The 137,856-nt window shown below is 42.5% G+C and overlaps 1 long non-coding RNA gene across 2 annotated transcripts; it reads left to right on the forward strand.

Annotated features, from left to right (window-relative positions):
• Window positions 1–56,181: 56,181 nt before the first annotated feature.
• LOC138367913 (uncharacterized) lies at window positions 56,182–108,456 on the forward strand. 2 transcript variants are annotated; one of them, XR_011229472.1, is made up of 3 exons: window positions 56,182–56,412; window positions 62,290–62,360; window positions 108,203–108,456. It is a non-coding gene; the product is annotated as an uncharacterized lncRNA (long non-coding RNA). The 2 variants fall into 2 exon arrangements; XR_011229473.1 differs by lacking the exon at window positions 108,203–108,456 and adding an exon at window positions 66,291–70,134.
• The last annotated feature ends 29,400 nt before the right edge of the window (window positions 108,457–137,856 follow it).

The following is a 137,856-nucleotide window of genomic DNA, read 5'->3' on the forward strand; positions in this document are numbered from 1 at the left end:
ATAATCCTTTCCCTTAAAACCAAGTCTGGTGCCCTTGAGGAGATACCAACTTTAATTTACAAAAAAGCCTCCAGATCTTTAGCCCCTGCCATTGCTTTGCTCTTCAACAAGTCACTTGAACTCCAAACCTTCCCAGATATTCTAAAAAAAAGCGAGAGTAACGCCTGTCCACAAATGTGGTAATCTCACAGATGTTAACAACTACAGACCTATATCTATCCTGCCAAACTTGTCAAAAATTTTTGAAAAACTAATCTATAAGCAGCTTTACTCATATCTAGCCAAACTCAATATACTTAGCCCTTGCCAATATGGCTTCAGACCCAAAAAAAGCACTAACGATGCACTTATTAGTATGCTTAACTCGATTCATACAGCTCTTGATAAAAATGAGTTCCCTGTTGGGTTGTTTGTGGACCCGCGTAAAGCTTTTGACACTGTCAACCACCAAAACCTTCTTCTTAAATTACATCATTATGGAGTCAGAGGACACTGCCTACAATACCTCAAATCCTACCTTACTGACAGGCTCCAATATGTTTCTGTGAATAATACAATTTCTCCCACCCTACCCATCAACATTGGTGTTCCCCAGGGCAGCATACTTGGCCCTCTCCTCTTTCTCATCTACATTAATGACCTTCCAAATGCCTCCCAACACCTCAAACCAATTCTATTTGCTGACGACACAACCTTCATTTACTCCAGTCCTGATCCCCTTGCTCTAAATGCCACAGTAAATACTGAGCTAAATAAAGTCCATCTGTGGCTAACTGCCAACAAACTCACCCTTAACATTGACAAAACCTTCTATATTCTGTTTGGCAATAAATCCTCTAATCAAATAAATCTCAAAATAAACAATACCCAAATTTGTAACAAATTAGATGGCAAATTCCTTGGCATTCTCATTGACCGCAAGCTTAATTTCCAGGGACACATTCTAAACATATCAAAAAAAGTTTCAAAAACTGTGGGCATTCTTTCTAAGATCAGATATTATGTACCACGCCCTGCCCTGGTGACTCTCTATTACTCCCTTATCTATCCATATCTCAACTATGGTATTTGTGCTTGGGGCTCTACTACCCAAAATCACTTACGTCCTCTAATTACTCAACACAAAGCTGCTATTAGGACAATATCCAATTCTGGCCCCAGACATCACTCGGTACCCCTACTTAAATCTCTGAATATGTTAGACATTAAGTCACTGCACATTCTCTCATGTGTATTATACATATATAAAACGCTAAACTATAATGCCAATCCTGATCTCAAAAGCTTCATAGAAGGTTGTATCAGAACCCATGAGCATCACACCAGAAATAAATACAGTTTTGATATTCCTAGAGTACGACTTAATCAAACTAGAAATGCTCTACAAATCAAGGGGCCCAGAATGTGGAATGACCTTCCCAACCATGTTAAAGACTGTACCTCTCTCAACCAGTTTAAGTTAAAAGCGAAGCTATACCTAATAAATTCCCTGTAACCTACCTTACCCTTCTATTGTCAACCAATGTCTGTTTTTTTCTTTAAAGAGCGCTGTTTGTCGACATAATTGTATTTGTGCTGCTTTTTCATCTATGTTTTCATTTCTTGTTTTCATTCTACTCATTATGCTCAATTAGTATTAAGTTTGTCATTTAAGTTTATCATGCCCGAAACGCTTTGCGTAATAGTGGCTTTACGCATTGTATGTACTAGCTCTACCTATAAGTCAAACAATCCTTGTAAATATTTATTGTATGTATGTACCTTACCTAAATAAAATTGTATTGTATTGATGCATCTGGCAACGTGGCGCCTCCCTTGCTGGCTGAGACCCAGTAACAGTCTGGGCTTCACACTGTCCTCCAAATATATCAACCCAGCCTCTTGTTTACACACTGCTTTTGTAACTGTGTGCACCTGTGTACTGCTGTGTAACTATGTGCACCTGTGTACTGCTGTGTAACTATGTGCACATGTGTACTGCTGTGTAACTATGTGCACCTGTGTACTGCTGTGTAACTATGTGCACCTGTGTACTGCTGTGTAACTATGTGCACCTGTGTACTGCTGTGTAACTATGTGCACCTGTGTACTGCTGTGTAACTATGTGCACCTGTGTACTGCTGTGTAACTATGTGCACCTGTGTACTGCTGTGTAACTATGTGCACCTGTGTACTGCTGTGTAACTATGTGCACCTGTGTACTGCTTTGTAACTATGTGCACCTGTGTACTGCTGTGGGAGTGGACGGGGTTTGAGGGAAAGACCCGGATTAAAAAAGGTGAAACGTATAAGAGTCAATATCTTCACTAGTTTATAATCACATCTCCACCATTCTAGTTCTCTTCACACAATGGGACTTTCCACTTGCAGAGTTCAGTACGGTCATCCCATGCAATTGGTGTTTGCCAGAGATGAATTTATAATAATCTGACCCAATTAACACTCCTATATCTTTGATACATTTAGATTTGTTTTATGGGTCAGCTAATTTGACTCGCTGCTGTTTTAAATGTTTAATTGTGATCCCTAGACCTGGTACATATAGGTCAGACTATAGATAATACAGGTCTGAGGTAACCACCCAAGGGAATGTAGGGTTTGACTACGTTGTAGGGTTTACGTCCACTGTTGGATAAAAACCCAAGTATATTCAGGGTGACCTGCATCAATGGTTTGAATTACATTTGTTCAGCTCTCTGTGTGACAAAGGTTTTCTTGGAACCCTCATAAAACAGCCCCTGACTAGTAGTTACCTTTTCCCCTGAGGCAGAGTTAACATGGCTGTTGGTAGGGTTGCAGCAGTGTTGGTTTGGGTCAGCATAGCCCCTGTACTGCCTTCCACTTGACAGTCGTTGTCTGCTGCAGTAGTTTAGGGTTTAACGCCGGGTGACGATGGAGTTGGTCTCCTACCGTCACCCCTTCACATTCCAGCCCGTTGTTGACGTGAGGAGGCTTGGTGGGCTGCTGTCAGAGTGTGATGCTCCATGGGACAGCATTTCCTCTGTCCTTTAGTAGCCTTATGCTTCTAAAGGGCATACCCCATTGTCCTTTCGTGATAGGGGCTTAGTGGACAGCAGTCAGGGTGTGATGCTCCATGGGACAGTCCTCTGCCGTCTTCACTAATCATGCTGGATGCTATTTCCTCTTCCTTATGTTTCATTTTGCCTTCCCCTTCTTCTTTCTAGTTGTCTTTTCCAGTCGACCTTTTGCATGCTTCATTATTCTTTCGAACATCTTCTGTTTTGACGTCCGAATGTTTGGGGAGGAACACTCTCACTCAAAGAACTGTGGTACCCGACGTTGCGAGGGAGGGGACGGTTTTGATGTCAATCCGCGCCTGTGTTGCTAAACCCGATCTCGATAGACTGACGGTTCTTAAGGTGATGATTGCGGGGTGTATAATCATGATGCACCCCCTGGGATAAGGGGGGGGGGGCTTCTTGCCGGGTGTTCTATCTTCTAGTTAAACACCCTACAACACCCTGAACACCCTACTGCTGCCAGCTTCCTCAACTGTATGAATTCCTGCTTCTTCATACCCTGAATCACTAGACCTACTAGAATCACTGATAGTACTGCCACGACTCTAGATCACATCTGGACAAACATAACCTCTCCGCTTACTTCAGGTATAATCACCGATAGCACTACAGACCATTACCCCACATTTCTCTTAACTAACATTAGCAAACCACCTCTAGAGTCAAGGGAGTTAAGTTTTAGGCTGCGCAATGAAACTGCTATAGACAATTTTATAACTGCTGCTGATAATGTCAACTGGGAGTCCGAGTTAGGTAACATAGGGGACATCAACCTAGCAGTGCAATATTTTCTTCAAAAAACTCTCAGCCTTTATAACACCCACTGTCCTATGCTTACAAAACAAGTCACAACCAAAAGGCTTAACAATCCCTGGCTTACAAAGGGAATACTTAAATCCATTAATAAAAAACATGACCTTGAGAAGAAGTATAGGTTAGGAATTGTCACCAAAGAATTCTCAAAGAATTACTCATTATTGCTATCTAAGATAATTAGACGAGCCAAAACTAAATACTACGAAGATAAATTTACCCAAATAAAGAGCAACATTAAAAAAACTTGGAGCACAATTTCACAAATATTGGGATCAAAGAAGACTTTATATAACAAACCAACACTCCTGTCCAATAGCGATGGTCAGCTTTCAGCCTCAGATTCTGCTATTGAGTTCAATAGGTTCTTCTCTTCCATTGGGTCATCCCTTGCAAATGATATTCCATCTACCAGTACTGACGTTAAGGACTATCTTACAGGTAACTATCCACAGTCTCTGTACCTAAAGCCTATTAATTCCACTAACGTCAATGAGATAATCCTTAAATTTCCCTTAAAACCAAGTCTAGTGCCCTTGAGGAGATACCAACTTTAATTTACAAAAAAGCCTCCAGATCTTTAGCCCCTGCTATTGCATTGCTCTTCAACAAGTCACTTGAACTCCAAACCTTTCCAGATATTCTGAAAAAAGTGAGAGTAACGCCTGTCCACAAATGTGGTGATCTCACAGATGTTAACAACTACAGACCTATATCAATCCTGCCAAACTTGTCAAAAATTTCTGAAAAACTAATCTATAAGCAGTTTTTTTTTTTTTTTAAGATATATACAAGAGTTGTTACATTCTTGTACAGCCACTAGTACGCGTAGCGTTTCGGGCAGGTCCCTGGAATACGATCCCCTGCCGCGAAGAATAGTTTTACTCTTATCTAGCCAAACACAATATACTTAGCCCTTGCCAATATGGCTTCAGACCCAAAAAAAGCACTAACGATGCACTTATTAGTATGCTTAACTCGATTCATACAGCTCTTGATAAAAATGAGTTCCCCGTTGGGTTATTTGTGGACCTTCGTAAGGCTTTTGACACTGTCGACCACCAAACCCTTCTTCTTAAATTACATCATTATGGAGTCAGAGGACACTCCCTACAATACCTCAAATCTTACCTTACTGACAGGCTCCAGTATGTTTCTGTGAACAATTCAATTTCTCCCACCCTACCCATCAACATTGGTGTTCCTCAGGGCAGCATACTTGGCCCTCTCCTCTTTCTCATCTTCATTAATGACCTTCCAAATGCCTCCCAACACCTCAAACCTATTCTATTTGCTGACGACACAACCTTCATTTACTCCAGTCCTGACCCCCTTGCTCTAAATGCCACAGTAAATACTGAGCTAAATAAAGTCCATCTTTGGCTAACTGCCAACTCACCCTTAACATTGACAAAACTTTCTATATTCTGTTTGGCAATAAATCCTTTAATCAAATAAATCTCAAAATAAACAATACTCAAAATTTGTAACAAATTAGATGGCAAATTCCTTGGCATTCTCATTGACCACAAGCTAAATTTCCAGGGACACATTCTAAATATATCAAAAAAGTTTCAAAAACTGTGGGCATTCTTTCTAAGATCAGATATTATGTACCCCGCCCTGCCCTGGTTACTCTCTATTACTCCCTCATCTATCCATACCTCAACTATGATATTTGTGCTTGGGGTTCTACTACCCAAAATCATTTACGTCTTCTAATTACTCAACACAAAGCTGCTATTAGGACAATATCCAACTCTGGCCCCAGACATCACTCGGTACCCCTACTCAAATCTCTGAATATGTTAGATATTAAGTCACTGCACATTCTCTCTTGTGTATTACACATATATAAAACGCTGAACTGTAATGCCAATCCTGACCTCAAAAGCTTCATTGAAGGTTGTAACAGAACCCATGAGCACCACACCAGAAACAAATACCTATTTGATATTCCAAGAGTACGACTTAATCAAACTAGAAATGCTCTACAAATCAAGGGACCCAGAATGTGGAATGACCTTCCCAACCATGTTAAAGACTGTACCTCTCCCAACCAGTTTAAGATAAAAACTAAGTACCACCTAATTAATTAACTCCCTGTAACCTACCTCACCCCTAAATGTCAACCCATGCCTACTATTTTAAACAATGCTGTTTGTTGACCAAATTCTATATTTGCTATTTTTCTGCCATGTTCCCCCTTTTATATTTTTCTTATTTTCTCAACACAATTTATACTTTAATCTCAATTAGTATTAAGTTTTAGTCTTACTGGTTTTCCTGCCCGAAACGCTTTGCGTAATAGTGGCTTTAGACATTGTATGTACTAGCTCTATCTATAAATCCATCAACGTTGTGTATCTCACCTTGTATGTATGTACTCTACCTGAATAAATATTTGATTTGATTTGATCTGATTTGTGGGTATTCACCTTGATGTTCTTGCGGGGGTTGAGCTCTGCTCTTTAGGCCCGCCTCTCAACTGTCAATCAATGAACTGTAACTAACTTCTAATACCCCACCCACACACCCAGGAAGCAGCCCATAACAGCTGTCTAACTCCCAGGTACCTATTTACTGTTAGGTAACAGGAGCATCAGGGTGAAAGAAACTTTGCCCATTGTTTCTCGCCAGCGCCGGGAATCGAACGTGGGACCACAGGATTACGCGTCCAGCATGCTGTTCACTCAGCCACCAGCCCCCTGTGTGTGTGTGTGTGTGTGTGCTTGCAGGGGTTGAGCTCTGGCTCTTTGGTCCCGCCTCTCAACTGTCAATCAACTGGTGTACAACTTTCTGAGCCTACTGGGCTCTATCATATCTACATTTGAAACTGTGTATGGAGTCAGCCTCCACCACATCACTGCCTAATGCATTCCATCCGTTAACTACTCTTAACACTGAAAAAGTTAGGACTTCAACCTACGGCACCTGAAATGGAAGCACCAGGCTAATACCGTAATATCAGAAAGAATACCAGGAAGTATCCTAAATAAACAGGCACATGCAAATGACTTGCTACGGATGTGCGATAAGTTTGCCTTAAACCAGCAAATAGTAGAACCAACTAGGAAGGAGAACACGCTGGACCTCATTTTCACTAATAATGATGAGTTGATCAGGAACATAATGATTACAAATACCTGTTACTCAGATCACAACTTAATTGAAGTTCTGACAACCATGGGGAATGGACCTTCAAAACCAGTCCAGATTCCCGGTGGAGGAGATTTCAGCAAATTCAACTTCAATAATAAACAGATAAACTGGGAGCAAATAAACCAAGACTTCACAGAAATAAACTGGGAAGAACAGCTAGAAAATGCAAACCTGAACCAGTGCCTGGAAAAAATAAGCTCAGTAGCACTAGAAACATGTTCAAACCGCATACCCCTAAGAAAAAAGAGAAAGAGATGCAGATTGGAACGGGAACGTCGTTCCCTATATAGGCGAAGAAAACGAATCGCGGAACAACTTGAGAGTCGCACCCTATCTCAAGAACGGCGAAGAAGGTTAGGTAGAGAAATAGAAACAATTGAACTCAAGCTACAAGAATCATACAAAATCCAGGAGAGGCAAAGAGAGCAAATGGCCATCAGTGAAATAGAGAGAAATCCGAAATATTTTTTCTCCTATGCAAAATCAAGATCAAAAACCACATCTAGTATCGGGCCCCTGCGAAAGGGAGATGGAACTTTCACCGATGACAACAAAGAAATGAGCGAGTTACTGAGGAAGCAGTACGACTCTGTTTTCAGCGAGCCATTAAATGCACTAAAGATTGATAACCCAAATGAATTTTTCATGGATATGATACCAACATCAAATAATATATCAGATGTCACCCTATCCCCACTAGATTTTGAAGAAGCCATAAACAGTATGCCTATGCACTCTGCACCAGGCCCGGATTCTTGGAACTCCATATTCATCAAGAACTGTAAAAAACCATTATCGCAGGCCCTTCACATTCTGTGGTGACAAAGCCTAGATACTGGCGTTATCCCTGACATACTAAAAACAGCAGAGATAGCACCACTCCATAAAGGAGAAAATAAGGCAGAGGCAAAAAATTACAGACCGATAGCACTAACATCGCACATCATAAAAATTTTTGAGAGAGTGCTAAGAAGTAAGATCACAAAATACATGGAATCACAGCATCTCCATAACCCCGGACAACATGGTTTCAGAACAGGGCGCTCTTGCCTGTCGCAGTTGCTGGACCACTATGATATGGCATTAGATGCTATGGAAGACAAACAAAATGCTGATGTAATTTACAGAGATTTCGCAAAAGCCTTTGATAAATGTGACCATGGTGTTATTGCACATAAAATGCGTTCAAAAGGAATTACCGGGAAAATAGGCAGATGGATCTGCAATTTCCTGACTAACAGAACCCAATGTGTAATAGTCAACAAAATAAAATCCAGCCCATCAACTGTGAAGAGCTCAGTCCCCCAGGGTACTGTGCTTGCTCCAGTACTTTTTCTCATCCTCATATCGGACATAGACCAGAACACAACCTATAGCACTGTATCATCCTTTGCAGATGACACTAGGATTTTCATGAGAGTTGGCAACATAGAGGACACGGCAAACCTCCAATCAGATGTAGATCAGGTCTTTCTATGGGCTACAGAAAATAATATGGTGTTTAACGAGGATAAGTTCCAGCTCATGCGCTACGGAAAAATTGAAAATATAAAAACAGAAACCACGTACAAAACTCAGGCAAATCATAACATAGAACGAAAAGGCAATGTAAAGGATCTGGGTGTACTCATGTCGGAAGACCTTACCTTTAAAGAACACAATAAAGTAGCCGTCACAACTGCAAGAAAAATGACAGGTTGGATAACAAGAACTTTCCACACTAGAGATGCTATACCGATGATGATACTTTTCAAAACGCTTGTGCTCTCTAGAGTGGAGTACTGCTGCACAATGACAGCCCCTTTCAAAGCTGGAGAAATTGCTGACCTGGAGAGCGTGCAGAGATCCTTTACTGCTGGAATCCACTCAGTAAAACATCTAAATTACTGGGACCGACTAAAGAGCCTATATCTGTACTCCCTTGAGCGCAGGCAGGAGAGATACATAATAATTTACACGTGGAAAATAATTGAGGGGCTGGTCCCAAACCTGCACACAGAAATAACATCACATGAGACCAGGAGGCATGGCAGGATGTGCAGAATACCCCCGTTGAAAAGCAGAGGTGCAACAGGTACTCTGAGAGAGAACTCTATCAACATCAGAGGTCCGAGACTGTTCAACACGCTTCCACTACACATAAGGGGCATAACTGGCCGACCCCTCACAGTGTTCAAGAGAGAACTGGATAAGCACCTCCAAAGGATACCTGATCAACCAGGCTGTGACTCATACGTCAGGCTGCGAGCAGCCGCGTCTAAGAGCCTGGTTGATCAGTCCGGCAACCAGGAGGCCTGGTCGACGACCGGGCCGCGGGGACACTAAGCCCCGGAAGCACCTCAAGGTAACCTCAAGGTATACTGGCAGTGGAAAAAGAACTATCAATAAATTTGAAGTGGTTCTGATATTCATAAGATGTAAGCCAGTGTTCTTGCAAAACAAGAATATTTTGCACATACCAAAATGCTTTTAACGTTCATATATTCAGGGTTTGTTATTTCTCTAATTACCTTAATAACCGGGAATTATAACTTTACAAATACTGAAGCATTGTCATAGGGGTAAATAAACCATATTACGTGAAGATCATTTATGTGCTAATTAAAACAACACTTATAGTAAGAGAACAGTAAATTGGAATGTTGAGACAATTGTCAAGTAATAATAATATAATAATTAACAGGTTTTAAGAGCCATCTATTGCACATTATTCTATCTATAAATAATCTGAACTAATAATAGAGCCTAAATAAATAATAATTAAACATCATTCACATCCATCAAGACAAGAAATTAAACGACCAATCAAAACCATATAGGTTACTCCTACATCTCATAATACAGGCCAATAATGATCATAAATATACTTATCAATTAAACAATATTCAAACTAAGGACTTTACATCAAATTTTTTAAATCACTAATTTAAAAGCAGACATCCTTTTATATTAATAAATTGTCAGATTAAGGCATCTGTAAACAAATGAAATAAATATTAGTAATTAAGCCTTCGATGAAATACTTCGCATTATAATACAAATTCTGGAGTCACTCACATATATGCAAAGTTTTGGTTTATAAAATACCAGATATAGGATAATACAAATATCAGAATCAGGCTAATATTATTGCCAGATTCATATACAGTACTGTATATATATATATATATATATATATATATATATATATATATATATATAATTGCTTGCTACTTATATATATAGAATTGCTTGCTACTTATATATATATATATAATTGCCAGATTCATATATACATATATCGAATTGCTAGATCCATATAAATATAAAACTGCCCGATTCAAGATAATGTAATTAACATATTTATGCTATTATATATATATATATATATATATATATATATATATATATATATATATATATATATATATATATATATATATATATATATATATATATATATATATATATATATGAGTTTTATAATTGCCAGTCTTAGGATAATATAACTGCCAGATTCAGGTTAATATAATTGACAGTCAGGCTTTGATACTGTAAGCCATACCTACCTTTTACTTAAACTTAATCATTACAGAATCTGAGGCCTTCCTGATAACTATATTCTATCATATCTTAATGACAGACACCAATATGTAGCCATTAATGACATAACCCCCCCCCCCACATCTCTACTGTTAACCGTAGGAGTGCCACAGGGCAGCATCTTAGAACCTCTCCTATTGCTTATATACATCAATGATTTACCAAATATCTCTAACATCCTTAAACCAATACTATTTGCTGGCGATACTGCCTTCATCTATTCAAACTCCAATGCATCACACAATAAGTAATATTGTAAACAACAAGTTGAAACACTCTGGATGTGGTTGGATGTCAACCAACAAACTAAATATAGAGAATACCTATTACATTGTATTTGGAAGTAAATTATCAAATGAAATTCACCTTCAAATAGATAATGTCAACATTACCATTAAAAATGATGAAAAAGTTCCTTGGCCTATACATAAACAAGAGACTAAATTTGAACACACATACAGTACACAGGCAAAGTCTCAAACTGTTGGTATATTCTCAAAAATCACATATTATATTCCCCACTCTTCTGTCCTTTCACTATACTATTCCCTAAGTTATTCCTGTTTAACATAATGATAATGTTTTTTTGAGAAACGTACATAGAAAATGGGTTACAAGCACAATGTTGGACTTCTAGATAAAGCAAGAATATACTATGCCTAAAGCCACTAATATGCACAGTGTTTCAGACATGCTGTGGATAAACACTTAAAATTAATTGCTAAAAATAATTGAGATGAAAAGCAAAAGTTGAACAAAAGTAGAAAGAATAAAAAGAATGACAATAATTACATGTTGAACGGAACAGCAAAACTGCAACAGAACAGCCGATGGTAATTTTAACTAAATAAACATGGTAACTTTTTTTGTTTACTTGGCATATAGCAGTATTACAAGTTCAGTCATTATTCATTATTGTTTAATAATAGCAAGACATAGGTTGACAATCAGTAGGTAAGGTAGGTTACATGGCATTTATTAGGTAGTACTTAGTTTCTCTCTTAAACTGGTTGAGAGAGGGACAGTCTTTGATGTTATTGGGAAGAACATTTTACATTTTGGGACTCTTGATTTGTGGAATATTTCCACTTTGGCTAAGTCGCACTCTTGGAATATTAAATAAATATTTGTTTCTAGTGTGGATTTCAAAGATTCTGTTACAGCCCCCTACCATGTATTTAAGAACAGGTTTAGCATTGCAATTCAGTGTTTCATATATATATGTGTGTATATATATATATATATATATATATATATATATATATATATATATATATATATATATATATATATATATATATATATATATATATACATATATTTTTTTTAAAACCTAGAAGGGGTACCACCTCTGGTGCAAGTGTAGGGACCCATAGCCTCGGAGAAGAAAATAAAGAGTACTCAGAGAAGACCTTGTGGATCCTCACTGAACACTTTGATATTTTCTTCTCCTACCGCCCCTATTCTTTTGTTAAGTGTGTATATTTATCTAACTTTATTTGAAAATGTCATTACACAAAAAAAGTTACAATATTGATTACATGCAGGGTACAAGGCTGCTTGTCACAAGTTGAAAAGCTCCTCCAGCTCCTCGGATGGCGGGCAGGAACTGTGGATGCAGTGAGCATTTCCTCTCTGGATTGCCACACTAAGGCGCTGAAAAAGAAAACTGGCAGCTCTAGGGTCTCTAGTTGTTTCGATTAGCTTAGACCCCAACTCCTTCAAAAAGCTAGCAGCACTTTTACCCCAGGCACCAAGTGTCTCTGAGGCAATGGGGACAAAATTGTAGTGGTGCTCAAGGTCTCTGTATTTACGTGACTTGGCCGCTTCCCGGTGATTGGCAGCTCCTCCTGCTTGTGTAGCACTGAAGTCAACATAGGTATTGGCTAAAGTTGAAACGCAAGTGTAGTCCCACACCAACTGTCTACCATTCTTCCAGGGGTTCACCGTAATTCCATCTGGGCGACCGACAGGCTCATCAGAGTTGCGGGACATTAGGTAACGGGGCTCTCTCTCTGCTGGACAACCGGCTGTGGTAAGGCTTCTCTTAATAATGTCATTAACCTCGCCGTGTCTTGCATGCCATCCTCCCGCCCTTTGGCAAAGAAGGCCATGCCGTCCATATCTGTCGGCCTCTGCCTCGCCGCAAATACACCTGTATTCGGTGTGGATTGGGGCAGCTAGGCGGAGAGCCACGGCAATTCGGAGGGCCTGCGGTGTGAGACGGGTGCCGGTTGCTGACTTTGGGGTTGCTAATAGGAAATCACCTGCATGGGGAGCTGCTACAGCTCTAAGTCGGGCAGTGTCATGTGGTGTTGTCGCAGCTTCTAGCAAAGTTGCAGCTTCTTGGTCAGCAATGGGGCGATCCCAGCTGGATTGCTTATGGGCTTCAGAAGGCGGTGGTTGGGGTGCTGGTCCTGCGAGAGAGACCCATTTGGTTGTGCAGTCTGTGAAGCTGGGATCATGCACCCCTGCCTGTTGAACTAGGTGCTCAGGTAGGATTTCCTTCACCAAGTTGTCAGACCCCACTGAAGAGGACAGGAACGCTGGTACAGCAATTTGTGTTGCTGTGCGCACGCCAAGGCCCCCGAGTCTGACAGGAAGGGAGGCCTGTTTCCACTGAGTCGCTGAGGGAAAGATTGAGGGCTTTTTCTAGTGTTGATTTCAGCAAGCTGTCATACTCTTCTAATTTAATATTGTTGAAAGATGGCGAACATCTTAGAAAGTAGGTCAGCCTGGGGAGGGACAAGAATCTGGTGATGAGGTAAAGTGCATCATGAGCATCGATGTCTTCAATCCTCTCGTTCATCCTCTTCAGGTCAGTGATCTTCTTATCGAGGACCCCGTCGATGGCATTTCTTCCAAGAGGAGCACCTAGGAGTGTACTGTCCTCAGGGTTGGTTGTATGAATGTCAGGCAAAACAACCTTTATTTGCTCTATTATGTGCTGGTTGGTGGAGGTTATTTCGCACTTGGAAGGGTTCAGGGTGAGGCCTAGGCTTGTTCCTTGCTCCTGGATTATTCTTATGTCGTCCAAGAGTGAGGCTGGGGAGCCGGCTAGAGTACCATCATCCAAAAACCAAATGTTGAGCTCACTGGACAGGTTATCGGTGACTTTCTTGATAACTAGGCAGAACAGAAAAGGAGCAAGGGGGTCACCTTGTTGGACACCTTGTGATTCAATTTCATGTTCCCCAAAAAGCAGAGTTAGATTCTTGCTGTAGCATGAGTTTACAAACGGGTAGAGGGAAGGAAAAAGGCGATGAACTGCACTGAGTACTGCATCCCTTCTAACCAGATTGAAAGCATTTTTGAAGTCCAGCTTTATCAGGGCTTTTTCATTCGTAATGTTGGCAATGTAGGCTCTAGCTGCATGAGCCGCTGCCTCACACCCTTGGGGAATGCCAAACCCAAGCTGTTTTGGCTTCAGCATGTCGGCTGCTGCCTGACTAACTGCTCTAGCAGCAGCCTTAGCGACGAGACGCCGGAGTGAATTGCCCACAGCTATCGGTCTGATTCCTCCATCTTTTTTCCTCAGGGCACAAAGGGTAGCGCCAAAAAAGAGAGGCCGTATGGTCTCTGGTATGTTGCCAGCTAGACATGTGTTGGCGAATCTAGTTAGTTCCACCAGGAGGCCCTGTGCAATGTCTCCCAGTGCAGGGTTGAGCATTTGTTTGATGTGGTTGGGTCGTAGTCCTGTGAACCCACCTGCTGATCCTGGTGGGAAGGATAAAGCTGCTTTGTGCACCATGGATTCAAGCACACACAGGGGTTCTGCTCTGGTGACACCGACTAGGGGGACACTGTCGTCACGAGGAGCTCTGGGTGGGTGTTTTTCCCTCAGGGCTTGTGCTGTATGGGCATCCCTGGTGGCAACTGTGTCTTCACTGGTGATGACTCTGATCGCCCCTATTGTGTTGCCTTCTTCTATTTTCTTGCTGACTGTTGCTCTGATTTTGGATGCCTCGGTTCTGCTGTTGATACCTTTCCTGCCGTGGGTGTTTTTGGCACGGGTGGGGAGGGGTGCCTGGTTGTCCTCTCTAGGAAAACTATTTATAGCCATAATGACTGACGAAGCTATATATATATATATATATATATATATATATATATATATATAAAATATATATATATATATATATATATATATATATATATATATATATATATATATATATATATATATATATATATATATAGTGCACTTGATAGGGTGTGAAGTGACTTAGACTTAATATCTAAAATATTCAATGATTTAGATTAAAGAAAGGGGGGAGGGCAGAATGCTGTCTGTGGCTTCAGTTTGTTATTGTTCTAATTGATGATTTGTCTTGAGTAATTAGAGATCATAGATAATTTAGGGAGAACCCCAGGCAATGATTCCAAAATTGTGATAAGGAAAGACGAGAGGCCAATAAAGCTTAACCAAAGTAGAGGGTGACGTACATAATATCTGATTTAGAAAAGAATGCCAAGTGATTTTAAAATATTTTTTTAGCTACATTTTGTATGTGACACTGAAAATTCAGCTTTTAATCAATGAGAACATCATGGAATATACTATATACTTTATTACCAATCTGGATATTGCCAATTCTTAAGATTGGAGAAAATGAGGGTTGTGTAAACAGCCAATAAAACTGGCTTGAGGTATTGAGAGGCATTCGGAATGTCATTAATGTAGATGAGAAAGAGTACGCAAGTAATTATCAAAAGAGGGCACCAAGCCCGGAAGGCTCAGAAGCACCATCAACTGTGTGGGATATAAAAAAACGGTAAATATCACTAAGGATGCCAATTCGAGAACAAAAGTGCATAAGGCAAACAATATCAAAGGTATCTGATTCATCAAGGATTCTATCAAGGAACAAGTGACCACGAGGGACAGTCAGGAAACAAGACACACACACCTCCTGGAAGTCAGAACATTCTACAAGGATATGCACGACAGTAAGAGGGACAATGCAGATTGGAAAATAAAGAGCAGGGCGGCGCTCCATTAAGTGCCTATGAATTAAACATTTATGGCTAATACGTAATCTCATTAGAGCCATTTCTCACCACCAATTATGGTGATGGGAGGAGGGCCATGGGGACACACTACCTTTAAGAGTATGCAGTTTGTCACGAGTAACAGAAGACCAACAATCCTGCCAATGGGTAAGGATGGAGGAATGAATAACTGGGTAGAAGTCAGAATAAGGAACACCTTTAAGGGAGATGGGGCAAGTGCAGATAGCCTCCTTAGTGACAGAGTCCGCACGCTCATTTAAGGACACACAAATATGGCTGGGAAACCGGCAAAATTCCACTGTCCTAAATCTATTGGAGATAAGAAACAGCCAATGTTGAATTTCGACTACAACCGAATGAACTGGATTAAAGGGCTCCAGAGCCATGAGGGCACTGTGAGAGTCAACTACAACAATAAAGGAAAATTGACAGCAAGAAAGCTGTTGACAAAGAGCATACAAAATAGCACAAAGTTCTGCTGTGGAGATGCTAGTCTCTGGATGCAGGCGACACATAGGTGTGGTCAGGAAAAACAACAGAGTAGGCTACACCATCTGCAGACTTTGACCCCATCTGTGAAGACGGAAATGGAGCGGAAGTGTGAAGAAAAGTGTGCAAGGAAAAGTATGACATAAGCGAGAGTGAGGAGGGTGTTGTAGGGACTGTGCAATGTAGCAAAGACAGTAGCGATCATGGCGATCCTGTAGATACAGTATGCCTGTTTCATCATACCGGCTTAGGGTAGGAGTCAAACGCAAGGCACCAGAGCTGAGGCATAACCCATTATGATGCAGAGCATCAAGACAGCATAGAGTAGAAGGAGAGGCAGACGAGTAAGCAAGACAACCATACTTGAGTTTAGACAGCACGAAGGTGGAGCTTGCTCGTATCAGCTCCCCAGGAAGTATAACTTACCTTAAGTAAGTTAAGGACCTTAGAGCATCCAACTCAGAGGTTAGAGATATGGAGAGAGCAAAACAAACGAGTTTCAAAGATTAACTCCATAAGTTTAGCAAAATCTTTGCACAAAAGGGGATTACCATAAAGCGACAAAGGGGGGATGAAGAACGACCTACTTCCGAGTAAAAGTCATCGCAAAAGTTTTAGTTGTAGAGAACTTGATGCCATGATTGGTGTCCCAGGATGACACGGCATCAATCGCAAGTTGAAGTCGCCGTTGAAGGAAAGGCAAGTCATCACCTTGACAGCAATGGGTAAGATTGTCAACATAGAGAGCTGATGAGTTTCCAGAGGGAAGGGAGTAAAGAAGACCACTGAGGACAACCAGGAAAATTAGTAAGTGCTCAGAACACTACTGTGGGGTACACCTTCATATTGCCGTAAAGAGGCAGAATGGTACAAACCATCACTAAAGAAACGATTAGAGCGGAAGCTTCGAAGGAAGAGGAAGAGATTACCACGAATGGAGTTGGGACAAAATATGGTATCTCCAGGTGGTGTCATATGCCTTTTCCAGGTAAAAAAAAGAACAGCAACAACAGAGGTCTTTGCAGCAAAAGCAGTACATATACAGACCATGTTCACCAAGACATCAGTCATGACACTTGTAAAAGCCAAATTGAGAAGGTAGGTGGTGGCGATAGTGTTCTAAGAACAACATCATAAGGACATTGAACATACGTTCAAAGAGTTTGCAGACGCAACTCGTGAGGGCAATGGGGCAGATGTCCTTAGCAGCTATCCCTAGAGACCCTGGTTTTTGAATAGGAAAAACCACCACCTGAAGCCAGTTCTCAGGGACAAATGATGACTGCCAGATAAGGTTAAACAGATTCAGTATATACTGAAACCATGCATTGAGAGAGGTGACATTCATTAGGAGATGTTTCGCTTTCTGAGCCCGCTGCCATAGAACCGCAGAGAGTCAGGGCAGACTGGTGTTCGGAGAGAGATCATTATAGAGAAGCTGGAGATGCATGCGAAAATCTATAGGACAAGATTCATGAAGGTGCTTACGAATAAGGAAAGATGAAGGAAGACTAGAACTGGAGCCACCAGTCGAAAAAGGGGAACACAGTTCGGTGGCGACTGACACAGGATCCGCCACAATAGAACCATGGAAGTGAAGGACTGGCGAGACATCTGGAACAAACTTACTCGCAATTTTACGGATTTTCTTCCAGATCTGGGGCAGAGGAATATCAGACGTAATGGTGGAGACAAAAGATTTCCAACTCTCAAGTTTAACCGTACGGACCGCAGTCACCTTATAAAACAAAAGAAAACAGCCGTCTGTCTGCATCTGTCTTTCTTCCAGGCTGCACTCTTACAGAGGACAGTCGAAACACCCAGCATTCCACCTGGGAACGCACTTCCGCATGCCCCTGGAGGTAGAGCAAGGAATAGAGTGGAGGGCAGCGTCTAATATGGTGTGATGAAAAAAGGAGTAGGGCTCGACGATGAGGCAGATAGGAGAGGTCAGAAAGAGTAGCATGTAGAGTGAATAGATTCCAGTCAGCCTTGGTAAACTGCCACCTGGGGAAGGAGAGAGAAAGATGAAAAGAGAAAAAGGTGACAAGGATGGGGAAATGGTCACTGTTATGGAGGTCACGAAGAATCCACCACGTGACATCTAAATACAGACAAGACGAAAAAGAGGGAGGTGGTGATGAAGAACAGGAACTACAGGAGGGGTAAAAGTCAAAGCATGACAACAGGCGAGAGGAAGCATGTTGCAAAGACCGCGCAAGATATCAAAGACAGTGGCGATCACGGTGATCCTGGAAAGATAGGAAGGCAGTATCAACATACAAGCTGAGGGTGGGAGTTGAACGAAAGGCACCAGAGCTGAGGCGCAACCCAGTACAGTGCAAAGCATCACAACGATGAAGAGTAGGAGACGAGTAAGCAGGGCAACCATAATCGAGTTTAGACAGGATGAGAGACGAATGTAAAGAGAGGAGTGTGCGGCTATCAGCTCCCCAAGAAGTATGGGACAAAACCTTAAGGATGGTAAGGGTCTTGGAGCATTCAACTTGGAGGTAAGAGATATGAGGCGACCAAAACAAACGAGTGTCAAACATTAACCCCAAAAGCTTAGTGGACTCCCTGAACACAAGGAGATGACCATAAAGCGAAAGAGGGACAAAGAACGACATGCTTCTGAGCAAAAGTCATAGCACAAGTCTTAGACATAGAGAACTTGAAGCCATGAAAAGTGGCCCAAGATGACATGGCATCAATCGCAAGTTGAAGCCACCGTTGAAGGAGAGGCGAATCATCATCCCGACAGCAAAGGGTAAGATCGTCGACATTGAGAGCGAAGAAAACGCCAGAAGGGAGGAAATAAGACCATTGAGTGCAACTAGAAAAAGAGTAGTGCTCAGAACACTACCCTGGGGTACACCCTCATATTGCCTAAAAGGGGCAGAGAGTGTGGCACTAAGCCTAACTCGAAAGAAACGAGAGATAAAGCTTTGGTGGAAGAGAGAGAGATTACCACGAAGGCAAGATGAATGAAGTTGTGACAGAATATGATATCTCCAGGTGGTGTCGTAAGCCTTTTCCAGGTCAAAGAAGACGGCAACAACAGAGGTCTTCGCAGCAAAAGCAGTACAAATATAGACCTCCAAGTTTGCCAGGACATCTGTTGCGCTGCAGCACTTGCGAAAACCAAATTAAGAAGGGGAGAGGTGGTGAGTATTCTAAAAACCACATCAGACAAACATTAACCATACGTTCAAAAGAGTTTGCAGACAACTCATGAGGGCAATAGGGTGGAAGTCCTTAGGGAATGTCCTGAGAGACCCTGGAAACATAACAGGGAGGACAGGGAGGACAACAGCATCGAGCCAGTCCTCAGATACTGAAGACGACTCTCAGACCCGATTATACAGACTCAGTAAATACCGAGACATGCACAGAGGGAGATGGTGAAGCATCTCATAATGAATGCCATCGGAACCCACTGCCATAGAACCACAGAGGGACCAGGCAGACTTAAGTTCAGAGAGAAGGGATCGTTATAGGGAAGGCTGAGATGAGTGCAGAAATCTAAAGGACGAGATTCAAGAACAGGCATACGAAGAAGGAAAGAAAACCAAATTAAGAAGGGGAGAGGTGGTGAGTATTCTAAAAACCACATCAGACAAACATTAACCATACGTTCAAAAGAGTTTGCAGACAACTCATGAGGGCAATAGGGTGGAAGTCCTTAGGGAATGTCCTGAGAGACCCTGGAAACATAACAGGGAGGACAGGGAGGACAACAGCATCGAGCCAGTCCTCAGATACTGAAGACGACTCTCAGACCCGATTATACAGACTCAGTAAATACCGAGACATGCACAGAGGGAGATGGTGAAGCATCTCATAATGAATGCCATCGGAACCCACTGCCATAGAACCACAGAGGGACCAGGCAGACTTAAGTTCAGAGAGAAGGGATCGTTATAGGGAAGGCTGAGATGAGTGCAGAAATCTAAAGGACGAGATTCAAGAACAGGCATACGAAGAAGGAAAGATTAAGGAAGATGAGAACCAGAGCTAACAGACGAAAAGTGGGAACCCAGTTTGGTCGCAACGGGTCCACCACAAGAGTACCACGGAGGTGGAGGACCGGCGAGACCTCAGAAGCAAACTTACCCACTATCTTGCGGATACCCCTCCAGATCTGCGGCAGAGTATTTTCGGACGTAATAGTGGAAACATAAGACCTCCAACACTCACGTTTACCTGTACAGATGGTCCTACGTACCACTGAACTCGCCTTCCGAAACAAAAGACAAGAATCAGCCATCTGCCGGCAAATTGTCTCTTCCAGGCTGCACACTTATAGCAGACAGCCCAAGCACAGTCCATATTCCACCAGGAAATGCACTTCCGTATTCCCTGAGAGGTAGAGCAAGGAATAGAGTGGAGGGCAGCATTGAAGACGGTGTCATGAAAAAGGAGGAGGGCACGAGGGAGAAGCAAAATGGAGAGGTCGGAGAGTAGCACAGAGGGTAAATTGATGCCAGTCAGCCTCGGCAAACCGCCACCTAGGGAAGGAGAGGGGAGGGTGAAAAGAAAAAAGGTAACAAGGATGGGGAAATGGTCACTGCCATGGAAGTCATCAAGAACCCGAAATGTGAAATTCATGTAAAGAGACGACGAGCAAAGAAAAAAATCAAGACAGGAAAGGGTGCAGTCCAAGAGTCCAAATGAGTGGGCTCATCAGAATTCAGAAGAGACAGGGAAGAAGAGAGGACGAACGGTTCGAGAAGGCGACCCCGGGTGCTTGTCAGAACATCACCCCAGAGGGTATGTCGACAACTGAAATCACCCAGCAGGAGCACAGACTCTGGCAAGGAGTCCACTAGGTGTTTAAGATCGGGAAGAGAAAGCGGCACATTTGGGGGGAGATAAATGGAACAAACTGTGTACCATTTACACACAAAGACACAGGCAACAGAGCATTGGAGAGGTGATGGAAAAAGTAAGGGGATGAAGGGAACATCAGAACGAATCAAAAGCAGAAAAGTTATTGGCCCCAGCAAAATCTGAAGGGGGGGGGGGGGGGTCAGGGGGAGAGAAAGGAATAATCACGGAAGCGACCAGGATGAGCACCAAGCATCGGCTCCTGGAGACGGGCACAAAGGAGCGAAAACTGTGAAATCAAAAGTTGGAATTCATGAAAATTGGCGTAATATCCATGAATATTCCATTGAAGAATATACATCGACAAAAAGAAAAAGGACAGGAACAGAGAACAATGAAGAAACAAAGGTTAAAAAGGAACACAGCATGTCAAAGAAGTGCAGGATCAGGATCAGGGTCAGCGAAGTCAGGGATAGTGGGCATGGGTAAACTGAGTAAAGATGGAGGGAAGGGAGTGGGAGGACAGACCACAGGCAGATGAGCAGGGTCCAGAGGAGGAGGCAACCGAGAGGGACTGTCAAGGACAGCAGGAGGGGCAGAAACCGGGGAGCACACCTCAGGAAGGGCAGGAACTGAGAGCGTAGCGGGAGCCAAAGAAACCTCCAAAGCAGGAACAGGGGGTTCGACCACCGAAATGGGAGAGGTGGAGCGATAGAGTCAGAGGGAGGGGGGGAGGATGAAAGTGAAGCTTTTTTACCAGCCGGGGAGGAGAAAGGAGATAAGCCAGGCTTTAGCTTCTGACTCAGAGAGACAGGTGTTCCAGCAGCAATGTACTAGGCAACAGACTCAAACGTCTCAACAGCAGAAGAACGAGAGCAAACAACACGATGATCACTAGGAGAAGGACATCAGCCCACACAGACAGGCGGCATGGAGAGCTAATAGACGGAGGAGAAGGCTGGGAAGGAGGATCAAAGGGAGTTGAGAAAGAAGACACAGGAGACATGACAGACTGGGTAGAAAGAAGGGGAACCCCAGACAGAGAACCAGGAGGGGGGACCCTTCGGGTCAGAATGTAAAGGAACAGGGAAGCAGGCAGTGGGCGTATCTGGGTCTAAGGCCTGGAAACTGTTGTGAGACTGAGGAAGGTGGGAAGGACGAGGAGAGGAAGAGTGCAACACGTGAGCATAAGAAACCCCAGCGAAAGGGGAAGGAGGGGGATGGTGAACTTGGCGCCTCGCCTCAGGAAAAGACAAACGTTCCCAGTGCTTCAAGTTGAGGACAGCTGCCTCATGTTTGTAATGGATACACGCGCGAGAGAAGGTAGGGTGGGCATCACCGCAACTGAGGCAGCGAGCCTGGGGAGAAGTGCACTCCGATTTAAAGTGACCTTCGTTCCCACACATAGGGCAGAGAGAGAGAGAGAATACTGGAGCATTTGAAGGCACCATGTCCGAACTTCCAGCACTTATTACAAAGCCGAGAAGAGGGTATGTACTCCTGAATGGAGCATCTGGCACCAGCAAGAATAACAGAGGGCGGAAGTGTCCAACCATCAAAGGTAATTTTCACAAGCCGAAGGGACAGATGGCGACAGACACGAGGGGGTCGTGAACGTGTAAACCTGGAGAACAGAATGGCCTTGGGCCTCGAGGACATGTTTAATATCCTCGTGGCAGTCCTTGAGGTTCCTAATACCGGTTGCAACATGGTGTGGGAGGAGAACAGTGCCAACACTGGCACTTAACTGAGCATTCTTGGAGACCCCAACAGGGGGGTCACCTCACTGCAGGACAAAGTCTCCAAGTGGACAGCTGCATCCCGAGAAGAAGCATCAACAACATGCGTACCGAGATGGGTGGGGTTAAAAGTAACAGAGGCATCTACTGAATCAACAAGGTGCCTATGGAGTGAGAAATTGTCAGGAGTAGAATCTAAATGATGGAGGTCAAAGTACTTCGTCCACGTAGCAAGATCAAACAAGGCATGGTACGAATTGGTATGGGAAGGAAGCATGCGAGAGCAGCCATGGCGGGGACGGTGGTGAGAACCCCCTAGAGAGAGAGAGAGGGGGGGGGGGTTATAAGGTGCAGTAGTCACAATGAGAGATGGAGTCGTACTAGGGGACGAGGTAGTCACCACAGGGGGCTTGGGGCTCAACCCAACCACAGAAGAGGAAGGGGAGCGGGGGAGTAGTCCAGTCTGGGCCCAATGTAGCGGGGGCTACAGAGCCCAGTCTTCCAGCACAGTCCGACTCAGGGGTCTGGTCACCCCCCCCCCCCATGAGCCTGGGAAAGGGAAGTCGTTTCATTATCCATGCAGCAGTCTTTCTAAAAGTTTGGGGCCTGGATCCAAGGGATACCACCTACGAGGGCAACCAGGGAGGCCGAGCGCGGGCCAGTGCAGGAAGGGTGCATCGTCCCCAGCGGTGCCCCCCCCCCCCTTTTTAACAAGCAGTCCTACTGCATAGTTCATTCTCCCACACTGGTGCAAAGACCCCACTCCCCCTATTGCCCCAGCCTGGACACCCAGCCATCCACTCAGGGCTACCCCTCCAGCGGGCAGTTCGATGGCTCACAAGCCCCCTACGTGGTGCCCATCTGCATGTACAACACACAAAGAGGGGACAGGAGAGGGGGCAAAGGCAACCCTCACTAGTCCCAGGGTGGTGTACGTGAGCCCCTCACCACGACAAGGTGACACCACAGAGGGAAGAGGCGAGAAGAGCAGATGTACTCCTGAATACAGCATCTGGCACCAAGAGTTACGGAAGACGGAAGGGACCTATCAAAAGTGATCTTCATTACACAAAGAGACTGGCCATGACGACCACGAGGGAGGGCGAGTAACATATTAATATGGAGGATAGAATGGCCTTGGGCCTCAAGGACATGTTTATTATGGTAGTCTTTAAGTTCCTTATCACCAGTCGCTACATGGTATGGAAGAATAGCTGTGCCAATCCTGGCATTTATTTAACCAGGCATTTTTTGATATTCGAACCAGTGTCTCCCCAATGCAGGACAACGAGGCTAAGTGGACAGCTGCTTCCCGAGAAGGAGCTGCATCAACACGTGTACCAGTACGGGTGGGGTTAAAAGTGACAAAGGTATCCACCAAATCAACTAAAGTAAGAGTAATTAGGTCAAGTGGAGGAGTAGGTCTGTATATTAAAGAGGAGCTGGAATGCACAGAGCTCCTGAACTTGACCAATGAGGTGGTAGAGGTACTTGGAATCAAGGTAGAGAATATAAATCTAATTATTATTCTAATATACAAACCGCCAGATGCAACAGTTGAGGAATTCACTGAGCAGATCCACAAAATAGAAAATAGCCTTGATAACCTAGCAAACCCAGTACCAGATATTATCTTCCTTGGAGACTTCAATCTACCCAGTTTACAATGAATAGTAAACAGTAATACTATAGCATGAAATCAACTTGGAAATAACCAATCACAGGTCAGAGAACTACTGAGATTCTGTGACAAATTCTCGCTCAATCAGCAGATTACAGAACCGACTAGGAATGAGAACACGCTGGACCTCATATTCACGAACAATGATGAGCTAATCAGAGACATTACTGTCTCGGACACTACGTACTCGGACCACAAGCTCATTGAAGTGCAAACTAACATTAATAACGGTAGTAGGCCCAAGAGAAACAACAAGCGAGAAGGGCTATTCAATAAATTAAATTTTAATAATAAAAGGATAGTCTCGGAGAAAATAAACAGGGAACTTACAACATTCAATGGGAAAATGTTTAAGTAATAAAAATCCTACACAAGGTCCAATGTAGAAAGAGAACACAGACGACATTACAGAAGAAAAAAGTTAACAGAAATGCTGAAGCAGACACGACTTTCCATACAAAGAAGAAATAATTTAAACAGGGAGATTGAAGAAATCGAACAGACTGAAGTATTCATATCAGATTGAAGAAAGGCAACTAAAACAGAAAGCAATTCAAGAAATAAAGAAAAACCCAAAATATTTCTTCGCATATGCTAAATCAAAAGCAAAAACCACTGCCAGTGTTGAACCTATTCGTACTAGTGAAGGTTCATACACTGAGGATGACATAGAAATTAGTGAAATCCTAAAAAAGCAATATGAGGACATGTTTTGCACCCTGATACACAGCATGAAAGTGGAAGATCCGGACAACTTCTTTATGCGTGATATACAAACCCCTGTAAATATAACTGATATCAACAAGAGCGTGGCAGGTTTTGAAAGAGAAATTGACAATATGCCCATGCACTCAGCCCCGGGTTCAGACTCATGGAATTCAATATTTATAATGAAATTCAAAGTGCCAGTAGCACAGGCACTCAGTATAGTGTGGAGGAAGAGCTTGGACACGGGGAAGATACCAGATGCGCTTAAAGCAGCAGACATAGCCCCTCCACACAAGGGAGGTTGCAAAGCATTGGCAAAGAATTATAGACCAGTTGCACTAACGTCCCACATAATAAAATTACTGTATTTGAGAGAGTGATCAGGAGTCAGGTCACTAGTTTCATGGAGACCAATGACCTCCACAATCCAGGCCAACATGGATTTAGAGCAGGAAGATCATGCCTCTCACAGCTACTTGACCATTACGACAAAATCACTGAGGCATTAGAAGAAAAACAGAGTTCAGATGCAGTATACACGGATTCGCAAAGGCATTCGATAAATGTGACCATGAAGTGATAGCACACAAAAGGAGGTCACTTGGAATAACTGGTAAAGTAGGACGCTGGATACTCAGTTTTCTGTCGAACAGAACACAGAGAGTAACAGTTAACCATATAAAATCGAGTCCAAGCGCAGTTAAAAGCTGCAGTACCTCAAGCTATAGTCCTTGCACCACTGCTTTTCCTTATTCTCATATCAGATATAGACTCAAATACAAGGCACAGCTTTGTATCATCCTTTCCAGATAACACAAAAATCAGCATGAAAATTACCTCTGCTGAAGATATTGAAAAACTACAAGCAGATATTAATAAAGTTTTCGACTGGGCTACAGAAAATAACGTGATGTTTAAAAGTGATAAATTACAGGTACTCAGATATGGCAAAAATTAGAACCTTAAACTTAATACAGGGTACAAAACACAATCAAATTTGCCCATAGTAGGAAAGAAACATGTAAAGGATTTGGGAATAATGATGTCTGATGACCTAAATTTTAGGGAGCATAACCAAGCAAATATTGCGGCAGCCAGGAAAATGATAGGATGGATTACGAGAACTTTCAAAACCAGGGATCCCATCACAATGGTTGTACTCTTCAAATCACTTGTGCTGTCCCATCTTGAGTACTGCTCAGTACTCACTTCCCCATTTAGAGCAGGAGAGATTGCTGAAATAGAGGGAGTACAGAAAACATATACAGGATACATAAACGAGATAATGCATCTAAATTATTGGGTTCGTCTGAAAGCTCTCCGAATGTACTCACTAGAAAGACGATGGGAGAAATATCAAATAATATACAAGTGGGAAAATACTGGAGGGCCAGGTCCCAAATCTGCACAGTAAAATAACAACATACTGGAGTAAACAATATGGTAGGAAATGCAGAGTACTGTACAACCAGTGAAGAGCAGGGGTGCCATAGGCACAATTAGAGAGAACTATATAAACATCAGAGGTCCATGGTTGTTCAACATCCTCCCAGCGAGCATAAGAAATATTGCCGGAACAACCGTGGACATCTTCAAGAGGAAACAAAGTAGTTTCCTCCAACGAGTGCCGGACCAACCGGGCTGCGGTGGGTATGTGGGCCTGCGGGCTGCTGCAAGCAACAGCCTAGTGGACCAAACGCTCACAAGTCAAACCTGGCCTCGGGCCGGGCTTGGGGAGTAGAATAACCCCCAGAACCCCATCAACCAGGTATCAACTAGGTGTTTATGGATGAATAAATCATTAGGACGAGTAGAATTAACATGACCGAGATTAAAATACTTAGTCCATGTAGCAGGACCAAACAAAGCTTGGAAGGTATTAGAACCGGAAGGAATTGTGCGAGTATGACTGTGGAGAGGACGGCACCGAGCACCCTCAGTAAGAGAGGGGGTAAAAGGCGCAGTTGTTACAATGAGAGATGAAGCCACTCCATGTGATGAGGTGGTCATCATTGGGAGCTTGGGGCTCAACCCTGCCACAGAGGTAGAAGGGGAGCAGAGATAGTCGGGACTGGTAGACTCTCTTAAGTCAAGCCTGGCCTCGGGGACTAGAAGAACTCCCAAAACACCATCAAGCGGGTATCAAGCAGGGAAAGTCCGAAGCTGCTTGGTCTGGGACCAAAGTAGCAGGGGGCTACAGAGCCCGGCTTTCCATCACAGTCCGACTTGGGGCCCTGGTCTCCCACCCCACATCTGAGAAGTTAAAAATAAGTGTCAGATATCAGCATGTAAATGAACAGGTAATCATTTCATCAACAAACAAGCCCCCATACCCACCATGGCGCCACAATTAGAGGATAGGACACCCGATAGGATGTGGCCCCCCCCCCCTAAGGGTGCATCGTGGATATATGCCCTGCAATCATCACTTTAAGAACCATCAGTCCATCAAGATTGGGCTCAGCAACGAAGGAAAAGAGTGACAATAAAAGTGTCCCTTTGCTCAACAATTTCGGGTACCACAGTTTTAAGGGCGAGAGACTGTGCCTCACCTAACACCCAGTGTCAAAACAGAAGACGACATCTAAAAGAATGATCAAGAATAGCAAAAAGTCGCTGGGAAATAGCAATTAAAAAGGAGAATTGGGAAGGAAAAATTAAACTCAGTAGGAAAAAGCATTCAGCACAATTAGTGAAGAAGGCAGCAGGAGCATTAGGCTTCAAAAGGACAGAGGACACTGTCCCATGGAGCATCACACTCTAGCATCCGCCAACCAAGCCCCCTCACGATGGCAACGAGCTGGAAAGGGAGGAAGAGATGAAAAAGATGAGAGGGTGAAGAATACTGCCTGGTGAGACACCTGTGTTAATGGGTAGAGTGGGAAAATTGGAATTATTCACAGAGACATACTGGAGCCTGTCACTGAGGTAAGATTATAGGTATTGGAGGGAGTGACCTCTTACTCTGTAATGTTTCAATTTAAGAAAGTTAATGTGTTTATAATGTCAAAACGTCTTATGTAGGTCAACAAATAAATGAATAAGTTTTCCAAGGGCTGCATAAATGAAATTAATCATACTAACTGGGCAAGATTGGTCCTTTTTTGGGCCTGAAGCCATTATGGGAAGAACTAAGTATAAATAGGAGTAAGGCTGCGTGTAAATTAACTTTAAAATAATTTAGACAAAATCGGCAGAATTGATATTGGTCTATAATTGTTGACTTCAGTGAGATTGCTGATTTTATGGACTAAGGTTACTCTTGCTTTTTTTCTCAAAATATCAGGAAAGGTCTAGAGTTCAAATAATTTGTTGTAGAGCAATGCAATGGCTGGAGCTAAAAATCTAGAGGCTTTTTTTGTAAATTAGGGGTGGTATCTCAACATACAGTATCTATGCATGAGGTTCATTCATCCACTGCAAACTACCTCAAGCCCATCATCACCCAACAAAAATCTGCTATCAGAACAATAAAACTGTCTTCAAACAACACCCAACCTCTGTTTAAATCCCTGAACATGCTACATATACACTCGCTCTGCACATTCTCTTATGCTATTTACAAGTACAAAACCTTGTTCCTAAATGCTAACCCTGATCTGAAACTCTCCATTGATAGACGTAATAGAACCCACAACCCACAAGCACAAATATCTCTTTGATATATTTTTTTATATAAATTGAGTCAGGATAAAATAATTGCCAATCAGACTAATATAACTTTGAATCAGGCTTTTTCACCCACAGGGTTATTGATCAATGGAACTGCCGACCCACAAAACCCATAACTGCCAAAACTGTGCTGAATTTCAAAATATACCTGGAAAAAATCATGAAGGCAAACTGGGAGGGGGAAGGGAACCTTTAACAAGCCGACGACTTCCTGTTCTCACCGAGGCCACTCGGGTTAGTGGCCCTCAGGTAAATCGGGTAAAATATTATTCCCAGACAATTACAGCATAACTGATAAAGTTAGGCTAGAGTAATAAATTTCTGGTAAATTTAGAGTGATAAATTTTTAGAGTAATATAAATTTAAATTTCATATTAACTTGACTGACAGCTATAAATGCCAATCAGCCTTCAATATGCTCTTCGGTGAAATATTTATAATCAAGAATAGAACTCATACATAGGCCTAAACAAAAAATAAAAAATGGACATCAGTTTGCATATGAATCTCCTGAGAAGATTCCTCGATTAATATACATTTCCTTACCAATCAAATAGTGTCACCTTAAGTACGTCTCAGATTGTCTTCTTCACCAACTCCAATGCTAAATAATATTACAACAAAAATGTCCATAACTTAGCTACAGAGTATATTACATTTTAAATAAATTTCCACAGGAAGCAAAAAAAGGAAGCACATTATTTACATAAATATGAAGAAAAACATTTAAAGCTGTGTTTTACCTTTGCTAAATTAAAGAGATATTTCTATACAGTACTTATAAGCAATTTTGAGTTTTCCTAGTGACAGCTTCTCCAGTTCTTGCTTGGTCATCTAACTTTCATAAAAGAACAATATAATAAAATATCTTTATATCTTTACCTTTTCATTGTGAAGTGTATTTCTCAAGCAAAATATAATTACCTCTGAAGAAGATCCAACTGACATTGTGATAGCACACTGTTAGATTAAAGGTAAGATAATATACTATTATGTGCCTCATTATCCTTCAACATTCTCTTAATTATCTTTCACACTCAAAGTGTTTGGCCTATTATCTGCATGTATCATCTTGTGCCTCTTCATATGTCCAAGATGACTAAATCTCTTCCCACACTCTGGACACTCGTGAGGTTTGTCACCTGAATGCCCTAACATGTGCTGTATTATAGATCTACGTTCTCTAAATTTTTTACCACACTTGGCACATTGAAAAGGTCTCTCATCTGCATGCACCATCCTGTGAGTCTTCATATTTCCACGCTGACTGAATCTCTTCCCACACTCTGGACACTCATGAGGTTTGTCACCTGTATGCACTAACATGTGAGTCTTCATACTTCCATGCTGACTGAATCTCTTCCCACACTCTGGACACTCGTGATGTTTGTCATCTGTATGCACTAACATGTGAATCTTCATACTTCCATGCTGACTGAATCTCTTCCCACACTCTAGACATTCATGCGGTTTGTCACCTGAATGCACAAACATGTGCTTTATTATAGTTCCACGTTCTCTAAATTTTTTGCCACACTCGGCACATTGAAAAGGTCTCTCATCTGCATGCACCATCCTGTGAGTCGTCATATGTACAAGCTGATTGAATCTCTTCCCACACTCTGGACATTCATGAGGTTTGTCACCTGAATGCACTAACATGTGACGCTTCACATGTCCAGGACGGGTGAATACCTTCAGACACTGTGGACACTGGTGAGTCTTCTTCTTCTTCATGACAGGTGCAGTTTAAATAAATAAATAAATAAATTTTTATTGAGGTAAGGTACATACATACAAAAGATTTTACAAAGAATGATGGGTTTATAGATAGGGCTAGTACATACAATGCCTAAAGCCACTATTACGCAAAGCGTTTCAGGCATGAAAAACTTAAATGACTAAAGCTTAATACTAATTGAGCAAAAAGAATAATAAGTGTTGAGAACAAATAAAAAAAGTTGATAAAAAAGGTGGGGAGGAACATAGCTGAAAAAGCAGCACAAATACAATTAAGTCGACAAACAGCATTGTTATAAAAAAAAGCAGACATGGGTTGACAATAGAGGGATAAGGTAGGTTACAGGGAATTTATTAGGTATAGCTTCGTTTTTATCCTAAACTGGTTGAGAGAGGTACAGTCTTTAACATGGTTGGGAAGGTCATTCCACATTCTGGGTCCCTTGATTTGTAGAGCATTTCTAGATTGATTCAATCGTACTCTTGGAATATCAAAACTGTATTTATTTCTGGTGTGGTGCTCATGGGTTCTGCTACAACCTTCTATGAAGCTTTTGAGGTCAGGATTGGCATTACAGTTCAGCATTTTATATACTGTATGTATAATACACACGAGAGAATGTGCAGTGACTTCATATCTAACATATTCAGAGATTTGAGTAGGGGTACCGAGTGATGTCTGGGGCCAGAGTTGGATATTGTCCTAATAGCAGCTTTGTGTTGAGTAATTGGAGGACGTAAATGATTTTGGGTAGTAGAACCCCAAGCACAAATACCATAGTTGAGATATGGATAGATGAGGGAGTAATAGTCACCAGAGCAGGGCGGGGTACATAATATCTGATCTTAGAAAGAATGCCAACAGTTTTTGAAACTATTTTGATATATTTAGAATGTGTCCCTGGAAATTCAGCTTGTGGTCAATGAGAACGCCAAGGAATATTCCATCTAATTTGTTACAAATTTGGGTATTGTTTATTTTGAGATTTATTTGATTAGAGGATTTATTGCCAACAGAATATAGAAGGTTTTGTCAATGTTAAGGGTGAGTTTGTTGGCAATTAGCCAAAGATGGACTTTATTTAGCTCAGTATTTACTGTGGCATTTAGAGCAAGGGGGTAAGGACTGGAGTAAATGAAGGTTGTATCGTCAGCAAATAGAATTGGTTTGAAGTGTTGGGAGGCATTTGGAAAGTCATTAATGTAGATGAGAAAGAGGAGGGGGCCAAGTATGCTGCCCAGAGGAACACCAATGTTGACGAGTAGGGTGGGAGAAATTGAATTATTCACAGAAACATACTGGAGCCTGTCAGTAAGGTAAGATTTGAGGTATTGCAGGGAGTGTCCTCTGACTCCATAATGATGCAATTTAAGAAGACGGTTTTGGTGGTTGACAGTGTCAAAAGCCTTACGCAGGTCCACAAATAACCCAACAGGAAACTCATTTTTATCAAGAGCTGCATGAATCAAGTTAATCATACTAATAAGTGTATCGTTAGTGCTTTTTTGGGTCTGAAGCCACATTGGCAAGAGCTAAGTATATTGTGTTAGGCTAGATAAGAGTAAAGCTGCTTGTAGATTAGTTTTTCAAAAATTTTTGACAAGTTAGGCAGGATTGATATAGGTCTGTAGTTGTTAACATCTGAGAGATCACCACATTCGTGTACAGGGGTTACTCTCGCTTTTTTTTAGAATATCTGGAAAGGTTTGGAGTTCAAGTGACTTGTTGAAGAGCAATGCAATAGCAGGGGCTAAAGATCTGGAGGCTTTTTTGTAAATTAAAGTTGGTATCTCCTCAAGGGCACTAGACTTGATTTTAAGGGAAAGGATTATCTCATTAACGTCAGTGGAATTAATAGGCTTTAGGTACAGAGACTGTGGATAGTTACCTGTAAGATAGTCCTTAACATCAGTACTGGAAGATGGAATATCATTTGCAAGGGATGACCCAATGGAAGGGAAGAACCTATTGAACTCAATAGCAGAATCAGAGGCTGAAAGCTGACCATCGTTATTGGACAGGAGTGTTGGTTTGTTATTTAAAATCTTCTTTGATCCCAATATTGAGAAATTGTGCTCCAAGTTTTTTTAATGTTGCTCTTTATTTGGGTAAATTTATCTTCGTAGTATTTAGTTTTGGCTCGTCTAATTATCTTGGAAAGCAATAACGAGTAATTCTTTGAGAATTCTTTGGAGACAATTCCTAACCTATACTTCTTCTCAAGGTCATGTTTTTTATTAATGGATTTAAGTATTCCCTTTGTAAGCCAGGGATTGTTAAGTCTTTTGCTTGTGACTTGTTTTGTAAGCATAGGACAGTGGGTGTTATACAGGCTAAGAGTTTTTTGAAGAAAAGATTGCACTGCTAGGTTGATGTCCCCTATGTTACCTAACTCGGACTCCCAGTTGACATTGTCAGCAGCAGTTATAAAATTGTCTATAGCAGTTTCATTGTGCAGCCTAAAACTTAACTCCCTTGACTCTAGAGGAGGTTTGCTAATATTAGTTAAGAGAAATGTGGGATAATGGTCTGTTGTGCTATCGGTGATTATACCTGAAGTAAGCGGAGAGGTTATGTTGGTCCAGATGTGATCTAGAGTCGTGGCAGTACTGTCAGTGATTCTAGTAGGTCTAGTGATTAAGGGTATGAGGAAGCAGGAATTCATACAGTTGAGGAAGCTAACAGCAGTAGGGTGTTCAGGCTCGCAGAGGTCAATATTAAAGTCACCTGCGATAATTAGATGGTTTTTGTTCAGTCTGTATTAGATTTCTAAGGTTTGAGTTGAATTCGGACACATCAGTGTTGGGAATTCTATAGACTGTACCCACAGACAGGACAGACTCGGCATCCTTGACTCTGAAGCTGACGAAGATATACTCCCCACAGCAGTCTCTAGTTCTAATTACTTTTAAGCATGTTAGTTCTTGGTGGTAGTAAAGAGCAGTACCACCACCTCTCTGAATTTGACGACAGTTGTGAATTGCCGAGTAGTTAGGCATGTTAAAGAGTTGAGTAGTATCCTCTTTCAACCACGTTTCAGTAAGTATAATAAAAGTGAATTTGTTAATAGTTTCAATCAAGGCACTAACATCATCGAAGTGTTTACCTAGGGATCTAACGTTCAAGTTGATTACAGAGATATTGTGATTATGTGTTAATACATTGTTTACATCATGTGCTGTAAAATATCTGCAATTTAGATCATTAAAGTGATGATTGTCATAGATAGTGGATAAGAGGTTTAGTTCTGGGTCTATACTTGTCTGCATAAAAAGGCTGTTTGCAGGAAAACAAGGCAAGAATGGCAAATTACAAAATAGAAAAAGAAAAAAGTAGAATAAAAATTCTAAAGTAATATAAACTTAATGGTAATTTAAATAAAAAAAACTTAATGGGAACTAGGAATGTAAAAAATGAACTAGAGTAATTAGTAACAATAGATGACCAAAAAAGTCAAAAAGCAATTATAACTATAAAATGAAAAGCTTGCTTACTAAACTAAGTACACTATAGTTGAATACTAAAGTTACACTAAAAACAAACTGAGGTAGTTTAAATAGTGATACACTCAGGAACACTGGATAATGAAGTTACTGTAATACTAGAGGACACAGGCAAAGCCAGTGTACTATGGAACATGGGAGTAAAATGAAAAAAGAAAATAATAAAGATGACTTTTTTTTTTTTTTAACTAAAGTTAAAACCTTTTGAAAGGAAAGGCAGAGCTAAAGTACACAATGGTAGTTAAATGTGATTATAATTTGAATTCAGGCTATACAGCAGATATCCCACAGTCACTGAGGAAAGAATTAAGGTGAGCTTCAGTGGTTATTGAATAGGTTTTTCCAGTGTCAGTCCTCCTAGCTATAATTTTACCATCTCGCACAAAACAGTGTTTAATTGCAGGGGAATTTTTGCAGAAACCATGCAGTTTAAAAAAGAGATTTTGCCTGAACCTGGTCAGACATTCATTCACATAAACAGTGGATTTACTAGCGACTGCAGACGAGATAAGATCAGACTTGCGGAAGGTTATCTTGTTATCTTGAGTTAATTTCGGGGCATTTTTTGGTGTCCCTGCGGCCCGGTCCTCGACCAGGCCTCCACCCCCAGGAAGCAGCCTGTGACAGCTGACTAACACCCAGGTACCTATTTACTGCTAGGTAACAGGGGCATAGGGTGAAAGAAACTCTGCCCATTGTTTCTCGCCGGCGCCCGGGATCGAACCCGAGACCACAGGATCACAAGTCCAGTGTGCTGTCCGCTCGGCCGACCGGCACCTATCTATTAATTAGTAAAATGTACAGTTTGTGAAACTTACAGAACTTGGAGAAAATTTAGACAAAACCTCTGGAATGTTCATCAAATAATTAAAATAACATAGGGATAGTATCTTGATGTATGCATTATCATAAATTTTTGAATGGTGTCACGTTTTTCTTACTTTTTCAATATCTACCTCCCTTTCATTTGCATTAAAGGCTGTGGAATACATTGGAAATCTGCTGTAATTATACTACATTAACTACTCTAATTACCTAATAAAAATATACTGTACTTACCTCCTGAAATTTATACTGTACTTGCCTCCTGAAATTATACTGTGTTGGTGCATATACAAATGATCACTGATGCTAATGGAGCACAAGTGAATTTTTTGTAAATATATGCTCATTATATATATATATATATATATATATATATATATATATATATATATATATATATATATATATATATATATATATATATATATATATATATATATATATATATATAATGTCGTACCTAGTAGCTAGAATGCACTTCTCGGCCTACTATGCAAGGCCTGATTTGCCTAATAAGCCAAGTTTTCCTGAATTAATATATTTTCTCTAATTTTTTTCTTATGAAATGTTAAAGCTACCCATTTCATTATGTATGAGGTCAATCTTTTTTTTATTGGAGTTAAAATTAACGTAGATATATGGCCGAACCTAACCAACCCTACCTAACCTAACCTAACCTATCTTTATAGGTTAGGTTTAGTTAGGTAGCCGAAAAAGTTAGGTTAGGTTAGGTTAGGTAGTCGAAAAACAATTAATTCATGAAAACTTGACTTATTAGGCAAATCGGGCCTTGCATAGTAGGCTGAGAAGTGCGTTCTGGCTACTAGGTACGACATATATATATATATATATATATATATATATATATATATATATATATATATATATATATATATATATATATATATATATATATATATATATATATATATGTCGTACCTAGTAGCCAGAACTCACTTCTCAGCCTACTATGCAAGGCCCGATTTGCCTAATAAGCCTAGTTTTCATGAATTAATGTTTTTTCGTCTACCTAACCTACCTAACCTAACCTAACCTAACGTTTTCGGCTACCTAACCTAACCTAACCTATAAAGATAGGTTAGGTTAGGTTAGGTAGGGTTGGTTAGGTTCGGTCATATATCTACGTTAATTTTAACACCAATAAAAAAAATTGACCTCATACATAATGAAATGGGTAGCTTTATCATTTCATAAGAAAAAAAAATAGAGAAAATATAATAATTCAGTAAAATTTGGCTTATTAGGCAAATCGGTCCTTGCATAGTAGGCTGAGAAGTGAGTTCTGGCTACTAGGTACGACATATATATATATATATATATATATATATATATATATATATATATATATATATATATATATATATATATATATATATATATTAGTATATTTTGGTAGCAGTCTTTCCTGTAGACATATATTATTAAATATGACCGAAAAAGTAAGATTAATAATTCTAACACAAATTTTCTCAATCTTTCGTACATTACGCTTCACTGTTGGAGGTAAATCAAAAATCACTTCTCCAAAATTCATTTTTATTTTTATTTCTAGTCTGACGCGACACGGGCGCGTTTCGTAAAACTTATTACATTTTCAAAGACTTCACAAATACACAACTGATTAGAACTTACGTCTCTCTGATATTATATCTACATTTGAGTGAGGTGGGAAGGGTGATGTGGCATTAACACAAGACAGAACAGGAGGGGATATTAATAGGGTATTAAAAGTATCAACACAAGACAGAACAGAAACAATGGGTATTGAATAGAAGTGTTTGTAGAAAGCCTATTGGTCCATATTTCATATTGGTCCATATGGTTTCATCGAAGACATCATAAGAAGGAAAGTGAAAAGCCATGCAACCTCTGAAGAGACAACTAACACAACACCTATACCCCCTATTAGACTATTTTACAGGAACTTCTTTTCCACAGCTCATAAAACGGAGGAAAGGGTCCTGAAAGATATTGTTAATAGAAACGTTATCCCTACAGACAAAAATCAGAGGATACAACTGACGATTTACTATAAAACCAGAAAAACGGCCAGCCTACTCATGAGAAACTCTCCAGACACAAAACAGAACGCTTTAAAAGAGACTAACGTCGTCTATGCCTTCAAATGCCCACTTGGGGACTGTAAGCTCCAAAAAACCCAGTATATAGGCAAGACAACAACATCTCTTTCTAGGCGTTTAACGATGCATAAGCAACAGGGCTCCATTAAGGAACATATAATCTCTTCCCATAACCAAACCATCGCCAGAGAAATCCTAGTAAACAACACAGAAATCATCGATAGATACAGCGATAGCAGGCGGCTTGACGTTTGCGAGGCACTACACATCAAGAAGTCAACACCAGCAATCAACAGCCAATTATTGCACAACTATATTCTACCCACCTCAAGACTCCGCTCCAATATAGAAGCATCAAGAAATATGGACCAATAGGCTTTCTACAAACACTTCTATTCAATACCCATTGTTTCTGTTCTGTCTTGTGTTGATACTTTTAATACCCTATTAATATCCCCTCCTGTTCTGTCTTGTGTTAATGCCACATCACCCTTCCCACCTCACTCAAATGTAGATATAATATCAGAGAGACGTAAGTTCTAATCAGTTGTGTATTTGTGAAGTCTTTGAAAATGTAATAAGTTTTACGAAACGCGCCCGTGTCGCGTCAGACTAGAAATAAAAATAAAAATGAATTTTGGAGAAGTGATTTTTGATTTACCTCCAACAGTGAAGCGTAATGTACGAAAGATTGAGAAAATTCGTGTTAGAATTATTAATCTTACTTTTTCGGTCATATTTAATAATATATATATATATATATATATATATATATATATATATATATATATATATATATATATATATATATATATATATATATATATATATATGTCGTACCTAGTAGCCAGAACGCACTTTTTGGCCTACTATGCAAGGCCCGATTTGCCTAATAAGCCAAGTTTTCCTGAATTAATATATTTTCTCTAATTTTTTTCTTATGAAATGATAAAGCTACTAATTTCATTATGTATGAGGTCAATTTTTTTTATTGGAGTTAAAATTAACGTAGATATATGACCGAACCTAACCAACCCTACCTAACCTATCTTTATAGGTTAGGTTAGGTTTGGTAGCCGAAAAAGTTAGGTTAGGTTAGGTTAGGTAGGTTAGGTAGTCGAAAAACAATTAATTCATGAAAACTTGGCTTATTAGGCAAATCGGGCCTTGCATAGTAGGCTGATAAGTGCGTTCTGGCTACTAGGTACGACATATATATATATGTCGTACCTAGTAGCCAGAACTCACTTCTCAGCCTACTATGCAAGGCCCGATTTGCCTAATAAGCCAAGTTTTCATGAATTAATGTTTTTTCGTCTACCTAACCTACCTAACCTAACCTAACCTAGCTTTTTTTGGCTACCTAACCTAACCTTACCTATATATATAGGTTAGGTTAGGTTAGGTAGGGTTGGTTAGGTTCGGTCATATATCTACGTTAATTTTAACTCCAATAAAAAAAAATTGACCTCATACATAGTGAAAAGGGTAGCTTTATCATTTCATAAGAAAAAAATTATAGTAAATATATTAATTCAGGAAAACTTGGCTTATTAGGCAAATCGGGCCTTGAATAGTAGGCTGAGAAGTGAGTTCTGGCTACTAGGTACGACATATATATATATATATATATATATATATATATATATATATATATATATATATATATATATATATATATATATATATGTCGTACCTAGTAGCCAGAATGCAATTATCAGCCTACTATGCAAGGCCAAATTTGCCTAATAAGCCAAGTTTTCATGAATTAATTGTTTTTCGACAACCTAACCTACCTAACCTAACCTAACCTAACTTTTTCGGCTACCTAACCTAACCTAACCTATAAAGATAGGTTAGGTTAGGTTAGGTAGGGTTCGTTAGGTTCGATCATATATCTACGTTAATTTTAACCCAAATAAACAAAAATTGACCTCATACATAATGAAATGGGTAGCTTTATCTTTTCATAAGAAAAAAATTAGAGAAAATATATTAATTCAGGAAAACTTGGCTTATTAGGCAAATTTCGCCTTGTATAGTAGGCTGAGAAGTGCATTCTGGCTACTAGGTACGACATATATATATATATGTCGTACCTAGTAGCCAGAACACACTTCTCAGTCTACTATGCAAGGCCCGATTTGCCTAATAAGCCAAGTTTTCCTGAAATAATATATTTTCTCTAATTTTTTTCTTTTGAAATGATAAAGCTACCCATTTCATTATGTATGAGGTTAATTTTTTTTATTGGAGTTAAAATTAACGTAGATATATGACCGAACCTAACCAACCCTACCTAACCTAACCTAACGTTACCTATCTTTATAGGTTAGGTTAGGTTAGGTAACCAAAAAAGTTAGGTTAGGTTAGGTTAGGTAGGTTAGGTAGTCGAAAAACAACTAATTCATGAAAACTTGGCTTATTAGGCAAATCGGGCCTTGCATAGTAGGCTGAGAAGTGCGTTCTGGCTACTAGGTACGACATATATATATATATATATATATATATATATATATATATATATATATATATATATATATATATATATTCAAGAAGGTCAATTCAATTTCTTTCTTTATTATGCACCTCATACCCATCCCGTGGGCGGTGGTGTAAAGGATTACAGAGGCAGATAATCGGTTCAGGAACTGAACCTTCTAGTTCGTTTAGCTAAGCAAATAACAATTTTTGACGCTAGTTACAAAATTATTAATGTTATATACATGTATACACTCTCATACATACATGTACATAAATATATATACGTATACATATATACATACACATACATATCTAATAACCCACCGAAATACACACATCAATAATCTTTGTGTCACAAGTGATCAACAAGAGGCTCACAGGTACATTGAGATAGAGAGGATACATAGCATAGTAATTACATTGATGTAAAGCCACTAGTACGCGCAGCGTTTCGGGTAGGTCCATATTAAGTTAATTTTTCTTCAAATTTATGAAAATGATAAAAGTTACATAGCTAGCAAAAAAAAAGAGAGAAAATTGTAGGCATATTAAAGTACATAGGTAGCTCAGATTGATTGCAATGACAGCTTGAATGGTAGTTTAACAAAAATTAATAGGCACAATGCAGCATATGGCTAGCACATAAAAAAACAGCAATGAACACAATGATAAAGTTTTTTGGATTAAGTACATAAAGATTGGGAGATTGGGTAAGACTAGATACAGAGCAAATTTAAAGCTCCGTGTAGGAAAGTACGAAGATGAAATTTTGTACTTTTTATTTTTGTTTTTAAATGAGGCAAAAGTTTGACAGCTTTTCAATTCACTAGGGAGTGAGTTCCATAGACTAGGTCCCTTAATTTGCATAGAGTATTTACACAGATTAAGTTGACCCTGGGGATATCAAAGAGATATATATTTCTGGTGTGGTGATAATGGGTCCTATTACATCTGTCCAGGGAGAAATTCAGAGCATGGTTTGCATTTAAGAACAGGGTTTTGTAAATGTAATTGACACAAGAGAATGTGTGGAGGGAGTTAATATTTAGCAAGTTAAGGGATTTAAACAAGGGAGCTGAGTATTGTCTGAAAGCAGAGTTTGTTATTATTCTGATAGCATATTTTTACTGGGTGATGATGGGCTTAAGGTGGTTTGCAGTGCTAGACCCCCCATGCACAGATACCATAATTAAGATAGGGATAGATTAGTGCATAATATAGTGAGAGGAGAGCAGAGTTAGGAACGTATTATCTTATTTTGGAGAGTATTCCAACTGTTTTAGAGACTTTCTTAGTTATGTGTTGAATGTGGGTGCTGAAGTTGAGTCTCTTGTCTAGGAATAGGCCAAGAAACTTGCCATCATTTTTATTACTGATGTTAATGTTGCCTATCTGTAGCTGAATTGCATTCGATGATTCGCTTCCAAATAAGATGTAGTAAGTCTTTTCTATGTTTAGTGTTAGTTTGTTAGTTGACATCCATAAGTGGACTTTTTTTTTAATTCATTATTCACAACATTATTTAGTGTATGTGGGTTGGGGTCTGAATAGATAAGGATAGTATCATCAGCAAACAATATAGGTTTAAGAATATTAGAGACATTAGGCAGATCATTGATATATATATATAAGAAATAGAAGAGGTCCTAAGATGCTGCCCTTTGGCACTCCAACGGTAATTGGTAGAGTGGAAGAAGTTGTGCCATTGATGGTTACATATTGGTGTCTGTCACTAGGATAGGATCGGATGTAGTCAAGGGCAAGGCCTCGGATTCCATAATGCTGGAGTTTAAGTAAGAGGTAGTTGTGATTAACAGTATCAAAGGCTTTTCTTAGGTCACTGAAGAGTCCAATCGGAAACTCATTTTTGTCAAGGGCTGAGTAGATTGCGTCAAGGAGACTAATGATTGCATCATTGGTGCTCTTTTGGGACCGAAAGCCAAACTGGCAGGGGCTGAGTATGTCGAATTTTACGAGGTAGGAATAGAGCTGTTTGTAAATAATCTTTTCAAATATTTTTGATAGAATGGGTTGATTTGATATTGGTCTATAGTTGTTTATGTCCGCCGGATTGCCTCCTTTATGGACTGGCGTTACTCTAGCTTTTTTAAATAAATAATAATAAATATGTTTATTCAGGTAAGGTACATACATACAAGTGATGTTACAATAATGGATCAATATATAGATAGAGCTAGTACATACAATGCCTAAAGCCACTATTACGCAATGCGTTTCGGGCAGGAAAAACATTAATATCTAGAACTTAATACTAATTGAGCATAAAGAATAAAATGTGTTGAGAACAAATACAAATAAAGATAAAAAGAAAAAAAAAAAGGGGGAACATGACTGAAAAGCAGCACAAATACAATAGGTTGACAAACAGTGTTCATTAAAAAAATAACAGACATGGGTTGACAATAGAGGGGTAAGGTAGGTTACAGGGAATTTATCAGGTATACTGCTTCGTTTTTATCTTAAACTGGTTGAGAGAGGTACAGTCTTTAACATGGTTGGGAAGGTCATTCCACATTCTGGGCCCCTTGATTTGTAGAGCATTTCAAGTTTAATTAAGTCGTACTCTAGGAATATCCAAACTGTATTTAATTCTGGTGTAGTGCTCCTGGGTTCTGTTACAACCTTCTATGAAGCTTTTGAGATCATGATTGGCATTACAGTTTAACGTTTTATATATTGTGACGGTAACGCGTTGGTGTTCGGCTGTTTCAAAAGCTAGGGGCATGGCCTCGTCACATAAAAAAAAAAAAAGAGAAAAGCTGGAACTTTCGTCTGTGGTAAGGTAATGGGAAGACACACAAAACACAAGTAAATTTAACAATGAAATTTTAATTACGTTAGAAAAGCAAGACATGAATAAAATTGAGTATAAAATGTAACAGACAAATCAACAAACAAAATAATAAGAATAATCACTGGCAAATGAAAAGTTACGTTAAGACAAGTGAATAATAGCAAAGTAAATAATAGTGCAGGAATATTGGCTTCGAGCTGCCACCTCCCTTAGTACACGTAAGCCAAGGCTTAGTCTACCAATGAGACGTGTCAACTGTGTGGAGCACTGAGATATTCTGCCTTCTCTGGGTCGCTGCAGCCCAGACATCAACTCGTGGTGGAGGGTGGTGGGGCAGGTGCGACTGGGCACCAGCCAATCAGCGACAGGCAGGCGATGGACAAGCAGTTTGCCGGTTAACGGTGGCGGGGGTGAGCAGGTGCGCCAGTGCTGGATACGTTTTGCTCTCTGGGCAAAACGTTTTGGATACTTGTTGGATATATCTTCTATATTATCTGTTGAGGTGACGTACTTTGGAGGGAAGAGCAGGCTCAATCTCTCTTGAAAGAGATTATCGTCACAATATGTATAATACACATGAGAGAATGTGCAGTGACTTAATGTCTAACATATTCAGAGATTTGAGTAGGGGTACCGAGTGATGTCTGGGGCCAGAATTGGATATTGTCCTAATAGCAGCTTTGTGTTGAGTAATTAGAGGACGTAAGTGATTTTGGGTAGTAGTGCCCCAAGCACAAATACCATAGTTGAGATTTGGATAGATAAGGGAGTAATAGAGAGTCACCAGGGCAGGGTGTGGTACATAATATCTGATCTTAGAAAGAATGCCCACAGTTTTTGAAACTTTTTTTGATATATTTAGAATGTGTCCCTGGAAATTCAGCTTGTGGACAATGAGAATGCCAAGGAATTTGCCTTCTAATTTGTTACAAATTTGGGTATTGTTTATTTTGAGATTTATTTGATTAAAGGATTTATTGCCAAATAGAATATAGAAAGTTTTGTCAATGTTAAGGGTGAGTTTGTTGGCAGTTAGCAGTTTTAAGGATATCAGGTAAGGTGTGACTTTATTGGATGAAACATAGATGTGTGGCTCCTCTTGCATGATAGTATGATGATAGATGGAATTACTGGTGTCAATTTCACTTTGCCTCAGATCTACAAGATCTTGTTGAAGTTCTCGGTGTACTGCTGCTCTCAGATTGCTGATTGACAATCCAAGGTTACACTCAACGGCTCCTTTAAAGGCAGATTCTTTGGCTAACTTATCAGCTCTATCATGCATTCGGAGGCCAACATGAGATGGAGACCACATGAAATGGACTCTGTTACAATCCTTAATAATTTTGTCTAGCTTCGGACACGAGCATGTTACAGTTATGTGTTAAAGAGTTGAGAGCAATTAAGGATGATAAGGAGTCACGTACAATTAATGTATCAAGTTTGGAGACTTGTACACATTTCAGTGCAAGAAGCAAGGCAAATAGTTCGATCTGAAGGGTAGAGGCCCAGTTGTTTATACGGACTCCCCACTCAAAGTACAAGCCATCGCCCATTGTCAGAACAACTGCACCCGTGGGCCGGTGTAGGGAACAATCAGTGTATATGATTTCAGAGAGAGAATGCTCTGTGGACAGAGCATCAATATGGCTTAAGGCATTGATCTTTGCCTCAAGACGAAGCTTGGGCTGCCCTCTAATTTGCTTCTTGGGTTGAAAGGGAGGGATTAAAATTGGAAAGGGTTAATCTCCCACGGTGCAGGAAAGTGTCGTTGTTGTTTCTCTTGGTACAAATTATAAAGCTGATACATTTTGAGTTCAGTTCCAGTTTTAGTTATCCATTTGGAACAATGCTGACCTTCAATAAAGAAATTCTGGAGGGCTTCTGTGCAAGGGTTAGGATGAGTTAGCCTAAGCATTTTTATACCAATTTAACAGTTAATTTCAGTAACACGATCAACAAGAGTGTGTTTATTAAGATATTAAATAAGGTAGGACTGAGGACATCTCCCTGCGGGGTGCCTAGTTATCCATTGATGGATAACTTAGGCACCCCCTGCAGAGTGCCTAAGTTATCCATCCTTAGCTGAAGCATCTCTGTGAATTACATAATTTATCAGTATTGTGCAGCCTGTGATCCCTGCCTGGCTAGATACTGATACCTAGGTAATTGTAAACATATATAGTTTCACTTGGGTTATAAATATGTCTATAGTAAAGTATTTAAAATGAAGCTTATGTTTCTGTCTTTCTTAAGATATATAAAACATTTTTGTTTATTAACGAATTTACGTGAAATAAACATTGATGTGAGAGAGAGAGAGTAGCTCCGTCGATCGATCAAATATCTTCGGTGTTACTTAAGATATTTGTCTGGTAGATATCTTACATATAGCTTCCATTTCTGTCCTTATTCTGACAAATAATTTTGGTTTAATAAGTTATCAAGATGTTTTCAACGATATTATTTCGGCGTTCGTCTATTCCAACATGGGATGACCATTTTGAAAACGCGATACATGGGTTAACCCAACTGATACTTGGGTCTGTTTCCATTATTCTTCAGAACGCTTTAGTGGATATATAAATTTTTGGAGTTATTAATTTCCAATTTAAGTGGGTAATTACTTAAAATTAAAATTTTTACTTACTCTGTATTTAGGTTAATGGTGCATAGGCGATATGCATCCTTCATCATTATTAAGACCAAACTAAACTAAGTCCAAACTTTGGACTAAAAACCAAAGTTGGGAACATTAGTGAAATACCATCATGGTATTCAAGAGTACCTCCCATGCCCTTGCACCACCCATAGCTTTGCTGTGGGTGGTGCAACCCTTGCTCAGCCCTTGACAAAAGTGAGTTTCCGATTGGACTCTTCATTGACCTGAGAAAGGCTATTGATACCATAACTACCTCTTAATTAAAATCCACCATTATAGAATCCGTGGCCTTACCCTGAACTGTATCCGATTTTGTACCCCCAAAATGTTTTCAATCCTATTATAGTGACAGACACCAATATGTAGCCATCAATGATACATCCTCTCCCACTGTACCGTAGGGGTGCCGCAGGGCAGCATCCTAGGACCTCTCCTATTTCGTATATACATCAATGATCTGCCTAATGTCTCTAACATGCTTAAAAAAATCCACTTGTGGATGTCAACCAACAAACTCACACTAAACATAGAAAATCATTTTACTTAAATAAATAAATAAATAAATTGTTAAAATATCTTTTTTTTTTTTGGTCAGGCTGGGTGAAGCAATGAAGGGCGATTTTGTTTTTATAATTAAACACTTTACTCCCCCCGCGGACACAAGATCGTGTCCGCCGGGGCTCACTTGAAGCTTCCCGAGTAGACATATTTTTTTGTCCGACGAACAAATATTTCTATAAAATTCAATTCTTAGCTGATCGACTTGGGAATAGTATGAACATGTTTACCATAAAATTTACGTTTTTTCTAACAGCCACATCGCCTATTTGGGAGAACGGTATTGTCTTGTATCTTCGTGGTAAGACTATTGTAGATCGCCAAGGTGTGGTAATGGGTAACATTTCGCCCACTTCCCACACTTTTGCGGGTGGGCCGCGATCATGATTCTACATTTATATGCATACGTCCGTGTAGGAAATTTTATTGCGATCTCAAAGATACCAAATTTAACGCTGTAGGACAAATGTGGAGTTGACAACCCTGAAAAGAATGGAAACATCTCGTCGCTGTTTGCAGCTCACGCCAAGTGATCCACTTAGTTTCTTTATTGGTAATGGTTTAAATCACAGTTTGGTGACATTTTATACATATGTTCTTCTAGAACATTCTATTGCGAACACATTGGTACAAAACTGAAATGTGTACATCGAAAATTAAGGTCAGCACAGTGAAAAGAGTATACACTTTTCCGTGTTGCCGCTCGATCGCCCGAAACTGTGATTCCGCTTGGAGCAAGTTTTGGTCCTGTTTGTGGAGATAATTAATTAATTATTAATTAAAGCAGCCAGGATGAGTGAAGCCATTCAAGGCGATTTTGTTTTTATTAATTAAAGCAGCCAAATGTTGCTGGCAAATACAATACAATACAACAATACAATACAATTTTATTTAGGTAAGGTACATACATACAAAATTTTTTTACAAGGATTGGTGGACTTATAGGTAGAGCTAGTACATACAATGCCTAAAGCCACTATTACGCAAAGCGTTTCGGGCATGATAAACTTAAATGACAAGCTTAATACTAATTGAGCATAATGAGTAGAATGAAAACAAGAAATGAAAACATAGATGAAAAAGCAGCACAAATACAATTATGTCGACAAACAGCGCTCTTTAAAGAAAAAAACAGACATTGGTTGACAATAGAAGGGTAAGGTAGGTTACAGGGAATTTATTAGGTATAGCTTCGCTTTTAACTTAAACTGGTTGAGAGAGGTACAGTCTTTAACATGGTTGGGAAGGTCATTCCACATTCTGGGCCCCTTGATTTGTAGAGCATTTCTAGTTTGATTAAGTCGTACTCTAGGAATATCAAAACTGTATTTATTTCTGGTGTGGTGCTCATGGGTTCTGTTACAACCTTCTATGAAGCTTTTGAGATCAGGATTGGCATTATAGTTTAGCGTTTTATATATGTATAATACACATGAGAGAATGTGCAGTGACTTAATGTCTAACATATTCAGAGATTTGAGTAGGGGTACCGAGTGATGTCTGGGGCCAGAATTGGATATTGTCCTAATAGCAGCTTTGTGTTGAGTAATTAGAGGACGTAAGTGATTTTGGGTAGTAGAGCCCCAAGCACAAATACCATAGTTGAGATATGGATAGATAAGGGAGTAATAGAGAGTCACCAGGGCAGGGCGTGGTACATAATATCTGATCTTAGAAAGAATGCCCACAGTTTTTGAAACTTTTTATGATATGTTTAGAATGTGTCCCTGGAAATTCAGCTTGTGGTCAATGAGAATGCCAAGGAATTTGCCATCTAATTTGTTACAAATTTGGGTATTGTTTATTTTCAGATTTATTTGATTAGAGGATTTATTGCCAAACAGAATATAGAAGGTTTTGTCAATGTTAAGGGTGAGTTTGTTGGCAGTTAGCCACAGATGGACTTTATTTAGCTCAGTATTTACTGTGGCATTTAGAGCAAGGGGATCAGGACTGGAGTAAATGAAGGTTGTGTCGTCAGCAAATAGAATTGGTTTGAGGTGTTGGGAGGCATTTGGAAGGTCATTAATGTAGATGAGAAAGAGGAGAGGGCCAAGTATGCTGCCCTGGGGAACACCAATGTTGATGGGTAGGGTGGGAGAAATTGTATTATTCACAGAAACACATTGGAGCCTGTCAGTAAGGTAGGATTTGAGGTATTGTAGGGAGTGTCCTCTGACTCCATAATGATGTAATTTAAGAAGAAGGTTTTGGTGGTTGACAGTATCAAAAGCTTTACGCAGGTCCACAAACAACCCAACAGGGAACTCATTTTTATCAAGAGCTGTATGAATCGAGTTAAGCATACTAATAAGTGCATCGTTAGTGCTTTTTTTGGGTCTGAAGCCATATTGAAAAGGGCTAAGTATATTGAGTTTGGCTAGATATGAGTAAAGCTGCTTATAGATTAGTTTTTCAAAATTTTTTGACAAGTTTGGCAGGATAGATATAGGTCTGTAGTCGTTAACATCTGTGAGATTACCACATTTGTGGACAGGCGTTACTCTCGCTTTTTTTAGAGTATCTGGGAAGGTTTGGAGTTCAAGTGACTTGTTGAAGAGCAAAGCAATAGCAGGGGCTAAAGATCTGGAGGCTTTTTTGTAAATTAAAGTTGGTATCTCCTCAAGGGCACCAGACTTGGTTTTAAGGGAAAGGATTATCTCATTGACGTCAGTGGAATTAATAGGCTTTAGGTACAGAGACTGTGGATAGTTACCTGTAAGATAGTCCTTAATGTCTGTACTGGAAGATGGAATATCATTTGCAAGGGATGAACCAATGGAAGAGAAGAACCTATTGAACTTAATAGCAGAATCAGAGGCTGAAAGCTGACCATCGTTATTAGACAGGAGAGTCGGTTTGTTATTTAAAGACTTCTTTGATCCCAATATTTGAGAAATTGTTCTCCAAGTTTGTTTAATGTTGCTCTTTATTTGGGTAAATTTATCTTCGTAGTATTTAGTTTTGGCTCGTCTAATTATCTTAGACAGCAATAATGAGTAATTCTTTGAGAATTCTTTGGAGACAATTCCTAACCTATACTTCTTCTCAAGGTCATGTTTTTTATTAATAGATTTAAGTATTCCCTTTGTAAGCCAGGGATTGTTAAGCCTTTTGGTTGTGACTTGTTTTGTAAGCATAGGACAGTGAGTATTATAAAGGCTAAGAGTTTTTTGAAGAAAAGATTGCACTGCTAGGTTGATGTCCACTATGTTACCTAACTCGGACTCCCAGTTGACATTATCAGCAGCAGTTATAAAAATGTCTATAGCAGTTTCATTGTGTAGTCTAAAACGTATCACTCTTGACTCAAGAGGTGGTTTGCTAATGTTAGTTAAGAGAAATGTGGGGTAATGGTCTGTAGTGCTATCGGTGATTATACCTGAAGTAAGCGGAGAGGTTATGTTTGTCCAGATGTGATCTAGCGTCGTGGCAGTGCTATCAGTGATTCTAGTAGGTCTAGTGATTAAGGGTATGAGGAAGCAGGAATTCATACAGTTGAGGAAGCTAACAGCAGTAGGGTGTTCAGGCTCGCAGAGGTCAATATTAAAGTCCCCTGCGATAATTAGGTGGTTTTTGTTCAGTCTGTTATCAAGTATTAGATTTCTAAGGTTTGAGTTGAATTCGGACACATCAGTGTTAGGAATTCTATAAACTGCACCCACAGTCAGGACAGACTCGGCACCCTTGACTCTGAAGCTGGCGAAGATATACTCCCCATAGCAGTCTCTGGTTCTAATTTCTTTTAAGCATGTTAGTTCTTGGTGGTAGTAAAGAGCAGTGCCACCACCTCTCTGAAGTTGACGACAGTTGTGAATTGCTGAGTAGTTAGGCATGTTAAAGAGCTGAGTAGTATCCTCTTTCAACCATGTTTCAGTAAGTATAATAAAAGAGAATTTGTTGTCAATAGCTTCAATCAAAGCACTAACATCATCGAAGTGTTTACCTAGGGATCTAACGTTCAAATTGATTACAGAGATATTGTGATTATGAGTTAATACATTGTTTACTTCATGTGCTGCAAAATATCTGCAATTTAGATCATTAAAGTGATAATTGTCATAGATAGTGGATAAGAGGTTAAGTTCAGGGTCTATACTTGTCTGCATAAAAAAAGCTGATTGCAGGAAAAACAAGGGAAGAAAGGCAAATTACAAGGTAGAAATAAGCTATAAAATAGGGAAAAAAATGTACACAATACTGTACAAAGCAAACACAAAAGGGGCTTACAGGGGTACAATGGAGTAAGGGAGTATGGCTAGGCTAGGCAACCTAGGTAATAAATGAGATTAACGAAAAAACATATAAACATGGACTATACAAAACACAAGATATAGAAATACAAAACAAAAATATAAACAAGACTAAGCAATACAAAAACAAATTGAGCAAAAATGAAAAATGAGGTAGATTGCTTACAAGTACCCTCAGGTACACTGTAAGTAACAATTTGCAATTTGAGATGCAGGCAAAGCCAGGGGTACAATGGAGTAAGGGAGCATGGCGAGGCTAGGCAACCTAGGTAATAAATGAAATGGCAAGTTTCTTGGCCTATTCCTAGACAAGAGACTCAACTTCAGCACCCACATTCAACACATAACTAAGAAAGTCTCTAAGACAGTTGGTATACTCTCCAAAATCAGATATTATGTTCCTAACTCTGCTCTCCTCTCACTATATTATGCACTAATCTACCCCTATCTTAATTATGGTATCTGTGCATGGGGGTCTACCACTGCAAACCACCTTAAGCCCATCATCACACAGCAAAAATCTGCTATCAGAATAATAACTAACTCTGCTTTCAGACAACACTCAGCTCCCTTGTTTAAATCTCTAAACTTGCTAAATATTAACTCCCTCCACACATTCTCTTGTGTCAACTACATTTACAAAACCCTGTTCTTAAATGCAAACCATGCTCTGAAACTCTCCCTGGACAGATGTAATAGGACCCATTATCACCACACCAGAAATAAATATCTCTTTGATATCCCCAGGGTCAAACTTAATCTGTGTAAACACTCTATGCAAATTAAGGGACCTAGTCTATGGAACTCACTCCCTAGTGAATTGAAAAACTGTAAAACTTTTGCCTTATTTAAAAGCAAAACCAAAAAGTACCTAACTTCATCTATTTAGTTTCCTACACTGAGCTTTAAATTTGCTCTGTACCTAGTGGTACCCAATCTCCTAATTTTTATGTAATATCAAACAACCTTATCATTGTGTTCATTGCTGTCTTCTTTTATGTGCTAGCCATATGCTGTATTGTGACTACCAATTTTTGTCAACTACCATTCAAGCTGTCATTGCAATCAATCTTATATTGTTTCTGCTGTATTGTGCCTACCAATTTGTTGTCAACTACCATTTTAAGCTGTCATTGCAATCAATCATAGCTACCTATGTGCTTTAATATACTGTACCTATAATTTTCTCTCATCTTTTTTTTTTTTTTTTTTCATTCCATGTAATCTGTTATCATTTTTTTGTCTATAAATTTTGCAAGTATTTATTTATTTTCTTAGATTAAGGACCTGCCCGAAACGCTGCGCGTGCTAGTGGCTTTACAAGACTGTAATTACCATATTTGTATCCTCACATTCCTTATGTACATTCTTGTATATGCATAAATAAAAAATAAATAAATAAATAAATAAATAAATAAATAAATCTAAGAAAAGTTGAATAATAAGCATAGGCAAATTTAAGCTAATGATTATTAACTATAAATAGTTCAGTTATGACTGTATAATTAATAAGACCTGAAGAACTATTTATGCACTCAATTAAATAATTTCAGTAAATGACTAGTTAAGAGTAAGTTAAAAATTAAGTCAGAAAATGAAACAATGAGACTTAGGAAACCTAGCCCAACTAGTTGTCAGGGGGTTAATTAAGTTAATTCACTGGGAGTGATAATGAGCTGAGACAGACCACATTGGGAGAGGAAAGCGTTGAGGTTCTCTTCTTTAGTAATTGTGAACATTTTGCCCTGGGGCAAAAGTGGATGGTGTGGTGCTGCCTTCAGGTGTGGATCTGCCTTCAGGTGTGGTGCTGCCTTCAGGTGTACGTCGATCGAGGTGAGGCAGCTACTTATTTGAGAAATGCTTATTTTATTTACCTTATAAGCTGAGGCAACTTATTTTATTTGAGGAATACTCAGCTGATTCCTCTACATTTAGCATGGAACAAATTTGTGTCCAAGACCTCTTCCTGTTACTCAATTTGGCTGTGTGTAACCAAACTAGAAGTGCTCTACAAATCAAGGGACCCAGAATGTGGAATGACCTCCCAAATCATGTCAAAGGCTGTACCTCTCTCAACCAGTTTAATAGTTAAACCAAGTATTGCCTAATTAACTCCATGTAACCTAACTTACCTCCTAAATGTCAACCCATGTCTTGCTATTTTTTAAACAATGCTGTTCACCAACATGTGCAATTGCTGATTTATGCTATGTTAACCCCCCTTTTTGTATTTTTTATTCCTTCTTTCAACACAATTTATACCTAATCCCGATTACTATTAAGTTTTAGTCTGTATTTTTTTCCCCCCACACCTTGCCCGAAATGCTATGAGTATTAGTGGCTTTAGGTATTGTATGTACTAGCTCTGCCTCTAAATCCAACATTATGTTTGTAAATCAACTGTATGTACTTTTCCTGAATAAAATGTATTTATTATTTATTTTTTAATCAGTAAGTATTAAAAGATGGCACCAAGCTGGGAAGGCTATGTAGCACCATTGTGTGTAACAATAAACCAAATTTTTTTTAACAAATAATTATGCACCTGTATGGGAAAACAAATCCTGTCAGCTGTAAAAATATTGATGCAGTTATTTAAATGAAAAATATAATGAAAGAAATATTACTGGTTTATTTTTATCCTATCTTTTTGTACTGTACAGTATATCCAAGGAAGTGAAAAATTGAGACATAATGCACAATTTAATGAATGATTAGCATGGATTAGCAGTTCAAAAGAAATATGACTTGTATTACATATCAACATGAGATCTTAATGATCCATGGTCAACATGATTTAGTAAGGATAATACAGTACTGTATTTGTAATAATACAAACTATAATTTAAAATCTTTATTACTGATTTTTTTTATTAAGAAGATTAGGTATACACAGCAATGTGCTGCTACCCTATTCTATATGGAATATTACACAGTGTAGATAAAAAACTAGCTATAAGTTTATCTAATACTCCCATCTCACAGGATGGTTAGACATACTGTACATAGAATCAATTTAGAAAATACCAGCCTCAATACAAAAAACAAATCAACTCTGACTAAACAACTCTAAGCAATTTTCACAAGAGGTAAGCACTGAATCATGGAAACATTATATTATAATTACTCTTACCAGTTTCTACAAAACTCCTCTCAAACAATGTATTTTTAAACATGTTTAGGTATACACAGCATTGTGCTGCTTCCCTATTCTGTATAAAGGACCACACAGTGTAGATCAAAAACCAGCTACAAGCTCACCCAACATCCTCACCTCACAGGATGGCCAGTCATACATGGAATTAGGAGAGAACAAAATACTTAATGCTGATCTATTAGCCTCCACTGGCAAAATCTGGGTGCAGCACAAGAATATCTTCCAATATTCCTGAATGTATGAAGTAATTATAGAGCTCAAAATACCTCATACCATTTGGTATGAAGTCACTGATAACAGGACAATCACAGATATAGTGTTGGAGAGTATGTTCTCTCAAGTAGGACTGAAAACAGATGTTTTTTTTCCACCAAGAGGGCTATAAACCCATGGAACCGCCTACCCGCTGAAGCCGTAAATGCCAAATTCCAGCTAAAAAATATCATTAAGACAATTGGCGGGCCCTTTAACAAGCCGCATGCTTTCTGTCCTCTTCGAGGTCACTAGATAGTTAGTGTCCCTTGGGTAAATTCAGTAAATATATACAATAATTGTCAGCGCATCTTCCGAGCAACAAGGACAGCTACACAGTATCTCTTAGAATTACGTAGGTAAACAACAAATGTAACATATTTGTTTACTACAATGTCGGTGCTGGCTGTAGAACATGAAAAAACATTGTTTTACTTCGAAATATACTAATTTTATAAGAAAATTCGACGTAAATAGGAGGCAGTAGAGCTCCGATAAGCCAGCGCTAAATCTTCAATATGAAGAATATTGCTGCTCTCTGATTGGCCAAATGAAACACAGTAGTGACCTCTATCGGCACGCAGGTGAACCAACAATTTTCTTCCTAAGTATACGTTATTGAATCGCACCTAAGCATCTTCTTAGGGCGCACTTAGGAACCTTCGTAGCAAAACCACTTACGAAGAAATACACAGAGCTTCCTGAATCTAGGTCCAGGTACCTATTGACTGCTTGTATATATATATATATATATATATATATATATATATATATATATATATATGAAAAAAAAAATATATATATATATATATATATATATATATATATATATATATATATATATATATATATATATATATATATATATATATATTGAAGGTTGAAGGTTGAAGGTTGTAACAGAACCCATGAGCACCACACCAGGAATAAATACAGTTTTGATATTCCTAGAGTACGACTTAATCAAACTAAAAAATGCTCTACAAATCAAGGGACCCAGAATGTGGAATGACCTTCCCAACCATGTTAAAGACTGTACCTCTCTCAACCAGTTTAAGATAAAAACTAAACACTACCTAATAAATTCCCTGTAACCCACCTCACTCCTTTATTGTCAACCCATGTCTGTTATTTTATTTTTATTATTTTTTTTTTTAATCAACACTGTTTGTCAACCTATTGTATTTGTGCTGCTTTTTCAGTCATGTTCCCCCTTTTTTTTATCTTTATTTGTATTTGTTTTCAACACTTTTTGTTCTTTATGCTCAATTAGTATTAAGTTCTAGATATTAATGTTTTTCTTGCCCGAAACGCATTGCGTAATAGTGGCTTTAGGCATTGTATGTACTAGCTCTATCTATATATCAATCCATTAATGTAACATCACTTGTATGTATGTACCTTACCTGAATAAACATACGTATTTTATTTATTTATATATATATATATATATATATATATATATATATATATATATATATATATATATATATATATATATATATATATATATATATATATATATATATATATATACATATACATAACTTCCAATACAGAGCTTCCTGAATCTAGGTCAAGGGGGTTAATTATGTTGACTCAATGAGAGGGATAATAAGGTGGGACAAACCACATTGGGAGAGGAAAGTGTTGAGGTTATCCTCATTAGCAATTGTAAACATTTTACCTCCTGAGGTCTTTCTCACTTTAATCATGCCATCTCTAACGAAGCACTGGATGAATCGCATCTGGGTTTTGATTACGGATTTGACGCAGGCGGTGGAGGAGTTGCTGTCTTTTTCTAGTCAAGCACTCGGTGATGTAGATTCCCTTTCGTTGGGATGCAGCTGTCCGGACAAGTTGTGATTTTATGGACTGGGAAGCTAGCTTGAAGCGAATTTTTCGCTGCTTCAGACCTGATGAATTCTTTTTGCCTACTCTGTAGGCAGCAATAATGTCGGTTTTATTTAGAGTGACACGCAATTCGTCTTTTATGAGAGCCTGAACTATTTCAATACACTTTTCACCTTCACGTTCCACAGGAATATTTTGGGACGACACAATAACATAGTCAAGCAGCTTTTGCTGGTCCTGTTCATCCTGGGAGATGGAATGTTGGGCAGATGACACATTTGCAGATGACACTAAGATCTATGATAAAGAAGGAAGTGAAAGTGATATTGAGACCTTACAAAGAGATCTACATGAACTCCACCAATGGTCAGATGCCTCGCAAATGCTCTTTAATGTCGATAAATGCGAGACCTTGCCTGTAGGGCATAACATTCCACGTCACAACTACCAAATTGCCCACACTACCTTACAACAGATAGATGAAGAATACGACATTGGAATAAGAATCCATCATTCACTAAAAGTTGCACAACAAGTGGGAGCGGCAGTAAAAAAAGCGAACCAAATCTTGGGAATAATCAAGCGTGCCTTTACCTTCAAGTAAACTAAAGTAGTCCTTCAATTGTATAAGTCTCTGGTGCGCCCCCACCTGGATTATTGCATACAGGCATTGAGACCTTATCTTCAGAAAGACATAGCTGCTCTGGAGAAGATGCAACACCGGGCAACAAAAATCATACCAGAGATTAGTCATCTCTCGTATCAGGAAGGGTTGAGGGCCACTGGCCAAACAACACTGCAAACCAGGCATGACAGGGCGGAGCTCATCGAAACACTTAAAATACTAAACAATTTGGACGATGGATCCGGATACTTTCTTCAAAAGGGCAGATGTAACACGAACGAGGAGCGACGGGTTCAAGCTCAACAAGCCACAATGTAGGACAGAAAACAAGAGATGCTTTTTCACCCATATGGTGGTAAACCCGTGGAACAGCCTACCCGCCAAAGAGTGGATAAGGTAAACGCCAAAACTCTACTGGGTTTTAAAATACAGATAGAAAAGATCGTCCAGGCAAATGGGTAGGACCTTTGACAAGCCGCCAACTTCCTGTCCTCGTTGAGGCCACCAATATTAGTGGCTCTCAGGTTAATTAAAGTTCGGCAAAGATCAGTAACCAAAGAAAATGGGAAGAGCACCGTGGCGGGTAAGCGAGTGACGTCATCACAACAAAGGTAGCTATAGACGTCTCCACGACTCGTGAAGTTCGCCTGTCTTAAAGACCTGTGTCCACAATACCCGCCAAATTGTCCCTCCCACAGTACTCTCAGGACACTTATGGCAGTGTAAGTGTGTGGTGAGGCCACACCACTGAAGACATTGAGGATATACCACGAGGGAGAGACAAAACTGTTGAAGGAAGGAGTCACTGGCTCCGCCTGACCACCTTGTTCCTCGCACTCTCATCATCCTTCGTAAGTACTTGAGTGCATTACCTGCTTGATACCTGCTTGATGGGGTTCTGGGAGTTCTTCTACTTCCGAAGCCCGGCCCGAGGCTAGGCTCGACTTGTGAGAGTTTGGTCCACCAGGCTGTTGCTTGGAGCGGCCCGCAGGGCCACATACCCACCACAGCCTGGCTGATCCGGAACTTCTCTTAGAAAACAGTCCAGTTTTCTCTTGAAGATGTCCACGGTTGTTCCGGCAATATTTCTTATAGTCACTGGGAGAACGTTGAACAACCGTGGACCTCTGATGTTTATACAGCGAAGAGTTAGGGGTGACATGATAGAGGTTTACAAGTGGATGAATGAACACAACAAAGGGGATATTAATAGGGTATTAAAAGTATCAGCACAAGACAGAACACGAAACAATGGGTATAAATTGGATAAATTTAAATTTAGGAAAGACTTGGGTAAATACTGGTTCGGTAACAGGGTTGTTGATTGTTGATTTGTGGAACCAATTACTGCGTAACATGGTGGAGGTGGGGTCCCTCGATTGTTTCAAGCGCGGGTTGGACATGTAAATGAGTGGGATTGGGTGGTTATAGATAGGAGCTGCCTCGTATGGGCCAATAGGCCTTCTGCAGTTGCCTTTGCTCTTATGTTCTTATGTTCTCTGATTGTGCCTATGGCACCTCTGCTCTTCACTGGTTCAATCCTGCATTTTCTTCCATATCATTCACTCCGGTACATTGTTATTTTACTGTGTAGATTTGGGACCTGGCCCTCCAGTATTTTCCATGTGTATATTATTTGGTATCTCTCTCGTCTCCTTTCTAGAGAGTACATTCGGAGAGCTTTGAGACGATCCCAATAATTTAGGTGTTTTATCTCAACGATGCGTGCCGTATATGTTCTCTGTATTCCCTCTATTTCAGCAATCTCTCCTGCTCTGAAGGGGGGGGGGGGGGAAGTGAGTACTGAGCTTTCTGTTCCACCATTGTCTGCTCCAACATTGTTTTACACCCCCAACATACAATTGTTAATAATAAAAATAATAAAAATTTATTTAGGAAAAGTACATACATAGTTGCAGAGTTACAGTACAAACATTCTGTTTGATTTAAAGATAAAGGTAGTACATACAATACCTAAAGCCACTAGTACGCATAGCGTTTTGGGCAAGGTGAGGTGGGGAAAAAAACACTTGGACTAAAACTTAATAGTAATTAAGCTTAAAGTATAATTGCATTGAAAGAAAAAAATAAAAATAATAAAAGATGAAAAAAGGGGGGAACATGGTAGAAAATAGCCAATATACAAGTTGGTCAACAAACAGCATTTTTTTTTCTTCAACAATAATGTTGGGGTATGGAAATAGGACTATGGAATTGTTGGAGGTGTAGATGTAGGCCAGTGGAATTGTTGGGGTAAATTATATGCCTGGCATTGTTGGGGTGTGGACATTGGCCTATCGAATAATGATAACTTTTATAATAATAATAATAATGAGAAATTCCACTGGGACTGTGTGGTGTTGCAAACCCATGACCAAGGCATTGCCAGCTGCATACTCTACTACTGTACCACCACTGACTTTCTTACAATCGGATTTCTACTGATATCACAGGAAGTCTGTGATATCCTGATATCACAGTCCTGAAGCCAGTCCAAGTTTTATGTAAGACCCCAAGCACTCAGGTGAAGGATAAAGTACTGTAGTTCAACATTGTATGCACAACTTCAGATACACAGAAAATCACACTAAGGTGATATACATCAATGAACAATCCACTGGGGCTGTGAGGTGATGCAAACATTGCAGGTTTGCATCATCTTACAGCCCAAGGGAATTTTCTCATTGATGTATATCACTTTTGTGTGATTTTCTGTGTAAATAATAATAATAATATTATTATTTATTCAAAAGATGGTGTGTACAAAGAACATAAGAATATTGTTCAATTGAAGGGACAGAAGTTACACATACTAATGAAGCCACTATTACGCAAAGCGTTTCGGGCAAAATTAATAATAATATAGAAATTTTTTAATTAAAGTTGTGACGGGATAAAACACTTAATACTATTAGAGAAGTAAGCTAACAAAATGAGAATGTTCAAGGAAAATAAAAAATTAATACAAAGAAGGTGATACTTAAGGATGACAAGCATAGACTATTACATTATGGAGTCAGTAGTTCTAGCAACAGTACAGGAGTTTATTTACATTAATTATAGAATGGAAATACAAGGTGTAATTTAGAAAAGCAAGTGAACTATTCCTCATAACATTTTCTCTGAACATATCTGAACATAGAGTAACATACTATAATTTAAGGTTAATTTGGCCAACATTTTCAAATAACCAAGATCATAAAGGACACGAGTAAACACTTTATCAAAGAAATGCCTGAAATTAGATGACATTAAATGTTGATAGTATATGTAGAAATTAAATGTGTGTACTTGCTTGAATGAACTATATGGGGCATAGCCGATTCATTCCAGTGTGGAATTCATTCCATCCGTTCGGCCCCAGCAACTCCTTTCCCCCCCCCCCCAAAAAAAAAAATACAATCACATTAATACATATGCCAGTCCACATTTGCCTTATGAAAAATTTAAATAATAAAGAATTTGTATTGCAATGAAATAAATTGATATTGCACGTTACAGTACTGTACTTACCCTACCAGTTGAGTTTTGTAGTGCAAACTTTGTTAGCCTTAATATCCTGAGAGTGCCACACATATGAATATAAATTGTTTAAAGAACAGTAACTTTTCTAACAAATGTACATTATACACTACAGTCTGTACATAAAGTACAGACCACTAGAATCACACTACCGCAGTACACTTGTATCATATAAACTACACTTTGTACATTTAATGTCATTAGAACTGTGCTGTACAGCTCAATTGGTACTCCCAGGTAAGTTATGGCTAGTGCTGGGTGCTGGTCCAGTTGCCTGGGCATCCTCGGAAGGTGAGTCCTTGCTAGTGCTGGGTGCTGGTCCTGTAGGCCTACTGTGAAACCATACCAAAACTTTTGAATCTTAGTTTGTTTCTTTCTTGTGAGCTTCATTAAAATATCTTTCATAATATATAGTTTCAGTTAAATGTCTTATCATATATCTTATCATATACATATCTTTCAGATAAAGCCATTTTTATCTGCTTTGTACACTTAAAACCAGCTTTGATTATTAGATATCATGTGCTGAGAAAGTTTATGCTTATATGCATTAGCACTTCCAACATCTACACTTAATGCCTCGCCACAAATTTTCATGTTAATGATGTATTAACTCTCTTTAAATCGACATACCTATTTAGTGCTAGCCTTGAAATTGTCTATGTTTAACTTTACAGCAAGTCTCTCAGCTGCATTTCTAATAGAATCAACTTACAAATTGTTTTATTAAAAATATTATTATTGTTAGTTTGACATTATATACATTTTATTCAGTACAGTTCTGTATTAACCCTTAAGCTGTGCATGGCATACATATTTATTTATTTATTTATATACAAGAAGTTACATTGGGGGGTTAAGAGAGAATATAGAAATTAAGTTAAATTACCATTCTTGTAAAGCCACTAGCACGTATAGCGTTTCAGAACCAAATATGCCATATTTCGGGAGCATATATGACAGGACCTGATGGAAAAGTTCAGTTTCTCAAATTTGCTATAATGCTTTCCAATTTTTTGTGCATACTTGCAAATCCTGCAACTTTGTCTAAATGATCACAAACGTAACTTAAAAAATAAGAAAATAAAAAATAATTATAAAAGTGAATATTGAGAATATCAGATTTTGAAATCAACTGCAAAAATATAAACTATCACCAATTATTCCTTTGGTGTTATTATGCTCTCAGAATAGTATATGATCTTCATTTTCATAGATTTAGAATACATGTTTTCAGTTTAATTTACTGTAAAAAAAAATCGTCAATGTGGCATTTGAATTATACGCCAAACCTAGAAAAAAAATTGATAACTCCAAACATGTAGGGTTTGGGAAAAATCCATTCTAATAAGATTATAGAACAGACAGCTGTGCACATTATTTGTAAAAATGGTGAGAATTGGTCAGAAACTGAATTTTTTTGAAGCTGACTCAAAGTTGAAACTCTAGTTTTAGAGATAATTGAAGTTGAAGTTATTGACAATGAATAATTTAGTTCTTATTCATTAATTTACTTATTAGTTTTAATAAAGGTAGTTTGACATTCGTACTCGAATATGCGAAACTTGTAGGTCAATATGTGTTGTAATGATGTCAAGAAAAAATACCCCCCCTCCCCAAGAAACAAAATATAGTTATTAACTAGGGATTTAATTAAGGGATAAAAATGTATTCTGTATAAAAGTTATAAAGCCCTAATCATCAAAACCACCTATAGATACAAAGAAAATAGAATTTGAAATCTGAAAAACTCGGTAACAAAATTCAGTCCCAAGTTCTGCCAGTTGTGACTGATTTATTTGATGACCAATTTCATTCTATCTTGACATAGTTAGGGATGGGTATGCACTCTCCAGGATGTAGAGGTTACAACAAAATCTGATAATAAACAAAGGAGAAAAAACAAATCTCCTCCCCCCCCCCCCCCAAAAAAAAAAAATTGGACATTTGTGAAAGTAACAGAAATTAACATTAGGCAATGCATTTTTATGATATATAACAAAATAGAGCATGATAACACACTCATTATTATTGGTATTATTATGTATTACTCAGCAATGGTATACAGGCACCAGCTGCATATCCACTTTGTGGATACTTCTTGCTACTATTCTTCTTCTTTGTACATTGGACAAGTGCTTGCATCTCTTTATTACTGCATTATCCCTCATTTCCAGTTAACAGGAGCTGTTCTCCTTATCAACAAAATGTTCTCCTTTTTAAAAAAAATTGTCTAAAATACATTTCTGAACATATTGGAATGAAACTTTCATGACACTTAAGCCAATAAGTTGGAGATTTGTTTAACATTTAATATTAATTTTCACATAATTCAAATATTTTTTGCCCAGCCCCAGCTTTTACAGCCCAGGCTCTAGCAGCTTTAGGGTTAATGCATGTGGTTTGTATTACGTAGGCTGTTAGAGAGGGAGGGGAGGCAGCCGAGAACCTGCCCATACCCCCTTCCCCTTTCCTGCCCACCCTCCTTACTCCTGCCCACCCTCCTTATTGCTGCCCACCCTTCTTACTCCTGCCCACCCTCCTTATTCCAGGCCACCTTCCTTACTCCAGCCCACCTTCCTTACTCCAGCCCACCTTCCTTACTCCTGCCCACTCTCCATACTCCTGCCCACTCTCCATACTCCTGCCCACCCTCCTTACTCCTGCCCACCCTCCTTATTGCTGTCCACCCTTCTTACTCCAGCCCACCTTCCTTACTCCAGCCCACCTTCCTTACTCCTGCCCACTCTCCGTACTCCTGCCCACTCTCCGTACTCCTGCCCACCCTCATTACTCCTGGCTACCCCCCTTTCTCCAGCCCACCCTCCTTACTCCTGCCCACCCTCCTTATTTCTGCCCACCCTCCTTACTCTTGCCCACCCTTCTTATTCCTGCCCACCCTCCTTATTCCTGCCCATCCTCCCCACCCTCCTTACTCCTGCCCACCCTCCTTATTCCTGCCCATCCTCCCCACTCCTGCCCACCCTCCTTACTCCTGTCCACCCTCCTAATTGCTGCCCACCCTCCTTATTGCTGCCCACCCTCCTTATTCCTGCCCAGCCTCCTTACTCATGCCCACCCTCCTTACTTTTGCTCAAAGCATAATACCTAAAAAAAATTATTTAATTTTTCTAAACATTTACTGTGTTTTGGTGGGAAAAATTTAGTCATAGAAACCTTAAATTTGTTTTATTTTGCCTTAATAGGTAATACTGCTTCCAGTCTCTGCTCGGCTACCCAGGACGATAGCAAACACAACTTCTGCCCATTAATGATGGTAAGGACAATTTTATTCTTACTGTACTACCAGTGTGTGTGTTTACCATGTTGATGTCGATATCCAGTGATTGTGAGTGTATTAATCAAGATATTTTCATTAACTAGTGTATTAATGTTGGTGTTGTCATTTACCAGTGATGGCGAGTGTATTAATTATTATCATTACCCAGTGATGGTGAGTGTATTAATCATATTGGCATTACCCAGTGATGTTGAGTGTATTAACCCCTTAACTGCGTTTCCTCCAAATATGACACCCCTGGAGTGCGCAGGAAATAAATTCTCCGGAATTTTTTTTTTTTTAAGTGTCAAAAACCCTTCCCTGAATATGGGTATGTAAAAAAAAAATCGAAATTGTACTTACTTTGGCTGCTATGGGGTCCATAAGTTGGGGCGTGACGTCATCATTCCCCATTCGCCCGTGACGTACGCTCCCGGGGCCAGTAGGGCGTGGGGCGCGCGAGTTGACGCAAATATATTTTTTTTCATTTTTTGCGCACAGTTCCAAATGCATTTTATTTGTTTTTACATGCTAATTCTATGTATAATGAACACGTACACTATATTATGGCAGTAAAACATCCGTACTGTCCGAAGAATCTGTGTTACGTGCAAGACACATGTGTACACGTATGTTGCACATATTTACCATGTATCATGCTAATTTATGTATATATACAATCTATTTACACACTATACACTGTCACACAGTATATACATTCACCATCAACATACACAGAACTCCTCGAGTGTGAGCAGCCACACCCAGCCAGCCAGTCCTCCCTTATTCCTCCAACATCGTACTTACTATCACCCCCCCTCCCACCATACTGTTATTCACACCAATGTTTCAGGTTCATTTATGTATATTTACAACACATTTGCACACTCTGCACTGTCACACACCATAAACACACTCAGAACTCAGCGAGTGTGAGCTGCCACACCCAGCCAGCCAGTCCTCCCTCTCTCCTCCAACATCGTACTCGCCATCACCCCTCCTCCCACCATACTCTTACTGTTTATATTACACTATTTACATATGTTATGTATACCTATCTACATGTTTTATTCACCAGAACTATGCAAGTAAGCCGGTATTGTGTCCTAACAGTACAGTTGCTACCATACACTGCATGAGAAATCACACAGCAGATGACGCTGCGATTACGACGTCACCTCCCTCACAAAAATAGCTCCTCCCACCATACTCTTGTTGCTGTTATTATACTATATACACACACTGTATATACCCATGTACATAGGTGTTCCCCGTAGTGAACCACTAAGCTAGTATGGTGAGCAAAACAAGATTGGCTCCCACACACAGTGGAGGCTACCTCAATTCTCTCCCTCCCTCCCTCACCAAAATTCCTCCTTCCACAATACTACACACAATGCTAATTATAACCACAATCCTGGTCACTAATTCCTGTAAATGAATAATTGACCACACGTTTATTTTGAAAAGGAACCTAAGAAGTCATTTGAAGATTCCAAATGGACGAAATAATGCTGTGGTGCTGTGAACATCGTGAACAGCATTGAATCACTGATATTTGAACATTGTTCCAGGTCATTATCACACTCAGGCTCTTCTATAATACTATCATGGCTAAATAATACAGATTATATATATATTTTGACATTATTAGGCGATGCTGTGGTCACACGCTGAACAGCAGTGCTGTGCACTCATACTGCATGCGCCGGCCTTGGTTGCTCACTCACTACTGAGGCTCCAACACCCGGGAATGTGGACCACGATTTTTTTTAAAGATGGCGTCTGTTTACAAGAGCCCTGAGGAAGCTGATGTGAACCCCACGTAGCCGCGGGAGTTTTGAATGGAACGTGAAAAATAAAAATACCCGGAGGCGCGTTGCGCAAACCAGACATGGGCCTGCAGGCGCATTGCGCAGTTTAAGGGTTAACCCTTGTGTTGCTAAGGGCTATTTGCACCTTGTCACCCACAGGTGCAAAACAAAAAAGAAAAAAAATTGTTTCCTAACCTGTTAATTTGTGTTCCCTGACCACAAGAGAGAAAAAAATTAATCGTACATACAAATGGCATAAATGAGTCGACAATATGAGCGATGATGTCACACCCTGCATGCTTGCTCATGCAAGGTGCGGCCCAGAGGCATCGCGTGCAGTCTTCAAGCAGCCAGAATTGCTACGAATTTATTTTCGCGGCATTATTTATAGTGTCTACGCATATTTTATCACAAATATTCACTAATTGTGTTGCATATAATGTTACTTCATGTTCAATGGTAATAAATGCTGCATACATTGAGTATACACACATGCGCACAAAAATGTTTTCCCATTATGCCAATATAATATGTATTCACATTGTTCATTATTATATTTAAACACACACATGCACACACTATTTACAGGTTTTTGTAATATTATTGCACATTTAAGAAGTCTTGGAGAGAGTGGTAGGCATTGAAGCAGTTGACAGCACATAATGGAACTGCACACGCTTCACATCATGTTTGCACATGTTTACGTTTCTGATCTCTTTTTTTTTGTTCTACAAACTAAGCAATCACGCTTGCCTATTGCATGCTTTCCAGCTGGTGGCAAATGTTTTAGTCTGTGTGCTTGAATGACCTCCATGTGAGCGTGCCTGGGTGTAGCAGCATGCTGCAACACTGGGTTCATGATGGGTCTTTGTATGCCAGGAACATCTTTGCCAAACTTTGCTAATAACTGTGTCCCAAGTGTAAAAGCAAACGAACGGAAACTTGGTTTACGTCAAGTTTTCACCAGATACACATTATAGCTATTCAGCATGCTTATGTCAACAAGACGGAAAAACACTTTTTTCGTCCACTTTAATGTTTTCTGCACAGACTCGACAGTGCCCACCATCATGTCAGATTTATCAACCAAACGCATGTTGATATTATAGTCAAGAACACAATCTGGCTTATATACTGGTTCTTGCGTTACTCAGTTCACCTTGCCACTGTTCATCATTGTACCATCACGAACGGTTGTCAGCAAGTTCACTTCTCTTTTGTCTTTCCACGTAACTGAGCGTATTTGATCACTTTTTCTTAGCTGGCAGTCATAAACTTCAAGTTTATTGTCAAACACTGGCATTTCCCTTCTTCTTGGCTTTACTGTACCAAACAATCCAGTTCTATTTTAAATCAAGAACCTAGCTTGCAAGGGACTTGTATAGCAGTTATCCGTGTATAAAATGTGGCCCTTGTTCATCCATGGTACCATCAGTGACTTCACCACACTACCTGAGAAACCATGTTGGTCGTTACCGGGAATGTCTACATCGCTAGCAGAATACAGAATCGTGTGTAACACGTATCCTGTTTCACAGTCACGAAGAACAAAGAATTTCAATCCAAATCTGTTGCGTTTGGAGGGAATATACTGCTTGAATGCAACACGTCCTCTGAAAAGCACAAGGGAATCGTCAATCACCAGCTTCTGTGCTGGTTCGTAGAAATCTCCGAACTTTCCAGTCACTTCATTCATATAGTGTCTGACTCTCCAAAATCTATCATCCTCTGTCCGGTCCTCATTACTTGCAAAATGAAGACACCTGAGGAGTATCTGAAACCTGTCTCGGGACATATATTTCCCGAAGAAAGGTGTTGGAATAGTCTGGTCTTTGCTCCAATAATCTGTGATAGCGTGTTTGACACAATGTTTCATCAACATACATATTGCCAAAAATACATACATTTCACCTACAGTAGAGTTTTCCAATGCTGCAATCGTGAATATTCTGTTATCTCTTTTCCAATGAGATGAGTCGCATGAAGGTTCATTTGGTGTACATTATATTCTATGAGCGGCTCATCATAAAATGCTCTAAAGTAATCCATTTCACACATGTCCTCACCATTATCAGGGAAAAGGTCTGTAATCCCAACTTCTTTATTGTCAAAGGCAGGAATTAGAGGAATAAAATCGCCACCATCACTCCACACAAGTACACCTGCTGTCCTGCGAGACGCAACAGCGGCATGACAGCGAGGAAGTGTTGCACACCGTGGACCAGGAGCTGTAGCCCGTCTACACAAAGTACGGCCGCTATGTGAACGTGAGGTGAAATCACGTGAACATGAGGGTCTTGGTTCCTCATGTGGTGCCATACGGCAGCGCTTGGCTGGGCGAGACGCTGCTGACGTGACAAGTTCTCGCCTGGTATCACCACTGGTACTAGCAACAGGCACGGTAACACTATGCTCTGAATCCACTTCACTAAAACCAGAAAATGAGTCACCTTCCTCTGACTCGTTGTCCAAAATATCCTCGTACTCTAAATAAGCACAAGAACTGTGTGGTCGTGGGTGAATTGGAGTAGACACTGGGCGAGGAGGCACGGGTGAGCGTGTAGGCCTCGCCATGGGAGGAGACTGTATCTCATATTCACTGTCTGTGCTACTATCATCGGTTAATTGTCTGTAGTCCTTATCAATGTCAGGATCATCAAAAATCACTTTCCTCACCATCAGAAAATAATTCACTAGTTATTTGCTCTTGAGTAAGTGATTGCGTGGTGCGTGCGTGGGAGGCGTTTGGCTGTGCATTTGCCATGGTGACCGCTGGGTAATTGGGGCCTCCCATGCATTGGTAGCGTGAGCTGGTTTTTTTTTTACAAAATGGCAGCTGGTTTACTATAGCCCCTTGGCAGCATATGGGGGCCCCCCTACCCCGATGGCCATTCAAATCTTGTGCGGTATTCCATCACGTCATTTGCCCAATATATAGCAAGTTACTCAACACATCATATGACGTGTTGTGCAGTTTAAGGGTTAATCATGGTGTTATTACCCAGTTATGTTGAGTGTATTAACCCTCTGAAATGCAAATAGCGCATAATATTGCTCAATCAGGGGTGCGCATAACACCTTAACCACTGCACTGCGCAAAACGACAAATGCCATTCGCCAATTACTGCGCCAACTGACAAAAGTATTTTTTATTTCTTTGTATACGGTCGAAGCACGCTCGCGGTAGGTTGGGTACAAAAGGGACTCTTAGGACCTACTGTGAGAGGCAGCCATCTTGGAAAAAATTCCCAGAATGTCGTAGGGCTGCTGGCTGGGTTAGTACTGAGTGAGCAACAATGAGTGGCACACGCGCCTCTGGCTCCCAAACACCTGTCCAACACGGTGTTGACTTGGGTACAAGATGGATTCCTGAGGTGTTTGCCAGATTGAAAAAAATTCCCAGCATTCCCCACGGTCATGGGCAGGCTCATATTCAAGGTAGCAACCATGTCATATTCATCCATATCAAGCTCCCAGCCCTAGTCGGCCTTGTTTTCAAGAAAACATCATTTGATGTTGGAATAGAAAGGCATATTGCTTGAAGATGAGCATGCCAATGATTTTGATAACCCAAATCTGGAAAAAGACCTAACACAGGTATCTGCTACTAGTGATATGGATAGTAAAGTGAACGATGTGGAGAGTGTGTACAGTACACAGCTCTCACAGCCCTGCCATGCCGGACTAGGTCATCACCATCAGTGGAACAACACAAATGAATTTTTGTTTGTTCCACTGAACATTTAGTGCCAAATGCAATTCACTTGGACCATCCGGGAATTCGTTAGAGCGGGGTCTGTTAGAGTGATGATGCACTGTATTTGGAAAGAAAAAATGCAAGAGTAGAGAAGTGATTGCAAATATTATTCAGCAGATATGTAAGTAATAACATTTAGCAGATACTGTATATAAGTAATAAAGTTTACCAGATATGAAAGTAAAAATAATAAAGAACAGAAGAGTGGGAAATTAGATAATTAATCAAAATTAAGATTTCTAGAGTAAACGAATTGAGATTCAAATAATTAATCAAATGGAATACAAATAATTAGCTAAGTTAAGAATTAGATTAATATTGTAATACATGAATATTGTACGGTAATAATACAAGATGGGCAAGGATATGCAATATAAACAGGCAATACACAGGCAAAAAAAAAAAAAGAAGAGAACAAAGAATTAGACAATTAGATTAAGATTATGAATAAATAAATGGATTCAGATTCAAAATAATTAATAAAAAAGGAAACATAATTAATCAAATTAAAAATTCAGTAATCTCTTAACCCTCAAACCGCTAGGGGCCCAAATAGATTAAACACCCACAGGCGCAACAAAAAAAAAAAATCCAAAAAAATTCTTTCGTCTGATAGAAGTGTTCATTTTTGTTCCCTGATCACGGAAAAAATAACAAAAAAATCGTAGGTGGCATATTTTAGCCGCAATAGGGTAGGGAAGTCTGACAAAAAAGGGGCGTTGGCAGAGCCTTCGCCGGACGAGGTCTACTCCGCTCGAGCTGCCAGGCGGCAGTTGCCACAAATATATTATTATCTAATTATTTCAATGTGTCTGATTGATTTTTTCTGAGTTTTATTGCAGTAATATTATTCAATACAGTGAATTGTGATATATTTATATAATAAAATGTGTGAACCATCGCTGTACTCAAAATTATGGTGTGCATATTAGTGATTCAATTATTATGTTCATAAAACAATAAACAAATAATTTTGCTGTTGTTACACTATATACACAGGTTATTTGTAAGTATTTGCATGTTTTGTTCACCATAACAAACCACTAAGTTGGTATTGTGAGTCAAAAAGCAACGAGGAGTGACTGCCATACACCAGCCAGCCACTCGCTGCCACTCCCTCCCGCAACGGCACCTCACTCGCCCTCATTCTCCTCCCACAATACTGTTTTTGCATTTATTCACTATACACAGACGTTATATATAAGTATTTACATTTTTGTTCATAATAACTGTACATCTAAGCTTTTATGGTGAGTAAAGACACGAAGACGTAGCTACTCACACAGTCAGCTGGTGACGGCCGCCCTCAAGGCCAGACGCACTAATATTTCTCCTCCAACAATATTGTTTGTGGTATTATTATGCTATATACACACATTATATATAAGTATCTACCTGTTTTATTCACCATACCTGTACAAATAAGCTGGTATGGTGCCCAAAGACCGTAGTGGCCACCAGTAAACAACATGACAAGTCGTGCAGAGGACGCTCCTCCCTCACCAAAATGGCGGCTCCCAACCTCTTCCTCTTGCTGTTATCACACCCTAGTAGTAGGCATCCTTCAGTCTCGGGAGACTATGGAGTTGCGCCCTAGTTGTCAATCCTGGTGCAGCGTCTGGTGTGACTGATGAGGCCAATCCGAGAGTGGCAGTCCATCCCACACCGAGCACAAACGAAGTCCAATTCTGGTCTGTCTTCCTGGCTACCGGCCTTCCTTCTCTGTCTCTTTGCCTCCGATTCCTTGGCAAGTGACTCCTCGAACTTGGAGAGACCTCTTTGAACAGACTGCCCCCAGGCTGAACGGTCTGCAGCCAGTGTCTTCCACATAGCAAGATCGACGTCCATGGCTTTTAGGTCCCTCTTGCATACATCTTTGTACCGTAGCTGGGGCATGCCTGTTGGACGCTTTCGCTGCATCAGCTTCACACCCTATACACACATTATATATAAGTATCTACATTAGTGTTCACCATAGCGAACCACTAAGCTGGTATGGTGAGTGCAGTCAATAAAAGGTGGCCACACACAGTCAGAAGACGATGCCACCACTCTCCCTCCCACAGCCTTACTTCTTCCTCCATGGAGCACAGCACTAAATATCACCACAATCCTGCTATTATCAGAATCCTGGTCAGTTTTATCACTGTCAGGGGTCTTCTATAATACTATCATCACTAAATAATAGCAGGATCATATATATTATGGCATTTGTAGGCGATGCTGTGGTCAAAAGCTGAACAGCGGTGCTGTGAGCTCATGCTGCGTGCACCAGCCTTGGTGGCTTGCTCAATACTGACGCTCTCACACCCAAGAATGTTGGGCTAGATTTTTTCTAGGTGGCATCTGGCAACTATCGGTCATGGCTGTACTATAGCTGCCCCTATCCCAGGCGGGGCATTTATATTATAGAGCTAGACACAAAAGCATACTTAAATGATGTGTGCGGTTTCGGTTTAGTCACTGATATCATATATATATATATGATATGCGCGGTTTAAGGGTTAAGATTGTAATACTGTAATATCATATGGTAATAAGACAAGTTGGATAAGGGTATGCAATAGAAACAAACACATATCGCCTGGAAGCACTGATGTACTTAAAGCTTAAGAATCCATTAACAATACTGGAATATTAGACAACAAACAAGACTAGTAGCTAATATTAATGGGCAGATATATAAGTGAGAAATTAAATTATTAATTTTTAATTCACAAAGTAATGAATTAAAGATTCAGATAATTTGACAAATTAAGAGTTCAAGGTTTATAACATTTTGGGAAATTGAAGTGTTAGTATCAATAGATAAATGGGTAAGTTGCAAATATTGTAAGGTAAGAATCTGATAACTAGACAAATTAAGCATTCAAAAAATATTACATTTTATAAAATGGAAGTCATTGTAGTAATAGTTATAAGAGGGGTAAATTACATGAAATTGAAGCCAATAATATAAAAAAAAGCATTTATTAATTAATATAAAAATATAAAAAAGCCACAATTTAAATACGGTTTGGCTAGGTAAGGCTTGGTCACTTGTGTGTTAGTTTCAGCAATGACATTGGAAGTTTGCTGGTTTCCAGTTATGTCACAATCAACAAAGAAAGCCTATAATTGTTGGACATTTTTTATTTCATGTATTTTGCCTCTTCTTTCTTAGCAATGATCGTTCCGTTCCTGGTGTAGCACTGCTTGATAAAATTTGGGTTTTGTTTGCGAATAGGATGCATTCTGTAGAGGAGGATCAACGCTGCTTGGGTAGGCACTCATTAACCCCTTAAACCGTGGAATACATACATATACGATGGGAGTAACTTTCCCGAACACCACGCAATACATACATATACAATTGAAGGTCTAGCGCACAATTTTATATGCCCCGCGAGGGACAGAGGCAGCTATAGTCCAGCCACGGCCGATAGTAAACAGACGCCGCCTAGAAAAAAAATGGTGGGTAACATATCCTCATGTGAGAGATTCAGTTCTGAGTGAGCCACCAAGGCTGGCACACGCAGCATGAGCTCACAGCACTACTGTTCAGCTTGTGACCACAGCATCGCCTGAAAATGTCAAAATATATATATATGTACATGGTATTATTTAGCAATGATAGTTTTACAGAAGACCTCCTGACTGTGATAAAAATGACCATGATTCTGATAATAGCAGGATTGTGGTGATAATTAGTGCTGTGGTGGGAGGAGTAATCTTGGTGGGGAGGGAGGTAGCATTGTCTGCTGACTCAGTGTGGCCACCTTTTACTGTCTGCTCTCACCATACCAGCTTAGTGGTTTGCTATGGTGAACACAAATGTAGATACTTATATATAACGTGTGTATAGAGTGTAATAACAGCAATAGGAGTGTACTGGTAGCAGCCATTTGGTGAGGTAGGTGGTGTCATCTGCATGACAAGTCATGTTGTGTACTGGTGGCCACTTTGGTCTTTGGGCACCATACCAGCTTATTTGTACAGTTATGGTGAATAAAACATGTAGATTCTTATATATAATGTAATAACACCACAAACAGAGGAGAATTATTAGTGCATCTGGCCCTTGAACCATTGAGAGAGGCAGCCACTAGCTGTGTCGGAAAATCCGACAGCATTTAATATATCATACAGACAGATAAGAGCTGTGTTGTATAAGCAAGTTACCCATAGAAAACGTAACTTGTAGTGGAATTACCGTCTAAAGAAAACGGGATATCATCACCACATACTATTATAATTCACCACCTATTATGGTGGGAATTATTCTTAAATACATTAGTCTTTGGACTTTACCATCATAAAAACATCTTATATAAATTAACTTAATTATCAATATTAAAGTAGAGTAAATGTGACCCTTCTATCACTTTCTGAAATCTGGACAAAGTAGGCCAGGCGTCAGAGTGAGGAGGAGGGCGGCCATTGTTGTTTATTGAGACCAGAGGCTCACACGGGAGCAAATTCGGCTCCTGTTAATTTTACTTGGACGTAGTGTTATGGAAACCAAAGGTACCATCTCCAACACGATGTCTACAATTCAAGTTAAGTGTCTATCCGAAACCCGTTTATCATTCATTTATGGCCATTAATGTCAGGATATAGGGTGACCCGGTTAGATCGCGAAATCGCCTCAAACTAAAGGTAATTAAGCCAGGTCTTCATGTTCCATGTACTGTATAGTGTTTTCTCTGATATACTTGTCATATATAGGTATCTGGCTTCACAGCTAGCGCACTTTTGACAGGTCAAGACGAGGATGCAAGATTTGTGCACCAGTTACTGGGTGATATGGAAGCTACCTCAAAGAGGATAATTTGGTGTCTACACCCTAGTTATACCTGGTGGACTAGCCTGCTGTACTATAAGATAAGGAACCTCTTTAATGTATGTAGTTATTTCTGTAGTTTGATTGGCTGCATATATATATTAATTTAATAACCCCCCCCCCCCTAATGTGTAGAGGATCGATTTGTGAGATTGAGATTATTGCAGAAATACAGTCCACTTAACATTATACAAATTGCTATCGAAGTATATAAATTAACGTAAATATAAATTCATATAAATTAAATAAATATAAATCTCACAGGTCGGTTCCCACATTATTTGGTCATCTTCGAACCGGATGACGGATTATTTGATCCTTGTGAACCCACATTTGGTCATCTTAGTACCGGATGAACCAGTTAACCAGTGGATTCATTAAATATACTAGTGCAGTGTTATTTAAACAAAGCCAGCAGTCAAGACGGCAGCGTAGCCTCGAGGGAGCTCAGGAGCCTCCCTCAGCCCAGTTCAGCTTCGTCAGCGGTTTCATGCACACCCACAGATATTTGGTGGCGTGTTATTTCGTGAAATGACAGCGCTAATATAGAATCCAGCCAAATTAGTGACTGTGTCTTCGCGAGATTGTTCACGGATTTCGTGGTGTTACATTTCGCGAGAGATTATCTACGAATTTTGTGGACTTTATTTCGCGAGGTCACTAATAATATTTAATACTTCTAGATAATATTAGAAGTTTCATAGAGGCTAATTAAGAGGCTATTATCAATAATTGTGTATATTATTTCTCCAAAATAGAGAATTATTTAATATATATTGCACTAGTGATCACAGTATAATATTTACTAATTGCCAACCCACAACAGGGTAGGATATTAACCATTGACTAGTTGAACTATTATCGTTCATCCTAGTCCCATTATTACCATAGTCAGTTGTACTTTATTGAATAACCTAGCACCATTAATGAATGGTCCAGACCCTATTTTGGGTGTAATTTTTATCAACTCGAGTTGAGTTGTATATATAATAATTTACTTATGATCATTACACCTTTGAGTGATTAATTAGTGTCTCTACCATCCTAGGGTGATATAGAAGAGCTAACCTAAAGGTACTTCCAGTGACACTGGTTTATCACTCAAATCATTAGTGTGTATGATTGTATATATATAATGTGTATTAATTTTAAGTGCTAACCTCTAGTAGAGGTAGGATTATTGCCTAGTGAGTGCAGAATTTAACCCTAGGCTACCATCAGTGCTTGTTCAGTATTATGAGCAGCCCAAATACAAGCCCCACAAGGCTTCACCAACTAGCCAGGATGGATAATGCAGGGAGAATGAAAAGAACCCTTGCAGGTCTTAAAGGCCACTTAACAAGACAGATCAAGAAATGTGAAGATTTGTCACAACAATCTCAAGTTGATTATGCTGACCTGGAAAGCTATTATCAAGCAGCTGCAGGTAAATTTGAGCAAATCAAATGCCAAATAGCAACATATGTGGCTGAACTTGCTAACACCAATTTATCAGAAACAGAAATAGACGACATTATGGTTGATCTTGCGAATTATGAAGATCACACTCAGGCCACGTTACAGCCTTATGTCAAATTAATTGCCCAGAACAAGGCAACAACAGCAACAACAACAACAGTTGCATCTAATACGAGTCAAGCAGAAGCTCGACTCCCTCCAATTAATTTACCCACTTTCTCAGGAAAAGATGAGGAAGATTGGGATGAATTTTGGAACAAATTCGTTGACCTTGTAGACTCAAAACAATCTTTACCAAAGAGTAGTAAATTCTCTTATTTGCAAGGCCAATTATCAGGTGAGGCTAAAACAGTAGTATCCCATCTGAGATTAACTAATGACGGCTATGATCTGGCAGTAAAACTCCTCAAGGATAATTATGCTGATCCAGAAGTAAGAACATCACATTTAGTTCATGAGCTGTTGCATTTACCCCCACCGGAGGCTTCAGCTGATTCACTCCAAGTCTTCAAGCTGGAGGTAGAATCATTGATCAATGCCCTCAGCCTGACAGCAGATACAAACGGGGCTGAGTGGGTCTTGAAAATAATTGTCCAGGAGAAAATACCTAGGGACATATTGAGACAAATGAGTGCTCATTACAATAAAGGTATCTTATCCATGAATGAAATATCTGAAGGTTTAAAGTCAGTAGTTCATCAATTACGAACACATGACAAATTAAAACCACCAAGTAAACCCTCAGAAACCAATAATAGTAAACCACAGAGTACCAAAGGTACTCCAAATCAATCTAGACAATATAATTCAACACCAAAGTGGAACAGTAGCAGTGTGGGCGTATATGCAGTGGGACCCTCCAAGCCTATAGTTACTGTGTCACCCAAGAACGTGACACCAAAGGGTACTGGAAACTATGGAACATGTTTGTTCTGCAATGAGAAACATTCAATGTACCACTGCTCTAATTTTCCTGATAGTGACGCCCGTGTTGAGCGACTCAAAGATTTGCAACATTGCACGAGGTGCCTCAGGAAACATAACATCAAGGATTGTGATACCCAATTACACCCTTGTAATAGGTGTAACAAAGGTCAGCACCATGCAGCATTGTGCAGAGACACCAAAACAACGTCTCCAAACCCCAAGGTGGAAGATAGCATTCCCACCACAGTACAGTACTGCAAGGTGCAACCAACAAAGAGTGTCCAATCGGCAAAGTCTAAAGGTAATACGACTTTGCCTACTGCCCAAATTACCATCCTGAATAAGAGGGCCAAGGTCCATACCCGTGGGTTGTTTGACCAAGGATCCCAGAGAACATATATCACTAAAAGGTTGGCAGATGAATTACAATTAAGGCCTGTAGCCCAGATGTCATTCAACATCTCAGGGTTTGTAACAGATGCAGGACCTCAAGTCTACCAGGTGGTACAACCATCAGTACGCTTAGGCAGGTACGTCTGTCGAGTACAAGCCATTGTGGTGGACAAAATACCAGTAGACCTACAAGTTCAAGGTCTGCGAGCAACAGCCAAATTCCTGAGAAATAGAGGAATAAAATTGGCAGATAATATTAAGACTGATCACCTCACTGACTTCGGTCTCCTTGTAGGGACAGACTATTGTCATCGATTCATCGGTAGCCCTACTAAATATCAGGGTATAACCATGTTAAACTCTGCAGGAGGTAAATTACTCTCAGGCCCAGTATCAAGCCTGAGGAGACCTATGCCTGCAGATAAACAATACCAATAGAATCTAAATTTGTCAGCTGATTATATTTCTCCAGTAGCATTATACTAAGGAGATTACAGCTGACTATACCAACAGAAGTTGATGTTAGTATCATCATTTAAAGCTGAAGATGAGTTCATGAGGCCTCAGTGGCAAATCAGTGAACAGTAGCCTAAAACAGCTACAAGTCACTGCGACCAATGTCACTGAACCCACTGCAGTCTCAGAACCATACTTTACTTTAATGATGAGCTATTCAATCTTCTGAATCAATTAACTAAATTAAACCCCAATAAATCTGATGACTGATTTGATACATTTATTATTTAATCAAGATGTATTCCATGGGCCTCAGTGTTTATATATCAGTGACCAGTTACCTGAAGAAACTTCAAGTTATATCTAATGTCACTGATCTCACTGCAGTCCCTGAATCATACTTGACTGTAGTACTTGATCACATCCAGTCTTCTGGGTTAAATAATATGTAATTAGGCTTGAATATTAGCCTTTCAAGAGTGACAGGGAAATGAAATCGCATTAGACTTCTAACCCTTGCAACTCTAGTACGGGACATCCGTCCTGTACGAACAGACGCACAAATGTGTGATTACTAACTACTAACATCAAATTAATCTAATAATTCGAAGGAGGAGTATCGGTGTTCGTCTGTTCTAATTAGGACTTCGACCCGTGAGCAGCCCCCTGGGGAATTATGTCGGAAAATCCGACAGCATTTAATATATCATACAGACAGATAAGAGCTGTGTTGTATAAGCAAGTTACCCATAGAAAACGTAACTTGTAGTGGAATTACCGTCTAAAGAAAACGGGATATCATCACCACATACTATTATAATTCACCACCTATTATGGTGGGAATTATTCTTAAATACATTAGTCTTTGGACTTTACCATCATAAAAACATCTTATATAAATTAACTTAATTATCAATATTAAAGTAGAGTAAATGTGACCCTTCTATCACTTTCTGAAATCTGGACAAAGTAGGCCAGGCGTCAGAGTGAGGAGGAGGGCGGCCATTGTTGTTTATTGAGACCAGAGGCTCACACGGGAGCAAATTCGGCTCCTGTTAATTTTACTTGGACGTAGTGTTATGGAAACCAAAGGTACCATCTCCAACACGATGTCTACAATTCAAGTTAAGTGTCTATCCGAAACCCGTTTATCATTCATTTATGGCCATTAATGTCAGGATATAGGGTGACCCGGTTAGATCGCGAAATCGCCTCAAACTAAAGGTAATTAAGCCAGGTCTTCATGTTCCATGTACTGTATAGTGTTTTCTCTGATATACTTGTCATATATAGGTATCTGGCTTCACAGCTAGCGCACTTTTGACAGGTCAAGACGAGGATGCAAGATTTGTGCACCAGTTACTGGGTGATATGGAAGCTACCTCAAAGAGGATAATTTGGTGTCTACACCCTAGTTATACCTGGTGGACTAGCCTGCTGTACTATAAGATAAGGAACCTCTTTAATGTATGTAGTTATTTCTGTAGTTTGATTGGCTGCATATATATATTAATTTAATAACCCCCCCCCTAATGTGTAGAGGATCGATTTGTGAGATTGAGATTATTGCAGAAATACAGTCCACTTAACATTATACAAATTGCTATCGAAGTATATAAATTAACGTAAATATAAATTCATATAAATTAAATAAATATAAATCTCACAGGTCGGTTCCCACAAGCTGAATGTGTGTGTGTAGCTACGTCTCTTATTGCCTGAACTCACTATACCAGCTTAGATGTACAGTTATGGTGAACAACACATGTAGATACTTATATATAATGTCTGTATATAGTGAATAAAAGCAAAAACATTATGGTGGGAGGAGAATGTTGGCGAGTGAGAAGGTGAGGGAGTCGCGGCCAGTGGCTGTTGTGTACTCACCTAATTGTGCTTGCGGGGCAGCCACTCCATGCTCCTTTTTGACTCACCATACTAACTTAGTGGTTCGTTATGGCGAATAAAACATACATATACTTATACTGTGAATATAGTGTAATAACAGCAAAACTATTTGTTTATAGTTTTATGAACATAATAATTGAATCACTGATATGCACACCATAATTTTGAGTATAGTGATGGTTCACACATTTTATTATATAAATATATCACTACACTTTATTGAATAATATTACTGCAAAAAACTAAGAAAAAATTAATCAAAGACACTGAAATAATTAAGTAATAATATCTTTGTGGCAACTCCCGCCTGACAGCTCGGGCATAGCAGACTGCCTCGGACACTTGCTCTGTCAATGCCTGGTTTTTTGCCAGACTTCGCCGCCCTATTGCGGCCAAAATAAGTCGCCTGTGATTTTTTTTTTTTTCCGTGATCAAGGAACACAAATGAACACTTTTATATGATGAAAGAATTTTTTGGATTTTTTGCTGTTGTTGTGCCTGGTGGTATTGCAGGCCAAAAAGCCCCTAGCGGTTAAAGGGTTAATGTATATTTTTTTTTTATTTGCAGTTTATTGAATGAGATCTTACTTATCATTGGGATAAGCGAGTTTAGTGAGCATCTGTCTGGTGCTATGGTGATTGTTTTTATCTTTTCTGATAGACTTTTAATAGTATCATTAAAGTTTCTCTCTCATACGATGCACACCTGGAGAGGGTTTTGGGAGTTCTTCTACTCCCCAAGCCTGACTTGGGGGGCCAGGCTCGACTTCTGATAACTTGGTCCAAGAGGCTGTTGCTTGAAGCAGTCTGCAGGCCCACATATCCACTATAACCTGGTTGGTCCGGCACTTCTTGCAAGAACCTGCCCATGTGCCTCTTAAATACATCCTCCTTCGTTCTGGCAATATTTCTAATGCTTACTGGTACGGTGTTGAACAGCTGTGGACCCCTAATGTTTAGACAGTGCTCTCTGATTGTGCCTATAGCACATCTACTACTCACTGGTTCTATTCTGCATTTCCTTCCATACCTTTCGCTCCAGTATGTTGTTGTTCTACTGTGCAAATTTGGGACCTGGCCTTCAAGTATCTTCCATGTATTTGATACCTTTCTCATCTCCTTTCCAAAGAGTGCATTTAAAAGCTTTGAGACGGTCCCAGTAATTTAGATGTTTTATCATTTCTATGTATGCTGTATTTGTTCTCTGTATTTCCTCTAATTCAGAGATCTCTCCTGGTCTGTAAGGGGAAGTGAGCACAAGCAATAGTTAAGATGGGACAGCATTAGTGATTTAAGTAGTATTAGCATTGCTGGTCCCTGGAACGTTCTCATAATCCATCCTACCATTTTCCTGGCTGCCACTATATTTGCTCAGTTATGTTCACTAAATGTCAGGTTGTCAGACATCATAATTCCCAGGTCTTTTACCTGTTGCTTTCCTACTACAAGTAGGTCTGATTGCATCCTGTACCCTGTGTTTTGTTTAAGTTCTTTGTTTCCACCATACCTAAGTACTGTAGAAACCCACTTATCCGGAATCTGCCAATCCGGAAAATGCCCTAATCCGGCAAAAGTCGTGGCCGGATAAAGTTATCTCCCTATCCAGCCAAAATGTCCATGGAAGCCGAACTAGCGGATATTTGGCTGGATCAGTGGCCTAACACTCATTGTACACCACCCCCAGGAAGGGAGGGAATCCTGAAGGGAGGGAGGGGGTCACTCTCACTGCTGCTCACTTCCTCTGCCCTGCCCACATTCACTGCTTCCCTCCCTCCTTCCCCAAGAGATCCTTCTGTAGGTGGCAGTAGATTGCCAGCCAGAGATAGCCTGGAGAATTTCCATCTAATACAATAAAGGTGTCATGAAACAAGTATTTTTATAACTTTTTATTATCCTAATAATATTTCTAAACAAAATCTGTAACCAAAAATATATACATGATGATGTACAGTGTGTCCTCACTTGAAAGAACTATATGAGGCGAGGCTGATTCATTTCACCGCGGAATTCGTTCTACCTGTCGGCCCCAGGCTGTCCCTCCCCTTAATGTGAAAATAACAGAGGTCCTACATCCACTATCAACTAAACAAAATTCACAGAAAATCTATTTATTATGTATTTATTATTTTGAACATGGCACATGATAGAACAGTCATTGGTAAACAATTCCATATCAAAATCATAACTATGTGATGGTTATTGGTGGCTGCAAATATGATGTATTGGCCAGGATTTCCATAAGCCAAATGAATCAGTCTATATAAATATTCATAAACAATTCATTTATTATGAATTAATTTTCACTATGGCATTTGATAGAACAATCATTTACAAACAATTTGGAATAAAAATGCTATGAATTTAAGCATTAATGAATCAAGTCAAGCAAAATCACATAATTTTCCCAACAAACTGACAAGAAGAGGGGCGGTTGGCGGGCGGCCGGTCACTGGTAGTCAGGCACGGGATAGCGTCGGGGCCGGTAGCTGGTAGTCAGGTGTGGGAGGGGGGAAGGTTGTAGCATGTTGGCAGTAGAGGAGTTGGGGTGGGGGGTGGTGGCCAGACTAGCAGGCCTTGGGCTAGACCAGCCCTCAGGCCTGGGCCAGGCCATCTCAGGTTTGGGCAGCAGAAAGTAACATGATGTTTAACCCTCAAACCGCGCATATCATATATAAATGATATCGGTGACAAAACCGAAACCGCGCACATCATTTATATATGATTTCGTGTCTAGCGCTATAATTTAAACTCCCCGCCTGGGATAGGGGCAGCTATAGTACAGCCACGACCGATAGTTGCCAGATGCCACCTAGAAAAAAAATCCAGGCCAACATTCTTGGGTGTTACAGCGTCAGTATTGAGCAAGCCACCAAGGCTGGCGCACGCAGCACGAGCTCACAGCACTGCTGTTCAGCTTGTGACCACAGCATCGCCTACAAATACCATAATATATATGATACTGCTATTATTTAGCAGTGATAGTATTACTGAAGCCCCCTGACTGTGATAAAACTGACCAGGATTCTGATAATAGCAGGATTGTGGTGATATTTAGCGCTGTGCTCCATGGAGGGAGGCGTAAGGCTGTGCGAGGGAGGGTTGTGGCGTCGTCTTCTGACTGTGTGTGGCCACCATTTATTGACTGCACTCACCATACCAGCTTAGTGGTTCGATATGGTGAACACAAAAGTAGATACTTATATATAACGTGTGTATAGAGTGTGATAACAGCGAGAGGAGTAGGTTGGGAGCCGTCATTTTGGTGAGGGAGGAGCGTCGTCTGCACGTCTTGGCATTGAAATTGAAATTGAAATAAGTTTATTGAGGTAAAATACACACAAAGGGATGAGGTAGCTCAAGCTATTCTCACCCCATTCAGTACAACGTGTTAATATATACATAGACACACATCACAAATAAACATATTACCAAACATTCTGAGAGGTAAACATATACATTTCCTCCTTCACAAGGAGTATGGTATCAGACGTACACACAAATACTTTTATGACCTAGGTATACTGTATAGACAATTTGCAAGACACCTGCAGATAATTCAACAAAATATTACAATCTTGGTGCAAAATTCTTATATCTCTCAAGAATATCATCAACCTTTCCGTTGTGACACATCCAGGCTATTTGTTCAGGAACAGTCCTTATCTCAGTGTTTCTATATACATTAATCAACGGACAATCAAGAATATAATGGGCAAGGGTGTGAGACCTTAACATACCACATAGTTTACACTTCGTGTCATTACCATGAACATCTATCCCATATTCCCAGTAATATTTGTACCCAAGCCTGAGCCGCATGTACACAGAGTCACTCCAAGCATTTCTCCTTTTACCATAAGTGAAATGGGTGTTTTGACTCACATACATGTAGTGTTGCATGGTTTGACTTCTCTCATACATTATCTCTCTCCTCTCCACTCCCGCCTGTGCCTGAATATTTCTGATTTTGCTTCTTATTTGTCTCATTGTGAATTCACATTCAATGTCAACTTGTGGTTTTGATGTGGCACGTTTGGCCAAGTCATCCGCCACCTCGTTGAGCACTATTCCAACATGAGACGGAATCCACATGAATTTCACACTATAACCTTTCAGCTGTATCTCAGTTATTCTTCTCTTACAGTCCTCCACTATAGACATGAAGACTGGGTTTCGACTGTTTAAGGACTCCAGTGCTCCTCGGCTATCGACAAATACAAAAACATTTTTGTCGTCATGACGTACTTCCTCCAAACACGCCAGAATGGCCTGCAGTTCAGCTTGTGTGGATGATATATAATTACTAAGCCGGAGTTCAATTATCCTGTCCACAGTCCCAAACTCCGTATAATCCCTTATTTGGACACCACACCCTGCCCTGCCATCTTCCGCCACCGACCCGTCGCAATATACATGTAAACTGTTGCCTCTTGGTAACCGAGATATCATGCTTCCATACAAACACCGTAATTGTCCCGGTTCATGATGAATCTTTTTCACCTTGAGGGGTACAATTTCGACGTCTATTTTCTGTACTTTCCAGGGAGCAGACATATTACACTGTCGAGAGGGTTTACAGCAGTCAAGTACGTCGTATTCCCTGAGGTCATGAGCTAATCCTCTCGTATAGCGTGTCTCCCTCAGTTTCCTGGAAGTGTGTACGTCACTCAAGCAGGTCTGAACGCTCTCAAACAGCTTATCCCCTCCTTTTCTCCGCATGAAACGAATAGATACTCTAGTGTTAATGTCACGGACTCTATCACACACACTCTGTAAATTTAATTCCATTCTCATTATTTCAATCATTGCATTTCTTTGACATCCAAGAATAATCCTCATAGCCTCGTTCTGTATCAGCTCTATTTTTTGAATTCTGCCTTGGCCTGTGTAAGACAATACGGGTGCTGCGTAGTCTATCAGGGATCGAACAGTGCTTATGTATAACATCCGCAAGATAGGTACCCCAACACCTTTACCAGAAAAAGCCAGTGCTTTTAGAGGATGCAGACGGGCTTTACATAAGGTGCTGATATGATTTATTTCAGCATTTTTACTCTCACATGTGTATCCAACATACATGCCCAGATACTTGTACTTCTGTACACGGCTCAGTTCCACACCATTTAGAGTAAGTGTTATATTTCTTCGTTTCCTATACTCGTATTTGGTTTTATCTGCATTTATAACTAAGCCTAACTTGTCTTGGCATGGTGTTTACTGATGGCCACTATGGTCTTCGGGCACCATACCAGCTTATTTGTTCAGGTATGGTGAATAAAACAGGTAGATACTTATATATAATATGTGTATATAGCGTAATAACACCACAAACAATATTGTTGAAGGACAAATATTAGTGCGTCTGGCCTTGAGGGCGGCCGCCGATCAGCTGACTGTGAGTAGCTATGTCTTTGTGGCCTTTACTCACCATACAAGCTTAGATGTACAGTTATGGTGAACAAAACATGTAAATACGTATATATAACGTCTGTGTATAGTGAATAAATACGGAAAGAGTATTGTAGGAGGTGAATGAGGGTGAGTGAGGTGGTGTTGAGGGAGGGAGTGGCAGTGAGTGGCTCGCTGGTGTTTGCGGTCACTCCTCGTTGCTTTTTGACTCACAAGACCAACTTAGTAGTTCGTTATGGTGTACATAACATGCAAATACTTATATATAACCTGTGTATATAGTGTAACAACAGCAAAACTATTTGTTTATTGTTTTATGAACATAATAATTGAATCACTAATATGCACACCATAATTTTGAGTACAGCAATGGTTCACACATTTTATAATATAAATATACCACAATTCACTGTATGGAATAATATTACTGCAAAAAAACTAAGAAAAAATCAATCAGAGACATTGAAATAATTAGGTAATAATATATTTGTGGCAACTGTCGTCTGACAGCTCGGGCAGAGTAGACCTCATCTGGCGAAGGCTCTGCCAACGCCCGTTTTTTGCCACACTTCCCTACCCTATTGCGGCTAAAATATGCCACCTACGATTTTTTTGTTATTTTTTCCATGATCAGGGAACAAAAATGAACACTTCTATAAGACGAAAGAATTTTTTGGATTTTTTTTTTTGTTGCGCCTGTGGGTGTGAATTCCATTTGGGCCCCTAGCGGTTTGAGGGTTAACAGTGATAAATTCCAGGTACTCAGGTACAGCAAAAATGAGGATCTAAAACATAATACAGGGTATAAAACATAATCGAATTTGCCCATAGTAGGAAAACAGCATGTCAAGGATTTGAGAATAATGATGTCCGACGACCTAATGTTTAGGGAGCATAACCAAACAAATATTGTAGCAGCCAAAAAAATGATTGGATGGATTACGAGAACTTTCAAATCTAAGGATCCCATCACAATGGTTGTACTCTTCAAGTCACTTGTGTTGTCCCATCTTGAGTACTGCTTAGTACTCACTTCCCCCTTCAGAGCAGGAGAGATTGCTGAAATAGAGGGAATACAGAGAACACATATGGCACACATAGATGCGATAAAGCACCTAAATTATCGGGATCGTCTCAAAGCTCTCCAAATGTACTCGCTAGAAAGGAGACAAGAGAGATACCCAATAATATACACATGGAAAATACTGGAGGGCCAGGTCCCAAATCTACACAGTAAAATAACAACATACTGGAGTGAACGATATGGAAGAAAATGCAGAATAGAACCAGTGAAGAGCAGAGGTGCCATGGGCACAATCAGAGAACACTGTATAAACATCAGAGGTTCGCGGTTGTTCTACGTCCTCCCAGCAAGCATAAGAAATATTGATGGAACAACCGTGGACATCTTCAAGAGGAAACTAGATGGTATCCTCCAAGGAATGCATGATCAACCGGGTTGTGGTGGGTATGAGGGCCTGTGGGCTGCTCCAAACAACAGCTTAGTGGACCAGACTCTCAAAAGTGAAGCCTGGCCTCATGCCAGGCTTGGGTTATCTTGAGATGATTTCGTTTTTTTTTTTTTTTTTAGTGTCCCTGTTCCCAGTCCTCGACCAGGCCTCCACCCCCAGGAAGCAGCCCGTGACAGCTGACCTACCTATTTTACTGCTAGGTAACAGGGGCATAGGGTGAAAGAAACTCTGCCCATTGTTTCTCGCCGGCGCCTGGGATCGAACCCAGGACGACAGGATCACAAGTCCAGTGTGCTGTCCACTCGGCCGACCGGCTCCCCATAGTAGTCCCGATGGGGAGTAGAAGAACTCCCAGAACCCCATCAAGCAGGCTAGACCTCAGACCAGGCCTCAGGCCAGACCTCAGACCAGGCCTCAGGCCAGACCTCAGACCAGACCTCTGGCCATGCCCCAGGCCAGGCCTCGGGCCAGACCTCATGCCAGACCTCAGGCCAGACCTGACCAGGCCTCGGGGCAGACCAGACCAGGCCTTGGGTCAGACCAGGCCACACCTCAGATGAGGCTTCAGGCCAGACCTCAGACCAGGCCTCAGGCCAGACCTCAGGCCAGGCTTCAGGCCAGGCCTCAGACCAGGCCTCAGGCCAGACCTCAGGCCAGTTCTCAGGCCAGATCTCAGCCCAGGCCAAAGATCAGGCCTCAAGCCAGACCTCAAGCCAGACCTCAGACCAGGCCTCAGGCCAGACCTCAGATTAGGCCTCAGGTCAGACCTCCTTGAGGTTACCTTGAGGTGCTTCTGGGGCTTAGCGTCCCCGCGGCCCAGTCGTCGACCAGGCCTCCTGGTTGCTGGACTGATCAACCAGGCATTTAGACGCGGCTGCTCGCAGCCTGACATATGAGTCACAGCCTGGTTGATCAGGTATCCTTTGGAGGAGGTATCCCCCCCCCCCTTCCCTGTCCCCTCGTCCTCCCAACCATTCCCCACTCCCCCGTCCCCTCATCCTCCCCACCATTCCTCCCTCCCTTCCCCATCCCCTTGTCCTCCCCACCATCCTCCACACTCTCCGTCCCCTCGTCTTCCCCACTTCCCCCCTTTCCCTGTCCCCTCGTCCTCCCCACCATACCCAACCCCCCCGTCGCCTTGTCCTCCCCACCATACCCAACTCCCCCATCACCTCGTCCTCCCCAACATCCCCCACTTCACTATCCCCTTGTCCTCTCCACCATTCTCCATTCCCCCATCCCCTCATTCTCCTAACCATGCTACACTCCCCCGTACCCCTCGACCTCCCCACCATTATCCTCACCCTCGTTCTTCCCCCACCATTCCCCACTCCTGTCCCCTTGTCCTCCCCACCATTCCCCACTCCCTCATCCAATGTGTTCCCAAATGATCTAATGTTCCCATCACTGAAAAATAAGTAGAACAGTTAAAAAAAATGAAAATGAAAAAAATAACAAAATAAACTATACCCACAAAATGAACAGTATGGTAAACAACACAGCTCAATTCCAATGCAATGTCACACAAAATAATTAAATCAAAATGAAAATAAATCAAAATCTTTGAAAATTAAATTTATCAATGCAATCGGAAACATTGAAATGGAATCGTAACATATTTGGTATAGCCTGTGTTGCTATTACGTGCAACAGATGGCGCTGTTTTTTAAAAAAACGTATGTTTTTACCTGTCACAGATGAGGCATGTATATATTAGGCATATAAAAACACGTGCCTATTCAAATGCAACATCGTGTCAAAATTTAAAAGCAATCGGTAAAGAGGTTTCGAAGATTTCCCCTCACATAAAAAACATGGGAAAAACAGTTTTTCAAGAAAAGCATGTTTTCTCCCGTTACAGGCGTGACATCTATATAGTAAGAATATAAAAACATGCTCTGTTGTGAATGGAACGTTGTCAAAATTTCAAAGCAATCTGTGAAGAACTTTTGGAGATTAGCAATTTTGAACAAACGAACATTTACATTTTTATTTATATAGATAAACATAATAAGTGAATAATATAGTAATAATAATAATAATAATTTATTTAGGAACAGTACATACATAGTTGCAGCGTTACAGTACAAACATTCTGTTAGATTTAAAGACAGAGGTAGTACATACAATACCTAAAGCCACTAGTACGCATAGCGTTTCGTTCAAGGAGAGTTGGAAAAAAAAACCACTTAGACTAAAACTTAATAGTAATTGAGCTTAAAGTATAAATTGTGTTGAATGAAAAAAAAAATAAAAGATAAAAAAGGGGGGGGGGGAACATGGTACAAAATAGCCAATATACAAGTTGGTTAACAAACAGGTTTTTTTTTTTTTTAAATAGTATGACCTGGGTTGACATTTAGAAGTAAGGTAGGTTACATGGAGTTAATTAGGTAGTACTTAGTTTTTATCTTAAACTGGTTTAGAGAGGTACAATTTTTGACATAATTGGGAAGGTCATTCCACATTCTGGGTCCCTTGATTTGTAGAGCATTCCTAGTTTGATTAAGTCTAACTCTTGGAATATCAAATAGGTATTTGTTTCTGGTGTGGTGCACATGAGTTCTGTTACAACCTTCTAGGAAGTGTTGAAGGTCAGGATTGACATTACAATTCAGAGTTTTAAATATATAGAGTACACAAGAGAGGATGTGCAGTGACTTAATATCTAACATATTCAGAGATTTGAGTAAGGGTACCGAGTGATGTCTGGGGCCAGAGTTAGATATTGTTCTAATAGCAGCTTTGTGTTGGGTAATTAGAGGATGTACATGATTTTGGGTAGTAGAACCCCAAGCACAAATACCATAGATGAGATAAGGATAGATGAGAGAGTAATAGAGCATCACCAGGGCAGGACTAATATGCTCATAATACTTTTGAGTATAGCGATGGGTCACACATTTTATTATATAAATATATCACACTACATACTATTGAATAATATTACTCAAAAAAAAAAACAGAAAAAATCAGAGACATTGAAATAATTAAGTAATAATATTTTTGTGGCAACTCCCACCTGACAGCTCGGGTGGAGGTGACCGCCTCCGACGATTACTCTGTCAACACCTCACTTTTGCCAGACTTCCTCGCCCTATTGCGGCCAAAATATGTCACAATTTATTTTCTATTTTTCCCATGATCAGGGAACACAAATGAACACTTTTATAAGACGTGTTGCAGGCTAAAATCGCAAGAGCAGCCCAGGGCTTAACAAAAACCAACTAATAATATCAGGGGTTTTGCGGCGTGATGAGGGTATCGACATCATAAAACCGAAACATGCACAGTCCCTGATGAAGGTAATGCTGTCATCAATTAATGCATTTTTAAAAATTCCCTTTATTGTCCAAATATTATGGGACTGGTTTTAAATGTTCCCCTTTATATTGTGAACAATTTGATAGCAAAATGAATGACGTAGCATGAAAATTGAGGTTTGAAAGCTGAAAAGAGTACAGTATAAACATTTGAGTGTGGTTTGTACACTCATGGCCAATGCTCAGCCTTCCTTGCGGTGTGTGTGCTAGGTCGCCTGCCGGGCCAGCAAAAGAGTTAATATTGACCTCTGTGAGCCTTCAAGTTGCTAGTTTCCTCAACTGTATGAATTCCTGCTTGTTCATACCCCTAATTACTAAACCTTTTAGAATTACTAAAACAACTGCCTTTACTCCTGACCACATCTGGACTAACATAACCTCTCCACTTACCTCAGGAATAATCACTGATAGGACCACAGACAATTACCCTATATTTCTTCTAACCAACATTAATAAACCACCTTTAGATACAATGAAGATAAGCTTTAAGCTGCACAATGAAACTTCTAAAAGCAGCTGTATTGCTGCTGCCTCTAATATCAACTGGGAGTCTGAAATAGGTGACATAGTGAATATCAACCTTGCAGTGCAAAAATGTCTTCACAAAACTTTGAGCCTTGCCTTGAGGTGTTTTCGGGGCTTAGCGTCCCCGCGGCCCAGTCGTCGACTTGGCCTCCTCGTTTCTGGACTGGTCAACCAAGCTGTTGGACGCGGCTGCTCACAGTCTGACTTATGAGTCACAGCCTGGATGATCAGGTATCCTTTGGCGGTGCTTGTCAAGTTCTGTCCTGAACATTGTGAGGGGTTGGCCAGTTATGCCCCTTATGTGTAGTGGAAGTCTGTTGAACAGTCTCGGGCCTCTGATATTAATAGATTTCTCTCTTAGAGTACCTATTGCACCTCTGCTCTTCAACAGGGGTATTCTGGACATCCTGTCATACCTTCCGGTCTCATATGATATTATTTCTGTATGCAGGTTTGGGACCAGCCCCTTTACTATTTTCCACGTGTAAATTATTATGTATCTTTCCCGCCTACGCTCAAGAGAATACAGATTTTGGCATTTTAGTCGATCCCAATAGTTTAGATGTTTTACTGAGTGGAGTCTAGCAGTAAAGGATCTCTGCATGCTCTCCAAGTAAGCAATTTCACAAGCTTTGAAAGGGGCTGTCATTGTGCAGAAGTATTCCGCTCTAGAGAGCACTAGCGTGTTGAAGAGATCATCATTGGTATAGCATCTCTAGTGTGAACGATTCTTTTTATCCAACTTGTCATATTTATTGCAGTTGTGACAGCTTCTTTATTGTGTTCTTTAAAGGTAAGGTCTTCCGATATGAGTAAATCCAAATCCTTTACATTGCTTTTTTGTTCTATGTTATGATTTGACTGTGTTTTGTACATTGTATTTTTAGATTTTAATTTTTTCCGTGGCGCATAAGCTGGACCTTATCTTCGTTAAACACCATATTATTTTCTGTAGCCCCTAGAAAGACCTGATTTATATCTGCAGGTTTGCTGTGTCCTCTATGTTGTCTACTCTCATAAAGATCGTAGTGTCATCTGCAAAATATGGTATGGTACTATAGAGTGTGTCCTTCTCGATGTCCGATATGAAGATGAGAAAAGAGTACTGGAGCAAGCACATTACCCTGAGGGACTGAGCTCTTCACGGTCGATGGACCAGATTTTATTTTGTTGACTATTGCACATTGGGTTCTGTTAGTCACGAAATTGTAGATCCATCTGCCTATTTTTCCGGTAATTCCTTATGAACGCATTTTATGTGCAATAACACCATGGTCACATTTGTTGAAGCCTTTTGTGAAATCTGTATAAATTACATCAGCGATTTGTCTGTCTTCATGGCATCTAATGCCATGTCATAGTGGTCCAGCAACTGTGATATGCAAGAGCACCCTGTTTTGAAACCATGTTGTCCGGGGTTATGGAGATGCTGGGATTCCATGTGTTTTGTAATCATACATCTTAGCACTCAAAGATTTTTATGATGTACGATGTTAGTGCTATCGGTCTGTAATTTTTTACCTCTGCCTTATTTCCTCCTTTATGGAGTGGTGCTATCTCTGCTGTTTTTAGTATGTCAGGAATAATACCAGTATTTAGGCTTTGTCTCAAAAGAATGTGAAGCACCTGCGATAGTGTGTTTTTTACAGTTGTTGATGAATATAGGGTTTCAAGAATCTGGGCCTGGTGCAGAGTGCATAGGCATACTGTCTATGGCTTCTTCAAAATCCAGTGGAGATAGGGTGACATCTGATATATGATTTGATGTTGGTATCATATCCATGAAAAATTCATTTGGGTTATTTTACGTTGTGGTATTCGTAATAATATTATTATGTTGTGAGTTGATAGATTGTCTCTCCCGGACAACCCACCAAACCCAAAACCTCTGTAGAGTGCTTACACTTAAATCAGGAGATCACCCTGCATGCTTCTTACTTTTGGAGAGGGCTCAGCATCACATCTGTAGGGGATGCGGCTCCAACACCAGCCTCGTTGTCATGTGCACACACCCACTTGAGCCGCCGTGACTCCCCACTATCTCCTCGGATGGTATGATGTCCCCAATCCCCTTTCCTGAATTATTATTCTGTACTACTCTGTCAACAGCTGTAGTGCTTTCTCTCTCTCTCTCTCTCTCTCTCTCTCTCTCTCTCTCTCTCTCTCTCTCTCTCTCTCTTTCTTTCTTTCTTTCTTTCTTTCTTTCTTTCTTTCTCTTTCCCTCCCTCCCTCCCCTCCCCCCCCTCTTCCTCCCTTCCTTTTTTTTCCTGGGAAGCCTCACTAGAAGAAGGGCAAACATCTGATGATTATGAATTTAATTAGTGTTGTTTAATAACAACACATAACATATATAAAACACTCACATACAGTATATAAACTTCAACACCTTATGATATTATAACCTGGTTGCAAACCATTACTATCAGGACTCTATCAGTTGGTTATACCAAGTGGTAGCCTAACTACTGGCTTGCCACTTATGCTACCAACCTCACTTAGTGAGTTTAACCTTGTAAAACAAATATGGCACTATCAGGCCTAGAACATATATATCTCTGCAGTTACTCCAGCCTACAGTTGTAACTATAAACTTCAGTACTGTATAAGTATTCCTTGGCATAAAAATGATAATCAATCACCCACCTTTCACTGCCTCTTGCATGCTAATGGCACTCAAGCACTCTACCAACTCCTAGCATGATAATGGCACTCAAGCACTCTACCAACTCCTAGCATGCTAATGGCACTCAAGCACTCTACCAACTCCTAGCATGCTAATGGCACTCAAGCACTCTACCAACTCCTAGCATGCTAATGGCACTCAAGCACTCTACCAACTCCTAGCATGCTAATGGCACTCAAGCACTCTACCAACTCCTAGCATGATAATGGCACTCAACCAACTCCTAGCATGCTAATGGCACTCAAGCACTCTACCAACTCCTAGCATGCTAATGGCACTCAAGCACTCTACCAACTCCCTACAAGTAGTCAATAAGAACTTCCTTCCCACATCTGAAGTTCACTACCCTGACATCAACAGGTTCTTCCAGGTTCATCTACTAGGAAAAGTCACGGCCTCAGAGTGTGGTCTGCCGCCGGTGGCCGGATGGCCGTCAGGTTGAGCCCAGTAATTTATTTAAAGGGGGCCTCATAGCCTGGTGGATAGCGTGCAGGACTCGTAATTCTGTGGCGCGGGTTCGATTCCCGCACGAGGCAGAAACAAATGGGCAAAGTTTCTTTCACCCTGAATGCCCCTGTTACCTAGCAGTAAATAGGTACCTGGGAGTTAAGTCAGCTGTCACGGACTGCTTCCTGGGGGTGGAGGCCTGGTCGAGGACTGGGCCGCGGGGACACTAAAAAGCCCCGAAATCATCTCAAGATAACCTCAAGATAGGATCCTCTACAGCTCTTCCAGGCTGCTGCACCATGAAGTTTCCCTTGGATTGCAGTGGTACTCCACCACTGATTCCACAGAAGCATGTGAGACTTCACTTGACTGGTCTTCTTCACACAATTTGAGGTCCAATTCCTCACTATGGGGCTTGCTCTTCCACAGAGGACATCATATACTCCTACAGTCTTGGAGTTCCACTTATTAACTTCTTCTCTGGCCTCAGAGTACTCCCATCAACTCCTTCCTCAGAACAAACCTGCAACCCATCGATACGCCAATAAATATGTTCCTCTACAAACATATAACTTTAATGAACTACACACAATAAATGTTTCACCCGACATCTCCTCGTTTCACGAACACCGTAAGTATGGACTCCCCCGTTCGTGTGAATCCATCCTCCGCCTCGCCCGCTGAGCGGTTTCTCCGCCTGCCGCTGCGAGGCAGCTACTCTGCCAGGAGCTAAGCTCTCTCAGTCACCCACGAGTGCTCGGAGGGGACGGATGTCGCTCAGCCCTCCAGGATGTTCCTCCATCTTTACTCTCTTATTTGAACTTTTTGCTTCACTAAAATTTGCCTAACATATCAATAAATACTGGCTACGGCTGCTGGGCACACGACCAGCTTCAGGCAATCACTGTTATGTGATTAAAACTGAGCTTACCACAAAAATGTCTCTTGTGAGGACTCTCACTTGATGACGCCTGACCAGAGCGTACACGCAGCTGCCCACGAAAATGTTTCTGGACGGCTTCAAAACTCTTCCTGCCATCCAGGACTCGTGACCACACGTTTCCAGATTAATTCCACAGCGGAAACGTTTGCACACTTCCTTCCTCCTCTTGAAGGTACATCAACTAGGGGGTTCTTTTCTAACCGGAGCCCAACGGAGCTCAACATCCCCATCACAATTTCTGGTGCTCAAGTGAGGTCAACGTCCTTATAAGCGAGCCTCACACCCCCAGGAAATTCTCCACATCTCATGACCAGCCATTTATTTATATCCTAATTCACTGCCATACTTGCAAACCGTTAGTCAAATTCAATCAAATGTCTACTATATAAATATCCAGGTCTATATCTCTTTAACCTCTTAGGTCAAGTCTGGTAGAATGACTCTCAAGGGGAGACTCGTTTCTCCTGCAGGCTGAGATCATAACAGTTATCAATCTTTAGTGTGTTTAGTGGCTCGCATACTGTTTCCTCAGTATTTCGCTCATTTCTTTGTTGTCATCTGTGAAAGTTCCATATTTCTTTCGCAGCGGCCTGATGCTAGATGTGGTTTTTGATCTTGATTTTGCATAGGAGAAAAAATATTTAGTATTTCTCTATTTCACTGATGGCCTTTTGCTCTCTTTGCCTCTCCTGGGTTTTGTATGATTCTTGTAGCTTTAGTTCAATTGTTTCTATTTCTCTACCTAACCTTCTTCGCCGTTCATGAGAGAGGGTGCGACTCAAGTTGTTCCGTGATTTGTTTTCTTCGCCTATAGAGGGAACGACGTTCTCATTCCAATCTGCATCTCTTCCTGTAATATTTCTTAGGGATATGCGGTTTGAGCATATTTCTAGTGCTACTGAGCTTATTTTTTCAGGCACTGGTTCAGGTTTGTATTTTTTAGCTGTTCTTTCCATCTTATTTCTGTGAAGTCTTGGTTCATTTGCCCCTAGTTTATCTGTTTATTATTGAAGTTGAATTTGCTGAAATCTCCTCCACGGGGAATCAAGACTGGTTTTGAAGGTCTATTCCCCATGCTTATCAGAACTTCAATTAAGTTGTGATCTGAGTAACAGGTATTTGTAATCATTATGTTCCTGATCAATTCATCATTATTAGTGAAAATGATGTCCAGCGTGTTCTCCTTCCTAGTTGGTTCAACTCTGCTGATTTAAGGCAAACCTGTTGCACATCTGTAGCAGGTCATTTGCATGTGACTGTTCATTTAGGCTACTTCTAGGAATTCTCCCTGATAGAACTGTATTAGCTAGGGTCTTCCATTTCAGATGCCGTAGGTTGAAGTCCCCAAGCAGGATGATGTTTGGGGCTGGATTTGTGAGATTTTCTAAGCAGTGTTCTATTTTCATTAGTTTGTGTTTAAACTGCTGCCTCTGGTGACTTATATACAAGGACAATAACTACATTCAGGATACCTGTTTTGATTATCAGCACTTCCACCATATTGTTTGTGTTGGCATCTATAATACCCACTGTCCAATGCTAACTAAACAAGTCACAACTAAAAGGTTAAACAATCCATGGCTTACTAAGGGTATACCTAAATCTGTTAACCCTTAAATGGCACATGGCTATATACCATTTGACACCCACAGGCGCATACCAAAAAAAAAAAAAAAAATTCTTTTTTTCTTCCTAACCTGTTAACTTGTGTTCACTGATCATGGGAAAAATAATAAAAAAATCGTAAGTGGCATATATTGCCCGCTATAGGGTGGGAAAGTCTGGCAAAAAACAGGCGCTGACTCAGCGTGCGTCCCTGGCGGTCTGTTGCTTGCCAGCTGTTAGGCCGGAGTTGCCACAAAGAGATAATTACCTAATTATTTCAATGTCTCTGGTGGATTTTTTGTATTTTTTTTTTTTTGCTGTAATATTATTCAATAGTGTGTAGTGTGATTTATTTATATAATAAAATGAGTGCATCATCGCTGTACTCAAAAATATGGTGTGCATATTGTTGATTCAATTATGTTCATCAAACAGTGAACAGATACTTTGTCAGTTATTACACTATATACACAGGTTATATATAAGTATCTGCATGTTTTGTTCACCATAACGAACCAATAAGTTGCTATTATGAGTCAAAAAGTAACGAGGAGTGACCGCCACACACCAGCCAGCAACTCACTCCCTCCCTCAACACCTCATTTGCCCACATTCTCCTCCCACCATACTGTTTTTGCTTTTATTCACTATATACAGACGTTATATATAAGTATCTACATTCGTGTTCACCATAACGAACCACTAAGTAGGCATGCTGAGTGGCAGTGCCAGTGGCAGCCCGCCACTGGCTGCTACTTCCTCTCTCCCTCAAGTCACCTGACTCACCCACATTCTCCTCGCACAATACTGTTTTTGCTTTTATTCACTATATACAGACGCTATATATAAGTATCTACATTCGTGTTCACCATAACGAACCACTAAGCTGGTATGCTGAGTGGCAGTGGCAGCCTGCCCCTGGTTGCCACTCCCTCCCTCACCTCACCTGACTTGGCATCATTCTCCACCCACCATACTGTTTTTGCTTTTATATACAGACGTTACATATAAGTATTTACATGTTCACCATAACTGTACATCTAAGCTTGTATGGTGAGTAAAGGCACAAAGACGTAGCTACTCACATAGTCAGCTGATGGCTACCGACCTCAAGGCCAGACGCACTAATATTTCTCCTCCAACAATACTGTTTGTGGTGTTATTATGCTATATACACACATTATATATAAATATCTACCTGTTTTATTCACCATACCTGTACAAGTAAACTGGTATGGTGCCCAAAGACCATAGTGGCCACCAGGAAACATGATGAATCGTGGAGACGACGCCACCGCCCTCACCAAAATGGCGGCTCCCAACCTACTCCTCTTGCTGTTTATACCCTCTATACACACGTTATATATAAGTATCTACATTTGTGTTCACCATAGCGAACCACTAAGCTGGTATGGTGAGTGCAGTCAATAAAAGGTGGCCACACACAGTCAGAAGACAACGCCACTACCCTCCCTTCCCTCAGCATTACTCCTCCCAACATGGAGCACAGCGCTAAATATCACCACAATCCTGTTATTATCAGAACCCTGGTCAGTTTTATCAGTCAGGGGTCTTCTGTAATAATATCATCGCTACATAATTGCATGAACAAGTATATTATGGCATTTTTAGGGGATACTGTGGTCACAAGCTGAACAGCAGTGCTGTGAGCTCATGCTGCGTGCGTCAGGCTTGGTGGCTCACTCAATACTGAGGCCCCTAACACCCGGGAATTTGACCCACGATTTAAAAAAAAAATGGCGTCTGTTTACAAGAGCCCTGATGAAGGTGTGGTGAACCCTTTGTATCAGCGGGCCATTTAAATCTTGCGTAGTACTCCAAAACATCATATGATGCGATGCGCAATTTACTGCAAGTCGGTCAAAGCATCATATGATGCGATGTGCAATTTAAGGGTTAATAAAAAGCATGACCATGAGAAGAAGTACCAGTATTGGTTAGGGGGTCATCTCCAAAGCAGTTTCAAGGAGATACTCATCAATGCTGTCCAAAATATTAGGAGAGCCAAAATAAAAATACCCAACCATATTTTTCCTATAAAATCTCTGTGGCTAGATCCTAGAAACAGAGTAAACTTGTTACACAAAATTTTCCAGATCCAAAACCATACTGTCTGTCTGTTATTATATAGTTTTTCTCCAGGGGTTCTACCCATTTAGTTTTAATTATTTTTTCCAATATTGTGACTATTACACTTGTCAATGATATACGTTTATATTTAATGGGATCTTCCCTGCTGCCACTGTTGTAGAGTGCTGCTGCCTCTAATATCAACTGGGAGTCTGAAATAGGTAGCATAGTGGGACAGGTCTATATATGATGGTCTGTTGAAGTGGAATGCTGAGCTCAGGTGCACATTCTCTCAGGACCCATGGTAAAACTCCACCTGGGCCAAATGCTTTGTTCTTACTTAGCTCCTTTAGCATTTTTTTCATTTCATATCTAGACACCTCTATGAAATGTGAGAAATCGATAAAGACTTTGGATAAAGAAAGAGAGCTAGGAGAGGTTCTAAATAGAAAACTATCACCTGAGGACCACATAAAGAATATTGTGTGAGGAGCCTATGCTATACTTTCTAACTTAAAATTTTTTTTTAAACACTTGGATGGCAAGATACTAAAGATATTGTTCACAACTTTTGTTAGACCAAAGCTGGAATGGTGTGGGGGTTTTCTTTTTTGCTTTCACGACTGCAATGCGTACGTCGCCAATGTACATGTGGCAGACGCTTCATGAAACTGTCGGAATTAGCAGAATAGAAAATACGAGAGCAACCGTACAGGGCCTGGGAGCAAGGTCGAGTTAGAGTCCTTGAGGGTCTCTTCTCAGACTAGTCTCACCTGATCCTGCTCCACGTTGATCGTTGGAATCTCCTTAATGATGTAACACTTTAAGGGACTCCTAGGGTCCTCATCACATTTATAGTTTAGTGAATTAGGCAATTCGGTGTTGAAGACACCTAGAGCTGAAGGCTTGAGTAATATTGGCAGTATTCAGAAGTGGTTCAACGCAAACACCACTTAAGCTTAACAGTAGTTTACTAACTTAACCACTAATACACAGGGTGTTTGATTTACTTTAGATTGGCGTCAGCAAAGCTATGGTTATGTTAGCGAGACTCTTGACGTCTGGCTAACGACCTGTATCCACTCGTGGAGAAACATCTAACTTAAGGGGGCATATCATTCTAAATCGTTATAAATTAAAAGTTGTTCAATTTGCTTATAAATTTTTTTATGAAATGGTTATGGAAAGGGCTGCAACTGGTTCAAGTTTCACCATCACACCCTAAACAGAAAAGGAGAAAAAAAATACACAACGTATTATGCAACGAATGTTCAACATTCTCAAATAATCTCAAGGAACACATGTGTCAACTAAAATGTCTACTATGTGCTGTAGAAGCACAAACTCTTGTAATATGTATGTGCAATATATTTATATTTAAGATTTTTTTTTTCTTTTTTTTTTGCCAATATTTTTTTCTCGTTTGTTATCAAGGGATTTGCATGAAACTTACACACCTTGCTCAATGGATGCCTATCTGCAAGGGTGCCAATTATGAACGAAATCTGTCGAAGTCAAGCTCAGCTACAGGTGGCCGAACTTGGATCTTTATTTTACTCTGGAAAGTAATTTACACCTTCAAATTACTTCAGAGCTTTCATTTATTAATCAATTTACATGCAAATTACACCTTATATGTAGCGTTTGTGCTTCTACAGAATCTAGTAGACATTTTAGTCCAAAGTCTATTTGTTGATTTTATAAAAAATTATAAATATCATATATTGCATATTTTTTTAGAAGGGTAACTTTGAAAAATTATATTATTGCACTAAACACTTTCTTGATAAAACTGATCACTAGAATCCTTTATTATGTGCCTAATTTAATATCTGAGTGTTATAGAAATGATTTTAGTTGACACATGTGTTCCCTGAAACTATTTGAAAATTCGTTGCATAATTCGTTTTTTATTTTTGTTCTCCTTTTCTGTTTAGGGTGTGATGATGAAACTTGGACCAGCTGCAGCCCTTTCTATATCCATTTCATAAAAAAATTTATAAGCAAATTGAACCACTTTTAATTTTACATTGATATGCCCCCTTAACACAGTTGACAGCCAATCATTAATACAGCAACCTAACTGCCGGTATGCAAAGGAATCACAAGAGTTCCAACCGGATACTCGGTAATGATGATATGCAATAAATCACAATGGCACTGTCAATGGGACAGGCAATAACATGGACAATAATAATCACACACGATAACTAAATGTGTGGTGTATGTGAAGGTCACATTCAAAGACGAGTGAAATGCCGTGATACCACACAGATAACCACGCATACACCGTCGATTCACTGTGACAGGTATGAGAAGGTGAAAACTGTGGTTGATACCTGAGATCAACACAGACACAATAAACAATGACAAGATCTTGTACTTACAGATAAGGTACCTCTCTTTACTCACTCACTCAGGCACATTTATGCAAGAACTCGTAGGTGGCCTGACAGCTGGTTTCGCTCGTAGACACGGAGGGTACTCGCAATAGGGCGTACAGAAACACGCATACACTCTTGGCACTGGCGGTGAGTAAGGGTGGTGATGTCACGTGGTACAGTGAGGGCGGCGGCGGCTGGCGGCTGCAGGTTATATGGCACCATGCACTACACTGTACACTGTGGTACAGGTACACTGTGGTAAAGTCACACACAGATTACTTAGGCGGCAGCACTGCCTTAGTTCACTCCAAGTCACTCACAACGATCTTTGTCACCAGGGGTTACCTGATACCAGTCTTTTTCACTCTGGAGATTTGTCACTTTAGGCTTCTGAACAATATATTCACACTCGTGATTCTGGGCGAGTGTGTGGTATATCGCAGAGGCGCTGAGTTAACTTGACGGTGAGGAATAGACGGTGTTCAGTCTATTGGCTGATAGACAGAACAGCTACACGTCCACTTTGCAAGAGATCCCTCACGAGAATGCTTTTTCCTGAAGCTCAGGGCGTCCCGTGGGCACAACACAAAAAGAGTTACAATTTGACCAATAGCATTGCAGCAAATGAGCGGGAACCAATCATATTGACCGTTGGATGATCAGTAGCAGGAGCTGTTATTCTTCATCGTGCCAGTTGACCCCAGAGGTCAGACGGTCGTTGGCGTCTCCCCTCTACTCTCACGCTGGCCCCAGCCAATGTACTCACTGACCCTGTGGCAAGTATGCTTAACTCCCTGTATCTACTTCCTGCCTGGACATACGGTGGCCTCTGTATTATGAAAGTGTACCTGGTTAAGTGGGCATTCTGGAGATACCCAGCATGCCAGGTCACTATCCAGGGTTAACAGAAATAGGACCTTGTGCACAAAGTCTGTGCACTGCAATGAGCCATTCCAGTCAGCTGTGGGAGAATCTTGGGAGACATACTCCCACAAATGGAATATGCAGTGGTTGTATGGTGCCCATATCTTAAGAAGCACAGCAACAAACTGGAAAAGATGCAAAGACATGCAACTAAATGGCTCCTAGAACTGAAGGACAAGAGCTACGAGGAGTGGTTAGAGACATTAACCCCTTAACTGCGCAGCCTCCAAATATGACCCCCCCAATGCACAAGAAATAAATTCTCAGGAAAAAAATCTTTTTATTTTTTGTTCTAAAAGTGTCAAAAACCCCTCCCTGTATTTGGGTATAGCAATGGAATGTCAAAATTGTACTTACTTTGGCTGTTATGGGGTCCGTAAGGTGGCACGTGACGTCATCATTTCCCGTGCGCCCATGCCGTAAGCTCCCGGGACTGGTGGGGCGCCCGGGGCGGGATGAGCGCGCTGCCGCGAATATATTTTTGCTCATTTTTTGCGCAGAGTTCCAAATACAATTTATTAGATTTTACGTGCTGATCCAATGTATGGTAAACACGTACACCATATTATGGCAGTAGAACATCCGTACCGTCTGTAGACACTGTGTTACGTGCATCACAAACAAGTACACTTATTTCCAATTTATCACTCTGATATATTTATATTTACATTATATATACACACACTGTACAGTATCACACACTATATACACACACCAACCCATTCTTGCAAATTCGTATAGTCAATATTGACTTATTAACTACGTGCATAGGTGATATACTAAACATAATAGATACCCTTAAAAAGCTTCATAGAAAACACCGACCTTACCTAACCTTGTTAGTATCTTAAGATAAGCATCTTATTGCTTCATAATTACAATTATTACTTAACCTATACCTATAATAGGTTAAGTAACAATTGTAATTACGAAGCTATAAGATGCTTATCTTAAGATACTAACAAGGTTAGGTAAGGTCGGTGTTTTCTATGAAGCTTTTTAAGGGTATCTATTATGTTTAGTATATCACCTATGCACGTAGTTAATAAGTCAATATTGACTATACGAATTTGCGAGAACGGGTTGCACACACACAGTACTCCGCGAGTGTGTGATATGCTGCGAAACAGCCAACAGGCCAGTGGCACCGTGCACTCCATGCACCAGATGCTGATGCATCTTCGCATTTGTGATCTGTGTGTAGTGTTCCTGCATACTATACACACACGTTTACCCTTCTCCTGTGACGCTGTGCCTGGCATATACTTCAGCATGTGTACCTCGAAGTTCTCATTACCCCGCAATCTGCCTGGAGCTGCGTATGGCATTGTTGCTTGCACCTTGTGCGGTACTACGGACTCCTGCCTGCCATACTTTACTAGCAGCTGTGACACAACACTGGCACTGAAGGTACATGTAGACAGTGAAGAGCAGAGGTGCCATAGGCACAATCAGAGAACACTGTATAAACATCAGAGGTCCGCAGTTGTTCAACGTCCTCCCAGCGACTATAATAAATATTGCCGGAACAACCGTGGACATCTTCAAGAGAAAACTGGACTGTTTTCTAAGAGAAGTTCCGGATCAGCTGGGCTGTGGTGGGTATGTGGGCCTGCGGCCCGCTCCAAGGAATAGCCTAGTGGACCAAACTTTCACAAGTCAAACCTGGCCTCGGGCCAGGCTTGGGGAGTAAAAGAACTCCTAGAACCCGATCAAGCAGGTATCAAGCAGACGGTTTCCTGCCGGACTTCACTAAGTACATATTGAAGCAGTTGAGCACTGCAACATCCTTGAGGTGGAAGAAGAACTTTTTCGTCCACTTCACAGACCTGTGCACGCACTCCATACCACCAAGCATCATGTCACATTTATCGACGAGGCGCATGTTCACGTTATAGTCTATGACACAGTCCGGCTTATACATGGGGTTGCGCATATAAAAATGGACCTTCCCATTGTTCAACATGGCACTGGTGTGAATCGTCGTCAGCATATTCACCTCGTGTCTGTCCTCCCACCGCACTGACAGCATATTGTCACACTTGCGCAGCTGGTACTCGCCCATGGATATACCTATACTGAACACTGGCATTTCCTTCCCGAGGACCTTCACAGTGCTACATATGCTGGTGTTGTGGGCAAGGAGGTATCTGGTCAACAGGGGGCTGGTGTAATAGTTGTCAGTGAACAGTATATGCCCCCTGTTCAGCACTGGTTCCATCAGGGTTTTTACGACACTGCCAGAGAACCCATGTTCATCTTGAGCTGGTATGTCGACGTCTGTACCAGACTACAAGATCATGTCCAGGACGATACCAGTCTCACAGTCGCACAGCATGAAAAACTTTAGTCCAAAACATGGCCGCTTGGAAGGGATGTACTGCTTGAAAGCCAGTCTGCCCTTGAACAGTACAAGTAACTCGTCGATAACGACATTCTGTCCAGGTACAAAATAATCCCTGAAGTTCCCTCGCAGGTCGCTGAATACCTTGCGTACCTTCCACAGTCTGTCGCGGGACTGTCCTCATTTGCATTGTTCTCGAAATGCAGGCGCCTGAGAATCAAGTGGAACTTATCCCGCGACACATACCGGTTGAAGACGGGTGATGGAACAAGGCTGTCTTTGTTCCAATAGTCCTGGACGACAGCTTTCTCGGAGTGTTTCATCATCATGCATAGAGCCAGAAACACGTACATCTCGTCGATTGTCGTTGCCTTCCATCGCGTGAGGCGTAAGGCAGGTAATATGCCGCTGTCTATGAGGGTGTGGGCGTACATGTTTGTCTCGGTCACAAGATGCCTCATGAAGACATTGTCAAAATATGCCTGGAAATATTCCATGTCCGCCATATCATCACCGTTATACGGGAATAAAGCTGTAACAACAACATCGGTATCATCAAACGTTGGTATTTGAGGGACAGATGTGGTGCAATCCTCCCACACAAGTACACCAGGGAGTTTGATGTCGGCGCCAACACCACCACGAGCACCAAAACACGGCTACGTCGTCTGCTGCTGCTGCTGGAGCTGCGTGAGGGTATGCTTGGCGCCGAGGCAGATTTTCGTACCGTAGGCCTACCACAATCACCTGATGTTGAGGGCCCACTGTCGTCATGCTGTGAGACATGCTGTCACCTGCCTCGACGTGTTGCTGAGGCAGCAAAGCCCCGCCTGGTACCACCCTCACTGCTAGTACTCGGGTCGTCCACACTACTCGTATCGGAGCCAATGTCACTGAAGCCCGAGAAAGATTTGTCACATGTATTGTCACTGAATAAACTAGCATCTGGGGGACATACATGATGGTGGTGGTGATAACGGTGTTGACCCAGGGCGGCGAGACAGGCCGGGTGAGGAGCGTATACCATATGCACTCGCCACATCATCCACTTGCGTCTTTCCCTCACTCGTATCAGACCTCTGTGTCAGATCTTTCTCTGGATCATAGTCCACGTCATCATCCATAGCACCGTCGTTGTACAAAATATCGCGAATCTCCTCCTCAGAGAGTCGTTTTCCATGACCGCGGGTCACTGTGGAGCGGGAGCTCGTTGACGATGCATCAGACATGGTTGCTGCTTGGGAACTGGGGCTCTCCATGGCTACGGGGCATGCTGGGATTTTTTTTTCAAGATGGCGGACTATCACTGGGGCCCCCAGCCAACCATTCCATACCTGCGTCACCGCACGTCACTTTTAAATCGAACGTGAAAAATACAAATACCCGGAGGCGCGTAGTGCACCCCAAGCGTGGGCCAGCAGGTGCGTTGCACAGTTAAAGGGTTAAATATTCCAAAACTAAAAGATAGAAGAAAAAGAGGCAATATGATCACTACGTACAAAATATTAACGGGAATTGATAAAATTTATAGGCAAAAATTCCTGAGACCTGGAACTTCAAGAACAAGAGGTCATAGATTTAAACTAAACAAAGGTGCCAAAGAAAATTAAATTTTTTAGAAGTGAATAAGAAAATTCACTTTCGCAAACAAGTGGGGTAGATGGTTGGAACAAGTTAGGTGAGAAGGTGATGGAAGACAAAAGCGTCAGTAATTTCAAATTGTTATATGACAGAGTGCTTGGAAGACGGGACATCATGAGCATAGCTCTCATCCTGTAACTACACTTAGGTAATTATATAGTTTATAGGTTGTGTGGGGTCTATGTTCTCCTATTCCACATTCCATAACATGGCATTTGTTCACATTAAATTCCATTTGCCAAGTGGTGCTCATACACTTATTTTGTTCAGGTCTTCTTGAAGGGCAGGACAAACATGAATTTATGATTTCTGCCAGTACAATAGTCAGTTCTGCACATGTAAAGCACAGTGACTTAGAAAGGAAAATTATTATTATTAATAATTATATATCCTCCCCAAAGCAATGGAATAGTATAGGAAACACTTATTTAAGACATTCACTGGTTGAAAATATATATAGAAACAGCAGTGTTAAATGTTGAAAACAGTCTGGAACTCTATAAGACATACAAATGACCAATTTTGGGATATGAGTTTTGTGTGAAACATTACTGGAACCAAGGGAGTGCACACAGAGTGGAGAGCGGCAGCAAGTTGTCCACTCAGGCGGCGACTACTCCAGTGTCCAGTAGACGTCAATGCGACGCTTGGGTGGTCTTCTACAGTAATGATAAGTGCATTAACTGTACTAGTGCTTTTTTTCTTTGTTAGTTTAGGGATAGGAATTTTAGGAATGTGTGTTTGTAGAACCCTGTGTGTCTTGTGTTATTTTGGGCTCATTCTCCCACTTTAACCCTTAAACTGCGCAACGCGCCTGCAGGCTCGCGTCTGGTTTGCGCAACGCGCCTGCAGGCTCGCGTCTGGTTTGCGCAACGCGCCTCCAGGTATTTTGATTTTTCACGTTCCATTCAAAACTGGCGCGCGGTGACGCGGGTATGGTATGTGTGGGTGGGGGCCCCAGTGATCGTCCGCCATCTTAAAAAAAAATCCCAGCATGCCCTGCGGCCGTGGGGAGCCTCAGTTTCACGGCAGCAACCATGTCTGATGCATCCTCTACGAGCTCCCGCTCCACGGTGACCCGCGGTCATGGAAAACGACTCTCTGAGGAGGAAATACGCGATATTTTGTATGATGACGGTGCTCTGGATGATGACCTGGACTATGATCCAGAGAAAGACCTAACTCAGAGATCTGATACGAGTGAGGAAGAGACAGAATTGGAAGATGTGGCGAGTGTGTGTGGTACTCGTGCCTCGCCCGGCCTGCCTCGCCGCCCTGGGTCAACACCGTTATCATCACCACCATCATGTATGTCCCCAGACGCTAGTAGTTTATTCAGTGATAGTACATGTGACGAATCTTTCTCGGGCTTCAGTGACATTGGCTCCAATACGAGTAGTGTGGACGACCCGAGTACGAGCAGTGGTGTTGTTACCAGGCGGGGTTTTGCTACCTCAGCAACACGCCGCGGCAGGCGGCAGCGTGCCTCACAGCATGTGGTCAACGACAGTGGCCCCTCAACATCATTTATTCGTGGTAGGTCTACAGTACGTAAATCTGCCTCAGCGCCTAGCATACCCTCACGCAGCTCCAGCAGAAGCAGCGGACGACGTAGCCGTAGTTTTGGTGCTCGTGGTGGTGTTGGCCGTGGTGTTGGCGCCAACACCAAACCCCCTGGTGTACTTGTGTGGGAGGATTGCACCACATTTGTCCCTCAAATGCCAACATTTGATGATAGCGATTTTGATGTTACACCATTATCCCCATATACTGGTGATGATATGGCAGACATGGAATATTTTCAGGCATATTTTGACAATGTATCCATGACGCATCTTGTGACTGAGACAAACAGGTTCGCTCACAGCCTCATAGACGAAGGCATTTTACCTGCCTCACGGCTCACACGATGGAAGGACACGACAATCGACGAAATGTACGTGTTTCTGGCACTCTGTATGATGATGAAGCACTCTGAGAAAGCTGTCATCCAAGATTATTGGAGCAAAGACAGCCTTGTTCCATCGCCTGTGTTCAACCGGTACATGTCGCGTTATAGGTTTCTCTTGATTCTCAGGTGCCTGCATTTCGAGAATAATGCAAATGAGGACAGACACGACAGACTGTGGAAAGTACGGAAGATGTTCAGTGACATAAGAGGGAAGTTCAGGGATTATTTTGTACCTGGACAGAATGTGGTTATTGACGAGTCACTTGTACTGTTCAAGGGGCGACTGGCATTCAAGCAGTACGTTCCATGAAAGCGGCACCGATTTGGACTGAAGTTTTTTGTGCTTTGCGACTGTGAGACTGGTATTGTCTTGGACATGATATTATATTCTGGTACAGACGTCGACATACCGGCTCAAGATGAACACGGGTTCGCTGGCAGTGTTGTAAAAACCCTGATGGAACCGTTGCTGAACAAGGGGCATGTACTGTACACCGACAACTATTACACCAGCCCCTTATTGACCAGATACCTCCTTGCCCACAACACCGGCGTATGTGGCACTGTGAAGAGCCACAGGAAGGAAATGCCAGTGTTCGGTATAGCTATAGCCGTGGGTGAGTGCCAGCTGCGTAAGTGTGACAATACGCTGTCAGTGCAGTGGAAGGACAGACGCGAGGTGAATATGCTGACTACGATTCACACCGGTGCCATATTGGACAGTGGGAAGGTCCACTTTCAGACACGCAACACCGTGTATAAGCCAGACTGTGTCATAGACTATAACGTGAACATGCGCCTCGTCGATAAGTGTGACATGATGCTTGGTGGAGTGGAGTGCGTGCGCAAGTCTGTGAAGTGGACTAAAAAGTTCTTCTTCCACCTCATGGATGTTGCAGTGCTCAACTGCTTCAATATGTACTTAGTAAAATCTGGCAGGAGACCGTCTATACGTACATTCAGTGCTGATGTTGTGTCACAGCTGCTAGTAAAGTATGGCAAGGAGGGTTCTGTTGTACCACCCGGAGTGCAAGCAACAATGCCACATGCAGCTCCAGACAGATTGAGGGGTAATGAGAACTTCGGAGTACATATGCTCGAGTATATGCCAGGCACAGCATCACGGGAGAAGGGTAAACGTGCGTGTATAGTATGCAGGAACACTACCCGCAGAGAACAGAAACGAAGATGTATCAGCACCTGGTGCGTGGAGTGCAAGGTGCCACTCTGCCCCGTTGGCTGTTTCGCAGCATATCACACACTCGCGGAGTACTGAGTGTGTTTATGGTGTGTGTATATAGTGTGTGATACTGTACAGTGTGTATATAAAGTGTAAATATAAATTTATTTGGCATGATACATTGGAAATTGTGCAGGATAAGTGAACTTGTTTGCGATGCACGTAACACAGTGTCTACGGACAGTACGGACGTTGTACTGCGATATTATAGTGTACGTGTTCATTATACATTGGATTGGCACATAAAAACAATGAAAATGTATCAGGAAATGTGCGCAATAAATGAACGAAAATATATTCGCGGCAACTCTCGCGCCCCGCCCCGAGCCCCCCACCGCCTCCGAGAGCTTACGCCTCGGGCGCACGGGGAATGATGACGTCACGCCCCAACTTCCGGACCCCATAGCAGCCAAAGTAAGTACAATTTCGAATTTTTTTTTACATACCCATACTCAGGGAAGGGTTTTTGACACTTTAAAAAGAAAAAAGAATTTTTTCCAGAGAATTTATTTCCTGCGCACTGCGGAGGTGTCACATTTGGAGGCAACGCAGTTAAGGGGTTAAGGAGTACTGTAATACGTGGTTTAAACTCCATCAACCTTGGTCCCCGTTAGTAAAGTGATTAAGTGTAGAGACCTTATATTGTAAAAATCCATGCTACATTTGTATATTACCAAGAGAGTCTACAGTAAAATAATGACTAAGCCCAGATTTGTGTGGGACCAATAGTCAGTTCATCCATTATGTTTATGTTTGGTGAAGAGTATCACTCAATCTCAACAATCCATTAACATAATCATGTGTTCCCATAGTTAATAAGTGTAGAATAATCCGGAGTTGGTCAATAAAACCCATGTGTAAAGATTTAACCCACTGTGCACTTATTGTCCAACTTAGACTAAGAATACTTGACCCTTCCTCAATTATCACATACGATATATACGTTTGTTTCCTTCCATTATTAGTAAGAAAGTAAGGACGGGTTTTGTTAGTCATACTCTTGGGTATGACTTACAAGCAACCCTGCTGCTGCAAATGTTACCAAAAAATATTATCAAATATTATTACCCAAAAAAATTATATAACAAAAAATATTATAATATAAACATATCCCATACTCTGGGATATGTTTATAAAAAATATTGACCTTGCTGTGGATATGTTAATCTGTCAGTAATATTAACTAACTCTAATATTAACTCTAGAATAGCTAATACAAAGAATGTATGTAAATATTACGTAATTTGTATTAGTAAATAAAGTACTGTAATATTACTTTTTGTTGTAAATACATCTAGCTTAACCAAATATTCTTTCCACAGGATAACAAGCCAGAGGTATGTTCAGTGTGTTATAACGATTATGACGACAATCAGCTACGGCCTCGCACATTGCCGTGCGGCCACACATTCTGCTCCCAGTGTATTGACAATGCTATCAAGAATGGTCAGCTGACTTGCCCCAGCTGCCGTGGCCAGCACGCTGCCACAGCTACTACTCAGTTCCCAATTAGCTATGGCATGGAGGCTTTAGTTAGGAAACTCAAAAATATCCAGCAAACACAAGAGAAAACTGTACCCGCAAAAAAGAAGTTTCGTTCCATGTTGCAGGAGCAGAAGAGCAGCATTAGCAGCCTCATTAAAAACTGTGAAGAGGTACTGTCCCAGCTGGGGGAGTACCGGGGGCAGCTGGGGGACTGGAAGACTCATCACCTCCAGCTCCAGGACAGACTCTATGCTCTGGTAGAGCAGAACAAGTCAGCAAAGAAGCTCTTGGAACTGGAGGATACCAGTGTGGTGGATATGACAACACAAGGAGAGGAAGGGAAGACTCAGCTGCAGGCCATGTTGGGGAACCTCGACACAGTCAACACCCCACAGGAGGTTGACACAACCATAGACACAGCTGATGAGTGCAGCATGAAGGTAGAAGATTGGCTCAAGAAGTGCCAGGAACTCTTCCCTAATGTCAAGACTGTCCACACCTCAGTGAAGGTACGCTGCTGAAGGTCACATTGTTCTCACCCAACTGAGTGTAGTATTGCCTCTATATAAACACTTTTGACATGGAGACACATCAAGATGCGAGTTGACTTTATAGATAGGAAACTTTTTGCTCTAACACCTGAAACATTTTTATTAATAAAGTCAACTGTCATCTTGGTGTTTCTCTACACTGTGGTCAGTGTAAAGAAACACCATTACTTATAGTTTTCAGTTACTTTACTCAGAGCCTGATGCTTCATTATAGTCCAGTTACTTTACTCAGAGCCTGATGCTTCATTATAGTCCAGTTACTTTACTCAGAGCCTGATGCTTCATTATAGTCCAGTTACTTTACTCAGAGCCTGATGCTTCATTATAGTCCATTTACTTTACTCAGAGCCTGATGCTTCATTATAGTCCAGTTACTTTACTCAGAGCCTGATGCTTCATTATAGTCCAGTTACTTTACTCAGTGCCTGATGCTTCATTATAGTCCAGTTATTTTACTCAGAGCCTGATGCTTCATTATAGTCCAGGTTCCACATTAATGTTTGTGTTGGTAATGACAGGTGCAGGAGACCATAAGGGAGGCCCTGGAGATGATGACCACAGAGACAGTTGCCACAGCTGACCCCGTACACCTGGGAGACTCAGCCTCCACCATTAATGTTTGTGTTGGTAATGACAGGTGCAGGAGACCATCAGGGAGGCCCTGGAGATGACGACCACAGAGACAGGTGCCACAGCTGACCCCGTACACCTGGGAGACTCAGCCTCCACCATTAATGTTTGTGTTGGTAATGACAGGTGCAGGAGACCATCAGGGAGGCCCTGGAGATGACGACCACAGAGACAGGTGCCACAGCTGACCCCGTACACCTGGGAGACTCAGCCTCCAACATCATGGATAAAGTTCAGGAAATCACTTTAGAGATCCCCCAGAAGCAATTAACAGTAAGTTTTTTATTTTCTCTCATAGGTCATACCACAAGATAAAGAGTTGAGTTTTGAGGAGAGGAAGCCTGTTCTTAGGTTTATCGGGGTTCCCCAAGGTCAACTACTGACTTTCCTTAACATACAATGCACTATAGTTGCCTAACTCCTGTATAAATATTTACTGGTTGGTGAACAGAGGCAACAGGTGAAAGGCAACAGGAAACATGTTAACCATTTCTGGCCTGCACGGTGATTGAACCCGTGATCCTCTATTGAACCCGGGATCCTGGCCCCCCTCACAGAGGCGCAGAGAGCGGGAGACACTCCACCAACCTTTCCAAAAAAGTATACCTGGTTGATACCTGGTTGATGGGGTTCTGGGAGTTGTTCTACTCCCCAAGCCCGGCCCGAAGCCAGGCTTGACTTGAGAGAGTTTGGACCACTAGGCTGTTGCTTGGAGCGTCCCGCAGGCCCACATATCCACCACAGCCCGGTTGATCTAGCACTCCTTAGGGGAAACAATCTAGTTTCCACTTGAAGATGTGTACGGTTGTTCCGGCAATATTTCTTATGCTCGCTGGGAGGACGTTGAATCCAGTAAGACAGCGAACCAAATCAGACCACTGCTGGGTACGAAGAAACTGAAGCCTTAAAATTGCCAACGAACTCCACAACAATGCCAGCACCAACCCCATGCCAGTAGAGGGATGGGGGGGGGCTGGAGCTACAGGTCCAGCACCAACCCCCTGCCAGTAGAGGGGGGGCTGGAGCTACAGGTCCAGCACCAACCCACTGCCAGTAAAGGGGGGGCTGGAGCTACAGGTCCAGCACCAACCCACTGCCAGGAAAGGGGGGCTGGAGCTACAGGTCCAGCACCAACCCCCTGCCAGTAGAGGGGGGCCGGAGCTACACATCCAGCACCAACCCCCTGCCAGTAGAGGGGGGCTGGAGCTACAGGTCCAGCACCAACCCACTGCCAGTAAAGGGGGGCTGGAGCTACAGGTCCAGCACCAACCCACTGCCAGTAAAGGGCTGGAGCTACAGGTCCAGCACAACCCCCTGCCAGTAGAGGGGGGGGGAGGCTGGAGCTACAGGTACAACTCCAACCCCCTGCCAGTAGAGGGGGGCTGGAGCTACTGGTCCAGCACCAACTCCCCCTGCCAGTAGGGGGGGGGGGCTGCAGCTACAGGTCCAGCACCAACCCCTTGCCAGTAGAGAGGGGCTGGAGCTACAGGTCCAGCACCAACCCCCTGCCAGTAGAGGGGGGGGAGGCTGGAGCTACAGGTCCAGCACCAACCCCCTGCCAGTAGAGGGAGGGGGGCTGGAGCTACAGGTTCAGCACCAACCCCCTGTCAGTAGAGGGGGGCTGGAGCTACAGGTCCAGCACCAACCCCCGACCAGTAGAGGAGGGCTGGAGCTACAGGTCCAGCACCAACCCCCTGCCAGTAGAGGGGGCTGGAGCTACAGATCCCGCACCAACCCCCTGCCAGTAGAGGGGTCTGGATCTACAAGTCCAACACCAACCCCCTGCCAGTAGAGGGGAGCTGGAGCTACAGGTGCAGCACCAACCCCCTGCCAGTAGAGGGGGGGCTGGAACTACAGGTCCAGCACCCACGCCTTGCCAGTAGTGTGGGGCTGGAGCTACAGGTCCAACACCAACCCTCTGCCAATAGAGCAGGGCTGGAGCTACAAGTCCAACACCAACCCCCTGCCAGTAGAGGGGGGCTGGAACTACAGGTCCAGCACCCACCCCTTGCCAGTAGAGGGGGGCTGGAGCTACAGGTCCAACACCAACCCTTTGCCAATAGAGCAGGGCTGGAGCTACAAGTCCAACACCAACCCCCTGCCAGTAGAGGGGGGGCTGGAGCTACACGTCAAGCACCAACCCCCTCCCGGTAGAGGGTTGGGGGCTGGAGATACAGGTGCAGCACCTACCCCCTGCCTGTAGAGGGGGGCTGGTGCTACAGGTCCAACACCTACCCCCTGCCAGTAGAGGGGGGGCTGGAGCTATAGGTCCAGCACCAACCCTCTTCCAGTAGAGGGGGGCTGGAGCTACAGGTCCAGCACCAACCCCCTGCCAGTAGAGGGGGCTGGAGCTACAGGTCCAGCACCAACCCCCTACCAGTAGAGGTGGGGTGGAGCTACACGTCAAGCACCAACCCCCTGCCAACAGAGCAGGGCTGGAGCTACAAGTCCAACACCAACCCCCTGCCAGTAGAGGGGGCTAGAGCTACAGGTCCAGCACTAACCCCCTGCCAGTAGAGAAGGGGCTTGAGCTATAGGTTCAGCAACAACCCCCTGCCACTAGAGGGGGCTGGAACTACAGATCCAGGGCCAACCCCCCTGCTAGTAGAGGAGTGCTTGAGCTACAGGTGCAGGACCATCCCCTCCCACTGCCAGTAGAGGAGGGCTGCAGCTAAAGCTACAGCACCAACCTCCTGCCAGTAGAGGGGGGCTGGAGCTACAGGTCCAGCTCCAACCCCCTGCCAGTAGAGGGGGGCTGGAACTACAGGTCTAGCACCAACCCCCTGCCAGTAGAGAGGGGCTGGAGCTACAGGTCCAGCACCAATCCCCTGCCAGTAGAGGGGGCCTGGAGCTACAGGTTCAGCACTAACCCCCTGCCAGTAGAGGGGGAAGGCTCGAGCTACAGGTTCAGCACCAATCCCCTGCCAGTAGAGGGGGGCAGGGCTGGAGCTACAGGTCCAGCACCACCCCCCCCTGCCAGTAGAGAGGGGAGGCTAGAGCTACATGTCCAGCACCAACCCCATGCCAGTAGAAGGGGCTGAAGCTACAGGTCCATCATCAATCGCCTGCTAGTACATGGGGGCCAGAGCTACAGGTGCTGCATCAACCCTCTGCCAGGAGAAGGGGGCTGGAGCTACAGGTCCAGGACCAACCCCCTGCCAGTAGAGAAGGGACTGGAGCTACAGGTCCAGCACCAACCTTCTGCCAGTAGATGGGGGCCGGAGCTACAGGTCCAGGACCAACCCCCTGCCAGTAGAGGGGGGCTGGAGCTACAGGTCTAGCACCAACCCCCTGCCAGTAGAGGGGGGCTGGAGCTACAGGTCTAGCACCAACCCCCTGCCAGTAGAGGGGGGCTTAAGCTACAGGTCCAGCACCATCCCCCTGCCAGTAGAGGAGGCTGGAGCTGCAGGTCAAGCACCAACCCCCTGCCAGTAGAGGGGGCTGGAGCTACAGGTTCAGCACCAACCCCCTGCCAGTAGAGGGGGGGCTGAAGCTACAGGTCCAGCACCAACCCCCTGCCAGTAGAGGGGGGAGGCTGGAGTTACAGGTCCAGCACCAACCCCTTGCCAGAAGAGGGGGGGGGGGGGGCTGAGCTACAGGTCCAGGACCAACCGCCCCCTGCCAGTAGAGGGAGCTGAAGCTACAGGTCCAGCTCCAACCCCCTGCCAGTAGAGGGGGCTGGAGCTACAGATTCCGGGCCAACCCCTTGCCAGTAGAGGGGAGCTAGAGCTACAGGTCCAGCACCAACCCCCTGCTAGTAGAGGGGGGGCTGGATCTACAGGTCCAGCACCAACCTCCTGCCAGTAGAGGGGGGCTGGAGCTACAGGTCAAGCGCCAACCCCCTGCCAGTAGAGGGGGGGAAGGAACTGCAGGTTCAGCACCAACCCGCTGCCAGTAGGATGGGGGCTGGAGTTACAGGTCCAGCACCAACCCCCTGTCAGTAGAAGGGGGCTGGAGCTACAAGTCCAGCACCATTCCCCTGCCAGTAGAGGAGGGGCTGGAGCTACAGGTCCAGCACCAACCCCCTGCCAGTAGAGGGGGCTGGAGCTACAGGTCCAGCATCAACCCTCTGCCAGTAGAGGGGGGCTGGAGTCTTCATTTTTAGGACCAACCCCCTGCCAGTAGAGGGGGGGGGCTGGCGCTATAGATCCAGGGTCAACCCCCTGCCAGTAGAGGGGGCTGGAGCTACAGGTCCAGCACCAATCCCCTGCCAGGAGAGGGGGGCCGGAGCTACAGGTCCAGGACCAACCCCCTGCCAGTAGAGGGGGGCTGGAGCTACAGGTCCAGCACTAACCCCCTGCCAGTAGAGGGGGGTGGAGCTACAGGTCCAGCACCAACTCCCTGCCAGAAGAGTGGGAAGGAACTGCAGGTTCAGCACCAACCCCCTGCCAGAAGAGGGGGGGGGGACTGGAGTTACAGGTCCATCATCAATCCCCTGCTAGTACAGGGGGGCTGGAGCTACAGGTCAAGCACCAACCCCCTGCCAGTAGAGAAGGGGCTGGAGCTATAGGTTCAGCAACAACCCCCTGCCACTAGAGGGGGCTGGAACTACAGATCCAGGGCCAACCCCCCTGCCAGTAGAGGAGTGCTTGAGCTACAGGTGCAGGACCACCCCCCCCCCCTGCCAGTAGAGGAGGGCTGGAGCTAAATCTACAGCACCAACCTCCAGCCAGTAGAGGGGGGCTGGAGCTACAGGTCCAGCACTAACCCCCTGCCAGTAGAAGAGGGCTAGATCTACAGGTCCAGCACCAACCTCCTGCCAGTAGAGGGGGGCTGGAGCTACAGGTCCAGGACCAACCGCCCCCTGCCAGTAGAGGGGGCTGGAGCTACAGGTCCAGCACCAACCCCCTGCCAGTAGAGGGGGGCTGGAGCTACAGGTCCAGGACCAACCGCCCCCTGCCAGTAGAGGGGGCTGGAGCTACAGGTCCATCATCAATCCCCTGCTAGTACAGGGTTGCTGGAGGTCCATGACCACCCCCCCTGCCAGTACAGGGGGCTGGATCTACAGGTCGAGCATCAACCCGGTGCCAGGAGAGGAGGGCTGGAGCTACAGGTCCAGCTTCAACCCCCTGCCATTAGAGGTGAGGAGGACTAGAGCTACAGGTCCAGCAGGAATCCCCTGCCAGGAGAGGGAGCTGGAGCTACAGATTCAGGGCCAACCCTCTGCCAGTAGAGGGGAGCTAGAGCTACAGGTCCAGCACCAACCCCCCTGCTAGTAGAGGGGGCTGGAGCTACAGGTCAAGCGCCAACCCCCTGCCAGTAGAGGGGGGGAAAGGAACTGCAGGTTCACCACCAACCCCCTGCCAGTAGAAGGGGTTGGAGCTACAGGTCCAGTACCAACCCCCTGCCAGTAGAGGGGGCTGGAGCTACAGGTCAAGCGTCAACCCTCTGCCGGTAGAGGGGGGCTGGAGTCTTCATTTCCAGGACCAACCCCCTGCCAGTAGAGGGGGGGCTGGCGCTACAGATCCAGGGTCAATCCCCTGCCAGTAGAAGGGAGCTGGAGCTGCAGGTTTAGCACCAACCCCCTGCCAGTAGAGGGGGCTGGAGCTACAGGTCCAGCACCAATCCCCTGCCAGTAGAAGGGGGAGGCTGGAGCTACAGGTCCAGGACCAACCCCCTGTCAGTAGAGGGGGGCTGGAGCTACAAATTCAGGGCCAATCCCCTGCCAGTAGAGGGGAGCTAGAGCTACAGGTCCAGCACCAACCTCCTGCCAGTAGAGGGGGGCTGGAGGCTACAGGTCCAGCACCATCCTCCTGTCAGTAAACGGGGGGCTAGAGCTACAGGTCAAGCACCAACCCCCAGCCAGTAGAGGGGGGGGCTTTGAGCTATAGGTCTAGCAACAACCCCCCTTGCCAGTAGAGGAGGGCTAGATCTACAGGTCCAGCACCAATCCCCTGCCAGTAGAGGGGGCCTGGAGCTACAGGTTCAGCACCAACCCCCTGCCAGTAGAGGGGGGAGGCTGGAGCTACAGGTTCAGCACCAACGCCCTGCCAGTAGAGGGGGCGGGGCTGGAGCTACAAGTCCAGCACCAACCCCCTGCCAGTAGAGGGGGGAGGCTGGAGCTACAGGTCCAGCACCAACCTCCTGCCAGTAGAGGGGGGCAGGAGCTACAGGTCCAGCTCCAACCCCCTGCCAGTAGAGGGGGGCTGGAGCTAAAGATCCAGCACCAACCCCCTGCCAGTAGAGGGGGGCAGGAGCTACAGGTCCAGCACCAATCCCCTGCCAGTAGAGGGGGGAGGCTGGAGCTACAGGTCCAGCACCAACCCCCTGCCAGTAGAGGGGGGAGGCTGGAGCTACAGGTCCAGCACCAACCCCCTGCCAGTAGAGAGGGGGCTGGAGCTACAGGTCCAGCACCAACCTTCTGCCAGTAGATGGGGGCCGGAGCTACAGGTCCAGGACCAACCCCCTGCCAGTAGAGGGGGGGCTGGAGCTACAGGTCTAGCACCAACCCCCTGCCAGTAGAGGGGGCTGGAGCTACAGGTCTAGCACCAACCCCCTGCCAGTAGAGGGGGGCTGGAGCTACAGGTCCAGAACCAACCCCCTGCCAGTAGAGGGGGGCTGGAGCTTCAGGTCCAGCACCATCCCCCTGCCAGTAGAGGAGGCTGGAGCTGCAGGTCCAGCACCATCCCCCTGCCAGTATAGCGGGGCTGGAGCTACAGGTCCAGCACCAACCCCCTGCCAGTAGAGGGGGCTGAAGCTACAGGTTCAGCACCAACCCCCTGCCAGTAGAGGGGGGGGCTGGAGCTACAGGTTCAGCACCAACCCCCTGCCAGTAGAGGGGGGAGGCTGGAGCTACAGGTCCAGCACCAACCCCTTGCCAGAAGAGGGGGGGGGGGGCTGGAGCTACAGGTCCAGGACCAACCACCCCCTGCCAGTAGAGGGGGCTGGAGCTACAGGTCCATCATCAATCCCCTGCTAGTACAGGGTTGCTGGAGGTCCATGACCACCCCCCTGCCAGTAGAGGGGGCTGGATCTACAGATTCAGGGCCAACCCCCTGCCAGTAGAGGGGAGCTAGAGCTACAGGTCCAGCACCAACCCCCTGCTAGTAGAGGGGGGCTGGATCTACAGGTCCAGCACCAACCCCCTGCCAGTAGAGGGGGGGCTGGAGCTACAGGTCCAGCATCAACCCCCTGCCATTAGAGGTAGCCTGTAGCTACAGGTCCAGCACCAACCCCCTGCCAGTAGAGGGGGGCTGGAGCTACAAGTCCAGCACCAACCCCCTGCCAGTAGAGGAAGGCTGGAGCTACAGGTCCAGCACCAACCTCCTGCCAGTAGAGGGGGGCTAGAGCTACAGGTCAAGCACCAACCCCCAGTCAGTAAAGGGGGGGCTTGAGCTATAGGTCTAGCAACAACCCCCCTTGCCAGTAGAGGGGGGCTGAAGCTACAGGTCCAGCAGCAACCCCCTGCTAGTAGAGGGAGGCTGGAGCTACAGGTCCAACACCAACCCCCCTGCCAGTAGAGGGGGGCTGGAGCTACAGGTTCAGCATCAACCCCCTGCCAGTAGAGGGGGGCTGGAGCTACAGGTCCAACACCAACCCCCCTGCCAGTAGAGGGGGGCTGGAGCTACAGGTTCAGCATCAACCCCCTGCCAGTAGAGGGGGCTGGAGCTACAGGTCCAGCTCCAACCCCCTGCCAGTAGAGGGGGGCTGGAGCTACAGGCCCAGCACCAACCCCCTGCCAGTAGAGGGGGGCTGGAGCTACAGGTCCAGCTCCAACCCCCTGCCAGTAGAGGGGGGCTGGAGCTACAGGTCCAGCGTCAACCCTCTGCCGGTAGAGGGGGGCTGGAGTCTTCATTTGCAGGACCAACCCCCTGCCAGTAGAGGGGGGGCTGGCGCTACAGATCCAGGGTCAATCCCCTGCCAGTAGAAGGGAGCTGGAGCTGCAGGTTTAGCACCAACCCCCTGCCAGTAGAGGGGGCTGGAGCTACAGGTCCAGCACCAATCCCCTGCCAGTAGAGGGGGGAGGCTGGAGCTACAGGTCCAGGACCAACCCCTGTCAGTAGAGGGGGGCTGGAGCTACAAATTCAGGGCCAATCCCCTGCCAGTAGAGGGGAGCTAGAGCTACAGGTCCAGCACTAACCCCCTGCCAGTAGAGGGGGGTGGAGTTACAGGTCCAGCACCAACTCCCTGTCAGTAGAGGGGGCTGGAGCTACAGGTGAAGCACCAAATCCCTGCCAGAAGAGTGGGAAGGAACTGCAGGTTCAGCACCAACCCCCTGCCAGAAGAGGGGGGGGGGGCTGGAGCTACAGGTCCATCATCAATCCCCTGCTAGTTCAGGGGGGCTGGAGCTACAGGTCCATGACCACCCCCCCCCCCTGCCAGTAGATGGGGCTGGAGCTACAGGTCAAGCACCAACCCCCTGCCAGTAGAGAAGGGGCTTGAGCTACAGGTCCAGCTCCAACCCCCTGCCAGTAGAGGGAGGCTGGAGCTACAGGTCCAGCGTCAACCCTCTGCCGGTAGAGGGGGGCTGGAGTCTTCATTTCCAGGACCAACCCCCTGCCAGTAGAGGGGGGGGCTGGCGCTACAGATCCAGGGTCAATCCCCTGCCAGTGGAAGGGAGCTGGAGCTGCAGGTTTAGCACCAACCCCCTGCCAGTAGAGGGGGCTGGAGCTACAGGTCCAGCACCAATCCCCTGCCAGTAGAGGGGGGAGGCTGGAGCTACAGATCCAGGACCAACCCCCTGTCAGTAGAGGGGAGCTGGAGCTACAAATTCAGGGCCAATCCCCTGCCAGTAGAGGGGAGCTAGAGCTACAGGTCCAGCACTAACCCCCTGCCAGTAGAGGGGGGTGGAGCTACAGGTCCAGCACCAACTCCCTGCCAGTAGAGGGGGCTGGAGCTACAGGTGAAGCACCAAATCCCTGCCAGTAGAGTGGGAAGGAACTGCAGGTTGAGCACCAACCCCCTGCCAGTAGATGGGGCTGGAGCTACAGGTCAAGCACCAACCCCCTGCCAGTAGAGAAGGGGCTTGAGCTATAGGTTCAGCAACAACCCCCTGCCACCAGAGGGGGCTGGAGCTACAGTTCCAGGGCCAACCCCCTGCCAGTAGAGGAGTGCTTGAGCTACAGGTGCAGGACCACCCCCCCTGCCAGTACAGGGGGCTGGATCTACAGGTCGAGCATCAACCCCGTGCCAGGAGAGGAGGGCTGGAGCTACAGGTCCAGCTTCAACCCCCTGCCATTAGCGGTTGGGGACTAGAGCTACAGGTCCAGCAGGAATCCCCCTGCCATGAGAGGGGGCTGGAGCTACAGATTCAGGGCCAACCCCCTGCCAGCAGTAGCCAAAGTAGGAGAAGCGTCGTGAAGATCTGAAGAGGCCCATGTGAGGCGTGTTTACAAACTGGATGCGATGGCAGCGCTCCTGGCGGCGGTGGCGCGAGACTCAGGGACCCCACACTGTTCACGCTAGAAGCACGAAGATAAATTCTGACGACGACAATATTGCGACGATGGAATAACCAGTTGATACTTGCGACGATGGCTGACGACGATTGCAGTAGCTTGCACCCTCACGAAGCTTGATACTGTCAGCTTGGGCGGCGGTGGTGGTGGTGGTGTAGGTTCCCACGTGGTGGCGCGAGATTCAAAAATGGCTGGCGCGGGAAGCTTCCTTCCTCCTCACTGATGAGTGCGCGTTCTCACAGGAAAATATTGACCCTTACTTCTGAAACGTTGGCCTGGAGTAGTGGTTGATGGCAGGACCCCGGTCTGGCACAATATTTGATGCGTGGGTGGCAGGATGGCGGCTTATGGCGGTGGCGGTGGCTTGGCTGGAACACGAGGCGATGCTGGGTACTTGAACTTTTGTTTCCAGAAAAAAAATTTCTGGATCCCACTGCTGCTACCAGTATTCGTTGTACCTTGTTCGGGTAGAATGTAGACTCAGTAGTCGCTTCTGTATATATTTATTGACTGAGATAGCAAGGTAATATCTGCCTAGCCGAGGTCCTTCTACTCTGAGTCTGTGTGGATAACTGAGGCTGCTGGGAGCATGGCTTGGATGCTCCTCTGTCTGGCATGACGTCAGAGGTCCTACTTAGCCTGTGATTGGTTACATTTCAACTGACAGAATTTGAGTATAACATGACACCACCATACGTGACACTGGGGCGTGTGACACCACCACATGTAACAGCTATGTGACCATACCATCAGTGTTGAAGGGGTAAGTGGTCTGGCTTGGCGCTAGTCAATCCTCTACCCAAATGTTTCCGATGCGTACAAAGTAGACGCTGACAGTTGCTCACTAAAGTGTTACATTAAGTGCACCAACGAACAACTTATCAATTTTCAAGTTATCATGTTAGTTTAAGTACTGTGGGAATCACATTCTAGAGTAGACAGGTCTTCAAATAAATAATGAAACTCGAAAAAGTTGCATTTTATTATTAAATTATTTTAGTGTATAAATTATGAACAGGTAAAAAGGAGTTATGAAAGAGAGTAACTTCAATAATCTGTTATAAAAACTTTGATAATATTAACTTTGCATGTTTCTTAGACACTTAGCATAGAAACTTAACAAGATATATATATATTATATAACTGTTCGTGATTATATATATTTGCTAATGCTCATATAATTCAGTATAATCTTCATTCGCATGTTGAGGTCTTAGTAAGATGTTCTCTTAGACTATTGTGGGAGCTTGCAGGCGTCAATAGTGATCGGCTTAACTTAATCGTCTTAAACAGGACGAGTGATGATTCTCCGCCGCGACAGCATCACCACTGATGATTCATAAGACACATAGGAAGAATTAATGATTAATAGAAATCAGTCTGGCTGGCTAGGACACATTGATACATCCACAAAGGACACGGGAAAGGACACAGATAACCCAGATATGGAAGATGTCCAAGAATCTTACATTGTCTAAAAGCAAGATTTTTTGCGTATCCTAAATGAGGCTTCATAGCACTACTACCATCTGCCATAGCCTCCGCCACCATAGCCTCCCCCGTAGCCTCCTCCGTAGCCTCCTCCGTAGCCTCCTCCGTAGCCTCCTCCGTAGCCTCCCCCGTAGCCTCCCCCGTAGCCTCCTCCGTAACTTCGCCCGTAGCCTCGTCTACGGCCGCCGTATTTCTTGTGTTTCTTCCTATATTTCTTAAGTTTCTTCCAAATGGGATTTGGGTCGGCGATGGGGTCAGCGCTGACGCAGGTGAACACCGCCGTCAGCACCAGCAGGAGCACCACCACCACGCTCGCCTGACGAAGGAGAGGAACGCAAGGAATAATATAACACTTCCACGTAAACATGAGCCGTGTTCGGCACCATCACAGCAAATCTTAAACACACTAAGAGCAAAATTCATCTTCCAGAGCTCCAGGCAAGCAGAAGCCTCGCTCCAAACTATAACCTCACACCAAAGACGTTTCTATACGATGCAAATACTCACGAGTTTCATTATTGATAGAAATAAAAGACTGAACTAGAAACAAAAAAGTAGCTTCGTTAACACCGGATGGCGACGCAAGCTGAACTGTGTAGTGTCGTGTTGTTTGTGTCGTATTTATACCGTGAGCCAGTGATGGGTGTGTCACACCAGCGCGTCAACAGTGTGGCACCAGCACTCGTTCACAGGGGAGAGTATCGACCTTACACGAGGTGTGACTGCTGCTGCGGGAGATGGTAAATGATATCAAGATCCGTGGAGGTCAGGCGCGACGATCATGTGAAGCAGGCGACCGTCAACTCACCTGCTCCACGGACTCACCACTCGACGAAAGTTGCTGTTGATTTACGGTTTGTTAACACATAAACATCCACACACGCACGCATGCGCGCGCACACACACACTAGTAAACTAGGTCCTCGCAGTCGAGCGGACCACGCTCGGGAGTAGTAATCCAAAGGGGTCCAGAACCGATCTGCCGAACGAAACAGAAGTAAATCGGCAGAATTTATTTCACTTGATGCTCCTGTTTACCTAGGGTAACAGACAGGCGGCAGTAAACTACAGGTCAGTGCCCTTAACTTGCATACTATGCAAGGTGCTGGAGAAAACTGTGAGAAAAAGCATCACCAACTCAGGTTACAGGATAGTAAATCTTGCGTCAAAGGTTTATTAAAATTCTTTGACCAGGCTACAAACAATAGACACGAAAGAGAAGGTGGGCAGACTGCATATTTTTGGATTGTCAAAAGACTTTTGACTCAGTATCCCATGAGTGACTTGTATATAAGTTGCAAAAGCAGATAAGAGCGACAGAGAATTAAGGTGAGTGAGGCGTGAGGTCTCAGAGTGGCGAGATGTCACTCGGTTCACTTAGTTTTCGGACCTATCCTGTTTCTTTTATATGTAAATTATCTTTCGAAAGTAATGGACTCACTCCTCTCACTGTTTGGTGATGCAAAAATTATGATAAGGAGGAGTAAGACAGAGGAGGACAGTAAGAGAAGAAATGAAGAGTTGGACAAAATGTATGAATGGTACGACAAATGGCTACTAGAATTTAATTATAGTAAATGTAAAGTAATGAAGCGAGATGTAGGGAGCAGCAGTCGAGATACAAGATCCAAACGTAAGATGAAATCCATCATGAAACGAGCAGAAAGATACAATTAAGGGTTAATGTCTCATTGACCCTGTCTCTTGAATACCTTATCAATAGGATGCCATCTGTGGCATATGCCAGGTTTGCATTCAGAACTGCCTTTAGAAATTACCTGGGAGTTAGACAGCTGGTATGGGCTGCTTCCTGGGGGTGTGTAACAAAGAAGGAGACCTGGTCGAGGACAGGGCCGCGGGGATGCTAAGCCCCGAAATCATTTCAAGATAGCCTCGAAAAGAATGAGGTTTAAGGGCGCTTTACACTGCCTACGTGAGACAAGTCTTAGAGTATGCCACCCCCCATCATGGAGTTCCCACCTGAAGAAATACATAAGAAAACTGGAAAAGGTTCAGAAGTTTGCGACGAGGCTCGTCCTAGAGTTACGAGGGATGGGGTATGAAGAGTGACTGAAGGAACTGAACCTGACGACACTAGGAAAAGGAGGGAGAGGGGCAATGTTAGAAACATATAAAATACTTAGATTAACAGATTGGAAAGATGGGTAGAGTTGCGGGATCCACGAGTCAATGCTCGATTCTGCAGGCACAATAGGTGAGTACACATACACACCCTCACGTGCACACACACACACACACACACACACACACACACACACACACACACACACACATATGTTGCCTCGCGGCTAAGTGGACAGCGCTCTGGGGTCGTAGTCCTAAGGGCCTAGATTTGATCCCCGGCAGAGGCAGAAATAAAGTGGCGGAGTTTCTTTCACCCTGATGCCTCTATTCACCTAGCAGTAAGTTGGTACCAGGTAGTTAGACAGCTGCTACGGGTCGCTTCCTTGAGATATGTATGTGTGTGTGTGTGTGTGTGTGTGTGTGTGTGTGTGTGTGTGTGTGTGTGTGTGTGTGTGTGTGCGTGTGTGTGTGTGTGTGTATTGGTATGTGTATGTGTGTGTGTGAAATATGATGTAGAAGACATATTAGAGGAAAAATAACATTGGTTAGAAAGGCGAGGTTCAGGCGCTAATAGCTCGATTCTACAGATACAGATAGTAAATACAGGAGCTATAAGGTGCACGTCACACTGAAGCACCAACGAGGTGACACAACTCATCCCTTTCACCACCAACCAACGCTCAAGGTAACGTAAATATAGACGGACCAGTGGCCAGGCGTCGATAATGTGCGTCGTAAACCGTCACAGTGACGTCATCACACCCTGAGAACTATGAGAGGTCGTCACACTGACGTACCTCAACATTAGAACTATGTGACGGCGTCAAAGTGACGTACTACCACCTTAGAAGAGTGCTGAGGGCAACAGTGACATAACCCCCCATATTTCAGCACTGAAACATGAAGGACATACATAAATTTTAATTAAAAACAACCGAAGTAGGCCTATTGGTTTATGTCTGCAACTCTTATCTTCTTCCCCTCCTCCTCCTCCCCTCTCTCCTCTTCCCCCTCTCCCCAGCATCCCTCTCTTTCCCTCTTCCATGTTCATCATCTTAGAACGCCCCTCTATCTTCTCTTCGTAACATATCCATCCTCTCCTCGTCTAATTCCCCTCTACTTGCCTCTCTCTCTCACCCTCTGTCTCAATCGCTCTCTTCCTTCCCCTTAACTCCCCCCCCCCCTCTGCTCCACTTATCCCTCTGTACCTTTCCCACCCTCTCCACATTTATGCCCAACATCCTTCCCTCTCATAATCCACCAGTATCCTTCCCTCTTTCCCAGCTCTCAGCCTCCCCTGCTCTCTGTCTCTGTCTGTCTCTCTCTCTCTCTCTCTCTCTCTCTCTCTCTCTCTCTCTCTCTCTCTCTCTCTCTCTCTCTCTCTCTCTCTCTCTCTCTCTCTCTCTTTCTCTGTCTCTGTAAGGCAACACAATACCAGCAACAAACACTGTAACCACAACGTTATTTTTAACATAATTACTTTGATGCAACATTGTAACAACGTAGTTAAACAACAATGTTGCAACGTTGCGTGCATGTCGGGGTATTATGAATATTATGATTTTTTTGTATTAACACATTTAGGTACATCTGCCGCTACTCTAGACTATATGAAGGGGCTACAGAGAGTGTCAAGAACTACCTACGTGATGCTGAAAATCCTCATCACACAGGAGGATTATAGTCCTAAACCGTCTTTTTTTTATTAATACATTAGGTACATCTGCATTAGTGCAGCTACCCAAGACTATATGAAGTGGAGTAAAGTGTGTCAAAAAAGCAAAACTACGTGATGCTATAAAATCCCCATCACACAGGATGGTTAGTCATGCAGAGGCATATGATAGGCAATCTGCACTGGCAGACTCCGGAAGCATTTTGAGGATATCATCAACACAAGATTGAATAAGGTAGCAGTGGTAATAAAAGTCCCCAATCTCGCAGGATGGTTAGTCATACAGGGCCATATGTTTAGTAGCCTGCACTGGCAAATTTTGGGTACACTGTGAGGATATCTTCAAGAATACGAGAGTGAATAAAGTAATTGAAAAGCTCCAGGTACCTCATGCAACTGGTCTGAAAGGTCTAATAACTGGGCCTACACCGTCACATGAAACTATGTTAAAAAAATCTCTGGAAGCCAAAACCCTAGTTTAGAATTCTTTCAAGTTGCTGGGATTTTAAGCATGAGATGATCCTTCTTAAAGAGGGTCATTGGAGATCGAACCCCTAACCCCAAATGACCCTCCCGATACAATCATAAATAACCATGAGAGGCTAGCCCTAAGCGTTAGGCCTCCATCCAATTTACAGACACACACAGACAAAAATTATGATATATAGATATGGATGTTTTCTGAGATATAAACGAATCGTTTTTGCGATTACCGATACAAGATTTTTCCCTACAATAAACGATATGCTAATTGAATTATCGTTAGATGCAAGTGCTCAGTCTCCATTCTTAAAGCCAGCGCCACATTTGCAACCCTCCACGACTCCGGTACACTGCACGACTTTAATGATTTATTATATATGCAAGACAAGGGGTCAAAAAGATTTGTTTTTAACATTAATGTTCATATTTATGATCATTTCTGTCATTTTTCTCCTGTCAATCCCTCCGCGGTTCATTTGTGAACCCTTGACGGCACACTCGTTGAATAACGGTGCATTAGGGTTCGAAACCCAGTAATTATTGCTCTCAGATCCTTCACAAAATTTTATTTTTAATTTTACTGCTGCTTTGTTGAGATCTGGTCCCTGTTTTTTTCTTAGCTAAATCCTACACCTGTCACTACTGAAATACTTTACTTTGTTCCTAAGTATGTTAATACAAAAATATAAAGTGTCAGTTTCAAGCCAGTTTTAAAATCCAATTTCTGCCCTATAATGTATCAGCTTCTACATCTGATATTAATTCCCGCCCAGTTAGTTTCATCTGTAAATATACTAAAGATGCTGTTTACTCCTACATCTAAACAATTTATGTAAATAATGAGCAACAGGAGGATGAGGAGCCAGGAGAGTGTACTGGAACACCAAACTTGTGACTGTTGACTGTTCACCACACTGACTGTTCTCCACTTATGATGACTGTCCACTCCATTGCTCCTGACAAAGTCCAGGGGGCGGGGTCCCCCTCTTTCTTCTTTATCAGTCTCTCGTGTGCAACAGGACCAAAGGTATTATTCAGATCCTGGTGTATCATGTTATAGACATTATCGTTGCTCGCTGTTTCTAATTCCTCTGGAAACAGAGCTAGTAAATTTGTCCAACATGCTCATTCTTTGGTGTGCATGTTGGGAGTCTTTTACGAATCAATGTTTTACAAGATGAGGTCAAATGCAGTGAGGGTAAGAATGCAGAGATAACGAATGGAACAGTGAGAACGAATGTAGTGGAAGTATATCATGCATTGCTGTTTTATCTTATGTCATGATCATAGCCCTAAAATATTCAAAGAAAGATAAATATATAATATTGTAAATAAAAGGTGAAAACGTATTAACATGTAATTTAAAAATCTAACTTCTTGAACGCACTCTTACATTATGTAAGTAAAACAAAAATATGTTATGCAGAAATTATCAGGACTAAAGGCGATTGTTGTTTTAATTAACCAATGGTAAGTGTAGGTAAAAAATATTTTGTAGCCTATTGGTACTAACTTTTCAACATTTTATGTAGACCATATTAATTAGGACATGCATTAGATAGTTCAATATAACTTTACCCTTTTGATTAAGCGACAATGAAAGTCCTATAATGCATTCAATAATGCTTAAGTAATAACCATTAAAACAGCAGGAAGGAGGACTATTACACTATACAAACGGTCTGTGATATGATATCAACGCTAAAAGAGAAGTGGTTTACAGTTGGTGGATACCGCAGCTAATTGTTTATTGCCCTACTTAAAAAAGTGAACAAAATGGGGGGAAAAAATTGTTAGGTGGAAGATAAAGCTCATATTAACTCATTTGACTCAGTGGACAATTTACAAAGTAGAGTGTGCTCTACCCTTAACTAAGGGGCCATGGTACCCGAAAATCCGATGAAAATGGAATATTTACGAAAAATTACGAAAAATACTACAACGTTCTGGCAACACTGTGATCCAAACCGTTTAATGATATCTTGAAAAATAACGTAATTAGAGTCAAAATTTCCCGCTGCAACTTTCGTGAATCTGGTCCTCGCGCCGTGAGTACGCCGCGGGGTATTGTATCTTACATTGTAGATGTCTTATTTTCGTAATAGCGTTGAAAATAACATGTTATGCATAAAATGAATATAAACTAACACAAATGGCAACACTATTGTCTGACACGAGGGTGGTGCAGTCAGTGACTGCGTGTCTCTCATGGAGAGAGGATGTATGCTGACGCGCTCACACAATATCTCCCAGAACATGCTATTTTTGCTATTTGTACTGCAGTATGACTTACCAAACGAACAAGAGAAAAGCATTGACAGCTAGATGCATGCGAGCTCTCCATACGAGCTGGCCGCAATGCGTAAATCACCAGTCACGAGTGACCGCAACTCCAACTTTTACAACTAGATCTCGTTTCACAGCCTTTATTTATTATTCAATTTACATGAAACTTGCACATTATATGTAGAGTTTACGCCTCTATAAACGCATGTCATTATTCTTATCTACGTAGATTTATTGATTTTATAAATAATGATACACTTCATTTTGTTGCATACGTTTTTGGGAAACTTTTATAAATCTGTATTATTGCACTAAATACATCTGGGATAATGATGTGACATGCAAATCTTTATTATATAGTAAGGTCATAGCTGAGTGTCGTATAAATGATTTTGGTTCACAATTGTGGGCTGTGAAATCAATTGAACATGGTTGAAAAATTCTTCTTTTTTTTTTTTTTTTTTTTTTCTCCGTCTCTATTTAGGCTGAGATGCTGAAACTTGGCCTAGGTGCAGCACCTTTCACATGTATCAGGATAATAAATTATGAATACCCTACAACAATTTTTTAAATCCTGGTACCATGGCCCCTAAGGCCGAGTCGGCCGAGCGGACAGCACACTGGACTTGTGATCCTGTGGTCCCGTGTTCGATCCCTGGCGCCGGCGAGAAACAATGAGCAGAGTTTCTTTCACCCTATGCCCCTGTTACCTAGCAGTAAAATAAGTACCTGGGTGTTAGTCAGCTGTCACGGGCTGCTTTCTGGGGGTGGAGGCCTGGGCGACACTAAAAAGCCCCGAAATCGTCTCAAGATAACCTCAAGAAGGGCACTGATGTATGTGACGAACACACTCCCTCTGTGACTCGTCTCATTTATGATGTTTTCTCGACTTCTGGAGTCCCTCCCATGAGTGAGGAGCGCTCATCCTCCAGGATCTGTAAAGCTTGTGAGCGACTTCCCAACGCAACACTTCCCGTGGGAAGTGTGACGCTGACGTAATCTCGTTTCTCGCCGCCAACAACCTTGACTCCTCCTTCCCTCCCCACCCCTAGTACACCCGACACACCATAATACACCCGACACACCCCCAGTACATTCGACACACCCCAGTGCACAACCCTACATTCTAAACTTTCCACTTTCCCGCATTTCACCTTCCACACCCCCTCACTTCGTCGCCCAATTAGCCCACTACTCCTTTATCAAACCCCCCGCCTCACTGCCCCCCCTCCCCCCGCCTCACAGCCCCCCCCCCCGCCTCACAGCCCCCTCAAGACAACTGCCATATTGTATTGATGGACGGTAGAGCGACGGTCTCGCTTCATGCAGGTCGGCGTTCAATCCCCGACCGTCCAAGTGGTTGGGGCACCATTCCTTTCCCTTCGTCCCATCCCAAATCCTTATCCTGACCCCTTCCAAGTGCTATATAGTTGTAATGGCTTGGCGCTTTGCCCCCTGATAGTTTCCTTCCTTCCTTCACTCCCAGCTCCTCTCTGTACCTTCACCGAGAGACACAGTCGGCGAGCCTTGACACAGTACCTTAGTTATAATGTTAAAAGTCAGAGACTCAATTTGGCATTTTCCCCATAGACTCGTCTGTTTTGAACAAGTGTAAAGCCGTATATTTATAGTGAGTCATAACACTGACCGTTGTAAGCAACTTACGTCATATAATAAGATGACAAACAATGTCATATATCATGACTGGTGAGAAAAAAATGTTTATTGGAAATTTAATAGGGAACATTTAGAGCAACATTGAGCAAAGTGCCGATGCACGATTGAGTGGGGCATAAAATACGCACGTGTGTGGCCGTGTACGTGTGTGGTCGTGTACGTGCGTGGCCGTGTACGTGCGTGGCCGTGTACGTGCGTGGCCGTGTACGTGTGTGGCCGTGTACGTGCGTGGCCATGTACATGCGTGTGTATTCACCTAGTTGGGCTTGTGGGGGTTGAGCTCTGGCTCTTTCGGTCAGCATCTCAACTGTCAATTAACTTTTTTTTAACACACACACACACACAGGAAGCAGCCCGTAACAGCTGTCTAACTCCCAGGTACCTATTTTACTGCTCGGTAACTGGGGCATCAGGGTGAAAGAAACACTGCCCACTTGTTTCCGCCTCATCACGCACCTAAAGTTAGCCCCGCATAACTGACCATCCTGCGAGATGGGTACAGGATTTTACATTATCACATAGCTCTTAACTCATGATATGTGATAGTCTAGGACTCATGACTCATGCTATGTGATAATCCAGGACTCATGATTCATGCTATGTGATAATCCAGGACTCATGACTCATGCTATGTAATAGTCCAGGACTCATAACTCATGCTATGTGATCCAGGACTCATAACTCATGCTATGTAATAGTCCAGGACTCATAACTCATGCTATGTGATCCAGGACCCATAACTCATGCTATGTGATAATCCAGGACTCATGATTCATGCTAAAAGCCCATATACCAATGTTAATAAAACAAAGGCCATTGAAGACAGGATCTTTACTTCTTGCGACATTCCATCATATTCTTGACAAGAGAGTTTCTCTTCGGAAGAATATTAAACCGTTGACAAAGAAAACGTTTCGGCTGCATTGATCCTGTCACACATTATTGTCTCGTATTGCATTTACATCGTGCTATTGTATTGCAATACTGTGCTTTGCATGGCAACACATCAATACAACGACATACAAAAGCGACGACACGTCTTTTGCTGTAATATCGATAATGAGACAATGGTTCATAGGCCGGAACACATGTTGTGTGGCTCAGGTAGGTGAATGTTGGTGTTGCAGGTGTGGTGTTGCAGGTGTGGCGTTGCCGGTGTGGTATTGTAGGTATTGAGTTGCAGGTGTGGTGTTGCAGGTTTGGTATATCAGGTATGGTGTTGTTATGTGTGGCGTTGCAAATGTGGTGTTGCAAGTGAGGTGTTAGTGTTGCAGATATGATGTTGCAGGTGTGGTGTTGTGTTCAAGGTGTGATGTTATAGGTCTTGCGGAAATATCCACCAACTATATTAATATTATAATCTAAGAAATCATTATATCACATCTATATCCTACATCAGAATCATTATTTTTAAATCCTACATCATATACAATCCTACTTCTGTTGATCATATTTAAATCCTCCGGTCTCGATTTGGATTCAAGGAAAATAACCAATCAATATTCATTGAGGGATACCCTCCCTAAGGGAGGATGGAGCCGCTCTAATAATTGATACTTTTGTCTAAATACCAAAATACCAAATAAATACCAAATAGAGAGTGGCCCACTCACCACGTGAAGCCGCCTCCACCACCACAGAATCTATCCTAGCAAATGCTACAAGTTAATCTATTCCGCAGCAATGATGTGATATTATAAAAAAAAAATATACAGTGCCTTATCTCCTCAAGAGAGATCATACAGTCTGACAACTTGTTAGATGGCACCGGCACTCAGAACTGATAAGTTTGTAGTGTGTTGAAATTGGCCAATTTTGCATGCTTTATTGACCTTAATCTATCCCATAAGTCTGAGTCGTCTTTAGATCGCGAGGCAACACCCCTAATATCTAATAAGAATTTACTTATTTTTTTTTTCAATTTACTTAATATTTTCAATTTAATCTGAATATATCTGAATATATATACAAATCTGGATATATAGGTCATCAAATAATCAATTACTATAACAGTTATTATTAATTTATCATTTACGCTTGCATATTAGTATATAATATCTAGCTTGTATAATATAATTGTTGTATTACCAGTATATTTCGTTATTAGCTGCAAGATCTCAGATCTAGGCTAGACTGTGTACAGTGTTCAGATCTTTTGATTATTGAACAGAATCAGACTTTACAGTCATAGTACTGTGTATATCACTTAATCCATTGTATAAAATACAATGCTGATGTGCTGCAGGTATGGTGTTGCTGGTGTGATACTGCAGGTGTGGTGTTACACGTGTGGTGTTACAGGTGTGGTGTTGTAATTGTGGTTCTGCAGATGTGGTATTGCAGGTGTGATGATGCAGGTATGGTGCTGCAAGTGTGGCTTTCGGACCGGAAGGAAGTCTTCCGGTCTGCAGACGAGGCCAGAGGTCCTTCCAGTCCGCAGGGATGGCCAGAAGAAGGGTCATCTAGCCACGCCTGCAGACCTGAAGTTCGTCGCCTGGAGGGAAGAACGGCAATAAATTCCGAGGGGGCGCTAGTCTCCTGGAGGCCATGCAGCAGGGCTGGAGATCCCGCCCGAGCGCCTGCAGTCCGGAGACAAAGGCTGTGTCATCAGTCTAACAGGGCTGAGAGTGTTATGATAAGCCTGTGTATTGCCTTCAGGTCCTATGTACGGATGTAAGTGATTAAGTGAAAGTGTGTCTTTACAGTGAATTGCGGTAATGAGGATATAATGAGTTTATCGTGTATAACCTCATTTTGCTGTCGCCCTGAGGGATGGAAATACATCTCTGAGAACTATAAGAAAAAGTTAGCGTGTTGTCTCTGCCATATATAAGAGAGGAGTGTCTTATGATAGGTGAAAGTTTGGTTATCCCAGGCAGTAGGTATATAAAATTATATTATTAAGTCTGTCGTGCGGAGTATTATTACCCCATGTTCTATTTAGTACCACTGGATTCTTGTCACACTTGTGTGGGAGGTTTCTGAACCGTTTTTTAACACAGCAGGGAGCCGGTCGGCCGAGCGGACAGCACGCTGGACTTGTGATCCTGTAGTCCCGGGGTCGATCCCGGGCGCCGGCGAGAAACAATGGGCAGAGTTTCTTTCACCCTATGCCCCCTGTTACCTAGCAGTAAAATAGGTACCTGGGTATTAGTCAGCTTGTCACGGGCTGCTTCCTGGGGGTGGAGGCCTGGTCGAGGACCGGGCCGCGGGGACACTAAAAAGCCCCGAAATCATTTCAAGATAACCTCAAGATAGCACAGAACCACGAATGATATCACAATGTAACCATTTTTGGTTCCTGGCTACTAGGTGTTATTTGTGTGTGTGCCTATCCTCCAGAACATATAAAACGGGTATTATTCCCCTCAAACTTGCCCCAACACCTTGGGTTGGGACGGTCTCGCTTCATGCAGGTCGGGGTTCAATCTCCGACCGTCCAAGTGGTTGGGCACCAGTCCTTCCCTCCTTCCCATCCCAAATCCTTATCCTGACCCCTTCCAAGAGTTATATTGTCGTGATGGCTTGACGCTTTCCCCTAATAATTACCTCCCTCCCCTCAAAAATCTGCTTAAGACATCTTAGTGAAGACGCCTTGAAGGTACCTGAAAGCTGAAGACTTGTTATCTAGAGTTGTGACGCTTTGTTTCATTAATCACAACTCGGCAGCCTTCAAGTAAAGAGGCATAAGCAGGCAGAAACTCGCAAGCAACACGAAAAAAGTGTTTCACTGTGTTATATGAGAGGAAATAGTTGTGGTCAGTAGTATACTAGCCTGTGGGTCTGCCACTAGCCATCACTGTAGGTTACTAGCCCCCCTCTCTATCACTCGCGCCCTTCATCGCCGGTGCCAGCCCCTGTCATCATCTGGGAGCAGAAGGGGCGGCCCCCCACGCCGGGAGATACCGAGTCAGTACCCAGAACACTAAGACAAGTCTCTGTAACTCACGGTAACCATGGCCGCTGCTTGCCACTTGTTCTTGAAGAACAAGTGCAGGACGACCAAACGTAAAGAAAGAAGATGAAGAACAACAAACGGAAGAAGAGAGATGAAAGAATTAGATAATAAAGGCGAAAGAAGAAGACAGCGACCACCACCACCACCGAGGGCAAGGTGGTGGTGGTATACATAAGTCTCCCTGAAGCTGTCTGCCGCCTGACTCAGGAATTCCACTAAGTTGTTATTTCTGCCTCTTGTTTACAGCCTTCCTGGACCCTCTTCCCTGCCAAGTTCCTGCTCTTCTACACCTCTTTCACCTGCTTGATCTCTCTCTCTCTCTCTCTCTCTCTCTCTCTCTTCTCTCTCTCTCTCTCTCTCTCTCTCTCTCTCACCCCCTCCCCCCCCCGCTCACAACCCTCCCCCATAGGCCAGAAAACTGGACCTTGGTGTGTCAGTCAGCGTGAACAGAGGTCCACTATTACAGTAATTTATATCGTGAGTAGAACATAACTTTCTTATTCATTGCTCTCGGGATCTCAACGTCTGGTGGGTGGGTTATGTTTCTCTAATGTTATTGTTATAAACGACGATGTTATTTCAAGTCAGAAAAGCCACATATTATGACACTCACTGTGCTGACAAGTCCAGGGTGACTGTTAGGACCTAGTTATTGCGACTAGTCCATAACTAGCCCATAATTTAGTTAGCACCAAAGGAGAACATCAATTGTTATTATTAATGCTGCAATGTTGAATAATGCTCAGTAGTATTGCTCATATCGTATTATAGATTATAGATTGAATGTGTTAAATATACATATTCAATATACGTTACCTGTAATAATGTTATAGGTAAGTAAAGTATAGAGCAAGATGTTCTTTTGTATGTACTTTCTGGGTAGAGTATAGCAGGTAGTTCTTATGTATCGCGCTCTATATGTGCTGACTCTATATACCCTTGCAAGCGATACAGTTACAGTGATATATATATTCTATACATATATTATTGACTACAAAACTAACTTCTGTATCATTTGTCAATATTGGGCGATTGCGCAAAATTGATGAAACCTACACAGTTGATACCAAGAAATGAGTCAAATAATAAGGCTTGTGCACACTTTTGTTTTCAGTGAGCCCTTGAACACATTGCAGATCAATGACCCAAACGAATTCTTCATGGACATGCCACCAACATCGAACCATATATCAGATGTCACCCTAACCCTACTGGACCTTAAAGTAGCCGTAGACAGCATGCCTATGCACCAGACTCAGGCTCCTGGAGTTTGACATTCATCCAGAAGTGGAAAACACCATTATCGCAGGCAGGGAGAGTCACTATGCTGCTATCAGTACTGACCATTGCCTACGGGGAGTGAGGTGTGCCTCTTTATGCCCCGCCTACTGACCTTGTTGCACCTGTTGGAGTATAATTAAAACTGTTCTCTCGTTCCAATTCATCGTCGAATATGGCTTTAAACTTGTGGATGGAGGTGGGTTCCTCAACTTCTTCCTTCGGTACATCCCAAATACTGGTCACCCGTTGTGGGTATCAGTATTTCCGTGCATTCTTTCGCCTAATTTGCATTTCCAGCTTCCACTTCTGTCCACTTGTACAACTTTTTCTCATTTTGAGAGGCTAAACTGTCCATGCCTATTCCCCTCGCATCATGTCTGTTGTGATCATATCACCTCTGTTTGTTCTATCCTCTAGAGTAGTGAGAGTTAGTCCCATTAGCCTAATCTCAAAGCTTATTAATGGTCTTAGGTCTGGCACTGTACTGTAGCAAACCTCAATGCTTGTTCAATTTGAGTTTTTGATTCACAAGTTCTTGATTTCATGTCGGTGCTGCATATTCCAATATTTTTCTAATAAATTTCGTGTAGATTGCCTTGAGTAGTCACGATTTAGGTTTCTAGACGATGCTCTAATTTTTGCTACATCGTGTATGCTGCCGATGTTACCTTTTATGACGATCTAGTAAAATAGAGTTTAAGCAGCCACATTACTACCACACAGGTCAGTAATGTGGTCACCATCTGCTCTATCTTATGCCTTCACCAGTTGCTGGTATTATGAGGAGAATAACTGGCAGGTAACACTCACACACACGAGCACGCAGAGAGAGGAGAGAGAGAGAGAGAGAGAGAGAGAGAGAGAGAGGAGAGAGAGAGAGAGAGAGAGAGAGAGAGAGAGAGAGAGAGAGAGAGAGAGAGAGAGAGAGTAATAAGACAACAGATACTGTGCTTACAGTGGTGGTGGGCCTCCCACTCACACACTTAATAATACTTTCTTAATAATACTACTTAATACTTAATAATACTATACAGGTAGCTTTGCAGGAGGTCTGGCAAATAAAGTAGAAACCCAATGTCATAATAGTGTTCAAGCAATCCATCATTTTCCAACTTAAAACTTATTCCACTATTTTTCATTTACTCATAATCCTCGTGTTACTCATGATCTTCTTCAGATACACACAATGCTCCACAAACTCCCATCTGTCTTGGGCTGTGTGTAGCGTTTACAAAACTTAAAACGAGGGAAGTCGCGTTCACTGATGCATTAAACCTCCAGCAGCTGATCCTGACGCATCGCTCCCCAGCCCCTTCATCATCCCTGCTAAGATCTTTCTTCCTGGCCGCCCCTCTCACCCCTCTCTAACCTCTCACAACCCCTCACAACCTCTCGCTAACCCCACACAACCTCTCGCTAACCCCTCACAACCCCTTCCTATTCCCTTACAATTCCTCACACCCCTCCCCGTCACTCTTTCTCCTCTGTTCTTTGCCTCCTCAGCCTTCCCTTTCCCCTAGACCCTCTTCCACGAACTCCTTTCACCCCCTCCCAACACTCAAATCGCACCTGGAGTGTACCTAGAGAGGGTTCCAGGAGCTCTGGAGAGCTCTGTCCCCATCCATAGTTTCGCAATTTTTTTGTCTGTCTGTTCTCCTCTCTGTCTCTTCCCGCCACTAAAAAACTGAGAACTATCACATTATGGGCGCCGGTGGCTGAGTGGACAGTACGCTTTATACGTAGTCCTGTGGACCAGGGTTCGATTCCCGGCACCGGCGGAAACTATGGGCAGAGTTTCTTCACCCTGATGCTCCTGTTACCTATCAGTAAATAGGTACTTGGGAGTTAGACAGCTGTTACGGGCTGCTTCCAGGAGGAGGGGGAATTAGTTAGTTTGTAGTTAGTAACAGTTTATTGATTGACAGTTAAGAGGCGGGGCCGAAAGAGCAGAGCTCCACCCCGGCAAACACAACTAGGTGAATACAACTAGATGAATAGATTAATCCTTCGCCTGTTCAAAATGTTTTATTCCTCTCACATGGAAATCTGGGCGTTGAAAATCAAGGCATTTTTTCTCTTTAATCGAGAGTTTGCATAGTTTAGGGTGGATGTATCTGCACTCTGTTCGAAGACGCACATCTTCCTAGCATGCTCTAGCATTTTCCGGGATGTGCAAAACTGCATGTTGGTCCTTGGGGCCCATTTTTGTATATTACCGTCGTATAATATTTGCAAATATTTAAATTTGCGGTTTTTTCCCAGGATTATGTCTGTGTTGGCCTTTCCAACCTCTTCTTTAGAGACAGGATAGGAAACACAGATATGTTTCCTGTCCTAATGTTTAGACAGATGTATTTGGAAACATCTTCGTTTCCTGTCCTAACTTCTGTTTCTTTGTTTACAAATCCTCTGTTCCCACCATGGCTCTCAGTATTAATCTTACCGTTTAGTTCTTCAGTATTGCTGCTGTTATTGTGTCCCTCGATACTCTGTCAGTTCGCGGCTTGCCAGGCCACTTGGCTTGTTTAAGATTCGGGAATTATATTCCCAGAAAGGTTGCCATGAACATTGCTAATTAAGGCAACACAATTACGTTGCTATTATTTCTGAAAAGGAAATTCTATTACCACAAACTGTGAAATGAATATAAGAAAGTGTATGATAAAAACGTAGAAGAGAGAACAGTAAGCGTGGAAAAAAAGAGAGAAGAGAGAAAGATACGATAATAAGAAGTTGGGAGAGAACGAGATAATACGTAGAGAGGGAGTCAAAATAAAGAGAAAGTACGGAATAGTTCAGAACATGAGAGATAAATCAGGGGTTGTGGATGAGGGAAGATGAGAATACGAAAGAGCGATTACAAGGTTAGAATGAAGAGAGTGGACAGAATGGAGGAGAGAGAGAGCGGAGGAGAGAACCAATGACTCACACCACTCTGGCACTTGAAATTGATTCCGGACGACAGTGAATGTGTGAATATGTACCTCCACGACACCCTGTCGTTCCTCACACTGCACCGCGATAAACGCCGGAGGCTGGCTGGGTGCTGGGGACTGGTCGCTGGAGGGAGGGTGGTGCCCTAGAGACTGTAGACTGGAGGGAGGGAGGCCCTACGGACCCTGGACACTTACACTGGACCGAGGGGGCCCTAGGGACGCTGGACACATGCTCTGGACGGTGGGGGGCCCTAGGGACGCTGGACACTTGTTCTGGACGGTGGGGGGCCCTAGGGACGTTGGGCACTCGACGAAGGACTCTGCGCTCAACATTCCCGAACAATGGGGTGTGACAGTGTGCATATTGGGTGCGGTGCCGTCAGTGGCCGAGGACACGCCTGGTGCTCCCTCTGATACCACCACACGCCAGGAATGGCGGAGGACGCTTGTGGTATCACGATGAGAGAGGCTGGGAGAGGGAGAGAGAGAGAGAGAGAGAGAGAGAGAGAGAGAGAGAGAGAGACAGACAGAGAAACAGATGTATCGTATCTACAGTGTAGCTAGAAGAAAGGTCGAAGGAGCAAGAAGACAAAATTTAAAAGACGAATGAAAGAGGCAGCAAGGAAGGGGCAAGTGAGAGGGTAAGAACACTGGCAAATTGTATCGCCTTTAGTTTTTCCTCTTAAAGGAGCATTGTTACTTACTCAAGCGTGAGCAGGAGGTTATAAGGTAACACACCAGACTCCCCAAGGCAGCGTACGGAACATATTGGTATTATATAGTGTATGTGCTTGCCTAATTGTCCTGGCCTAGCTTTGTGACCGGAGGAAGCTGTCCAGCTGCTACAGCCATTGCCCTTCTGATCTCTTCCCTCTCCCAAACCTCATTATTTAATTATTGAGGAAATTAAGCTTCAGTAGTTTAATTTCCTCAATTAACCTGCTGAAGCAACTAGTTAAGCAATTAATTTCTGCCCGTTCATGCCGTCAGAATATGTTCGCTTCTGTTATTTTGCTAACCCCTTCGGTCCTTACTCTTCT

This window comes from Procambarus clarkii, chromosome 23, assembly GCF_040958095.1.
Source record: "Procambarus clarkii isolate CNS0578487 chromosome 23, FALCON_Pclarkii_2.0, whole genome shotgun sequence".
NCBI lineage: Eukaryota > Metazoa > Arthropoda > Malacostraca > Decapoda > Cambaridae > Procambarus > Procambarus clarkii.